General features: G+C 47.2%; 1 long non-coding RNA gene across 1 annotated transcript; it reads right to left on the bottom strand.

The window, feature by feature from the left end:
* Positions 1 to 71394: 71394 nt before the first annotated feature.
* LOC140423785 (uncharacterized) lies at positions 71395 to 135336 on the bottom strand. The gene is made up of 3 exons (XR_011947652.1): positions 135231 to 135336; positions 79273 to 79364; positions 71395 to 73193 (listed from the first exon to the last, which is right to left on the bottom strand). It is a non-coding gene; the product is annotated as an uncharacterized lncRNA (long non-coding RNA).
* Between the last annotated feature and the right edge of the window lie 8843 nt (positions 135337 to 144179).

Below are 144179 nucleotides of genomic sequence, written 5' to 3'. Positions count from 1 at the left end.
TTTGGGATAAGTCCGGAAGACCGGTAGTTGCAGGCACAGTCCGGGGACACCCCGTAGAGTTACTTTGGGACATAGGAGGGTCGCGAACCACGTTAAACTCCTCCACCATGTACCAAAGAGAGATATGACCCACTACGGACACCATTACCCTTAGTGGCTTTACAGGTCACCTCCAGCAGGGACACATCACAGCCCCTGTGGACGTACAGCTTGGTAATATTAAAACAAAACACTTGGTCATTTTAGTAGATTTACCCCAGGCAGCAGAACACATCCTGGGCATAGATTTCATGAGTGCACACAACCTTTCATTCGACCCAGTTAACCGATGCATATGGAAAATGGCTAGAGCAGCACGAGCCCCCACCACGCTCACAGTAGGAGATTCTGCCCACAGAAACAGCTTAGTAGGAGAGTACTGGTTTGATCCACAAACCATTATCACAGACAAAGCGGTAGAGAGATCTTGAAAAGACATACCACTGGACAAAGCATGCCAGTATAAATTTGGGTTAACTTTCCAGGGACAGCAGTACACGTGGATATACCTTCACCAAGGCTGCCACAACTCCCCCTCCATCGATCACAGACAATTGGCAAACGGCTTATCTACATTTTCCCGCCCTGAATGCCTTGTTCAGTATGTGGATGACTTGCTCCTACAGACTGACACCAAGGAAGAGCACATTTCGATTGTTTCAGAATTATTAGAACTGCTCACAACGATTGAATGCAAAATTAACCCCAAGAAAGCCCAAATCCTCCAGGAAAAAGTCACATATTTAGGTACGGTCATCACGCATGGTAAGCGTGAGATAGAACACAAACGCATAGATTCCATTGTCAAATTGCCCTTGCCCCAAAACGTTACAGCACTCCGGTCATTTTTAGGACTGGTCGGTTACTGCAGGAACCACATAGACGGACTCGCCACAAAAGCAGCCCCACTTTCCGAGCTCCTAAAGAAACAGGCTCCATGGAAATGGCTTCCACAGCACACGGATGCCGTGGATGCATTGAATAGTGCCCTGAGCACAGCCCCTGCTTTGCAAGCCCCAGATCCACACTCCCCATACTAGCTAGAGGTAGCGACCACCGACGGAAACCTTTCGGCCATACCCCTGCAAGAAAGGCACGATCGCCTAGGACCCGTAGCCTATGCCTCATGTGTCTTAGATCCGGTGAAACAGGGATTTTCAGTCTGCGAAAGGCACCTGTTAGCACTTTTCTGGGAGGTACAGTACTTCTCGTACATAACCGGACTCAACCCAGTAACCATTTTGACCGAGCACACCCCAACACAGCTTTTATTGGACGGTAGACTAAAAGATGGCACAGTAAGCCAAATCCGAGCAGCGCGATGGACCCTACTCCTACAGGGACGCGACATTCCCGTAAAACGGACAAAAACGCACACATTTCTGTACGATAATTTGCACTATGCAGGAACCCAACATGAGTGCGAGATCATAGCCCCCAAGCACAGCACAGGCCCCTTTGTTCCCAAGTCGGTACCAAAAAGGACAGGCATCCGACCCAGACGACCCAGCCCACAGACAAAGCTTTGAGAATTTATGTAGATGGCTCCTCCATAGTCCTTGATGGAAAAAGGATAACAGGATGTGGTCTTTATGTAGAGGACGCACAGGGACACGCTTTAGAAGAGATAGCTTTAAAGTTGCCTGGACACTGAGGTTCGCAGGCAGCCAAATTAGCAGCCATTGCTTACATTGTCCAGCACCCCGATTTGTTCCCGACCCCAGCAGACATACATTCAGACAGTTTGTACGTCTGCAACAGCCTAACAGAATTCCTACCCCTGTGGGAATCGAGAGGATTTATTTCCACCGACGGAAAACCTCTACCTTCAGCCCCATTGCTCAAACATATCCTTCAGACAGCTAGAGGCAGGAAATATGGCATAGCTAAAGTAAGAAGTCACCACCATTCCTCCCCACCCGGTAACGTGAAAGCTGACGCCCTAGCGAAGGCAGGCTCACAACATGGCCACTTTTGGCAACCCCCCCCGAGAGTGCCCCAGTACACGCAGTTCAGGTCTCACAGACCAACATCCAAGAGTTAGCCCAGGCACAGAAGGAAGACGAGGTATTAACAGAAATTTTAAAAGGAAATTTCCCAGCTCCCTATGAAAAGTATAGGAATTCTTTAACGATCCACGAGGCAATTGTTTAAAAGATGGAGTTTATGTAGTCCCCACCCAGGACAGGAATTAGATCATTTGTAAGTTCCATGACGGACATGGACACCAAGGGATTGAATCCACCCTTGCCCATCTCAGACCCCTCAGCTGGTGGCCTGATTTGAAAACCGACGTATCTCATTACGTCAAAAACTGCTTGATTTGTGCACAAAACAACCCTGATAGACACGCGAAGAAAGCCCAGCTACGACACACCCGCCCTGTAAATGGCCCGTGGGCAAACCTTCAGTTAGATTATATTGGTCCCCCTCCCCCTTGCAGAAATGGATACAAATATGTGTTGGTGGTAATCGACACATTTACGAAATGGGTTGAAGCTTTCCCCTCGAGAACAAATACAGCCAAGGCCACGGCAAAGGTCTTAACAGAGCAAATTTGTACTAGATGGGGACTCCCCCGTAGTATTGAGTCGGACCAAGGTTCCCACTTTACAGGCAAGGTCATGAAAAATGTGATGACGATATTTGGTATTAAGCAAAAGTTCCACATTGCCTATCACCCGTAGTCCAGCGGCATCATAGAACGCATGAATCAGAAACTGAAGGCTTACACTTAGAAAAATGGTACAGCAGCACAACACGACATGGGACACAGTGCTCCCATTCACACTGATGTTTATTAGGAACACAGTGTCGAACTCTACAGGATATACCCCCCATACCCTCATGACCGGATGACCCATGAAGGGTACCGAATACTTATTTGGACTTGATTTGGCCAGCCCGCAGTCACTGCCCTGACCCATGAGAAAGCAGTCCAGCACATGGTAGAAAATATTAAAGCAGCACATCTCGCTGCAGCTGTTCGACTAGGCGCTAAACGAAAGCAGAGTAAGGCCTGCTTTGATAAGACAGTACATCCGACAGAATATACCGTCGGACAGCAAGTGATGATCACCTTATACAACCCCAGCTCATTCCTCTCCCCTAAATTTGCAGAACCCTATTCAATCTCGGGCAAAGTAAGCCCCTCAGTTCATAAAATCACGTATCCAAACGGAAAATCAGGATGGTTCCATGTAAATCAGCTTCAGGTTTATGGAACACAGTGCAGCCACTCGCACCACCTCTCATTGGCGATGGCAGACAATGAGGACCCGCCCACTGACAACCCAATTTCCCCCTCCCCCAGCAGCAGCAGCACGTCCACAGACATGACCTTGACCATGCGCCCAGAATCAAATTTCACGCTGACGCATGATTCGGCTACTAGCGACAGCGACAGCACAACTGAAAAACCCGTGAGAGACCCGAACAAAACTCCCATGACCCAGGCCCCAGTCACTACAGGCCCAGGGACCCCGACCACGATACGCGCAGCTCCTTTGGGTCGATTTATTTGCCCACACCGGAACCTGACCCGCCCCCTTGCGACCTCCCTACGGAACATGAAACACTGGCACCGTGATAATTCCTGTCGTCTGACAAGGAATGATGAAATGGACGCCACATCGTTAGCACGCAACCTCTATGAACGAGTTTGGCACCCGGGAGATGGTGACAACTCCGAGTCTGACTCCCACCATGGTAACCCCTTTGAAACCCTTTTCAGAATGGAACCTTGAGGTGTCCAGATGATGAGAGTCAGGAACCGATTGAGATTTACGGTGTCCTGTACTCAGATGGAACCTGCCCACTTATATGTTTAGTTTGTTATTAAATGTTGTTTGTTCTCTCTTGTACGATTTTGTGTGTCGTCCTCATGGACGCTTTCTTGATACAGTCATAACTACTCTTCTGACACCACATGGCAGTTAAAGAAACAAGTTTGTTGGAGTCCATATATTTACAAATTCTTACCGCTCTTGGAAGGTCACTCAGGCAGTGGAGTAATGGCACTGATCCCCACCCTGCTGCCTGAGTACCCCCTATACATTTGGTTAGCCAAGCGCGGGTAGTGGCGCACCGGCACTGATCACCGCCCTACCCGGGGATTCCACCCATCCTTGCCCTGCCGCGGATCATACACACCACCCCATTCGGATAATTGTTTTCGAAACTCTTTTGCTGTTCTTGTTCAGTCCTGTGGTTTAAAGAATGCATTTTGCCACAACTTCTGCCCTTTCTGACACCCCCACATACTATTTACATGTCAGAATCACTTGGTTGGAAAAACAAGTTTGAAAAGGACGGAGAAATTGTCCGCCCACTCAGCCTGACAGACAAAGGGTGCGAGAGTGCTCGCACTGTAACAATTTATTTTTTTCGGATGTCTTGTCTCCGCAAATGGTTGGTTTAAAAAAAAAAATGAGGGAGTCACATATGGTGACGATTCTAATGAGAAATTGATGGAAAGGAGAAACAGACAGACAAACGAGATGTTAAGCGGCAAGATAATGACAGATATTATGTTTGTTCCCCTAGGAAGATACAAAGACATTCAAAGACGAAGAAAAGCCTGAACAAGTTGAAGACGACCCTGATGATCGGCATCATGATCATCGCTGGAACAGTACAGTTGCTCGCGTTACCTACCTCCACCTCCCTCACCACACAAGCCCCGAACACGACTACCCAACACAACACCCCCAGCCTGGACACTACACCACACATAGACCCAGCCACCGATACCCCCACATGGTGTGAGAATCTCGTTAAATGGTATTCCCTGTCCTACACAGTGGAAGCCTTACTAGTGATAGTTATATTGTGCAGTGTCATCCAGACAATTAGATTGCGGAAATGGAGGAAGAGATCCCCCCGCCCTCCAGTATACACATTTAGAGCCCCTTTCCTCGGACTCCAGCTAACCCCACACTGTTTCTGAACCTTTCTCTTTAATAAATTCGGCGGTTGTTGTTTTTGTTGATAAAGTTATTCCTCTATATGTGAATGTTAGTGATAAGAAGAAATGTGATGCTGCTATCGGATTTTTGTATTGTAAGATAAGTTCTTTGATTGTTAAATAGCAGCATGTGTGTAGTCTAGTTAGAGATAGTTACAGGTTCCCTTTTTATTGAATGTTAAATGGCCCCCGAGGAATTTTTAGATATGTGTTGTGTTAGGGAAATTTTGGTAAATGTTTTTGAGCCATAGGACAGAGTAGGGTAGAATCTGTCCATGGTTGAGGGTACCCGGCATTTCTGAGAACAAAGAAGACCCAGTATTGTGACCCTTCATGCTTTGCATTGAGGATCAAGAGGACGGAGTGTAGCCATCTGGGATGGCCACTTACAACTAGGTACAGAGAAACTCGCAAAGCCTAGCGGGTAAAATGGACAAGCCAAGACTCAGGCAGGCTCAGAGCCTGAAATGCATATTTGCAAACAAGAAGTCCAGACGGTATCGAAACTCCGACCAATTAGCATTTTGATGGGCCGATTAGCATTTCATGGCCCATCTTCACCAAAACAAAGGACTGGTACTCGAGCAACTGGTACAGTCCCAGACATTTTGACGCCACTCCCTGTTCAGGGGAATCGTAAACAAATACCAGGGTCAGTGACCGCTTGGGACATGCCCAGCCACCCAGATCCCCGCCCACTTATTGGTTAGGAATCAAACGGAGTGATCAGGGATCACCCAATTAGTAATGCCCAAATCGAAGGAATGCCCAAAAGAGCGCAAAACCCCCAAGTATAAGAAGATGAGTTCACCACATGTTCATCCTCTCTTGGACCTGGTACCCCGGTCACGGCCATCTCCAATTGCAGCACCACCAGAAGCAAATCCAAGTTCAACGCTCGCTACCAGACGGATGAGCCCAGCTGAGCAGCAGTTACTCTTTCGGACTCAATAGATCCAGAATCGAACAGCGGCCACTGTTTATCTGGCCTAAGCCGGGTGCCCGAAGTTAAGTACAGGTTGTCTTAGTCGATAGGTGTAGTTAACTAGTAGTGTTTATATTGCATGACTAATTGTGTGTAAATAAAGCACCCTTGACCTTGAATTAACTAACTGGTGTTTGGCTCTTTGATCGCTAGCCGGTTGAACCTTGTGGTGGTATCATTTGATACCTGGCGACTCTAAGCATTAGGACATAGATAACCCAGAAAGAAGGGCAAATTCACTGATTGCCATAATTGGAACAGAGCCACAGAAAGGAGAGAGTAAAAGAGTAAAAAGAAAAAAAAGGCAAAACAGTGAATTACCATGATATGGACCACACTGTCTGCAAGGACGGTGGGAGCAGATTCAATAATAACTTTCAAAAGGGAATTGGATATGTACTTGAAGGGATATTTTATGCAGGGAAATGGGAAGAACTGGATAGTACTTTCAAAGAGCTGATGGACCTGATGGTCTCTTACTGAGCTGCAATCCTCTATGATTCTACCTTCTTTCGGGAATGAAACAATAACCTACAATTGGTACCAAGGTTCATAAGTTGCTGGAAGAAAGCAAATCAAAAAACTACTGAAGATGATTAAGAAATAGCTTAAATGTACTTATTTTCAGATTATAATGTCCTTTCCATAACCTTCGTGCTTGCCCTTGAGCTGCTGAAAATGGCCTGTAGACCTGGCATGCCCTCAAATGAATGTTACAATAAAGCTTGTTTAACACTTTTAACTCATGTGTCCACAGATGCCTGTTACGTGTATGTGTCCCTTGTGCCCAGCTCATTGTGCCTCCCTCACAGGATCACCCTGCTGATCGCTTGGGCTGTTGCCAGCCTTTTTGAAGACTGGGTTGAGTGCCGGTCTCTTGCTTCGTATCCTTCTGACACGATGCTTTCTGAAGGCATGTATCCTTGTTGGCCACACCTGCGTCACCAGCTTTTCTTTATACGTGTGTTTATAACAGCTGCTGCTGTTGCGTCATTGCATATTCTCTGTCTCTGGCCTGTTGGCCACAACATCGATATCTTTGCTCCTGGTTTCATCAGTGGGATGCTCTGCCTCTCCCACTCTCCTTCTCGTCCTCTTTTTAACTTTGATCAAAGTTAAAAAAATTTGGGGGGGGTTTTGAGACTTCAGAATTTGCTTTCGTCTTTTAATTTGAAGAAAACCAATATTTCTGTCTACCAAGAAAAAAAGTTTAAATTTCTAAACACCCATACACACACAAATGTTGCACTTTGCTAATTCTTAATGTGGCTGGAGCTCGAGCGGAGTCTGCACGTTCTCCCTGTATCTGCGTGAGTTTCCTCCGGGTGCTTTGGTTTCCTCCCACAAGTCCTGAAAGACGTGCTGTTCAGTGAATTGGACATTCTGAATTCTCCCTCAGTGTAGCTGAACAGGCGCCGGAATGTGGCGACCAGGAGCTTTTCACAGTAACTTCATTGAAGTGTTAATGTAAGCCTACTTGTGACAATAAAGATTATTATTATTATTATTGATGATTCTTTTGTGAGTACTTCTTTGTTTACGTTTGGGCTTGGCAACCCCTGTCCAACTACTGGTCAGCACAATGTGCGCAGAAGTGTGCGGATCTTCAGTTGGGACCTCATGTGCCGTCATGCGTCTGGGGGACTGTGCATTCACGACCAAGTCTGTGCTCCTAACTGGTGGTTGCAGAACCTCATAATCCGGTGCCTGGGTGGAAACCACGGGCGAAATTCACCCCCAACGGCGCGATGTCCGCCGACTGGCGCCAAAAACGGCGCCAATCAGACGGGCATCGCGCCGGCCCAAAGGTGCGGAATGCTCCGCATTTTGGGGGGCCGAGCCCCAACATTGAGGGGCTAGGCCGACGCCGGAGGGATTTCCGCCCCGCCAGCTGGCGGAAACGGCGTTTGTTGTCCCGCCAGCTGGTGCGGAAATGCGGCGCATGCGCGGGAGCGTCAGCGGGCGCCGACAGTTTCCCGTGCATGCGCAGTGTGGAGAGTCTCTTCCGCCTCCGCCATGGTGGAGGCCGTGGCGGAGGCGGAAGGGAAAGAGTGCCCCCACGGCACAGGCCCACCCGCGGATCGGTGGGCCCCGATCGCGGGCCAGACCACCGTGGGGGCACCCCCCGGGGTCAGATCGCCCCCCAGGACCCCGGAGCCCGCCCACGCCGCCTGGTCCCGCCGGTAAATACCAGCTTTGAGTTACGCCGGCGGGACAGGCAATTTCTGGGCGGGACTTCGGCCCATCCAGGCCGGAGAATTGAGCGGGGGGTCCCGCCAACCAGCGCGGCCCGATTCCCGCCCCCGCCCAATCTCCGGTACCGGAGACTTCGGCGGGGGCGGGATTCACAGCGGCCAACGGTCATTCTCCGACCCGGCGGGGGGTCGGAGAATGACGCCCCACATCTATTACATCAAATGCTGTCCCTTCCTGGATTGTTGGAACATCTATTGATGGCTCCTCCTCACTGGAGATTATGATACAAACGTTCTCTTGCCCTGATGATGCGGGGGATGGGTCATCCTGTTATTGCATCAGTATGTACGTGTGATCCGTCAAGCTACATAACTCATCATCTGCTGGAGTAACCTTGAGCAGCAGCGAGTTGATTACCAAAAGCATTTCAGAGGCCTGAGACGGTTCACCATGTGCCTCGGGAGCCAGCTTCTCCAAGATGGGAACAATGTCTTCTGTGAGCAGTTTGTTCGAGTCCTGTTCCTCCGAGGTGTCAGCTACTGCAAACTCACTTGTTATTTCAGAGTGCGCCATTGCATAGCTTTCACACTTCTTGGGCTCCTGCGCTGTCTGGGCGCCCCTTGTGACCACTCGTCATTCCTGCCAAACCACCTGAGTAGCGCTGTTCGAGCTCCTTCATCTAGCTCGCCATTACTCCCGCAAAACAGGTTTGCCCACATTTCATAGTCACCTTCCTCTGGCTCACTTTCCACGTCCTTGCTGTCTGCATCTTTGGATATATTCTTTGCATCTTTGAATAAATTCAAGAGGTGGCTGGAGAGAGCACTTGAGGAGAATGGGACCAAAGGCTGTGCGGAGAAAGCAGGATTAGGCTATTCAGTTGGATGATCAGCCATGATCGTGATGAATGGAGGAGCAGGCTCAAAGGGCCAAATGGCCTCCTCCTGCTCCTATCTTCTATGTATCTATGTATCATCATCGTAGTCTTCATGTATGTCATCATAGTATTCATCATCAGAGTCAGTCTCCTCTCCAAAAACTTCTGTAAAATACAACATTGCACACAGAATTATGTGTTCACTGTGGTAGTCACCATTGGTGTATATATTAGGTGATTTGAGGTAAGGCCCTGTACTATAGGTACGGGGGTAGTTCCCTGCCTGCTGGCTCTGCCCAGAATGGGACGGTCTGGAGGGCCGTTCAGCTGGCCCTATGGTCCAGAAATCTCCCGGCCTCCCGCAGGCAGGAGGTCCTCCCCGACGCACTGCACTCCATTCGGTCGCTCCTATGCACTGCGACTAATGACACACCCCATGAACGTCTCTTTGCCTTCCCCAGGAAGTCCACCTCGGGGTGTTGCTCCCGACGTGGCTCGCAGCTCCAGGACCCGTCCTCCTCCGTAAGCATGTATGACTCCACAAGGCGGATCCATTGGTTGAAAGGGTACAGCTACTCCATGCCAACCCGCAGTACGCCTACGTAGTGTACCCCGATGGCCGCTAAGATACTGTCTCCCTCAGGGACCTGACACCAGCTGGTTCCACACACCACACACACCCCTCCGACACAGCGCCACCCTCCCCTTCCCCGGCGCAGCCCCCGCCCCAGGACAATCCGTCCTCCCCCTGCCCATGCCTGAGGATGACGAGGATTTTGGCATGCTCCCGGAGTCATCGAGGACCAGACCGACACCGGAATCGCCGCCACCACTGCGGCGCTCTCAACGGCAGATCAAGGCTCCGGACCGACTGAACCTGTAACTTTAACTCCATTTTTTCTCTGTAGTTAAAACATGTACTTGTATATAGTCCTCCACCACCCCGCCGGACTCAATTTTAACAGGGCTGAATGTGGTAGTCACCACTGATGGACATATTAGGTGATTTGTGGTAAGGCCCTGTACTACAGGTACAGGGGTAGTTCCCTGCCTGCTGGCTCCACCCAGGAGGCGGAGTATAAATATGTGTTCTCCCCATACAGCAGCCATTTCGCCAGCTGCTGTAGGAGGCCACATATCTTAGTGTAATAAAGCCTCAGTTGTATTCAACTCTCGTCTTTGTGTAATTGATTGTGCCTCATTCACGCAGGAGGTGACCAATTTCAAAGTCAGCATCGGGTTTTGCTGCAGAACTTTTAGTTAACATTCCATGCTGTGGAACTTCAGGAGGACTGAAGAAAATGAAGAATGAGTCATTTGGTACAGTTTTTGTAACTGTTTTCCGACCCTTATGCAGCAGCTTAGTTTCAATGGTTTTCAATGTGACTTTTTCATCTTTCTTCCAGTCGATCTGGCAGCCTGTGCACCCCGTGATTTCTAGTTCATCAGAGAATGAAGAACCAAGCTTGCCCGGCCATGGTTGCAGCTGGTATACTTTTGTAAGAACCTCATTTGTAAAGTACTCATTAGACTCAAACTTAAACTCCAGAGTGAAGCTCCTCGGCTTTCCACGCTCTGAATATTTAAGATTCACATCTTGTGGAAGCTTTAATACGGGCTCATCATGCTCCTGTATCATGTTACTGAGTACATGCACCTTCTTGAAGACTGTTAACCAGAAGCCTGGAATGCTCTTTGGCTCTTCCAACTGTTGGTCTGATTCGTCGTCCTCCGTCCAGACTTCTGCTGAATCCTCATCGAATGTCTGCACTATCATATCTAGTTGGGATTTGTAGAGTTCGGCTGGTCACCTGTCTTCTGGAACATCCAGCCACTCAACTAGGTTCAGAGACTCACATGCATCCACTCCTGTGGTGAATCCGATTTTCATGTACACAATGTAAAAAGGTAGCATGTACGCTGTGTCGTAGACCCCTAACTCAAGCTCACATTCACCCAATGTCTCAATCTTTTTGTTACCGTGGCATATGCGCGGTCCCAGTCGATCAACAATTTTCGGCTGCAAATACAGCCTGTGCGAAGCACACTGACTGAGGAGGTTGGCTCTCATTCAAATGTCAAGGTCGCAGCGTACTAATAAGTCGTTCAAGAACATTAACGTTCTCCATCTGGTTTCGATGCCATCAGGTTTGTTTTCACTAACGTCGTTATTTTTTGAGATTATATCTTCATCTTTCTGGGTCAGACTCTTCTGGTCCTTGGTTGCAATGAGGTTGATGAAGACATGTTCGTCTGGAGACATCTCATCAACCTGGTTGACTGACCTGAATTGGTCCACTGCAGGACACGAAAAATACTGTTTCGCAAAATGGCTGACATGGCCACACCTGGAATGTACTTTACTGACATTGCCATGGGCCGTGTCGGTTGCCATATTTCTGGCACAAGATGGCGGCTCCTGTTGGCCATTTAAAATGGCCACCCACACTGAGACCATATTTCTTATTGACCTGCGTCACGGTGCTAATGGCGCTGGTATCTTTCACCATGTTTGCGCCAAAATGTTTTGAGCTGAGTGTGCTGATTTGCTGTGTAGCTATCTCACTTGCATGGAAAATCTTTATTGTTTGTTCCAATATCAAATCTTCTTCCTGCAGCAATCTCACACAAAGTTTGTCATTTGATATACTAAGTACAATTTGGTCGCGGATCATGGAAGATTTCAAAATACCCCATGGCTTCATTGTATTTCTTGCTCTCCTCTTCACTATCAAAAGCAAAAGTATTATATATTTCAATTGCTTGTGGACCCGCCACCGTGAACAGCAATGCAATTCGCCTTTTGCCAGGCTGTACCTGCAGGGCAAGGGCTGAGACATAGAGTTTACACTGCTGTTTGAAGACACGCCAGTTTTCATCTATGTTACCCGATATTTGAAGCTGGTGATGTGCCTTTGAACCTTCCATCTTGAACTTCAGTGTCTTTTACTGCGTTGAGTCACCAATGGTCGCATTCACAAGGTCGGCAGAAGAACCTTCCCTTCTCTCATTTTTGGGCCGATTTAACTTCGCTTTTTCTGTTGTTACCATAAAATCTTCAACACTTCTAGTACCATGTTGTGTACTGTGATCTTGTCTGTGCAATGAATCTACAGAACTGCTGCCAACGTAACTCGAATGATGTTTATTGATGTACACGTGTAAAGTAACAATCAGAATGCTATACGGATCAAGTTATTGATTGAGTCTCCCAGACTCTCCTGGAATTACCCTTATGTGCGACTGTCCTGGTATACGCCTTACACCTTCTGCCGATAGCCAGATGTCACATGATTGATGTCGAACACCACCTGCTGGTTAGAGGTCGCAATGCTGAGTGCATATAATATTGTTCACAGTCATATCACCACATACATGAGCTGCTGAAAATGGCCTGTAGACCTGGCATACCCCCAAATGAAAGTTACAATAAAGCTTGTTTAAGATGGTGTTTCAACCACTGCTATTCTCAATGTGTCAGACAGTGAGTACTCTTCCTAGAGTTCCAGTTGGCTGAGGAAAGTCCAGACAGAAGTCCTCACACAGGAAATGGGTTCTATTCTGCAGCATTGAGATGGTCGAACAAAGAGACATGACACAAGAATGTCAAGATAAGGGAATTACAACAATTAATATGGTATGAGAAGAAAGTGCTAATTGGTTGGCAAGTAGACTCCGGGGTGGCATAGTGATTAGCACTGCTACCTCACAGCACAAGGGGCCTGGGTTTCAAAAAATGTTGTCCATTCACTGAACCACATTGAATGTTGGGCACTGTGTTTTGAGTTTTGGAAGCATGGGCTGTTTGGGTACAGTCTGTACCTTGCCTGTTATGAACAGTGGAAGAGACATGTTGCTTGATACGACCTGCCAGTCTCTGGGATGTATAACCAACATACCTCGCATCACCCAGGCACTGAAATTGATATACCACATTTCTCCTTTGTGTGATAGGTGGAACGTCTTTTTGGCTTGAAGGCTGCATCCTGTTAGTGGTGAAAATCACTTGTGTTGCTACTGGTGTATTTTCCATGGTAACACCTCGACCAATCAGTGTCCCCTTCTCAACGAATCAGCACTCTCTTCTCAGATGCGATAAATTATTGTTTCCACCTTACAATGCAAAGTGTCCTGATGAGTGCAAGTCAAAAAGCTTTGACAAAAACTTCTATACAACCAAATGACTATTAGCAGTGATATTCTTCACTATGGTCTGCAAAGCATTCCCAAGCGTGATCTGATAACAATAATTAATGAACAATTTTACTCTTATCAGTGATATCACCAGATTGGTATTTGTTTTTCATAACTAAACCATGGTACAAATCATGTGCCTCAGATGTCTTGGAGTGTTGTGGGGCCCAAAGAGATGACAGAAATAGGGAGGGATGGGGCATGGGGACCCAGTGTCGATCAGCAAGCACAGCGGTGATGGATGAATGGCATTTGCGCAAATTAGGATACAGGGAGTAAAGTTTTGGGTGACCTCAAGGTTACAGAGGTTGGAATGTGCAGGCCTGGGCTCAAGTGCTTTGGAATAGTCAAGGCAAGAGGTAACAAAGACATGCACAAGTGTTTCAGCAGCAGAACAGTTGAGATACTAGCAAAGACAAGTGATGGCTTTAATGATGGCACAGACCTGTGGTGGAAAGCTCATCCCAGAGTCAAATATGGCATCAAGGTTGTAACCAATCATGTTCAGCTTCCAACAGTTGCGAGGGAGAGGTATGGAATTGGTGGATAGAGAGCAGAGTTGTGGTGGGCATTGAAGTCAATGGCTTCAGTCTACCAAATACTTAATTAGAAATCTTGGCTTACCCAAAACTGGGTGTCAGATGAACAATCTGACAGCCTGGAGACAGTAGAGGAGGGTAGAAACATAGAAACATAGAAAATAGGTGTAGGAGTGGGCCATTCGGCCCTTCGAGCCTGCACCACCATTCAATATGATCATGGCTGATCATGCAAATTCAGTATCCTCCACCCGCTTTCTCTCCATACCCCTTGATCCGAGGTGGTGGTAAAGTAGACCTTGGTGTTGTCAATGTGTACATGGAAACTGCTATGTTTTTAGATGCTGTCAATGAGACTATAATTGCCTTAAAAATAAGTTGATCTGAAATCACGAACACTCTCACTCTTTCAGTTGTCACCCAATTCTTAAGGAGCACAGTAATCACTTCATACTTTGGAGATGTTCTTAAACTGACTAATTAAATACAATTAACTTAAGCAAAGAATGGGGATCTGCACTTATCCTTACTTTTTATGAGCTGCCTATTAAATTTGCCATGTTTTCTGGCAGTCGTCATTGTCTTTCTAACAGCTCTTGGTTTGCTTAATTGTGATTTAAGTAACCAATTTTGTTGTTTTTCATGAATTATCTATAAAATTCTCTTACGTTTTCTGGTTTCTGTCCTACATTCCCATTCCTTTACATCATCATGTGCCAGCTCAGTCTCAGACTTGCAGTGATCTTCTGAAGGTTTGAACTTCACATCTGCCCTGAGGTGCTCGATATGAGAATCATAATCTCCCACTTTCCCCCGCAATAGTTCGCTTATTCATATTATGATGTGAATTCAGCTCAATGCTCCTCCTCCTGCCACTTGGGAGGGAACAACATGCATTCTAACACATTATGAGGGAAAGGAATAAGACTGGGCAAGATTCTGTGGGAAAATTGATGCTGGGGGGGGGGGGGATTTCTGGCAGCACATAATGGTACAGGCAAAGTCTGGGAATTTTTATAAGGAATAACTTTTTTTATTGGGAAAGAAATAAAAACTCAATCTGTGCTGAAAAGGTATGGAGAAGTCAGATTGCCATTTCGTTATGACACCTGCTTCTTCTAGAACAGGAGGAAGGGAAACGGGAGTAACCCTCAAATCAAGGAATTCAAATGGAAAAAAACATGATGCCCAGGTCACCTCGATCTGGCATCGGAATATCTGAGGTTGGAGTACAGACTGAAAATCACTCTTTGGCAATGCTATATCTGGCCATGCATGGAGAATGTGTAATTAGACTTGCAGTCACACATAAACAAAGCACAGATGTTTATAACCTCACGATAGAAACAAAGTAAAATACATTGTAACCTCCAGTCCCGAATGCTTTGGACCAATCAATTTCTGGATTTTGGATTTTTCTGGAGTATAGAATGACATTAGAATGCTTAACTAAAGTGTGTGAACCGAAATACACCACAGCTATAAATATTTACCTGAAGCATAAAACAGTGGTAAAACATTATAGGGCAGTAATAAAAAAACTTATTTAAAGACTGTACCTTCCATGTTTCTGCTCCCAAAGTGCTGTACTTGTTTTTTTATTCATTCTTTTTACAGGATTTGGTTGTCACCGGCTAGACCAGCATTTATTGGCCAACCCTTATTAACTGCCCTCGAGGAGGTGATGGTGAACTGCTTAAATGATGCAGTGAGTTGTTTGGGTCGGCTCAAAGGTTTTCTGGAGAATTGGTGTTTCCGAACAATAAATTTCTGGGCTGGCGAGGTTACATTCTGTTGTGAGTTGCCGTGGGCTGCCAGCAATTATTCGCCATGGTTCAGTCGGCGTGTTCTCACCTCTGAGTTCAGAAGGTAATCAGTTCAATTTCCACTTCCGTGCAACATGAAGGGTGCGGTGCACTTTTTGAGATGCTGTCTTTCAAATGAGATTTTAACCCAGATCATTGAAGCACCAGCTTCAATGCAATGCACAAGTGCTGGTGTGGAGTTTTGGCATGCTGACTGATGAATCAAAGCTGAACGTGCGGCCGAATGTGCCAAAATAACAATCCAAGATCTTTGCACTGGTGTCATCCATTGCACGAACATACGAACTAGGAGCAGGAGTAGGCCACTCGGCCCCTCGAGCCTGTTCCACCATTCAATAAGATCATGGTTAATCGGATTGTAACCACAACATCACATTCCTGCCAACCCCCAATAACTTTTAACCCCCTTTGCTTATCGAGAATCTATCTCTTTCTGCCAAAAATAGCCAAAGACTCTGCTTACACCTCCCTTTGAGGAAAAAGGTTCCAGAAACTCACGACCCTCTGAGAGAAAGCATTCGCCTCATCTCTGTCTTAAATGGGTGAACCATTATTTTTAAACAGTGACCTCTAGTTCTAGACTCCCCAACAAGAGGAAACATCCTTTCCATGTCCAATTGTGTAATCAGTCACAGTTTCTTTAAAATGACAGATCCTCCACATATATCTGTTTCCTTTCCTCACTTATCATCGCACAATTAATTTGCTAACTTTAGCAGTTCAAGTACTTAACAATAGCTTCTTTCATAACTAGGAAGTCACCAGAAGTGTGATTTTTATCTCCTTATTACTTATAGTTACTCAGAATAAATGTTTCTCTGGCATGGAAAATATAATGAATGAAGGTGGCTGCTATTTCACAGTGACACAGGTACTGATCTACTGGCTGCTTCCATGCCGTGGTTCACCCTGTTTAATCTCATTGCCCTAAGAAAGCGATTTATTTCTTCAGCGTAGCCTCAGTGGCGCATGCAATCAAAAGTCAACATAGTGGGTGGTCTGTTTTTGCAACTGGGCTTCTGTTATTTGGAACCATTTAGATTATATGATCACGATGAGTGTGTAATTTGAGGTAATTAGTTACTTGGATTTAATCTAAATTACAGGCGGTATTTTCAAACCTTACATCGGCAATCTCGAGAGCAAAAAGGTATTTCATACCTTGGTTTATTGGTGACTGTTTTATAGACAATTGCATAACAATAGAAGCTTTATTGTGAAAGGAAGGGCGACAGTAGCAACTGCAGGACATGTGTGTGAGGCGGGGGGTGGGGGTGAGTTTGGGATGAACAGATGTTTCTCTTTACAAAAAAACAATCTCAATAACAGAATGTTTCCTCACAATCGTGTAGTGTGCTACCATTGAAAGACTGTCAGGAACATGGTGGGCAAAAATTGGGTTGGGCAGAACTGTAAAATAAGGAAAAGCAAATTTTCTATCCATTTTGCAATCTGCCTGATTATCTTTTCCATTGATTCCGGAGGTAAAAATTAAATCAGAAGGGATATAAAATAGCTGTCGATTGCACCCCCACTCTTCTTCTACTATTGGGTAAGTGGCCAAGGGATTAGGTAAACACATTGTGGGTTCATTTATTAATACCAGACACATGAAAACATCTATGCAGAGATGTAAAGCTTGAAGGCATCAGAGCTAGAGAGTAGTTTGTGTGTGCTCTGCTTAAAAACAAAAGTGAAACTAAACTAGATTGCGTGACACACTTCCTTCTTAGTGATGTTATGCTGCAATCTCTTAAAGGCATATTACAACAGAGCACATGGCCCATGCTATAGTTAAATATATTCTACCTTGTCAGAGGATCCTCTGGGAGTTTTTGTAAAAATATTTTTGCCAAGTCAATGAATATTAGCACAATTGAATACAGGCAATCAATCCCGTAGAAATCAAATGTAAAATCAGTAAACACTGCAGCAAACAATACCAGATACATTAAGAGTGCAGCTATATAGTCACTTTACACTACTGGGAACCATTTTGACAACAACATAAGAGGGAAAAACAACTTTCGAATAAAAGCAAAATTCTGTATGTGCCTGAAATCTGAAAGAATTAATACATTTAAAGTTGGAATAGACATATTCTTGGTCTCAAAAGAAATCAAGGGGTATGGGGAGCAGGCGGGAAAGTGGAGTTGAGGCAGGATATCAGCCAAGATTGTATTGAATGGCAGGTCAGGTTCGATGGACTATATGGTCTACTTTTTTTAATAATAAAATAATAATCTTTATTGGTGTCACAAGTAAGCTTACATTAACACTGCAATGAAGTTACTGTGAAAAGCCCCTAGTCGCCATACTCTGGCGCCTGTTCGGGTGCACAGAGGGAGAATTCAGAATGTCCAAATTACCTAACAGCACATCTTTCAGGACTTGTGGGAGGAAACCGGAGCACCCGGAGGAAACCCACGCAGACACAGGGAGAACGTGCAGACTCCACACTGAAATTGACCTTAGCCAGGAATCGAACCCGGTTCCCTGGTGCTGTGAAGCAACAGTGCTAACCACTGTGCTACCGTGCCGGCTCCTATCTCTGATATTATTGTATTAATGGTCCAAATATTGATGCCGAGGTATGTTCAGAGAAGGGTGGTGGCAAGTTTCTGCATAAGAAACCCAGAAAAATGGGAAAAACTCTTGACCCACTGATATACGCTTCAAGACATCTTTTACATTGTGCCTGCACATTCCCTGGATCACAGCCAGTCTGATTGATAGGTTGCCAGGGAGGAAAGCCTTTGTTGAGATGGGAACAGTGGTTTGTGGTCCCCTGGTGGTCAGGTGAGATAGATCATGGGCGCCCCCCCCCATTCGTTTGACCTTGAGGAAGCCCCCGGGAATCCCCCCTCACCCCCTCTCCACGTGGCAACATTCCCCTGGGCCTGAATCCTGGCAATGCCAACCTGGCACCTGGGCATCCGGGCACTATGATAGTGCACTTGTACCCTGGCAGTGCATCTAGACATGTTGGCAGTGGCAGTGTCAAGATGCCCTTGTGCCAGGGGAGAGCCATGGTGTCTCCCTGCTCTAATCCTGACCACCTGTGAGTCTCCAATGGCCTGGGAGACCTCCCCAGGTGGCATTATGACTGGTCCACATTTGTCGTAAAAGGTGCCCTGGCGAGGTCTCATAGGCACAGCCGGTGAGTCCTGGGCCATGCCAGGTTCAACGGGATAGCTGAATCGCATCTGGGGAAGAAGTATTAATTCTCTTCATTGCCCACATGCAGTGCTGGAAAGGCATTTATCTTGTGGATCCAATATATCTCACCTCCTTTTATTTGCAGGCTTTCCAGAGGCCTGGAGAATTCAGCAAAATTAAATTATTGCTGAAAAATTAGATATGCTGTTGAAGTTTTTAGTTTTTTACTCATCATGACAGATGCTAGAATACCAAATTTCAAAGAGAGCATCAATTTATACTCAATGAGAAAAGTTGGCAAGTTGACTCTGATTGGTTGAGGTGTTGGCATGGGGAATACACCAAGAAACTATTGTTCCCCACACTTTTTTTCATTCAAATCGCCTCAATCCCTGGATATATTCCGTTTCGCTGGAGAGGACAGATCCCTGCATATGAATATTTGAACAAAAGAATGGATTAGCAATAAAATTCTCATTTAAATGGAGGAAACAGTTACCTAAAAAGCCTTTACTGATCGACCCATGTCCTGAGAAAAGATTAATCAGCAGCAGCCCATCCCATGTCCATTAAACCCAGAACGCGATGGGTTTGAGGCAGAATGAGTTGGGGGTTTTACATAGAACATAGAACAGTACAGCACAGAACAGGCCCTTCGGCCCTCGATGTTGTGCCGAGCATTGTCCGAAACCAAGATCAAGCTATCCCACTCCCTGTCATTCTGGTGTGCTCCATGTGCCTATCCAATAATCGCTTGAAAGTTCCTAAAGTGTCCGACTCCACTATCACAGCAGGCAGTCCATTCCACACCCCAACCACTCTCTGAGTAAAGAACCTACCTCGGACGTCCCTCCTATATCTCCCACCCTGAATCTTATAGTTATGCCCCCTTGTAACAGCTACATCCACCTGAGGAAATAGCCTCTGAACGTCCACTCTATCTATCCCCCTCATTATCTTATAAACCTCTATTAAATCGCCTCTCATCCTCCTCGGCTCCAAAGAGAAAAGCCCTAGCTCCCTCAACCTTTCCTCATAAGACATATCCTGCAAACCAGGCAGCATCCTGGTAAATCTCCTTTGCACCCTTTCCAATGCTTCCACATCCTTCCTATAATGAGGTGACCAGAACTGCACACAATACTCCAAATGTGGTATCACCAGGGTCATGTATAGTTGCAGCATAACCTCGCGGCTCTTAAACTCAAGCCCCCTGTTAATAAACGCTAACACACTATAAGCCTTCTTCACGGCTCTATCCACTTGAGTGGCAACCTTCAGAGATCTGTGGAGATGAACCTCAAGATCTCTCTGTTTCTCCACATTCCTCAGAACCCTGCCGTTGACCCTGTAATCCGCATTCAAATTTTTTCTACCAAAATGAATCACCTCGAACTTATCAGGGTTAAACTCCATCTGCCATTTATTGGCCCAGCTCTGCATCCTATCAATGTCTCTTTGCAGCCGACAACAGCCCTCCACCTCATCCATTACTCGACCAATCTTGGCATCATCAGCAAATTTACTGACCCACCCTTCAGCCTCCTCCTCCAAGTCATTTATAAAAATCACAAATAGCAGAGGACCCAGCACTGATCCCTGTGGTACACCGCTGGTAACTGGTCTCCAGTCTGAAAATTTTCCATCCACCACCACCCTCTCTGTCTTCTATGTGATAGCCAGTTACTTATCCAATTGGCCAAATTTCCCTCTATCACACACCTCCTTACTTTTTTCATGAGCCGACCATGGGGAACCTTATCCAACGCCTTACTAAAATCCATGTATACGACATCAACTGCTCTACCTTCATCTACACACTTAGTTACCTCCTCAAATAATTCAATCAAATTTGTGAGGCAAGACCTACCCTTCACGAATCCGTGTTGACTATCCCGGATTAAGCTGCATCTTTCCAAATGGTCATAAATCCTATCCTTCAGGACCTTTTCCATTATCTTCCTGACCACCGAAGTAAGACTAACTGGCTTATAATTACCAGGGTCATTCCTATTCCCTTTCTTGAACAGAGGAACCACATTCGCCACTCTCCAGTTCTCTGGCACTATCCCCGTGGACAGCGAGGACCCAAAGATCAAAGCCAAAGGCTCTGCAATCTCATCCCTTGCCTCCCAAAGAATCCTTGGGTATATCCCATCTGGCCCAGGGGACTTGTCGACCCACAGGTTTTTCAAAATTGCTAATACATCCTTCCTCAGAACATCTACTTCCTCCAGCCTACCCGCCTGAATCACACTCTCATCCTCAAAAACATGGCCCCTCTCCTTTGTGAACACTGAAGAAAAGTATTCATTCAACGCCTCTCCTATTTCTTCTGACTCCATGCACAAGTTCCCACTACTGTCCTTGACCGGCCCTACCCTCACCCTGGTCATTCTTTTATTTCTCACATAAGAGTAAAAAACCTTGGGGTTTTCCTTGATCCGACCCACCAAGGACTTCTCATGCCCCCTCCTAGCTCTCCTAAGCCCTTTCTTTAGCTCATTCCTTGCTACTTTGTAACCCTCAAGCGACCCAACTGAACCTCGTTTTCTCATCCTTACATATTCTTCCTTTTTCCTCTTGACAAGACATTCAACCTCTTTTGTGAACCATGGTTCCCTCACATGGCTATTTCCTCCCTGCCTGACAGGGACATGCCTATCAAGGGCACGCAGTATTTGTTCCTTGAACAAGCTCCACTTTTCATTTGTGCCTTTCCCTGACAGTTTCTGTTCCCATCTTATGCTCCCTAATTCTTGCCTAATCGCATCATAATTACCCCTCCCCAATTATAAACCTTGCCCTGCCGTATGGCCCTATCCCTCTCCATTGCAATAGTGAAAGACACCGAATTGTGGTCACTATCTCCGAAGTGCTCTCCCACAAACAAATCTAACACTTGTCCCGGTTCATTACCCAGTACCAAATCCAATGTGGCCCCCACCCCCCCCCCCCTCTTGTCACCCTATCCACATACTGTGTCAGGAAACCCTCCTGCACACACTGTATAAAAACTGCCCCATCCGAACTGTTCGACCTATAGAGGTTCCAATCAATATTTGGAAAGTTAAAGTCACCCATGACAACTACCCTGAGACCTCCACACCTATCCATAATCTGTTTTGCAATTTCTTCCTCCACATCTCTATTACTATTTGGGGGCCTATAGAAAACTCCTAACAATGTGACAACTCCTTTCCTATTTCTAACTTCGGCCCATATTACCTCAGTAGGCAGATCCCCTTCAAACTGCCTTTCTGCAGCAGTTAAACTATCCTTGATTAACAATGCTACTCCTCTTTTACCACCTTCTCTACTCTTACTGAAACATTTATACCCCGGAATATCCAACAACGATTCCTGTCCCTGTTCTAACCATGTCTCCGTAATGGCCACAACATCGTAGTCCCAAGTACCAATCCACGCTCCAAGTTCACCTACCTTATTCCGGATGCTCCTTGCTTTGAAGTAGACACACTTCAACCCACCTTTCTGGCTGCCGGTACACTCCTGCGACCTTGATACCCTCCTCAGTACCTCACTACTCTCGACACTGGCTTCTGGAACACAGCTCGTTTTCCCAGCCCCCTGACAAATTAGTTTAAACCCCCCCGAAGAGCCGTAACAAATTTCCCTCCCAGGATATTGGTGCCCCTCTGGTTCAGGTGCAAACCGTCCTGTCTGTACAGGTCCCAACTTCCCCAGAATGTGCTCCAATTATCCATGTACCTGAAACCCTCCCTCCTGCACCATTCCTGTAACCATGTGTTTATCTGCACTCTTTCCCTGTTCTTCACCTCACTAGCCCGTGGCACCGGCAACAAACCAGAGATGACAACATGGTTTGTCCTGGCTCTCAGCTTCCACCCTAGCTCCCTAAATTCCTGTTTTAAATCCCCGTCTCTTCTCTTACCTATGTCGTTGGTACTGATGTGTACCACGATTTGTGACTGCTCCCCCTCCCCTTTAAGGATTCTGAAAGTACGATCCGAGACGTCACGGACCCTGGCACCCAGGAGGCAACATACCATCCGTGAGTCTCTTTCGCTGCCACAGAACCGTCTATCTGTCCCTCTACCTGTCAAGTCCTCAATTCCGATAAAAAAGAAAAATAAAGAAAGAGCTTACCTGTTATTCACTCTACCCCTTAGGTTAAAGGAGGTGGAAGGGTGGGGGACAGTACAAGTGTAGTGTCTATTGTGTAAAAACTGCCCAACTTAAATACAGGTAAAAATAAAACACTTAACCAGCAACCACTGCGCCCCACACGAGAACAACAATCAGCTGTTATGAGCCTGAGCAAACAATTTAAATATTTACTACTTACCCAGAGGTCACTCTGTCCTCACTCCGACCGGATTCAGCTGGAAACTTCCAACAGTAAATTTTTTAAAAATCTACTCCCCTTCTCAGCAAGCACTCACTGACCGCAATGCACTGATGCAAATTTTCCCCGCAACAGCCAATCTGCAGCTCCGCTCTACTGCCCTCTGCCACAGAAATTTTAAAATTTAATATTTAAACTTCTTAGCCGACCCTTAGTCACCCATTCTTAGAGGTTTAAATTATCGCTAATCTTCTGGATTGATGAACTTTTATCGGAATTCTGGGATCGGTTGTTGACCAGATTCCAGTGTATCCCACCAGAGGAAGCAATCATACGTTGTTTTGTGTTTGACACCACATTAAGTAAAAGTCGAAAGATTCACATTTACATGGCACCTTTCATGATCCTCGAATTTCTCAAAACGGTTTACAGCCAATGAAGTACTTCAGGAAATGCCTGCAGTCATCACTGATTTTGTCGCTATTCTTGTTTGCCGATGATTGCTTCAGAACCTGTCACTGGTCTTGGCGGCAGACATGCTTGAGCAGTTTATATTGACGACAAGCCACATGCATGAATTGCCAAAACAAGCGTCGCCTTCGGCAGACTTTTAACATCAGTCTAAGAATCAAGAGGAGGAAGATGGTCGACCAAGCTGAAAGTCTAAAGAGCAATAGCACTCCCTACTCTGTTTCTAAGCATGCTAGATTTGAACTGTGCACCAGTGTCATGACAAGGTTCTCAATCACTTTCACCTTCTGAGGATCAGATGACTGGAGAAAATACTGGGCACTGAGGAGCTCACCCGAGCTGACATCCAAGCGTCCACACCACATTGAGAGAGGCAAAAGTGAGTTGGGCTGGTCATGTAGCCAGAATGCCCGACCCCTACTTACCACAATGAATCTTCTATGGAGTGCATGAGTCTGGGCTGTACTGTCATGGCTATCAAAGGAAACGCCAGAAGGACACTCTGAACGGATCACTCAGGAGTTTCGATGTCGATTTTGATGTTTTGAGAGAAGCTCACCCAGGATCGCGGTACCTGGCGCGACCAAAATAAATGTGTTTGGGCACCTTCAAAAGCAAGCGCATGTCAGAGGCAGAGAGAAAACGCAAAGAGAGGAAATCCCAAACCAGCAACTAATCCAAACCTCAATCGCCTGTGGTATCCTGTCCTATTTATGTAGTAGAATCCTCCAGGTCCAGATCAGCCTTTGCAGTCACCTACGTACCCACCGGAATCTTGCCAAACATCCCATATTATCTTCCACGTGAGTTCACTTCAGCCATTATCACAGCGGTCTACATCCCACCCCAGGCAGTAGTGAGGAAGGCGCTGGACGAACTATACACAGTAATAAACAACTACGAAACAGAACACCCGGAGGCCTTGTTCATCATGGCCGGAGACTTCAACAAGGCCAACCTCAAGAGTGTACTGCCAAAATTCCACCAGCACATCTCCTGTCCCACCAGGGGCGACAACACTCTTGACCACTGATACTCAAAAATCAAGGGCACCTACCGTTCCATCCCCCGACCGCACTTTAGGAAATCAGACCATAAGACGGTGCTCCTTCTCCTGGCATACAAGCAGAAACTCAAGTGGGAGAATCCAGCTAAGAAGGTTGTGCAGTGCTGGTCCGAGGAGACAGAAGAGCTCTTACGTGACTGCTTAGAGACAGTGGACTGGTCCATATTTAAGAACTCAGCGACCAACTTAAATGAGTATGCCACCACCGTCACAGACTTCATCAGCAAATGTGTGGACGACTGCGTGCCAAAGAAAGCAGTACGTGCGTTCCCCAACCGGAAACCATGGCTCAATCGCGAGATTGACTCCCTACTGAAGGACAGATCTGAGGCATTCAAGGCAGACGACCCTGACCTATACAAGAAATCCAGGTACGACCTCTGCAAAGCCATCCGGAATGCCAAGAGAGAATATCAAACCAAGCTAGAGTCACAGACAGACTCTCAGCGGTTTTGGCAAGGACTAAACAACATAACGGGCTACAAAGCGAAGCCGAACAGTATCTCTGGCAGCAGCGGACCCCTCCCCGATGAACATTCTATGCCCGGTTCGAGCAGGTAACCAACAATCCACAGGCGAGTGCCCCAGCAGCCCATAATTCACCCACACCCACCATCACAGCTTCCAAAGTCAGATTGGCCTTCCTGAAAGTGAACCCTCGGAAGGCGACGGGCCCAGACGGGATCCCTGGTCGTGCACTCGGAGCCTGCGCGGACCAGCTGGCAGAGGTATTCGCGGACATCTTTAACCTGTCCCTACTCCACTCAGAGGTCCCCACCTGCTTCAAGAAGACCACCATCATACCGGTACCAAAGAAGAACCAGGCAACGTGCCTCAATGACAACCGTCCGGTGGCCCTGACTTCAGTCGTAATGAAGTGCTTCGAGAGGTTGATCATGAAGCGCATCACCTCCATACTTCCAGAACGCCTTGATCCACTACAATTCGCATACCGCTACAACCGGTCCACATCAGACACCATTTCCCTGGCCCTACGCTCATCCCTAGAGCATCTCGAAAACAAGGACTCCTACATTAGACTCCTATTTATTGACTACAGCTCCGCCTTCAACACCATAATCCCAGCCAAGCTCATATCAAAGCTCCAAAACCTAGGACTTGGCTCCCCACTCTGCAACTGGATCCTCGATTTTCTGACCAACAGACCACAATCAGTAAGAATTAACAACAACACCGCCTCCACAATAGTCCTCAACACCGGGGCCCCGCAAGGCTGCGTACTTAGCCCCCTACTCTACTCCCTGTACACACACGACTGCGTGGCAAAACTTGGTTCAAACTCCATCTACAAGTTTGCTGACGATACGACCATAGTGGGCCGGATCTCGAATAACGATGAGTCCGAATATAGGAGGGCGATAGAGAACCTAGTGGAGTGGTGTAGCGACAACAATCTCTCCCTCAATGCCAGCAAAACTAAAGAGCTGGTAATTGACTTCAGGAAGCAAAGTACTGTACACACCCCTGTCAGCATCAACAGGGCCGAGGTGGAGATGGTTAGCAGTTTCAAATTCCTAGGGGTGCACATCTCCAAAAATCTGTCCTGGTCCACCCACGTCGACGCTACCACCAAGAAAGCACAACAGCGCCTATACTTCCTCAGGAAACTAAGGAAATTCGGCATGTCCACACTGACTCTTACCAACTTTTACAGATGCACCATAGAAAGCATCCGATCAGGCTGCATCACAGCCTGGTATGGCAACTGCTCGGCCCAGGACCGCAAGAAACTTCAGAGAGTCGTGAACACCGCCCAGTCCATCACACGAACCTGCCTCCCATCCATTGACTCCATCTACACCTCCCGCTGCCTGGGGAAAGCGGAATAATGGCCAGGTCACTCGGGATATCTCCCCTGCTCTTCTTCAAAATAACGCCCTGGAATCTGTTCCTTCCTTTTTTAGAAGACAGACGAGGCCTCACTGTCTCATCCAAGAGACGGCATCTCTGGCAGCAGTGCAGCAATCCCTCAGTATAATCAAAGATCCCACCCACCCGGCTTACTCACTCTTCCAACTTCTTCCATCGGGCAGGAGATACAGAAGTCTGAAAACACGCACGAACAGACTCAAAAACAGCTTCTTCCCCACTGTCACCAGACTCCTAAATGACCCTCTTATGGACTGATTTCATCAACACTACACCCTGTATGCTTCATCCGATGCCAGTGCTTATGTAGTTACATTGTATATGTTGTGTTGCCCTATTATGTATTTTCTTTTATTCCCTTTTCTTCTCATGCACTTAATGATCTGTTGAGCTGCTCGCAGAAAAATACTTTTCACTGTACCTCGGTACACGTGCCAATAAACAAATCCAATCCAATCCAATCCAGATGATCAACATGGACTTCCTTAACTCAAAAGACAAACAAGATAAGAAATACAGTAGTTAATTTGCACACAGTAAACTCCCGCAACAGTAATGTGATAATGATTAAATAATCTGTTTTTGTGATGTCGACTGAGAGATAAATAATGGCCAGGTCACTCGGGATATCTCCCCTGCTCTTCTTCAAAATAACGCCCTGGAATCTGTTCCTTCCTTTTTTAGAAGACAGACGAGGCCTCACTGTCTCATCCAAGAGACGGCATCTCTGGCAGCAGTGCAGCAATCCCTCAGTACTAAACTGGCGCTGAACAAGAAACCTGGATTAACAAAAGCACAGGTTCCTTTTAAATGACTGGGAAGGCAGTTGCCCACCCTCTCTCAGAATATTCTGGGGACTGAATCCAAACAGGGTGCACAGTTTCTCCCACTGTCACTTGAACATAAATCCATTTACATGGTACTTACAAAGTTTCCATCTGGCTGGAACTGAGCTCAGTGCATATGTACAGCAGAACAGATGGAGCTCTCTCCCAGCCGTGAGAATTCACCCAGGAGCTGGACAGAACAACAACAACTTAGATTTGCATGTCACCTTTTCGATTGTAAGTGTAGCCCCCAGGCCAAGAATGTTATCAAATAAAATTTGAAAACGAGTCACGTAAAGAAATATTGGGACAAGTAGCCATAAGCTTTGACCAAGAGAAATGTTTTCAGGAGAAGCTTAAAGGAGAGAGAGGTGGCGAGGTTAAAGGACAAAATTCCAGTACTTCGGGTATAAAAGCATGGTCACCTGTGATGGAGCGAAAGAACTTGAGGGTGTGCAAAAGGGAAGAATTAGTGGAAAGCAGTGAGGGCTGAAGCCACTATCCAACTCAGTCAGTGTGTCTCAGACCTATAGCTATGGTGTAAACACAGACTTAGAATACAGCAGAAGAATAAAAGCCTGAGCTCTTTAGCTAAACAGTCATAGAATCATAGAATTTACAGTGCAGAAGGAGGCCATTCGGCCCATCGAGTCTGCACTGGCTCTTGGAAAGAGCACCCTACCCCAGCCCACACCTCCACCCTATCCCCATAACTCAGTAATCCCACCCAACACTAAGGGCAATTTTGGACACTAAGGGCAATTTATCATGGCCAATCCACCTAACTTGCACATCCTTGGACTGTGGGAGGAAACCGGAGCACCCGGAGGAAACCCACGCACACACGGGGAGGATGTGCAGACTCCGCACAGCCAGTGACCCAAGCCGAGAATCAAACCTGGGACCCTTTTTATAAAAGGTAATCATAATTTCTACCTCTGAAGATGTAACTTGATTCTGTTTCATTTCCCCTCAATTATCCCTTCATTTTTCCTCTCTTGTTTTGAGGGCACTGTATGATTCACTCAACACCAGCAGTCCCAGTCGCTCATAGAATCCCTTCAGCGCAGAAGGAGGCCATTTGGTCCATTGAGTCTGCATCGATCCTTTGAATGAGCACTTTACCCATGCCCACTCACCTGTGCACCCCGCCCTATCCCGAAAATCCCATACCCTAACTTGCACAACTCTGGATACTAGGAAGTAATTTATCATGGCCAATCCACCTAACCTGGACACCTTTGGACTGTGGGAGGAAACCGAAGCACCCGGAGGAAACCCACGCAAGGCATGGGGAAAACGTGCAAAGTCCACACAGACAGTGACTCAAGGTCCGAATTGAACTCAGGTCCCTGGCGCTGTGAGGCAGCAGTGCTAACCACTGTGCCACCATGCCGCCCTAAACTCTAGTGGTAGCTGACTTGCCTTCAGCCCTTTGAGAAATAAAAGATAGCGTGATCTCCACCAGAAACAAAAAGATGATGTTGCCTACTTTGTTCCAATTCTTTTCCATTGGGCTCAATTTGTGTTTGAATGAATCTACTGCAACCAAATCTTGGTGCTAACAGCTTGGAACAGAGCCGTCAGCTGTTCCACTGATCGTATTAAGAAAAGATGTCTTCACACAACTGCCTATAATTTCAGTGTGAATCCCTCTATTCTATTTAATCACTTGCCGAACACTATAAAATGCCCGTTTCCAAGATCGTGTTACTTCTCCTGGGGTGTGTGGTCATTACTTGTTCTGCATTTATTTGCTTGTTACCAGCTGGTTATTAAACATTATTGGAAATATCTATAGCCTCGTCCTTTAATGTGGATCAATTTACTCAATAAATATTCTGTTACTCAAAGTCTTGGATGTATCCTGATGATTCCATGGTCTGCTTTTACTAGCTGGTACTTATTAAACTTCCTAGAGTTTTATGAGTTGCACGGCGCCACATCTCTTGAGTAAACTCTCTTAAGTAAGATCTTTTATTTGCGACATACTGTCTGTGTCTTACCAGTTTCTTTTTGCCTAATCTAACAGTGATGTTAACACACATTTCCTGCAGGTCAATACTGTCCTTTAGTGCCACCAGCAGTTGATTAATATTTGGATGTTTAAGTGTTAACTGCTGAACCTCATGGTATCAAAGTTCAGTCATAGGTTATTGTGGCACCATGGTTTTAACGCGTTTACTTGAAACCACTTGTTTCTGCTGCTTGATTAGAAGTACTAATTGGTGTATCTTGAATGGGTTAATGTTTCTGCTAAAATGGAGAGACGTTGATTTCAGAGAAGTGCACTCAATGCCCGGCAGTCTAATTTCACAGTCTTTCCCTTCAACAGAGAATTATGGATAAGCTGTTATTCGTCGCCATTCTGCTATGCGAGGGTTTCTTTAGGCAAAGTGGCAATATTAATATTAGGGAACACTCTTTGGACCAAGACATCTTGTTGCATGCTCCCATTAGTTAAACCTTTTTCTGTGGGCAGTGTAGCCACGTAAAATGGCTGCATTCCGATTAATCTGGCCAAAACCCAGTTTGAAATGGCTAACCCGAAAGACTGCTGGGAAAAGCAGCTAACAAGACACAAGCAAGCAGCTGCAGACAGTATTGCATATTCGGCTCTGGGGAAGTTAGCCCAGATCGATACTCAGGGCTATCAACAGCCCATCAACCCAGGTATTTGCAGTTACATTCAGGACTGTTTGCAGCCCATCTATCCAGACATCTGCAGTTAAATCGGCTATCCCCGGGAACAATTGCAACATATTAGCAATTGAATACCGGGCCAGACCTGTCGGCGCCTGCAGTGGCCGAAACAAAGACAGGTGAACGACCACCCCCCGATCGAGGAATCGCCTCACCATTGGACACATCGACCCCAGGGATTGGGAACAAATCCAATCACTTGGGACTCAGGGTCAAGGGCCGCCCCAGGATGCGGGAAGCCCCTGGGCCCTATAAAAGTGAGGGGCCAAGTTCAGATCTCTCTCTCTCTCCTCTTCGCCTGCTCGAGACCTTCGCAAGAACAGCAACCGGCAACAGTAAGTTTGAATCCAGCGATCGCTAACCGGTAGAGACACCTAGCCACTGACCTGTAGCAGCCTTTTGAATCCCGCGGGCCAGATCTGATTGGACAAGCCATTCGTTTCCCTGACCTGGTGGGCTCTTCCTAAGTTAAGTGTTGGCCAGTAGTGATAGTTTTATTATATAGGAAGTAGTATTGGGTATTAATATTGCTTGTTGTATATAATAAATGACGTTGTTTTAATCCTTACTAAGCGGTGTGCTGTATTATTAATCATAACCTGAACTTGAACCATGTGGCGGTATCATAAAGATACCTGGCGACTCGTGAGCAAAGGTGACGCAATCAGAGCCAATAAGGTTAAAAAGAGCAACAGCAGCATGGCAGCACAGTGGATAGCACTGTTGCTTCACAGCTCCAGGGTCCCAGGTTCGATTCCCGGCTGAGGTCACTGTCTGTGTGGAGTCTGCACGTTCTCCTCGTGTCTACGTGAGTTTCCTCCGGGTGCTCCAGTTTCCTCCCACAAGTCCCGAAAGATGTGCTGTTAGGTAATTTGGACATTCTGACTTCTCCCACTGTGTACCCGAACAGGCGCTGGAATGTGGCGACGAGGGGATTGTCACAGTAACTTAATTACAGTGTTAATGTAAGCCGACTTGTGACAATAAAGATTATCATGGTTCATTTTACCCTGTTATTTTGCTGTAAGTGCAAGCTGATAAAGGAAAGTGAGGGCAAGGTGGTATCCAGAAGCTTCGTGACAGATGAGGATTTAAAATCATAGAGTCCATACTGTGCAGAAAGAGGCCATTCAGCCCACTGAGTCTGCAGCGACCCTCTGAAAGTGCACCATACCCAGGCCCAAATCCCCACCTTATCCCCTAACCCCACCTAACCTTTTGGACACTAAGGAGCAATTTATCATGGCCAATCCACCTAACCTGAACATCTTAGAACTGTGGGAGGAAACTGGAGCACCCGGAGGAAAACCCACACAGACATGGGGAGAATGTGCAAACTCCACACAAAGAGTCAAGGCCGGAATTGAACCCAGGTCCCTAGCACTGTGAGCCGGCATGCTAGCCACTGTGCCACCTTGCCGTCCTAGGATAACAAATAATAGGCTAGTCGGATAACAGCCTATCCCCTTAAACAGGGAAATTGAAGGATTGAAAAGGAAGGATTGAGGCAAATGGTGAATTAGAGTGCATGAACTCAATGTCAAATCCAGTACAGAAAAGTTTATAAAAAGGGGGAAGAAAGATCAGAATAAGATGAATGAAGATGGGAAATGTAGAAAAATAAGTTCAGAAATGTATCATGTTAGATTTTTAAAATCTCCAGCAATTACTACCTAAGGAACAAAGCTCCACATTTGTAATTGTCTACCTTCTGGGCAAGAGAGGTGGACTGGCTGTGATTAACAGTTATCATGCCATTTATTATGTTAATTTCTGGATGAACATTTGTTGATGAGTTTAATGGGCAAATATTCAACTTCACGAAACTCATGGGGATGTCAAGCACCAGGCAACTTCTCTTATGAAGTTGATGATGGAGTAGCGCAAATTGGTGAGAAATTTGCACCAATTTTTAATTCATAGCTGATCTTCACTTATTATTTCACAGATGGTCATCCGCGCAACATTATTTCTCAACAAATACCAGCATATTTTGGATGGAAACCAGTTCAGGAGGATTCTGGATTAATGACCACATTGAAATGAACGGAATTCCCCCACTCATTCATGCTGTCGTTCCAACAACATGATGCCGAAGGAAATGACATTGACCTTTTTGTTGAAAGGGTGTTGGAGACGCCTCTTGCTTCTTAATATAACACGACTTGCTACATTCCAATACAGAAATAAAATGGCAAAATCAAGACAGAAAACATCAGAAGGATGCATTTACTCAAAAACCAAGGGTCGGATTTTCCAGCCCTCGCCGCTTGCTGGGACTTCCGGTCCCACTGAAGCCGATCCCCTGCAGTGGTTCCCCGTCAGTGGGACAGGTGAACCACGCAAGACATCATTCAACATTGGCCAGAGCAGAAGATTCCTCCCCTTGGTGAGCTGCCTCTACTATCAGAAAACATGTTACAGGGTGGCTGGAAAATCCTGCCCCAGGAACCTTATGTAGAATATATTCTACCTTTTCCTCACTTCATTGATTTCATTACATATTTCGTATTTCTTCCTCCACCTACCTTTCACTGTTAATTGGTCTATCGAGTGTCCCGATTAGCAAGGCAAATTGTTAAATGGACCCATGCCAGTTGGTGAGGTGTGAAATTAGACACAGATCTGTTTCTTGACAGTAGATTGATTTATTCACAGTGCGCAGCATTACACATCCCTGCCTCACATCTACCAACACTCCTGTCATAATATGCACCCATGCACATCATGAGGTAAAAGCAGGCAGTGACAGACACCCAGGTGAGCCAATCAAAATACAGAACACGACCAATCACCAGACAGAACACCAGAGGAGGGCTTCCAACTATAAAACACACGAGGCATCAGCACTCTGCCTCTTTCCACTGGTGACAACTGTAGTGACAGTCGGGGTGTACAAACCATTCAACACATTCTACACGTGGATCAGAGCTAGCCTGGTCTAGATAGTTAATGTTAGTTTACTTAGAGTAGTAGAGAGTCAACCCACAGGCAGCTGTGTGCTTCGTTACTGAAGTTCAATAAATCTTATTGAACCAACGCCTACGTTTGGTGTTTGCTCGATCATTTAATTGCATCGTGTTGCAGTCCGTGTTATCACAGGGTGAATAACACGACATGATACCAAAGTAATTTACCTTCGAAGATTCACTGACGACCAGCAACTGACTTCCAGCAGCATGGAAAAGATCCAGGCACCTTCACAGCTCCGGATCTCCGGGAACCTTGGAGCCAACTGGCGGGTCTTCAAGCAGAAATTCAGTCTATACATTGAGGCCTCGGGCCTCGAAAGTGCGTCCGATGCTCGAATAATCGCGCTGCTACTGTCAATTGCGGGAGACCAGGCCATCCAAATCTTCAATTCGTTCACTTTTGCCGACGGTGAGGACAAGACTAAGTTCCAGATCGTCTTAGCCAAATTCGACAGTCACTGTGAGGTCGAGATGAGCGAACGCTTCGAGCGTTATGTCTTCCAGCAGCGCCTTCAGGGTAAGGATGGGCCTTTCCAGTCTTTTCTCACTCATCTTCGCATTCTAGCGCAATCCTGCAATTATGGTGACACCGCTGACTCCCTCATCAGGGATCAGATCGTGTTTGGCGCCCACTCTGACGCCACCGGGAGCAGCTCCTAAAAGTAAAAAATATGACCATGCCAGTGTCCATCGAGACGTGCACAGTCCACGAACAGGTGAAAAGTCGCTATCCCGCCTTAAGTCGGCAGAGCAGGACCAACTTGCCTCCCACGAGGCAGAGAGTGTACAGGCCATTGCCCGAATGCGGCGCCTGAGCATCGATGAAGGTGGCCATTTTGCGTGCTTTTCCAGTGGTCTCACGCATGCGCACCACGGTCGGGAGAACGAAGCGGCCAAAAATGCACTGCGCAGGTGCGAGCGGCGGCTGACCGCACTGCGCATGTGCGACGACGCACCGAGCGTCACAACATCGACTGGATGACGTGCCCCAACTGCGGCACTGCCCATTTAAAGCGGCAATGCCCTGCAAGAGGCAGGCGATGTCTCAACTGCAAGAAGCTTGGCCATTATGCGGCTTTGTGCAGGTCTGCACCTCCGATGGGGGGCCAGCGATCCCAGTTCCAACGCAGACGCGTTCGAAGTGTGCAGCAAGGGCTGCTGGATTTGGAACCTGATCCCATCACGGATCTAGAGGCCGACTGCCCGGAGTCCCCGTATCGAGTGGGCATCATCACCATGCATGACAAGGCCTCGTCGCATTCCGCAACACACACACCCATCCTCAATGTGGATTATGCGGACGAGCGGCGTGCCACAGTATAAGTCAATGATTGTAGCATCCCGTTCAAGCTGGACACCGGTGCTTCGGTCAATCTAATATCCCAAGCAGATCTTGCTCGCATCCAAAGGCAGCCAACAATTCTTCCGCCGGCCTGCCAGTTGCTCGACTACAATGGGAATGCCATCACTGCGTTAGGGTCCTGTCACCTGCATGTATCCAACAGGGCCATCAAGGCCACTTTGCAGTTTGAGATCGTCAAGCCTGGCAAGGCTTCTCTGCTTGGTGCATGCAAGCTACTCCATCTCGTCCAGCGTGTACATGCCATGTCCACTGCCAACAGCACTCTTCAGGCCGACATTTAGGAGCTACTATTGCAATACCCGGCTGTGTTCAGTGGGATGGGTACGCTGCCCTACCGCTGTAAAATCCTGCTCAGGCCGGATGCCACGCTGGTCATCCATGCACCACGCCGGGTGCCGGTGCCCCTAAAAGACCGTCTAAAGGCGCAGCTGCAGGAGCTCCAAGATCAGGGAATAATATCCAAGGTGATGCAACCAACTGACTGGGTCAGCTTGATGGTCTGTGTCAAGAAGCCCTCTGGAGAACTGCGCATTTGTATCGATCCCAAGGATCTGAACCACAACATTATGAGGGAACACTAGCCGATCCCGAAGCGTGAGGAGCTGACGAGTGAAATGGCACACGCCAAATTCTTTACAAAGCTGGATGCATCGCGTGGCTTCTGGCAGATACAACTGGACGAGTCCAGCAGGAAGCTCTGCACGTTTAATACACCCTTCGGATGATATTGCTACAACCGCATGCCGTTTGGTATTGTTTCGGCCTCCGAAGTCTTTCATCGAATAATGGAGCAAATGCTAAAGGGCATTGACGATGTGCGGGTTTATGTTGACGACGTCATCATATGGTCCACGACCCCGGAGGAACATATTTCTCGTCTGCAACAAGTCTTCAGGTGCATACATGCCAATGGCCTGAAATTAAATAAAACCAAATGCTCCTTTGGCATGTCGTCAATTAAGCTTCTGGGTGATCAGATCTCCCAGCAGGGTGTACAACCGGACTCGGACAAAGTCAAGGCCATCAATGCAATGAAGACCCCAGAGGACAAGAAGGCGGTCCTCCGCTTCCTGGGGATGGTAAATTTTTTGGGTAAGTTCATTCCCAACCTCGCGTCACACACCACAGCCCTCAGGCACCTGGTGAAGAGGTCCACCACTTTCCAGTGGTTACCCGCACATCAAGCAGAGTGGCTTGAGTTGAAAGCGAAGCTAACCACCGCCCCTGTTCTAGCTTTTTTTGACCCTGCGAGGGAGACTAAAATCTCCACCAACGCCAGCCAGGACGGCATTGGGGCGGTGCTCCTCCAGAAGGACGACACCTTGTCCTGGGCTCCAGTGGCCTACGCGTCAAGGGCCATGACCCCCACTGAGCAACGATATGCTCAAATAGAGAAAGAATGCCTGGGCCTTCTCACTGGCATCGTGAAATTCCACGATTATGTCTATGGTCTCCCGACCTTTACAGTAGAGATGGATCACAGACCCTAGTGCACATTATACACAAGGACTTAAATGACATGACACCCAGGCTCCAGCGCATTCTCCTTCGACTCCGCAGGTATGATTTTGAACTGGTTTATACACCTGGAAAGGAGCTAATCATCGCGGATGCCCTGTTGTGGCCATCACCTCGCCATGTGAGAAGGTAGACTGCATACACGACATTGAGGCATAGGTGCAACTGTGTGCCAGCATCCTCCCGACATCCGACGAACGACTCGTCATCATTCGAGAAGAGACCAAGGACCCTCTTCTGCAGCGGGTTATACATCACCTCACGAATGGCTGTCAGAAGGGCAATGCCCCTAATACTACAATGTAAAGGATGACCTCACTGTTGTCGAGGGGATCCTCCTGAAATTGGATCGCATCGTCATTCCGTGCAGCCTCCAGAGCTTGGTGCTCACGCAGATAGACGAGGGACACCTCGGTATTGAGAAGTGCAGGCGCAGGGCCCGGCAGGCTGTCTATTGGCCCGGCATCAATGAGGATATATCAAACATGGTCCTCAATTGCGTGGCCTGCCAGCGCTTCCAGCCTGCTCAGCCCAAAGAAACGCTCCAGCAGCACGAGATCGTGACCTCTCCGTGGTCTAAGGTCAGAGTTGACCTTTTTCATGCCAACGGGCATGACTACGTCCTGATAATTGATTACTTCTCCAGTTACCCTGAGGTAGTGAAACTGTCTGACCTAACATTCAGGACTGTCATAAAGGCCTGCCAGGAGGCATTTGCCAGGCATGGAATCCCGCTCATGGTTATGAGCGACAACGGTCCCTGTTTCTACAGTCAAGGATGGTCCAACTTCGCAAAGCAATACCACTTCCAGCACATCACCTCGAGCCTGCATTATCCGCAATCTAGTGGGAAGGTTGAAAAAGGGGTCCATATCGTGAAGCAGATGCTCTGTAAGGCTGCGGACTCAGCTTCGGACTTTAATCTTGATCTTCTGGCGTGCAGGGCAACTCCTCTGTCTAACGGTATGTCTCCGCCACAGCTCCTTATGAATCGTAACCTGCGGACGACTGTTCCGGCTATTCATGTACCTGACCTGGATCACCTTCCAGTGCTGCAAAAGATGCAGCAGGTCAGAACCCGACAAAAGTTGACATTTGATGCTCATGCTACTGATCTGCCCGTGCTCTCTCCGAAGGATGCTGTTCGCATCAAGTTGCCTGGTGGAGGCTGGTCAGCTCCAGCTGTTGTCGTTTGACAGTCTGCTCTCAGGTCGTTTGTGGTTTGCATGGCTGATGGATCTACTGTCCGGTGCAACAGAAGAGCACTACGCAAACTTGCCTGGCCACCACCGGATCTCACGTTCCCAGATGTCGTTCTGCCTTATCCGGACACCTCGTTCCACGAGGCCACCAATCTGGCTGCATGCCAACCTGTCAAGACACCATCATCTCCGCCTCCACCACTCAGGCGGTCCACAAGAATCTGACGACAGCCCCAACGACTGGACTTATAAATAGTTCCTTTGTATATATACTTCCAAGTATATATTTTCAAAGCAGAGCAAAATAGATTCCCCATTACCAAGGGGGTGAAAGATTATCGGGAGGTGGGGGGGAGGTAGGCAGGAATGTGGAGTTAAGGCTACAATCAGATCAGCCATGGAATGGTGGATTACGCTCGAGGGGCCGAGGACCCGTTCCTGCTCCTAATTCGTATGTACTGCTCCCAACTGAGCTGTAGCTGACCCAGCACTTTGAAAGTTTCAGAATAAGATGCATCAGTCAATGAATATTCTAATATTTCAGAAGCTTTTGGATAGGGCTGCATGTATTTTGGATAGGGAGATTCATTTTTTTATCCTCGGTCTGGAGGAGCAACGGAAGTTTTTTGCCACGCGGTCACAAAAAGCAGCAGAAAGGTTTCATGTCAAACACACACCAACCCCCACCCCGCCCTCCCTGCCCCTAAATTATATTCTGCCAGTAAAGTACGTTCCACAAATAGGTCTTGTAGCTCTCTGGAGGACACAAATGGCTCTCCTGCGGGAACAAGAGGAGTTTGCCACTTTGCATGACTCTGCCTGCGCTCTGTCTGTTTGTCAAAGTGCCAACTTCTGCAGCAATGCTGTTGCCAATTTCCCAACCATCATGCGCAGCAACAGTTCTAGTATTCACGACCTCAGAGCATTTACCAAACAGAGAGGTCATGGGGCATCCAAGGTAAATGTTCAGTATTACTTTGGTGGAGTACTTGCCAAAGAAGCATCGTACCTAATCTGAGCTCAGATCCTGCCAAGGCTTAGAAATATACCTTAAGGGTGTTGGAGAGGATATCATTCAAGCAAATGGGTGAATTTGGTTGAATCAAATCAACTGTCATAGCCTTGGGGTATTCTCTGACTCCTCAACAACATTCTGGTGTTTTCATTGCTCTACCAGATTTGTGTAAAGAGAGAATGAATTTGGATTTATACCACTTTCATAACTACAAGACTTCAAAATTTACAGCCAAATATTGAAGTGTAGCCACTGTTGTAATGTGGGCAAATGATTCCAGAAACAGCAATGAGATAAAACCAGATCTCAGGGCCGTTGGTTGAGGGAGAGATATTGTCCAGTTCGGGCATCAATGGGACCTCTGCTCGATTTCATCTTGTGCCACTAGATCTTTTCGTCCCAAGGCCAGGCTGAACCTTGTTGAAGCATCTCACTCCAAAGCCGTTGGTAGTTGCCCCTTGGCTGCGAAGGGTCATCTGGGGCTCAGAGCCTGCAGGTTCCACAGGCCATCCCCTGAATTGTGGATACCCATAAGAGGGGTAAGTACAGCTGCTGCCTGTCTGCCCAACCAAACAGTTTCAGGACAGAGCTGTTCTTGGTTAAATGCTGAAGGTCACTGTAACTCCCTCTGACAGTGAGCAGCCTCTACATTCACAGCTGAAGGCTATAGCTAATAAGGAATTGACATTGTTAGTTATGTGAGAACTGCACAGCTCTCAAATGGCTTCTTGTGGGTACCTGTGCCATGTCTCAGACAATGGTTACTGCATTGCATTCCAATCTATGAGGCCTGGACACTTGGCCTGTACCCTGGAGGCTTCAGCACCAAGAAGCAGCAGTCAACAGTCAAACACTCAAGAGCTGGGCCTCAGTATTGGGGATTAACCTGTAACCATAGGGTGAGTGTGTGGTGAGCTGGAGGGGAGGGGGGGGGGGGGGGGGAGGGGGGCGGGGGGGGGGCAGGAGGGAGTACCTGAGCAAAGTCTCCCTAATGTTCCTGGCAGGGGTCTGGGCTCCGGGTGTCTTCTGCTGTGGCCAGGGTGAATGTGCAGAGCGGGACCCCTCCAGCACACCTGGCTAGGTGGATGGCACTCTGAGACAAGCTGGAAAATGTAAATGTGGGGGAAGCTTAGGGGATTTGAGGGTCCTAGGTTGGAAGTCCTAACTGATTGTTGGTCTCCACCCACTCCAATTCCTGGCTTATATAATAATACGGATCATGTTGTGGACGGCGCAGCAGCCCTCGTGGTTCTGGTGGCAGCCCAGGTGGCTAGACGCACATCGCAGACCTCAAACATCACCCCATGTGCAGGGAGTCGCCGCACACCCAGCAGACAGGTCTGCCCATGAGGCCGGAGACAGACCCAGAAGGGGATGCCAGTGAAGGCCCACGGTGTACATGTGTCGTTGGTCACTCAAGCAGATGCGTTGGGCGGGGGTTCACCAGTGGAACCTGACCAGTCCTGCAGAGGAAGTCAAAAAGGACCTGCAAAGATGGAACACACTCCCACTCTCCCTCGCGGGAAGAGTGCAGACGATCAAAATGAACGTGCTGCCCAGCTACCTCTTGTACTAAGATCCATCCCGATCTATATCCCCAAGGCCTTTTCAACTGACTGGACAAATTAATCATGGCGTTTGTATGGGTGGGGGATGGGGGGTGGGGGAGGGGTGGGGGGGAGGATGCAAGGATCCCAAAGAAGGTCCTACGGAAAACAAAGTCCAGGGGAGGGCTAGCCCTCCCAAACCTACAATACTACCACTGGGCGGCGACAGCAGAAAGCGTAATGGGATGTACTAAGGAGCCAGAAGCTGAGTGTGTGCATGCTGAGGAGGCCTCCTGCAGGAGGACATCACTCCGGGCCCTCGCCATGGTGGCACTCCCATCCCCCCCAATAAAATACTCCAGCAGCCCAGTCGTGGTAGCCACCCTTCAGACTTGGAACCAATTACAGTAGCAATTCGGCCTGAACGATATAACCGACAAAGCCCCCATCTTCAACAACCATAGGTTCATGCCAGCACTCACTGACGCCACCTTTAAAAGGTGGAGACAGGACGGGGGGACACTGACAGTCAGGGACCCATACACCGACGGCAGGGTCACAACACTGGATGAACTGATGGAGAGGTTCCAGCTAGCTAAGGGCAACAAACTCAGGTACCTGCAGCGTAAACATTTCCTACAGGAGACAAGGAGGTACCCACAACCACAGCTATAATACAAGAGGAATTACTGGACGCAAACATTCTAGGTAGAGGAAACTATAGCGACATGTACGAATGACTGGTAGAGAGGGCCGACACTGTACTGGACACGATGAGGAAGAAATGGGAAGAAGACCTGGGGCTCGAAATAGGGTGGGGACTCTGGAGCGAAGCACTACATAGGATCAACTCCACCTCCACGTGCACAAGACTCAACCTAACACAACTAAAGGTGGTACAGAGAGCCCACTTAACAAGAGCCCAAATGAGTAGATTCTTCCCGGAGCAGGAGGACAGATGTAAATGGAGCCAACCACGCCCACTGTTCTGGTCTTCCCCCAGACATTCTGGGTACGGGACAGCCTTCTTCGAGGCAATGTCCAAAGTGGTGGGGATGAGGACGGAGCCGTGGGAGAAAGTGGCGGTCTTCGAGGTATCAGACCAGCCAGATCTCTTCATGGGGAGGAAGGCGGTGCCCTTGCCTTTGCCTCCCTCTTCGGTCACCATAGAATCCTGCTCAGCTGGCGGTCAGCAACACCACCTAAAGCTGCAGACTGACTGTCCGACCTATCGGAATTTCTCCAAATGGAGAAAATCCAATTTGTCATCAGGAGGTCGGAAGATGGCTTCTTCAGAACATGAGAGCCATTTACCCGACTGTTCTGAGACCTGTTTGCGGCCAACGAACAAGCAGATAAATAATGAAGTAGCCAAGAGCCAGAGAAAGTAGCCAAGACTTGCGAAAAGAGAGGGAAGAGAGGGAGCATCTGTTGAGGTGGTGGGGGGGGGGGGGGGGGGGGGGGGGGGGGGGGGGGGTGACACTGCAAGAGAGGGTAGCCAAACACAGCTGAAAGGAAGGGGGAGCTGCAGAGAGGGAGAGTGGGGGGAGGGGTGTAAAGGGGGGACAGGGAAGTGAGGGGGGCAGGGAACAAGGAAGGACAGGGGGCAAAGTATAATAGAGGGGAGGAAAGACGAGGGAACACAATTGGGTTTGTCCAAACACACAACAGTGAAAACCGACACCCACCCAGTTTTGTTTTGTTTGTGCTGTACGTATTTTCTTTCTTTTTCGAAAAAACAGAAAAGAATGGGGTGGGGGGGATAGCACCCCCCCCCGGCCATGACAATGTCATGTATAATGTAATTGTCTCTCCTTTGCTTCGATGTGTATACACTCCCCTAGTTTTTAACTTTCCCACCCCTTGTTTTTTTTACTTATGTGGTGTCTTTGATTTTGTTATCTCTTTTTGGGTTTCTCTTTGTGTACATCTGTAAATGTGCCATGCATAAAAAAACCAATGAAAAGCATTAAAAAAATTCAAGCAGATACGTGTATCACAGGAGGCTCCGTCTCAGCAAGGAGACGGTGCGGAACCTGTTCCATGTCCTAGTGGACTTGGCATCTATGGAGGAGGAGGATACCCACTCCCGGTGGCCATGAAAGTCACCGTGGCCCAGAACATTTATGTCACCGGTTTGTTCCAGGGCACAAACTGCAGCACACAAGTGCATCTGTGAGATCACAGATGCCCTGTTTGCCCGGGCAGCAGACTGTATAAACTTCGAGCTGGACCAAGCCCATCAGGATGCTGGGCAGCAGGATTTCCACTATCGACAGGATGCCCCAGGTCCAGGGGGCAGTAGATGGCATGTATGCCGCCTTGCGTGCAACTGGGCATCAGGGTGCACCCTTCATCAACAAGAAGGGCTTACACTCCCTGAATGTTCAAATTGTGTGTGATCACCACCTGCGGATCATGCACATGTGCTTCCCAGGCAGCGTGCATGGCAGTTACATCCAAGGGCAGCGCGGTGGCTGAGTGGTTAGCACTGCTGTCTCACGGCGCCGAAGTCTCAGGTTCAATCCCGGCTCTGGGTCACTGCCCGTGTGGAGTTTGCACATTCTCCCCGTGTCTGCGTGGGTTCCGCCCCCACAACCCAAAAGATGTGCAGGGTAGGTGGATTGGCTACGCTAAATTGTCCCTTAATTGGAAAAAACGAATTGGGTACTTTAAATTTATTTTTTTCAATGACAGTTGCATCCTAGGACAATTTGAGGACCACCCAGGATGATGGGTTGGCTCATGGGGGATAAGGGGTACCAGCTGAGGCCCTGGCTGATGCCGCTAGTGCGGGGGCCGGAGACCGATGTGGAGACCCAGTATAATGAGCCCATGCTTAGTGGGCAGCACGGTAAGCATTGTGGATAGCACAAATGCTTCACAGCTCCAGGGTCCCAGGTTCGATTCCGGCTTGGGTCACTGTCTGTGCGGAGTCTGCACATCCTCCCCGTGTGTGCGTGGGTTTCCTCCTGGTGCTCCGGTTTCCTCCCACAGTCCAAAGATGTGCGGGTTAGGTGGATTGGCCATGCTAAATTGCCCATAGTGTCCAAAATTGCCCTTAGTGTTGAGTGGGGTTACTGGGTTATGGGGATTGGGTGGAGGTGTGGACCTTGGGTAGGGTGCTCTTTCCAAGAGCCGGTGCAGACTCGATGGGCCTCCTTCTGCACTGTAAATTCTATGATTCTATGCTGCCATTGAACAGTGCATCACACTGCTGAAAATGCAGTTCCGATAAGATTGCGGAGTGCTTGGAAGCGCATGGTAAAATAGAACTGAGTGAGCACGACTTCATTTAGGGGAGGTCATGTCTCACAGATCCGTTGGAATTCTTTGAGGAGGTAACAAGGAAGTTAGACAAAGGAGAACCAGTGGACATGATCTATTTAGATTTCCAGAAGGCCTTGACAAGGTGCCATATAGGAACTGTTAAATAAGTTAAGAGCCCATGGTGTTAAGGGTAAGATATTGGCATAGTTAGAGGATTGGCTGACTGGCAGACAGTGGAGATAAAGGGATCTTTTTCAGGATGGTAGCCAGTGTCCAGTGGTGTGCCTCAGGGGTCATGACTTTTCACAATATGCATTAACGATCTGGGGGAAGGAACTGAGGGCACTGTTGCTAACTTTACAGACAACCACAAAGATATGCAGAGGAACAGGTCGTATTGAGGAAGCAGTGGGCTGCAGAAGGACTTGGACAGGCTAGGAGAGTGGGCAAAGAAGTGGCAGATGCAATACAATGTGGAAAAGTGTGAGGTTATGCATTTTGGTAGGAAGAATGGAGGCATAGACTATTTTCTACATGGGAAAAGGCTTAGGAAATCAGAAGCACAAAGAGACTTAGGGGTCCTGGTTCAAGATTCCCTGAAGATTAAAGTGCAGGTTTAGACGGCAGTTAGGAAGGCAAATGCAATGTTTGCATTCATTTTGAGAGGGCTAGAATACAAGACCAGCGATGTACTTCTGAGGCTGTATAAGGCTCTGGTCACACCCCATTTGGACTATTGCGATCAGTTTTGGACCCCGTACTGGCCTTGGAAAATGTCCAGAGGAGATTCACAAGAATAATTCCTGGAATGAAGAGCTTGTCATATGAGAAACGGTTGAGGATTCTGGGTCTATACTCGTTAGAGTTTGGAAGGATGAAGGGGGGATCTTATTCAAACTTGCAGGATACTAAAAGGCCTCAATAGAGTGGATGTGGTGAAGATGTTTTCACTTATAGGAAAAACTGGAACTGAGGGCACAGCCTCAGACTGAAGGGCAGCACGGTAGCATTGCGGGCAGCACGGTAGCATTGTGGATAGAACAATTGCTTCACAGCTCCAGGATCCCAGGTTCAATTCCGGCTTGGGTCACTGTCTGTGCGGAGTCTGCACATCCTCCCCGTGTGTGCGTGGGTTTCCTCCGGGTGCTCCAGTTTCCTCCCACAGTCCAAAGATGTGCAGGTTAGGTGGATTGGCCATGATAAATTGCCTTTAGTGTCCAAAATTGCCCTTAGTATTGGGTGGGGTTATGGGGATATGGTGGAAACAGAGAGCAATGGAGGCTGGGAGTAAGGGCTGGACTGCTGTAAGGAATGACGTGACAGAGGCTTTGCATGTATCGCGTGTACTGTGCTTTCATTGTGAACATTCACAACCCTCAATGTCTTTAGCCACTGATGGTGCCCCCATCCACCACCCCCCGCTCCATGCCCACTCTGTGCACCACAACGTTTTAAAATTTCCGTGCTCTGCTGCTACACCTAGGTGTGTCCCCAGGATGCACATCAGAGATGGAGGCAGCCTGCTGATTTTCACACCCTGCGGCCTTTGATGCCACTGGCAGCGTCCTCTGGGGGGCCTAGAGCCGGAGGGCAATGGCTGCCTTATCAGTGTAACTGGCACCGCAGTGCCACCCTGATCTGCCGCTGCCCTTGAGACGTGCCACTGACAGGAGGGACAATTTGGGTAAAGTCTTCTTCTTGCAATGGATTGAGTGCCTCCTGGTCAGGTTGCCTGCACTGACGGCCACTGTCACTGTCTCCCAGGCAGCCATGACAGCTCTGTGGCTGGTCCTCCGATCCTCTCAGGGAACAGAGTGTTCCGTCTCGACTGCACAGCGTTCAGCAGATTGGCCAGGTCAGCATCCCCGAAGCATGGAGCAGGTCTATGTGGTGGCATGGCTGTGTGCTGATTGGAGTGTGTTCGGAGGCAGTGTTTACGTACAGCTCCACCTTGTTCTTGGGGAGCTGTCGGATGCGGTCCAAGCGAATCAGCTGATGGAACAGCCAATTCTGCTGTGAAGCTTGTGGGAGCTTATTTCCGGCACTGAGTGTGTTACATACGGTTCGGGGTCTCGCCGAATTGGCCATCGGGGAGCTCCCGGAATTCATGCCTGATAAGACACTTAGAACTTTCCCGTTAAATCGCGCCCCTTATTTCTATTTTTTAAATAAATTTAGAATACCTAATTCATTTTTTCCAATTAAGGAGCAATTTAGTGTGACCAATCCACCTAGCCTGCACATCTTTGGGTTGTGGGGGCGAAACCCACACAAGCACGGGGGGAATGTGCAAACGGATAGTGATCCAGATGCACACGGATAGTGATCCAGAGCCGGGATCGAACCTCGGACCTCGGCGCCAAGAGGCAGCAGTGCTACTTACTGTGCCACCATGCTGCCTGCGCCCCTTTTTTCTAATACCCACAAATACAAATATAGATTACTTAAAATTGCTTTTGTTTCCTGACACATATGAAATGAAAAATCGAATTTCCATTTCAATTCACAGCTGAATGATTTGCTTGTAGTTTATAATGTCCTGGTATTTTTAAGGGTGTTTGGATAGGGAAACGCACATATTGGCAGGTCAATCAGATGCCATTAGGTTTGCACTATTTCTCCCAGATCCCTACCCGCCATTGTATTAGTTCAAAGTTTTCATCACAATCCTGTTTTTCTTTTCCAATGTAACAAAGATAATACAATTTCTGTTGAAGTACTCAAATTTTGGAATGTTTTGATGTCATTGCTCATTTGTTTATTTCTTAGAATAAAAATGGTGGGCTGTTGCAATATTACAACACGTAGAAGTATTTCATGGAGTGTCAAACCACAGAATTATAGAATCAAAGAATCAACAGTGCAGAAGGAGGCCATTCGGCCCATCGAGTCTGCACCGGCCCATTGACCAGCACCCTACCTAAGCCCACGCCTCAACCACATCCCCATAACCCAGTAACCCCACCTAACCTAATGTTCTGGACACTAAGGGGCAATTTAGCATGATCAATCCAGTCTTTTTCTTTCTCATTATTAGCGCTACCTTATATCAGAATATATTTACACATACGTTCTGTCTGTTTCAAACACAGTACAACTGGTGTGCAAGTACCAGTCAAGTTCAATAACTAAAATTCTGCTCCAATTTGATTAGGCAACCTCAATAAATTGTTATCTAATCATGGTGGCCTGAATTGATGGTCGCAATATTTTGCTTCGGGTCTGTAAGATCTGGCTGAAATTAAAAGCAAACATGCAGTCTGCAACAAAAGGGGTAGCAGTTCTACAGAGAATCACAAATTCACTCCATGCTTTTACCCAATACAATATGCATCGCTGGATACTTCATCATTGTTTGTCAAGCTCGGGAAATAGAAGCAATGCATGCAAATGCATTCAGTAGATCTGAAGTTAGCCTACTAAATGGGGAACAGTTCACGTCATGCAACTGTCAAAGTAGAGCTGATAAAATAGATTCAGCTGTTAAGCACGCTGAATACAAACTTAGTAATTATTACCCTAATTACACTGAACATTTAACTGTCATTTCTTGTGGGATAATTTATGTGTGATGCCTGTAGAGATAAGGCACTTTTTTGAAGTTGTATATGTTGTAAATTGCTGCCTTTGAGCGAGGGAAAGGGAAGGGGTCCGGTTTCACCACAGGGATTTGGCTCTTGGCATTCAAAGCCTGTCTCTTTGGCGTAAAACGCTAGATCTTGTTTTGCTAGAACTATTATTAGTGCAGTAGTCAGACAGTATGGTTTAACTTCTTATAGTGACCATACCCAGTTTGTTAACAGCAAGGGCAATATTAAACACCAACATGCGGCTGGAAAACCCAGCAAAAAAAAGCCCTCTTTCGAGAAAAGAAAAGCCCACGTATCATATTTACATTTCAGCGCACAATTTGACAGACCTAATGGGAGGCAGCAGATAAATAGAAAAATAAAAGGCAAGAATCTGAAGTAAAAGCAGACGATTTTAGGAATACAAATTGCAATGTTCTTCATCTGAAAGAGTGGCGAATACTTTATGTGTGACCCAATCATAATGAATTTCTTAGGCATATTATCTATTTGTTGAAGCAAAAAGCTAGTTTGAAGCAGAGAGGTGATTTTACTAATTTGCATTCTATATTTAACATTATATAAAGCAGAAAGTTTGCAATATAATGCATTAGGAACTGATCACATTTAATTGAGGGGGAAAAGGAACAGAGTTCTTCTTTTACTAGTTGACTTAACTCCAGTCATTCTTTATAGTCATGTTTAACTGTTAGGTGAACAAATTTGGCATTGACCTGGGCAGACCCAATAAAGTTCCAATAAAGAAAACGGGTGGAGGGAAGAATAGTCATAGAGGAACGCGGTCTGACATAAATGAACAGAATGTTTGGTTATAAACTTATAGCCAAGAAGAGAAAAGAACTTAGATTAAGAAAATAGTGGATGCGGGTAATAAATGAAGGCAGGTTTCAAGAAAAATACTTGCACTTGCGTGCTAAGTTGTCCCAGTAGAGCTACAATTACAAACAGTTGGTTAAATGACCAATCCAAAGCAAACACCGTACCAGTAAATTATGCCAACAGGTACTGAAGGCCTGCTAATGGGTTTGACAAACTACTTTTCCCTGTCAATTTGGCAAGCGTGCCGGCTGCCCAAGGACATGAAACTATAAGGCTTGAACCCTTGCTCATGGCAGTAACATTGAAGTAATAACTTAGTTAAGAGAATGTTCTGCTCTTGGGTAGCCGACAAAATGGGCCAAATCCTAAAATGTGCTGCACTTAATACTTTCAAGTGAACACCTTCAAATTCAAATCCTATTTGATGTCACTGACAGCTGATGTGTCCTTACAGAACCACAGGAGAACATACAAGGTTTGGTCTGTCAATTCCTGCCGTGGCCAACATTGTAAAATAAATCCAACTTCACCGATGCACTAAGTATCAGCAAGAGTATCAGCAAGAACTAAAGAAGTCCCAGGTTAAAATTTATCTTTGTGGCGAGCTTTGCATTAATCTGGATTCCAAAATTATGGATATCTGCGGAATTTAAACGTTCGAAATAATTCTGAAATGTTTTACAAGAAAGCAATTAATACGTTAAAAAAAAGGGGGACAAATAAATTAATTTGGTGGGTTATCGATTGCATTTTGAGTTCTGGAACCACAATAGTTTTCATTCCTTGCTAATCTGCAATGTCAAACATTATCAAACTGTGGTTTTCAAAACTAAAAAAGACTTAAATCACTTCATAAATAATAATAATTGTTTTATTGCCACAGGTAGACTTACATTAACACTGCAATGAAGTTACTGTGAAAATCCCCTCGTCGCCACTTTCCGGTGCCTGTTCGGGTACACAGAGGGAGAATTCAGAATTCTCAGCTGGGACGGGAATTGAACCCGTGCTGCTGGCTTTGTTCTGCATCACAAACCAGCTGTCTAGTCCGCTGGAAAGACATGGAAAACACTGACAAATTTTCCAGCCCTTCCCTCCAGTGGGATCTTCTTGTCCTGCCGATGGCAAACCCCCCCCTCCCCCCCCCCGCCCCCCCCCCCCGCCCCCCCCCCCCGCCCCCCCCCCCGCCCCTGGTGGCAGAGGGGGAGTGATGCGCAAAAGCCCATAGATATCAGCGGGAGCGGAGAATCCCACTGCTGGCCAACGGGGGGCCACCTCCATCGCCGGGAAACACATCACGAGGGGGGGCCGGATAAACCCACCCAGTATGTGTATTCTTGGAACATAGCAGTGAGCTACAAATTCTGTTAGATTTACTGATCGATATTTTTTAAGGTTTGGACATAGAAATAATATTGTTTGATATTATTTTAAGATTGCTTAATGTAACCCGATGAAAATAGTTGTGGACCAATTTCTAGACTGACATTTTTCAGACTTTTACGTTTCACCTGCAATTCTCTTTTTAAAATTTTTTAAATCTATTCCTTAATTATCTACTTTTCCACTTTCCCATTTATATAGATTGAAAATGAAGGGGCAAGTTGGAAGCCCATTTCATAACTCACCATATTTATTACAACTGAAGCAATAGAAGGTTTTAACTTTTTGTTCTGTGTGATTCTTTTGTGGCTCATTGTGAGAATTGTTGGTCTTGGTGCTTGGTGTGCCTGCAAATTCGGACATCTAAGGAAATGTTTTCCAGGGATCGTCGCGCCCACACATATCAGAAAATAAAGGTGCCCAGACCAGTTTTTGGAACCTGTGCAAGACAAGCTTCCAGACTGGTTTGGACGATGGTCATAGCCATAGAGTCATAGAGATATACGGCACATAAAGAGGCCTTTCGGCCAATCATGTCTGTGCCAGCCAAAGGAGGAAGAAAATAAACTGACTGTGTTCTGTAAAGTATTGAATGGACTGGAGGGAATTGACAGAAATGTGTTCCTGCTCTTGGGCAATGACAAAACATGAGGTCGCCATTCGCACAAACTACAAAGATCATGGGCAGGATTCTCCGGTCGCCAAAAGCGAAATCGCGTTCGCCGGTCTGACGGAGAATACCCATTTCCTAACAAATCGGGGGCGGTGGCGCTTTCGCAATGCTCCGCCCCCTCACAGTGTACGTTGCCTGCGGCCCATCCTCCGATTCTCCACCCCCGACTGGCTGAGTTCCCGACGGCATCGGTCTCGTGTGCTATCATCCGTCGGTAACTCGGCTTGATGGCTGCGGACTCAGTCCAGCGCTGCCACAGTCGGGGGAGGGCCGATCCGCGGGCAGGGGGGACATTGTCAGGGGCTGGGGGCACTGTTGGGGGGTGGTCCTGGGCTCGCGAGCCGGCCAAAGGGGGGGCACTATTTTGCAGGCTGGGTATGCGAGCGGCCGGCACCATGTTGCACAGCGCAGCCGCTGCAGGCCGCCGCCGTGCGAATGCGCAGCCACGGATCCGACAATTCTCCGGGCCGTATCGGCAGCTAGAGCCGGGTGCTCTAAGCTTCTCGGCTGCTAGCCCCCAACCAAATGGAGGATCGGTGGATGTTTTACGCAGGAATTTCCGGTCATAAAATGCCATTATTCCCACACCGGCGTGGGGACATAGCCTCAAAATTGGAGAATCCAGCCCCATTCGTTTCCAAGAGAATGAGTTAAATAGTGGGACTCCTGCCCCTTACTGGGGTGGAAATCGCTCCCTCTGGAGCTGCTAACCAATCCAATTGGCCAGCAGCTCTATTAGTCCTGGTAGCACCAAGTGAGCATTAGCGGCCGCAGCCAGGACTGCAATAAGAGGAATAAGAAGACCCATGGATCCATCAAGCCGGTACATACAGGGTCTTGGGCAGGAAGGGTTTTGGCTTGTCAGGGAAATGGGGTGAATGGGATGTATTGCGTTGAAGGCTGTGAGGGGTTAGGAAAAAGAGAGGGTGGAATTTCAACTTCGGACGGTCGTAGCCCCCCCATTGGCAAAGGGCAGCCTCAGAAAATCAAACCCTCTTTCTTTTGATGAATGTAGTTTTTTTTATAATCGGGGTGCAAATCCCCATCCGAGTACTTGCACCAAATCTTTGATGGCATGGGCAGCGTAATATATTTGTCCATTGGTGTGGTAATATTTTGCCGCCCACACACCTCCTTACATTATGAAGGTGAGGATGGGGGTGGGTGAGAAGTCGGTGGGGTGGGAACTCTCCCTGGTTTATATGCTTATATGCCCCCCCCACCCCCGCCAGAAACATGTCCCTAAGGGCATGTAAAATGTTGTCCAGTGTGCCAGCAATCCTTCCTAGGGACAATCCTACAATGGAATAAGTTGACATAGGGAATAGCCGCAGACCCATCACTGGAAATCTTCAGAATCCATTTATATTCTTTCTTTGATAGGTTTGCATTACCAGGACTACAATCTTAGTAGGCCATGCCTGGTTTAGATTACTCTATCCATATAAATGATGGCAGAATATGGATTTTAGTATTTGGCACAGACACACCAGATACAGAGGCAGCAGGACCTGCAGGCAGGAACTCACCACTAAAGAAATGTGGCCAAATGGGGCAGCACAGTAGCACCGTGGATAGCACAGTTGCTTCACAGCTCCCCAGGGTCCCAGGTTCGATTCCCAGCTTGGGTCACTGTCTGTGTGGGGTCTGCACTTTCTCCCCTTGTCTGTGTGGGTTTCCTCCAGGTGCTCCGGTTTCCTCTCACAGTCCAAAGATGTGCAGGTTGGGTGGATTGGCCAGGCTAAATTGCTCTTAGTGTCCAAAAAGGTTGGGTGGGGTTGCTGGGTTGCGCAGATAGGGTGGAGGTGTGGGGTGCTCTTTCCGAGGGTCGGTGCAGATTCGATGGGCCAAATGGCTTCCTTCTGCACTGTAAATTCTATGTCTACTTATAGTAAGAGGTCACATATGGGAACAAAATATATTTCCTCATATTTATTTTCCATTCTTTCCTGAGGTTGTACGGTGAGGGAAAGAGATAGGCCAAAGCTTCCTAGCCATTTTCTGTCAGTCAATCTCATTTATTTTGCATTCTCACTGTTTGCTTCATTTCTCTAGACTTTCGAGTTCTCTCAACCAAATGGCATTGGCCACTATTTCTCCAATCCCTTATCCCGTCCCGATACTTTGTCAATGATCCACTTGTTCCCTATTGCTAACAGCTGCACCCAATTTCGTATCATCGGAGAACCGGGAAAGAATTTGTTGTCATATCTTCCTTCCAATCATTCACAAATATTGAAAACAGCACTAGCCCAAGTACTTTTTCAAAAAAGGTTCCAACTAAAGGGGCAATTTAGCGAGGCCAATTCACCTACCCGGCACATATTTGGGCTGTGGGGGTGAGACCCACGCAGGCACGGGGAGAATGTGCAAACTCCACACGGACAGTAACCCTGGACCGGGATCGAACCCCAGGTCCTTGGCACCATGAGGTAGCAGTGCTAACCACTGCACCACAGTGCCACCCTTTGCCAGCCCAAGTACTGATCCCTGTGGTACCCTACTAGTCACTATGCACCATGGCTGGGTGAGGGTGATGGCAGGCACCATCCCAACATGATACTTTGATGCCTCACTATTCGCTTTTGTTTGTTTTGTATTTTCACACACACTTATTTCCCTCACTTCCACACAGGCACACACACAAATGGGGCTGGTATTCTCCGGCTGTTGTGATTCACTTTCCCCTCCAGCAATGCACCCCCGCCCATGGATTTCCCTAAACCGTGGGTTGGCTTCAATGGGAAATCCCATTGACAAGCGGCGGGAGGGTGTTGGTATAGAGGGTGCTAGCTATGAAGAAAGGTTGAGTAGATTAGGATTGTTTTCGTTGGAAAGACGGAGGTTGAGGGGGGACCTGATTGAGGTCTCCAAAATTATGAGAGGTATGGACAGGGTGGATAGCAACAAGCTTTTTCCAAGAGTGGCGGTGTCAATTACAAGGGGCCACGATTTCAAGGTGAGAGGGGGAAAGTTTAAGGGAGATGTGCGTGGAAAGTTGTTTACGCAGAGGGTGGTGGGTGCCTGGAACGCTTTGCCAGCGGAGGTGCTAGAGACGGGCACGATAGCATCATTCAAGATGCATCTAGACAGATATATGAACGGGCGGGGAACAGAGGGAAGTAGTTCCTTGGAAAATAGAAGACAGGTTTAGATAAAAACGTGAGGGCAGCACGGTAGCATTGTGGATAGCACAATTGCTTCACAACTCCAGGGTCCCAGGTTCGATTCCGGCTTGGGTCACTGTCTGTGCGGAGTCTGCACATCCTCCCCGTGTGTGTGTGGGTTTCCTCCGAATGCTCCGGTTTCCTCCCACAGTCCAAAGATGTGCAGGTTAGGTGGATTGCCCATGATAAATTGCCCTTAGTGTCCAAATTGCCCTTAGTGTTGGGTGGGGTTACTGGGTTATGGGGATAGGGTGGAGGTGTTGACCTTGGGTGGGGTGCTCTTTCCAAGCCGGTGCAAACTCGATGGGCCGAATGGCCTCCTTCTGCACTGTAAATTCTATGATTCTATGAAAGGATCTGGATCGGCGCTGGCTGGGAGGGCCAAAGGGCCTGTTCCTGTGCTGTAATTTTCTTTGTTCTTTGGTCTTTGAGTATAGAATCCTGCCCCAGCAAACAACATGCGACCAAGAAACACGTAGCTGGGGAACCGGAGAATCCAGCCCCAGTGTCTAGTAACAAAAACTTTCTTTAAAGGTAGTCACGGTTTATGACAGTTGTCTCCTTTCTGTTTTTGTAGTCCAGTAACAAGAAAGGCTGGGGTTAGCTTAGCTGGCTGGTACATGGTTCAGAATAAAACCAACATGATGGGGTTCAGCCCCTATTCTTGCTGAGGTGGACTTGCGGCCTTTTTCCTTGCCCTGTCCGCCGTAAATTCATGGCATAGCCTGTGCTTCGGTAATCCTCAAATAATCGAGGATGTTATTTGAAGAATAAAAATGGCTATTCGCAGCAGCTTGTATTTTTCTCCCCAATGTTCTGCGTTGTTCAGTGTGTCAGAATGATTGAATGGTGGAGCAGGCACAAACGGCACCATCGGGGGCTGGTTTAGCTCAGTTGGCTGGACGGCTGGTTCATGATGCAGAGGGAAGCCAACAGCGTGGGTTCAATTCCTGTACCGGCTGAGGTTATTCATGAAGGCCCGCCTTCTCAACCTTACCCCCCACCTGAGGTGTGGTGCTCCTCAGATTAAGTGACCATCAGTCTGCTCTCCCCCTCAAAGGGAAAAGCAGCCTATGGTCATCTGGGACGATGGTGACTACTTTATTGCTGCACTTAAAATCCTTGTTGGACCCTTCGCTCCATAGAGTTTGTATTGTAAAAGGTTGTTTTCATATGCTCTTTATAAACAAGTTTTCCTGTTCTGCTGAATTCTCGCAAGTGTTTGAAATATAACTGGCTCTCAGGCAATGCTTGGCTACTCCCGATCAGTTCTCAGGCAAAATGAAAATACAAAAAGATGAAAGCCAGGGGAGCAATGCCACATTTGGATGGTAGTGGTGTCTGCTACACCTGTTAATCCCTCGATTAAACATCTCTTGGCCCTCTTTCATCCTTAGTGCAAAGACACAAATACTACATTTGCATCAGTTATGGTCAGTACAGTTATTTATAATGTTTCTCCTCACTTGGTTCGATCCTAAAATGCACAAAACTTACACTATTTATAACTGAAAAAACAATCCACAATTAAATAACATGACAGACGTTGCATAAATACACTCAAACAAATTAAAACAGCCTCTGTGTTTTAAAGTGTTTTTTCAAACTCATCAACCAGATTTAATTAATCTCAAAGAAGCTTTAACAAGTCAGACACATTTGACCGCACTGCAAGATACCCTATCCTATTGTTCAGAAGAGTTTCTGAACATTATTTTATGACCCAAGGTCAACGTTTAGTATCCAGAACATGTAACAGGAGTTGGATTGTAACTGTGTTAATAGTACTCCCGTGGGGACACTAGAACAAGTTGTGAAGGGACTACTGAAGCCATTACTTTTCCCAATTAGAATTTAATTCATCTTCTGCTCCTCGAGGTTCGGGCTATGAAACATACAAAAGACCCATTAAGTTGCAACATTACAGCTCTCAGAGTTATGTCAGGTGTTGACCAGTGGAGCTCATTGTGCAATGGGTCAGACTGCTGCAAGAAAAATGGACTTGGAGAATGTTGAAAGTGTCTCCGAGGGTCAACAGAATTTATGGGGGACATCTGTTGTCAGTCTGCAGGGGCCACAGAGAGTAGGAGTCCAGATGGAAACTTTTTTTCATCTGAACAGTGGAAAGATAGATCGGTGTACAGTGCAGGGCTGGGTCCTACTGGACGGGTTTCGTTACTGCAGATCCTCATTACGGAGGGTGTGTGGGCAACACTGCTGCATCCGGAGAGATTTAGCGGGCTACAATTTATGTTTTTGGCAGTCAGGACTCCTGGGTAGAGGCGTTCACTGCAGGCATTATTTTCTCCCCCCACACTCTTATTGGCCCAGTTTATTACAGGAGCACGTCTGGTGAGATCATTTATTACCAAGCACGGTGGTAGGGCAAGCTCATTTATAAATGAGGTTTTTAGCACACAGAGTGAGATCATGTCTTCCCCTTTCAGATGTCCAACCTGTAGGTGATGAAATCATGTATTTTCTTACATGCTTAACACGATTGGCTGGGGATTTGTGTAGCGAACCAAGTTTATTTGCCAAGGAGGTTTCTTTTTTTTAATAAATTTAGAGGACCCAATTATTTTTTTTCCAATTAAGGGGTAATTTAGCGTGGCAAATCCACCGACCCCGCACATCTTTGGGTTGTGGGGGTGAGGCCCATACAGACACGGAGAGAATGTTCAACCTCCACATGAACAGTGACCCGGGGACAGGATCGAACCCGGATCCTCAGTGCTGCGAGGCAGCAGTGCTAACCACTGTGCCACTGCGCCACGCCGCCTAGAAGTTTCTCGATGCAAGCTCTTGGCCTTGTCCATTTTCCCCACGAACTTCAGATCAATCAGTCTGAAAGCCTTTACTCAGGCAGCCTTGCAAAACCTTTGCGAGACAGTAGCTGGAAGTAGCATCAGGGAGAATAAAAATACAAACACACCAGGGATTGATGTATTGGTTAGAGACACTAGAGGCATTTAACTTAGAACATGTACAGTAAATGTTTTAACTCGCCAAGGCTGCCTTCTGCCGTTGCCTGCCTGCCTGCTGGTGAACTTGTGACCTCATTCCCACAGAGGGCCATTTGGATGAAGACAGCAGACAAGCAGAGTGATTTGCAGGTGAGATGTGTGGTCGTCCCCCACCCCAACCACATTGTCAAAGCTTCTTAAAAAGTTTACAAAAGTATTTGATAGCTATCCCATCCTGTACCAACTTGTGCTGATGATAGTTTGTCTACAGGCTTCTCCACACTTTGAATTTGGGAAATATTTAACTGAGACATCAGATCTAACCGATAGGTTTTTACTTCTTTCCCCCTGACTAATTTTCTCCACTCCCACTGCAGCACCCCCACCCCCCACATCGCCCACCAACTTTACCCCCTGTCCTCAATTGTTCATTAGCACCTGCCAATACTCCAGGAGAGTTACCCCAAGTGTTCATCAGGGCTGCAAGTGTTGGGACATTGAACATAGAGTTTATAGTGTAGAAGGAGGCCATTCGGCCCATCGAGTCTGCAACCTACACTCCAAAAAAGCACCTTGCCGAGGCCCACACCCCTGCCCTATCCCCATAACTCTGTAACCCCAGCTAACCTTTTGGACACTAGGGGCAATTTAACCTGTCCAATCCACCGAACGTGCACATCTTGGACTGTGGGAGGAAACCGGAGCACCCGGAGGACACCCACGCTGACACAGGGAGAACTTGCAAACTCCACACAGACAGTTACCCAAGGTCTGAATCAAACCCGGGTCCCTGGCACTGTATGGCAACACGGCTATCCATTGTGCCACCATGCTGCCCTGAGGGGACATTACAGATGAGACCTCATTCAACATCCATACCCAAAAGCATGACAATGGGTGTGGCCAAATGACAATAGCCCTGGTTGATTTTTTAATTTTTTATTCATTTACCAAACATAGGCCAGCATTTATTGCCCAGCCCTAATTACCCTTGAGAATGAGGTCGTGAGCTGCCTTCTTGAGCCAAGAAGGTGTAGATACACCCAAAGTGCTGTTAGGAAGGGAGTTCCAAGATTTTGACCCCAAAATACTGGCTGTATATAGTAGCACCACGGGCAGGGTTTTCATTCCTGGGTCCTGGTTCTGTCATTGGGATCAAACGCGAGTTGAGAAGCCACAAATGCCAGTGGCAGGGGGGTGATTTTGGAGGGGCCAGCTGATTAAGTGGCTGCCTCTGAGAGCCCTGTTCTGGTGAAGGACACTCCGAAGTCCGGCGGGTCGAAAAAAGGCTGTCCAGTAATCAAAGATGGACAGCTATATCATCAGAGGTGGGTGCTGCTGAAGAATACAGGGATGCACTCGGAGGCCTCTATTCCCAGTTGCTAGCCACAAAAGGGCTAAAGAAGATGACCAGAAAATTTGGAACCATTGGGTCGAAAGTGGAAAGGCCCCATAGTAATGGACGCTCTTGGCGTTTCAGACAATGTTTGGAGCAGCACTACCCAGTTGAAGCCTTTGACTGGAACTGGCTTTAAGAGAATTTGTTGATTACCCATTTCCCTCCTATTCACGCCCCCACCCCCAAAACCAGCTGCTTCTACAGGCCATTGAAAAGTCAGCCCCATTACTCCCATTGGGACAGATTTTCAGGATAATAGGAATTATGTAACGTCCCTCCACCCTTTGCATTTTTCTGGAGAAATTGTCTTGCTTTTATCGGGAGAATTTACTACAGTTTTGGTCGTGAGTTTTGTTTGCTGCAGGTCCTCCCCCCTCGCACATGTTTGCCGGTGTTGGAGGCTGCTCTCCATTCGCTGCCAGTGCGATCTTCCGGTCCCGCTAGCGTCTATGGTATTTTGTGTGGCTCACCCATCCTGCTGCCGGGGAACTTGTCGTGGGTGGGGTGGGGTGGGGGCTCAGCTTCAGCATGACAAGAGAGCAAGGCCTGAAAAATATTGCCCTCTGTGTTGCTAAGGGAGAGCTATATGTCCTGCGTCAAACCTGCCCTCGCCAGCTGGCAGAGTAATGGACACTCTGGACAATGTTTCATCTTGGTAGCATTGGTCCCTGAAACCAACTGCAACAGTCTGCTTGCTGCCCCATGGAAATCAGTTAATTCAGCACCAATCAGTAATCGAACCTGGAGCCTTCCTGGGTTTGTTCGGCTAACTTCAAAACTGGGTAACGCTCGCACCAACTGAGATTTAGGGGGAGGCGGTGGCATTGTGGTACTGCTGCTGGACCAGTAATCCAGAGACCCAGGATAATGATCGGGGGACCTGGGTTCAAATCCCACCACAGCAGATAATGGAATTTTAACTCAATAAAATGTCTGGAATTCAAAATCTAATAATGAAACCATTGTCGATTGTTGTGAAAACCCATCTGGTTCCTTTCGGGAAGGAAATCTGTCATCCTTTCCTAGTCTGGCCTACATGTGACTCTAGATCCACAGCAATGTGTTTGACTTTTAACTGCCCCCTCAAAGGCATTTGGGGATAGGCAATAAATACTGGCACAGCCTGCGACGTCCAAGTCCCATGAACGAATAACAAAAAAGCTTCAACTCACAGATTTCACTTTCATCACTTTGTCATTTGTGGAACTGATCACCGTCACCCAAAACACATAACTAATTCTTGCAAAAGAATTTATTCCATGTTTTGGAAACACTTCATCATGCAAAGGGTGATAAGAGTGCATGGGGGCACTCTCCCTCACAAAGCATTGAACGCTCACACAATTAATTATTTTAAATCATAGTTTGGTAGACCTTGCCCAACCTAATCTATTGAAGGATATGGAGTACAAGGCAGGTGGATGGAGTGCGACTATAGCTCAGTCATGGTTTCATTCAGTGAAGCTGGCTGAAGGGGCTAAATGGCTTACATTTGTCGCTATCTTCCCATGTGGTTATTTGCATGGTGCCATCTTGTGACCTACTTATTGTAAACTAGTTTAACCGCCTTAAAACTGAAGTGCACAAATAGCATTCTAAAATGGAGTTTATCAGTCATTACAATCATAACGTTGTCAATACATTTCATTTGTCACCAGCACTTTTGTAATCCTGTTTACATATATCAGCGACTCTGGGAAAGAGATAACACATCACTTGGGAGTTTGAACAGGTGATGTGTTTTCCTTTCACCTTTCTTAACTTTGCACTCCTTCATTCTTGGAGTTGACTCTTGTTGGTGGTGCATTGCCAACTCAAAGTTGGCATATTCCCAGATGACCATAGGCTGCTTTACTCTTTGAGGGGGGAGAGCTGACTGGTGGTGATTTAACCTGAGGATCACCACACCTCAGGTGAGGGGCAAGGTTGAGAAGGCAGGGCCTTCATGAATAATCTCAGCCAGTATGGGAATTGAACCACGATGTTGGCCTCGCTCTGCATCACAATCAAGCTGTCCAGCCAACTGAGCTATTATGATATTATAATATTATAATAGTCCCAGACAACCATAAGCTGCTGTCCCCTTTGAGGACACAACAAGGGAACTACTGGCACAGTTTAAGAACCATTAAAGAGAAAGCAACACAGGTTAACAAAGCTATCAACAGTGTGAACAAACAAAGCTCCGGGGTTCATTACTAAAGTGGCGGTGGTGCGTTACCGTTCATTTCGGGAGTCCTAGTTGCCGTGACAACACCTACTTCTACACGCATGTTGTTCCTGGAGCTAGGAATAGTGACATTAGAGGCTCCAACTGCCTTTCCATCTCTTGGCTGACCAGAAGGTCCCTCCTATTATTACCGCCGACTGTTCGCATGTGTTGGAAGGATTTGTAGGTTGATGCTCGACATGTTTGCATTACCAGAACCCTAGACTTCAAAGATAAAAGCAAATTACTGCGGATGCTGGAATCTGAAACAAAAACAGAAAATGCTGGACAATCTCAGCAGGTCTGGCAGCTTCCGTGGAGAGAGAAGGGAGCTAACGTTTTGAGTCTGGATGACTCTTTGTCAAAGCTGGAGAGAACTGGAAAAGGGGTCAGATTTATACTATAGTGGGGGGGGGCATGGGGGAGTGGGGCCAGATTGGGGGAAGTGATAGAGCGAGATTGAAATAGATGTCGAGGTCAGAAGACAAGGGAAGGTAAATGGAGGTGATTAAGGCGAAGAAGGGTGGCTGATAGTGGCACATAAAGAGATTAGAATGTGTGAATGGCAGAACAAAGGTCAGCAATGTGTCAAAGGGCAAACTAGGAACAGTTGGTCCAAGTGGAGTGGGGGAGGGGGAACAATGGGAGAAATGAAAATTAATTGCTAGAAATAAAAAGGGGGTGAAGGTGGAGGAGACAGTTCACAGTCTGAAGCTGTTGAACTCAATGTTAAGTCTGCAAGGCTGTAATGTGCCGAATTGGAAGATGAGGTAATGCTCCGCCAGTTTGCGCTGGGCTTCACTGGAACATTGCAGCAGGCCAAGGATAGACATGTAGATGTGAGAGCGGGACGGTGAGTTGAAATGGTAGGCGGCAGGAGGGTTTGGGGCTGGAGGTGTTCTGCAAGGCAGTCACCCGGTCTGGCCTCAGGGGATATCACTTGTGCCCTACAAGCCATCCCTGCAGCCTGGGGTGACCCTCAAAAATGCCTTTGTCTTCTGTCCTTGACATCTTTGCCAATCTCCACCAATCATTGGCACCCGATCCAGCCCCACCGCTCCACGCAACCCCCGCCCCCCCCCCCCCCAACTGCAGTATAAATATGACCCCACTTCCAGTTCTCTCTATTTTGACAAAGAGTCATCCAGACTCGAAACGTTAGCTCCTTTCTCTCTCCACAGATGCTGCCAGACCTGCTGAGATTTTCCAATATTTTCTGTTCTTGTCATAGGCTTCAAGAGCAGTAAAGTTATGTTGAACATGTTGAGAACATTGTGTAGGTTACACATATATTGTGTGCTGTTTCCATCTCCATCATAGAAAAAAGGATATGGAAGCACTTGATAAAATGAAAAAAAGTTATAAACGTGATACAAAAACTGAGAGGTGACAACTACCAGAAAAGACTGAAAAGCATGTCATTTTTTTCTCTTGAGAAGACTGAGAAGTGACCTGTTAGAGACCTTTAAAATGATGAAGGCATTCGGTAAGTTAAATGATCATGGAATCCCTACAGTGCCGAAGGAGGCCATTCGGCCCATCGATTCTGCATTGACCCTTCAAATGAGTACTCTACCCATATCCACTCCCCCCTATCCCTGTAACCCCACAACCTAACCTGCACATCCCTGGGCACTCAGGGACAATTTAACATTTCCAACCCACCTAACATGTACATCTTTGGACTGTGGAAGTAAGCTCGCAGACATGCAAACTCCACACAGTCACCCAAGGCCGGAATCAACCCAGGGTCCCTGGCGCTGTGAGGCAGCAGTGCTAACCAATGCCACCATGCCGCGCCATGATGTTTCCAGTTGTGGGAGAGCCCAAAACTAGGGGTAAAGATAAATTAAATAAACATATGTAAGATAGTTCAGAAGAAATTTCTTAGGCACAAGTGATTCTGCAACTCTTTCAGCCAAATTACAGAGGCAAACATCTGAAAACCACATTATACCAATGGGAAAATGAAAGGACTGAATTAAAACGCAACTTGCTTCAGAGAGTTTCTTTCTGCCAGTATCGTTAAATCAAGGATTGGTTAGCCTTGGTAGTTCAACGGCAAATTCAGTACTGGTGCCGGGGATCAATGCTGTCCAACAAGAAAGCAGGAGAGTCAGTTGTGGCTTCTTCTATTAATAACCTGTTGCGACTGAGAAAAAACAGTTCTAAGGCATAACAATGAATTCTTTAAAAAAAAAATTTAGAGTACCCAATTCATTTTCCCAGTTAAGGGGCAATTTAGTGTGGCCAATCCACCTGGCCTGCACATCTTTGTGTTGTGGGGGCGAAACCCACGCAAACACGGGGAGAATGTGCAAACTTCACACGGACAGTGACCCAGAGCCAGGATCGAACCTGGGACCTCGGCGCCGTGAGGCAGCAGGGCTAACCCACTGCACCCATGTTGCCCTCACAATGAATTCTTAAATAATATATAGTAAAAAGCTTTCAATTAAATTACACAAATGCCTTTTGTTTCAATTAGAAAATGCAATGTGCAGAGTCATTGTATTCCCTGCATACCAGAAAGTGCACCAAATAACCAGATATTTTCAAGGGGGAGGCATAGTCACTGAACCCCATTAGACAACACGCCATGTGCCATCAACACTGATAACACCTCAGGCTTTCATATGCAATTTCCCACTTCCAATCTTAATGAAAGAATTTTGGGAAAACTCCATCCTGATTTACTAGTGATTTGTCCCACTGCACTTTCGGTGTAATATCCTGATTACACACGTCATAGACTTATATTCAAACCCACAGACTCATATTTCTGGCTTGTAAGCTTCTTTAGGATTGCGTCAGTTTGTTTCAAGCAGTTGGACAGCTTTTGTTTGCATTTTGAGATTCAGATGTGTGAAAGCAGAGCATCTAATAATGGCTGCTTCTACATTAGCTCTGGAGGGATGAAGCAACTACATCTCCCTGAGCTCTACAAAACTGTTGCTGCTCGTGTTTGAGCTAACTGCACGTACACCCCGGGGATATTACACCTTCAGGTCTACTCAATTGGAGAAACATTTTGAGGGTCATATTACCAAGTTTAGAATGTGGCCTGGTAGCTCATGCTTTTGAACACATTGCTCGCAGTCCACAGGTTTAAATCTGAACTCTTTCTCTGTCAATCACTCATATTCCCTTGCCTTTGTTGACTAATCTTCTCTTATTTGTTTTAGGCTAAACCACTAGGTGGAGCACTTTGTGGTAACAAAAGGTTTGTCAAGGAGGAGTATAAATCTAGCAGAACCTGAATGCTCCAGTGTCACCCCAAACTTTTCAACACCTGACAAATCCCAGGTGTAAGGTATTCAATCATTGGCTATGTCACTCAGGCATCATCTTGCAAAGAAATCTATAAGCGTGGATAAAAGCTGCAACATGAGTCTGTTGAGAGGGTCGGGGGGGGGGGGTGGCGGGGATGTGGATAACCCAATGGATTTGGGTCCGTCTTGTATTTTCTAGTTCCCTTTCCGGTTTATTTCTCCCCCCACCCCCACCCCCATCTATTCATCTTAATCTTCCCTTTACTCTGTATTTTTACAGTGTTTGGGGGCGGTGGTAGAGGTTGGTTAACAAGTAGTAATTTTCCCTCTCCAGCAACCATGGGGGCAAAATTATCCCAGATAACTACAGACCTCATATTGACCCAAGTCTTGTCACATAGCGTGTAGAGGGGTAGCAGGGGGTGCTCAGGAATGTTGAAAATCTCATGCACCAATCGACTGCAAAGAACTGCAAACATTATCATAGTCTCCCGGCGGAACTAGATGGAAGGCTGAACTATAAAGAGATGTATGATCTCGGACCAGCCAGATTCTCATCTTGCTCTTTCCCTGACAACTACTTCAGAATTTCATGAAGTGTGCAGAATCAAAAATTGTAACTAGTTGTACAATATCTCACATTTATAAACAGCGCTTCCAGTTAACTGGAAAGCAGTGAGGCAAGTGAGACAGAGGGGAAAATAAAAGATGTCATGGCTGTGTTGCAGTCCCAAATATTTGCCTGATTTCTGTCAAATTATCATTTGAAATTGTTCCTTCGCCTCCCTGACTGCAAAAATAGTAAAGTAGTGGAAAACAAATCCCGTGGTACAGGTTGGAAAGAGTTGAAATGCCAATGCTTCACCAGAGAGAGATAGCTTCAGTGTTTACTGAGTCTTAAGCAAACACTGTCATGTAATGCTAATCGATGGTGGGGGAATAACATTGCATCAGGGAAAACAAATGTTTGTGGCTTGAGTATGAAAACTCCCACAGAGTGATCCTTTCCTCTGAGCTATCCTTCAATATGGAACGTTGCCATTTATTTATTTATACGTATATAATATGAAGATTTTGTTTTAAAGATTCAAGCCTATGTAAAATACCTATGTAATCACAAGCTTGGCAAAGACCCCTGGAATGTACGCCAAACTAGTTCTTCGATAGTTTGTCACTGATGAATCTCTTATTTCCAAACTGGTTTCCACCCCAGCAGCTCAGATACACAGCAAGTCAGGACAAAGTTAACTCCAAAGAAACAACTTGCAAGAGAGCTATTATTTTGACAGTTAATGAATTATGGGTTCTCTGATTCCTTAATTTCTCAGTGGATAAAATATCATGGTATGAGATTTAACAATACGAGCTTGATTTGTTTAGGCACAGGGTTATTGCTGAGATGCTGAAGCTTGTTTGAAATTGTCCTTTTCAGCTCCCACTGCCACACAAGAAATATTTGCATCCAGCATTTTTTCACCTTTGATATTTCTTTAATTGCTGGCTGCATGTCCTCCATTTTGGGGAGTGTTGAGGTTGTGCTTGCCAGCAAGGATCACAGCAGGTGGCCCATTTGTGAATAATTTGTGTGTATTTTCTCCTTGTGAAACTAATGAGTTTTACAGAAGTGGCTCTCAGTCTGTGCCATAAAACCTATTTCTGAAAATAACACTGAAAAGGCGAGCATGTATCTGAAGAGCATAGCACAGTTGAAGACCGACAAAAAACGATTTGACCAAACAAAGCCCTACCCTTTCTGTTATTTCTCAATCCGCCTTCTTATCTCGCCATCGCGTCCCTCATCTCTCCCTTCTCCAGAACAAATGAACAAATGTGTGCAGCACTAATAATGAAATAAAGGATTGGTGATGCGAATTGAACTTGAGGAAGTGCTTAGTAAGAGAGGCAATGCCATCTACTTTAATTTATACAGCCGGTTAGCAAGTAGAACACTGTACACTTGGGACATAGCTTGAGAGCACTTTCAATGACCTCTTTTAAGTTTTATTGCAAGTTTTGTGGTGATGCAAATTTGTTTCAAATCCACATTTGGGAGCTTTGCCAAATTCATGTTCCATCTGTTTGGGTACACTGCAGCAAGTGTGAAGCCAATATGCTTTGAAACCATCACCCGAAGATGGTGGTAACACAACTTCCCTTCACCTGATTTCTCTGTGCTTGAAATATGCTGGACTGCATGCAGCCAGTGGCCACTATTTCAGTGAAGCCTGCACAATGAGTCTTGACCTTTCACCTACATCTTGTCCATCGGAGAGAAGAAATTTGTGTGGTTGTAGGTTCAATGGTTCCATGCTATATATTGTTTTTTTTATCTTAACAGCAGCTAAAACCTTAATCATACTGAATGGAAAACAGACATACCCCATCAATAGACCACAAAGTCTACTGCATGAACTACTGCGTGTTCTTGATAAGTATGTACCGGTCAGGCAGGGAGGAAGGCGTCGAGCGAGGGAACCGTGGTTTACCAAGGAAGTGGAATCTCTTGTTAAGAGGAAGAAGGAGGCCTATGTGAAGATGAGGTGTGAAGTTTTGGTTGGGGCGATGGATAGTTACAAGGTAGCGAGGAAGGATCTAAAGAGAGAGCTAAGACGAGCAAGGAGGGGACATGAGAAGTATTTGGCAGGAAGGATCAAGGAAAACCCAAAAGCTTTCTATAGGTATGTCAGGAATAAGCGAATGACTAGGGAAAGAGTAGGACCAGTCAAGGACAGGGATGGGAAATTGTGTGTGGAGTCTGAAGAGATAGGCGAGATACTAAATGAATATTTTTCGTCAGTATTCACTCAGGAAAAAGATAATGTTGTGGAGGAGAATGCTGAGCCCCAGGCTAATAGAATAGATGGCATTGAGGTACGTAGGGAAGAGGTGTTGGCAATTCTGGACAGGCTGAAAATAGATAAGTCCCCGGGACCTGATGGGATTTATCCTAGGATTCTCTGGGAGGCCAGGGAAGAGATTGCTGGACCTTTGGCTTTGATTTTTATGTCATCATTGGCTACAGGAATAGTGCCAGAGGACTGGAGGACAGCAAATGTGGTCCCTTTGTTCAAAAAGGGGAGCAGAGACAACCCCGGCAACTATAGACCGGTGAGCCTCATGTCTGTAGTGGGTAAAGTCTTGGAGGGGATTATAAGAGACAAGATTTATAATCATCTAGATAGGAATAATATGATCAGGGATAGTCAGCATGGCTTTGTGAAGGGTAGGTCATGCCTCACAAACCTTATTGAGTTCTTTGAGAAGGTGACTGAACAGGTAGACGAAGGTAGAGCAGTTGATGTGGTGTATATGGATTTCAGCAAAGCGTTTGATAAGGTTCCCCACGGTAGGCTATTGCAAAAAATACGGAGGCTGGGGATTGAGGGTGATTTAGAGATGTGGATCAGAAATTGGCTAGCTGAAAGAAGACAGAGGGTGGTGGTTGATGGGAAATGTTCAGAATGGAGTACAGTCACAAGTGGAGTACCACAAGGATCTGTTCTGGGGCCGTTGCTGTTTGTCATTTTTATCAATGACCTAGAGGAAGGCGCAGAAGGGTGTGTGAGTAAATTTGCAGACGATACTAAAGTCGGTGGTGTTGTCGATAGTGTGGAAGGATGTAGCAGGTTACAGAGGGATATAGATAAGCTGCAGAGCTGGGCTGAGAGGTGGCAAATGGAGTTTAATGTAGAGAAGTGTGAGGTGATTCACTTTGGAAGGAATAACAGGAATGCGGAATATTTGGCTAATGGTAAAGTTCTTGAAAGTGTGGATGAGCAGAGGGATCTAGGTGTCCATGTACATAGATCCCTGAAAGTTGCCACCCAGGTTGATAGGGTTGTGAAGAAGGCCTATGGAGTGTTGGCCTTTATTGGTAGAGGGATTGAGTTCTGGAGTCGGGAGGTCATGTTGCAGCTGTACAGAACTCTGGTACGGCCGCATTTGGAGTATTGCGTACAGTTCTGGTCACCGCATTATAGGAAGGACGTGGAGGCTTTGGAGCGGGTGCAGAGGAGATTTACCAGGATGTTGCCTGGTATGGAGGGAAAATCTTATGAGGAAAGGCTGATGGACTTGAGGTTGTTTTCGTTGGAGAGAAGAAGGTTAAGAGGAGACTTAATAGAGGCATACAAAATGATCAGGGGGTTGGATAGGGTGGACAGTGAGAGCCTTCTCCCGCGGATGGATATGGCTGGCACGAGGGGACATAACTTTAAACTGAGGGGTAATAGATATAGGACAGAGGTCAGAGGTAGGTTCTTTACGCAAAGAATAGTGAGGCCGTGGAATGCCCTACCTGCTACAGTAGTGAACTCGCCAATATTGAGGGCATTTAAAAGTTTATTGGATAAACATATGGATGATAATGGCATAGTGTAGGTTAGATGGCTTTTGTTTCGGTGCAACATCGTGGGCCGAAGGGCCTGTACTGCGCTGTATTGTTCTATGTTCTATGTTCTAAAGTCGCTTGGGAACCACAAATTCAATGGTTGTTCAAACATTATCAGCCAACAAAGTCAAACAGCCAAGGACATGAAATTTATGAAATAGAATCACAGAATCCCTACAGTGCAGAATGAGGCCATTCAACCCATCAAGTCTGCACTGACCCTTCGGATGAACACTCTACTCATGCCCACTCCCACATCCACCCCGTCCTATCCAAGGAAGCCTGTAACGTAACCTGCACATTCATGGACACGAAGGGGCTATTTAGCATGGCCAATCCACCTAATCCACACATCTTTGGACTGTGGGAGGAAACCGGAGCACCTGGAGGAAACCTACACAGACACGGGGCGAACGTACAAACTCCACACAGACAGTCACCTGAGGTCGGAATCGAACCCAGGTCCCTGGTGGTGTGAGACAGCAGAGCTAACCATTGTGCCACTGTGGGGCTGGTGTTTCTTTGAACTCATCCTGTTACAAGCGAAGGTACGGTAAAAATGCCGATCTAACGTAAATTCATCCTTTCCCCCCCCCTCACACCGCACCACCATCCCTGTCCCCACCTCCTACCAATAAGGTACTTCACAAAGGCAATATGAGGAAAAGCTTTTACACACAGCTTTTTCACACACAGTGAGGTTCTAAAAGCACTGTCTGAGAGTGTGGTGGAGGCCGATTCAATTGAGGCAAAACAGAATTGGATCATTATCTGAAGAGAAAAGAATTCACAGGGCAATTGGTGCTAAGGTGTGGAGTAGGACTGGGCAGAGAGCCAGAAGAGATATAATAGGCTGAATGGCCTCCTTCTGTGCTGTAACCATGCCATGATTTTATAATGTTCATTCCTCTCCTTGTTTTTGTTCTGATTTTCCTTAACTTTACACCAGCTTTTTAGAGTCGTGGAGTCGTAGAGCTTTACAGCACAGAGAGCGGCCATTCAGCCCATCATGTCTGCGCCAGCCATCAACACCTATTTTGAAAAGATATTGAAGGTTTAAATGTTTCATTATACCTCAATCGGCTAAGCATTAAAATGGTTAAAGCATTCAAAGTAGCTGATACTTAAAAGCTAGTGATATAATTTGGACTTAATTTTCCAAAAGTGCAAACATTTAAAAGAACCAACACGTTTCTATATAATTCGCAAGATGACGAGCAGAATTCAGCCAGGCAGTTTTACAGGGTGGTTTAGTTCAGCTGCTATCTACCTGTATTACAGCAATGTTTAAGTAAGTGTTGACAGCTGACATGGTTGGTGGGGCTCCTCTGAGAACCACAAGTACCTGGCCTGACAGTTTTATTGCTGACTAATGCGACATTCACACTACAGCTCACAGCCTCAAACTGCTAACCTCAGTGTTGACTACAGACAGATGTGCACCTTGTGTTAAACTTCCTGATGCAGTGTTTCACTGCCACATAGTTTTCTATGCTTGCACGGTCACAGAACTCTCATCTCAGCCTTAGATTGCGCAGGTAGCAGTGTTCACATACTTGAAACATGCCAGTTATTTAAAGGCAAATTTTATGAGTACACTGCGCAACTTCTAAATCAGGAGGGTGCTGCATAGGCATTATGCTGTAACGAGTCAAACTGCAAGCACGGGAACTTTTGCTCCCGGATCGGGAAAGTAGAGTCGGGACAATTCCCGGCTCTGTTAACCTAACCCGAGAAAAAGTGCCCGGTTTTCGGTCTGTTGGGTTGGGGGATGTGGGGGATGGGTCAAAATGGGAGTTGTGGCAAGCGATCCTGGAATGAGTTTAGGGGCTGCCATGTGTAGAGGCAGGCCGGGTAGAAGGCCTGCCTCGCTGCTTCAGCACTTTTTCAATACCGCCACTGACAGTACCGCCCCCAACAACGAGGAGGTCGGCACTATCAGGAAGGTCAGAAAGAACTCCAGGCGAGCTTTGACCGACTGTCTAGCAGGAACCCAATTGAGGCGAGCAAGGAGGGCAGTTTACGAGCATGAAGAGAAGGCGGGGCAGGGCGTATGTTGGCGGGTCAGCTCTGGAGGAAGGTTGTGGCAAGGGAAATTGTCAAGGTGCGGGACAGGGCAGGGAAATTGGTGGTAGCTCCAGATCAGATTAACAAGGTCTTTAAGGAATTCTATGAGAGGTTGTACAGGTCAGAGCCACCTGGGGGAGGCCGGGACATGCAGGAATTTCTAGATGGGCTGGAGTACCCAAGGTTAGAGGAGGGGGACAGGGCTACAATAGAGGGGGCTCTAGTGGAGCAGGAAATAAACAATGCGATTGGGAGGGTGCAGTCGGGGAAGGTGGTAGGGCCGAATGGGTTTCCAGTGGAATATTATTAAAAATTTAAAAATAAGCTGGTACCGCTGATGGTGGGGATGTTTGAGAAGGCAATAGGGAAGGGGGTGTTACCACAAACTTTGGGGCAGGCATCTATTTCCCTGCTACTTAAGAAAGATAACGGAGAGTGGGTCGTATAGGCCCATATCATTTTTAAACGTGGGCGCAAAGATATTGGCGAAGGTACTGGCAGATAGGCTGGAGAAGTGCCTTCCGAAGGTGATAGGTGAAGATCAGACGGGGTTTGTGAGAGGAAGGCAGCTCTTTTCCAACATTAAGAGGGTATTGAACATGGTTATGGCACTGGCGGAGGAGAAGGAAACAGAGGTGGTTGTGGCATTGGACGCCGAGAAAGCGTTTGACCGGGGAGAATGGGGGAACTTGATGGCAGTTCTGGAGCGGTTTGGGATTGAACCCAGATTTGTGGACTGGGTAAAGCTAATATATAAGGAGCCGAGGGCCAGTGTCCGCACAAATAACATCAGCTCAGAATACTTTCCTCTCCACCGTGGGACTAGGCAGGGATGTCCTATGTCCCCCCTGCTATTTGCACTCGCGATTGAGCCATTGGCCATCGCGTTAAGAAGTTCAGGGGTATGAAAAGGGATAGTGCGGGAGGGGGGGGGGGGAATAGAGCACAGGGTGCCCTTATATGCTGATGACTTGTTATTATACGTGTCGGAACCGAGAGTGTCAATAGGGGGAATACTGGAGCTGCTTCGGGTGTTTGGGTCTTTCTCGGGGTACAAATTAAATCTAGACAAGAGTAAATATTTTGTGGTGTCTTGGCCAGGGGTGGGGGCGGGGTGGGGGGGCTGCCATTCCGTGGGGCAGGGACTCACTTTAGATACCGGGGGGTGCAGGTTGCTCAGAAATGGGGGGGCTCCGTAGGTACATTTCTAGTTTGGTGGGGAGACTGAAAGCTGATCTGGCAAGGTGGAATGGTCTCCCTCTGTCACTGGCAGGTTGGGTACAGGCGGTTGAAATGAATATGCTGCCGTGATTCCTGTTTATTTTTCAATGCCTGCCAATTTTCCTGCCAATGGCATTTTTAGAGAGATTGAAGGGATGATTACCTCGTTCATATGGGATGGGAAGGTGGCCAGAATTTGAAAGGTGCTACTACAGAGAGGAAGGCAGGCAAGGGATTTGGGTCTTCCAAACCTGATGTATTATTACTGGGCGGCGAATGTGGAGAAGGTACGGAGCTGGGTCAGAGGGGTTGACTCCCAATGGGTCAGAATGGAGGAGAGTTTGTGTAGGAGATCGGGATTGAAGGCGCTAGCAACAGCGCCATTCCCGACGGCTCCGGGGAGATACCCAGGGAGTCCGGTAATAATATCTTCGTTGAGAATTTGGAGGCGGTTTCGCCAGCAGTTCGGGTTGGGGGCAGGGTCAAGGGAAATGCTGATTCGGGGGAACCACAGATTTCAGCCAGGGAAGTGGGATGGAAATTTTCGGAGATTGGAGGAGAAAGGAGTTAGGACACTAAAAGATTTGTTTCTTGGGGGTCGGTTTGTGGGATTGAAGGAGCTGGAAGCGAAGTATGGACTGGAGCAGAGGGAACTATTTAGATACACGCAGGTTCGAGACTTTGCCAGAAAGGAGATACAGAGCTTCCCAGTAGAGCCGGCTTTCACATTGCTGGAGGAGGTGCTGATGACAGGGGGACTAGAGAAGGGGGTAGTATCAGTGGTTTACGGGGCTATTTTGGAAGAGGCGAAGGCGCCGATGGAAGGGATCAAGGCAAAGTGGGAGGAAGAGTTGGGAGAGGGTGTGGAAGAGGGGTTCTGGTGTGAGGTGCTCCGGAGAGTGAACACCTCCACCACGTGTGCGAGGTTGGGGCTGATACAGCTGAAGGTGGTGTATAGAGTACACCTTACAAGGACAAGGATGAGCCGGCTCTTTGAGGGGGTAGAAGATGTGTGTGAATTTTAACGGGGGGGGGGGGGGTGCACACCACGTTCATATGTTTTGGTCCTGTCCAAAGCTGGAGGATTACTGGAAGGAGGTTTTTAGTATAATCTCTAAAGTGAAACTGGACCCGAGCCCTCGGGAGGCCATATTCGGGGTGTCAGACCAGCCGGGGTTGAAAATGGGTGTGTCGTGGAAATCATAATAAAGACAAATTCCTCGAGGTTCGATTTAAGGACATTTATTCACACAAATATATTTGTGGAGAGAGAGTGTTCTCGCTGCAAAGCCAGTGCACTGCACTCTGAGATTCGATTGAAGATTGAATATCTTTATAGTCTGAAATATCAGCTTGAAGTAAACAGGCATGTTTATATTAAATAGACCTTGGAAAGTACGTAAGATGAAATACGTAGTACTTATGTTCTTGCCCTTAGCTAAAAACAACTCGAGTACACATAATAAGGCTGAGACCAGAATATTAAGCAATATTTCGTTTATATTACCTGACCTACTTATTTTCGCTAAAAAGCAGTGTTGAACTATAGTGAAGCATTTCCCAGCATGCTTCTATGTTGGCAACTAATTATTTTCCCTTCCACAATTCCTTCCTTGTTGATCTTTTGATCAACACCTTTTAGTAAATTATCGTGTCATCCGTAGAGAAGGGTGGTTTACAATGTAAGGGGAACGGATGTATGACAGTTCCCTGCGTGTTATGGACATGGTAGCAAGCAGGCAAGGCGGCTAGGGCTGTTCCCCCGTGTTAGTACAATAAAAATATCTTGCGCAACATTAAAACAGTAACCATACGACAATCAAGATTACAATGGCGATTATAATCCAGAACACAATCCTCTGTCCTGATGATCCTACCATCCAAAGCCAAAGTCCCATCCCTCATTTTCGTGTAACCTTGTTACCTCTACGAATGTGATCGACCAGGTTATCAATTTGCTTTGAGTTATCAGGGGTGTATGTGCAACAGTCAAGTACCTCCCTTTTCAGCTAACAAGAAATCAAGAGCCATTCTATTCTACAGGGCAACCACACATAGCAACCATCTCAGTTTCTATCTGGTTAACAGCTTCTGCAGTGTCATTAGCTACCTTCTCAAGGATGTCTCGTAGTTCACGTAGTTCGTATGCATTAGTGGCTATTCCTAATGGTGGTATCATTATTCCCAGCATTTGTGCCCATGCCATAATACTTTGTGTCATCCTGTGATGGGGATGGTCCTGCAATTGCTGAATGTGATGCACATAAGGGACTACCTATCCCAAATAGCAGGAGCCTTCCCAATTTTCTGGTATGGCCACAGATAAAATACGTGCCGTTATAAGCAGTCAGGTTTCCTTTACTATCAGTCATCATTAGTCTAATCGATCCCCTTCCCAGGAGCCTCCACTAGTTTGATTTTCAACTCCTGACCAATCAAAGATGAATAGTCCTTTAGCTGTAAGGTGGAACATAGGCTGTTGCCAATTCAAGGTCTGATCACACTGACTCATGCCTACTGAATGGGTCCCATATGTTTTATGATTCTTAAAGCATTTACTTCCTTTTGGGACTCCAGTATAATTGGGAAGGATCAACCAGGGCGGTTGACATGTTACATTAAACCTAGGTCCCCACCATTCCTCAAACCTATTCATATCATATCCAGCTAATCTCCAATCTAACATATTCTGTTTATCTTCACTACGTCCTGTACTATTTTGTTATAGAGCCCATTCTGCTACCTCTTTACTGGTGAATGGGATAGGTCGCACAGGGATGCCCTCCCCCGAGCATCTGGGAATTTGTGTACAAACCCAACAACTGAATTTATTTACCCTCTCTGCGTATGAGTGAGACATGTATATTAAGGTGTTAGTATGCAGTTTACCCTCTACATGATGTTGGATTAATATGATAATATAAAAACATCAACGCCGTCATTCTCGTCAGGTTAGCATTTCGCTAGTACTCTCAAAGTTCCTTATGATGTAGTTTACACGAGTTGCGTGGATCCCATCTGGCTTTTCTTTTACTTTAACGCTGTTCGGGTTGTTAGCAGCACTTGGTAGGGTCCATTCCACCTAGGACAAAAAGAATCTTTGTTTAGTGCTTTCACATATACTTGATCTCCAGGTTTAAAGGGTGTGTATTTCCCTCTTTTGGATGCAACTGAGCCTGTACCACCTTTTCATGGTTTTTTTTTCAGCGGTTTCACACATGTCCTGGGCATATTTTAATGCTGCCTCATCTGCCCATATTAATGCCACTGCCGCTGGAGTCATTGGGGGTTTAGTTCCAGTTGTCATGGGACGTTCCATTAATATCTCATACGGGGTTAAACCCGTATGAAATGAAATGAAATGAAAATGGCTTATTGTCACGAGTAGGCTTCAATGAAGTTACTGTGAAAAGCCCCTAGTCACCACATTCTGGCGCCTGTTCGGGGAGGCTGGTACAGGAATCAAACCGTGCTGCTGGCCTGCCTTGGTCTGCTTTAAAAGCCAGCGATTTAGCCCAGTGAACTAAACCAGAAATTACAATTTCTTTGAATTCTCAGGGCATACATTACTGTGGGTGTGGCATCTGGCCATTGTCATAATATACACACAAGTATATGATGGTGCACAGATAGACAGTGAGTGACACAAAGGATGACCAATGAACATACAGAACACAGCAGCCAATCACCAGACAGGACACGGCCACGATATAACCAGGGGGCACTAGTTTTCCCTCTCTCTGGGGATACAGCCTCTGAGACAGTCAGAGCCTGTGAGCAACAACTAGAACATCCACCATGTGGTAGTAAGATAGTCTGATCAGGTTCGCCTCAGGTCTCCAGTCAACTCAGCATAGTGGCAACCCACAGTTCAAGCATGCTTAATAGTTAAGAGTTTAATAAAATAGAGTCGCATTTCTTCAAGTGTTGGAAGCCTGTCTCTCTCTCTGCTACAGTAAACGCAGTCTTCGCAGACCCAGCTTACCCAACACATCAGCCATAGCAGCCCATTTTGTTGACACACTTTTGTATATGCAGTTTTAATTATTCCATCCGCCCTTTCCACCATTCCTGAGGATTGCGGCTGATATGATATATGCAATTTCCAATCAAATCCCATGGCTTCTGTTCGGGCTTTGGTCAATTTGCTAGTGAAATGAGTTCCCCTGTCACTGTTAATACCCATTGGTATCCCAAACCTAGGTATTATTTCCTTTAACAGAATATTTACCACTGTTCTAGCATCATCTCTTTTGGTTGGAAAAGCCTCCACCCACCATGAAAACATGTCCACTATCACTGATTATTCCTTTGACAAATCATACATGTGCGGGCTACTTTTTCAATTGTTACAATAATACCTCGAGCATACCATTGTTGACAAACGGCATGTGTCATTCCTCCTTTGCCCACATGAGCCTGCCCATGGGCAAGGCGACATAGAACATAGAACATTACAGCGCAGTACAGGCCCTTCAGCCCTCAATGTTGCGCCGACCTGTGGAACCACTCTAAAGCCCATCTACACTATTCCCTTATCGTCCATATGTCTATCCAATGACCATTTCAATGCCCTTAGTGTTGGCGAGTCCACTACTGTTGCAGGCAGGGCATTCCACGCCCTTACTACTCTGAGTAAAGAACCTACCACTGACATCTGTCTTATATCTATCTCCCCTCAATTTAAAGCTATGTCCCCTCATGCTAGACATCACCATCCGAGGAAAAAGGCTCTCACTGTCCACCCTATCCAATCCTCTTACCATCTTGTATGCCTCAATTAAGTCACCTCTTAACCATCTTCTCTCGAACGAAAACAGCCTCAAGTCCCTCAGCCTTTCCTCATAAGATCTTTCCTCCATTACCAGGCAACATTCTGGTAAATCTCCTCTGCACCCTTTCCAATGCTTCCACATCCGTCCTATAATGCGGCGACCAGAATTGCACGCAATACTCCAAATGCGGCCGCACCAGAGTTTTGTACAGCTGCAACATGACCTCATGGCTCCAAAACTCAATCCCTCTACCAATAAAAGCTAACACACCGTATGCCTTCTTAACAACCCTCTCAATCTGGGTGGCAACTTTCAGGGATCTATGCACATGGACACCGAGATCTCTCTGCTCATCCACACTGCCAAGAATCTTACCATTAGCCCAGTACTCTGTCTTCCTGTGCCAAAAACGGACTTCTGGGGCTTACTGCGCAGGTATCTGGGTGGATCCAGATTTGATGATTGTCTTGATAGCAACCTGCTTTTAGCCAATCCTGTAGGGAGGCTTGCTCCTGTGCCTGTTTTAACTTTGGTTCTGTAATGGTGGATGGATGTTCAACTGCAGCCGCTTGCAGTTGTGGCTGCTGTTTGAGAGCCAATTCCTTTGCTATTTATCAGCAATCTATTGCCGCATGAGACTTCATCGTCTGCGATAGTATGCGCTTCACATTTTAAAATGGCTATCTTGCTTGATGTGTTGGGTGTTCTGGATCACAAACAGGTCAGCAACACTGGAAGTGGTGCAACTCTATTTTATTATAAGGTTAACTATATGAACATACTTGAACTGTGGGTAAATGCAATACCAGCTTTAACTGTTGACCCTTGCCTAGTCCTAACCAGGTGATGCACTCAGCACATGGTGAATGTCTGTGTTGCAGGCTGTGAGCTCTTTGCTCCGAGCTGGCTGCTACTAGAATGAGCGAGAACTCTCCTGTCCCCTGTCTTTAGTGCGTGTGCTCTCACTGGTGATTGGCTATGGTGTTGTGTATGCTGATTGGTCCCACTGCATGTCTATCAGTGTGTGTGTGTCTGCACCATAATATACTGGTGTATATTATGGCATTGCTGGGCAGCTGAACAGCATCTAGTAAATTTAAAACCAATTTAGCATGTTTAATAGGTTGGCCGGAGGAAGTTATGAGTCGCCTGTTTTTCCATAATTGGCCAAAATCATGTACTACCCTAAAAGCGGATTGGGAATCAGTATAAATATTGACTGTTATATTTTTAGCTAGAATACATGCTTTAGTAAGGGCAAATTATTCTGCCGCTTGATCAGACGTTCCAGAAGGCAGAGCAAAAGCTTCCACTACCTTGAATGGAGTTACTAGTGCATAGCCGGCCAGGAGGGTCATATCATTTGGTCGGTTTGCTGACCAACTGGTGAAAAAGATGATGTCTGGATTTTCTGGTGGGTCACTTAATAAATCAGGTCAAGGGGTTGTGGTGGCTTCAACCAATTGTAAGCAGTCATGATCATACATATGTTCTGCTTCCGAGGGCGTGGGCAAGAGTGTTGCAGGGTTGACAGCTGGCGCTCGCTTGGAGGTAAAGTTGGTTTTAGAGAGGATTACTTCGTACCCAGTGTGTCGAGCCGCAGTAAAATGCTACGTTGCCGATGAATTAAGCAGCAGCAAAACTGATATTTTCTACTATGGCTGCTGTGGCTGCTACTGCTCTTAAGCAATTTGGCATACCCTTTACCACAGCACATAGGGCCACCGAGTAATAGGCAAGGGGTCTTTTTCCTCCTCAATGCTCTTGCACCTGGACGGACCCCTGTTGTAAATCCTCTTGCTTCATTCAATTAAAGAGTAAAGGGCTTGCTGAAATTAGGAAGTCCCAAGGCAGGGGCAATAATCATGGCTTGTTTCAAATTACGAAATGCTTGCTCCCTCTCTGGGATCCAGGTAACAACTGAAGGGGCATCCTGTAGGGTAGCCTTGTGCAGTACTGCGTCCATCTCTCTATAGTCCGGTATCCACTGCCCACCATTCCGAGGAAGGTAAAGGTTTCCTTTTTCGTGCGTGGAGTTGGAACCTTTGCTGCAGCCTGTACACTTTCAGACCCAAGCCTCCTCTGTCCTTGCTGCAGCTGAAATCCCAAATACTGAACTGCCTCCTGACAGAATTGCAGCTTGTCCATTGAGACCCCATGCTCTCTTTCTGCCAGATGTGATCATAACAGAAGGGTATTCTGTTGACAAACTAGCCCTCCCTCTGAGGCTATCAATAAATCGTCATCAAATTGAGGGAATGTTGAGCCTGCAGACAACTGGCACTCGTCCAAGTCTCTTTTAATACTGTTAATTCCGATATGTAAAGGCAAATAGATATTGACTTTCTGGGTGCAATGGTATGGAGAAAAAAGCTGAGAAAGTATTCGTTGGTGGTGGTATAGAAGACAAAATGACATTTGTGTCCGGCACCAATGGAGCAATAGTGATAACAATTTTATTGATGGCTCTAAAATCTTGCACAAACCACCACTCGTTGGGTCTTCCTACCTTTAGAATGGGGAGTATAGGGGTGTTACAGGGGCTTTGTATTTTCTTCAGCACCCCTTGCTGTAATAGTGCATTGATCACTCCCTCTATCCCTTTTTCTGCTTCCGGTGCCAACCTGTATAGTTTTAAGCAGGGCAGGGCAACGTTCTTCTGTAACTGCACCCTATGCGCTGGGGCAGAATGTACTTTTTCAACATGATTTTTATGTTGGGCCCATAGATGTGCCAGTACCTGGGCCATGATTGAAGGGAGTAAATGATGGCTCTCTTGGGGAAGTTGTCCTTCAAATGTAGCGGGCCATTGCTCCTCTTTCCAGGTCACTTTGCCTTCCAGTTTGCCATGAAATTCTATCAGGCAATTTTGTCCGTCCATTTCAATATAAATCCCATGTATTACTTGTTTCCTTTGGCCTCTTTGATCACTTCTCCTATTTGCTTTGCCTGAGCGGGATGTCTTACGGCCAATGTTAAATGGGGTTCTGAAGTTAAACCCATCCTAAAAAGGTCCCTCTGACTATGGGTCAACTGTACTAACATTCCGAATCCCACAACACCGAAAAATAAAAAGGAGTGACATGCAATGTCTGCTGTCCTAAGTGACTTTGGGTTTGTAAATTGTATGCGTACTCATCCTCACAAGCATACCAAGCCATGCAATGGGTCGCTATATTCTCTCATCTGTACTCTATCAGGTGTTTTAATAGCTGTGCCCAAGGGTCATTAATCTTTTGTAAGACTTCCTGCAGTTTAAAAAAATGTTTTTTTTTAACAGTGGTACTGTAAGGGTTAACGTTCAGCTGCCAGCATACAACACAGACACAGAGCAATCGGGCGCAGGCTCAGAATTTATTAAAATTTGCAGCTGGTGAGCTCGTATTTGAGACAGTTCTATAAACATTCCATTATCAATGCAATGTATTACCACTCCTAATTTGCAGTGTCTGTCTGCCTAATAGGGGAAGGTGTCGCTAGTTGCAGTACATCCTTCCTGGGGGTTAAATGCTTCTTGGCCCCTTGCATGATAGCCTCTTTCCCTCTATTTGCTAACTACTGTTCGAGGGACTCATTTCCTTCATTCAAATGATTATCATTCTTGGGAACCCAGCCCCCATTTATGCCGGGTGGGACTGCAATCCCATCCTTCAAAACTGGCCAAGATGCACCATAAGAGTATTTTAGAAGCAGCAAAACATCCCCTGGGAGGGGGCTATAAATAGCACACATTTAAGTCAATTTCCAATGATTGATTTTATAGGCATTAGCTATTCTTAGAGACGTTTATTTTTCTTTGTCAATTCAGAAAAGGACAACTGTCTGCTGAAATTGTTAATGTTTCCTGCAGAATCTAAGGGGTGGAGAACTTGGAATGATGCCATTTACGTCTTTTCACGTAATCTAAAACTTATTCATATTCAATTACTTTTATTCATATAGGCACTTTCTTTCTTTTAAACTGATTGTAATTTCCAATGTTTCAGTTCATTAGAGAAATCTCAACAAAAATTACTGAATTTATAATCTCTGACTCACAATGACAGATGATAAAAAATACAACCCACCTTAGCACTTCATGCTTTGACTAAAATTAATTGGTTAAACAAAACACACAGATTCTCACAGTTCACAAATATCACAGTTAACCGGTAGCTTTATCTCACGGCTACAGGCAAATCTGAATTCCCTTTTTCTACAGGAACCCATCTGTTACGCTTTTACCTTAATCTTCTATTTACTTTTACTCCACTGTTTTTTTTCCGAGAGGGGTCAGCTTCATTAGATTCCTATGGGGGGCATATAGGTTTTCCTATCTCATTCTGTTGCTTTACGATTGTTTCCTTTCATTTTGACTCCATTATCTGTCCTCTTTAAGGAGTTCACCTTCTTTCTCGCTCTGGATGTCTTTACCGAGGCTTCGGGCCGACCTGTGAGGGGACGTCGAGTTTATTGCTCATCATTCCTTCTGCAAAATACTTTAGAACATATATATAACAATAACAATGATCGCGAAAATCATTTATAAATACTACGGGAGCGCACACTGGTGTTTATCCTTTCACGAACCTCAAAGTCTTTTTTTTTTAATTTTAGTCTCTAAGGCACCTTTTCTCTTTTCATGCAGCTATCATTAATTTATTAATTAAGATAACTCTCCTAGCATGAGTCACTGGCCAGTAATTAAGGCTGCCGAGCGGCAGACCCCCCTTTCAGCTGGGGTTGGGCTATGGCTCTCCCTTTTAGCTGATAGAATCCTGTTTAGAGAATCGTTTCAGGGTTCACGTCCCGTTAAATTAGGGAAACTGCAATGACCATCAATTTGTCGTGGAAATCATAATAAAGATAAATTCCTCGAGGTTCGATTTAAGGAAATATATTTACACAAATATATTTGCGGAGAGAGAGTGTTCTAGCTGCAAAGCCAATGCACTGCACTCTGAGATTCGATTGAAGAATGCATATCTTTGTAGTCTGAAATAACAGCTTGAAGTAAACAGGCATGTTTATATTAAATAGACCTTGGAAAGTACGTAAGATGAAATACGTAGTACGTATGCTCTTGCCCTTGGCTAAAAACAACTCGAGTACACATTTTGTTATCTTTCAGAGGACAATGTGTTATCATAATAAGGCTGAGACCAGAAGATTAAGCAGTATTTTGTTTATGTTACCTGACCTACTTATTTTCGTTAAAAAGCAGTGTTAAACTATAGTCAAGCATTTCCCAGCATGCTTCTCAGTTGGCAACTCATTAATTTCCCTTCCACAAGGGTGCGGAGGCAGATGTTGTAGCCTTCGCCTCGTTGATCACCCGAAGGTGGATCCTGTTAGGGTGAAGATCAACCTCCCCACCCTGTGCCCTGGCGTGGCAGGGGGGCTTGCTGGAATTCCTGATGCTTGAGACAGTCAAATTTGAACTGAGGGGAAGGATGGATGGGTTCTACAATTCATGGGCGTTATTCATTATGCACTTTAGAGATTTGGATTACATTGAACATTGTGGGGGTGGGAGGGGCGGCTGGGAGGGTTGGAGGCAGGGGCTCTGTATGTGTTAATGGTGACTATGGGTGATTCCTGATTCCTTTTTGTCATTTGTTTATGTTAACATGCAGGCTAATGTTTGGGGGTTTGGTGGGAGAATGGGATTGTTGTTATTGATATGGGGATTGACATTACATTCGTTACTGACTATTGTTTATTGTTGGGTGTAAATTTGGGAGAAAATGTGAATAAGGAGGAGAATAAAAATATTTTTTTTAAAAAGGAAGGTGAGGAAGACCTTCCTTGCAAAATCTCGAACCTGCAGGTATCTAAACCCTACTCCCTGCGCCAACTCATACTTCTTTCCCAACTCCTCCAAGATCGTGAATCGTTCCCCAAGAAACAGAACCTTCATTTCCCTAATCCCCCTCTCGACCCATCTCCAAAACCTCGCATCCGTCCTCCCCAGTTCAAACTGATGATTCTCCCTTATCGCCATTCACCCTGACCAGGCCCCCAGCTTAAAATGTTGCCTAAACTGCCTCCAGATATTCAAAGTGGCCACCAACACCGGTGTCACTGAATACTTACCCGGTGCCATCGGGAGCGGTGCCGTTTCCAGCGCCCACAACCCTGACTCCCTACATGGATCTTCCTCCATCCTAACCCATCAGGTCTTAACCTTCTTAACCCAGCCCTGCACCGTCTCCACATTCGCCACCCAGTAATAGGATAGTAAGTTTGAGAGGCCTAGCCCCCCCACCCCCACCCCAACCCGCCTGTTGCCCTCTCTGTAAAATCACCCTCCTAATCCTGGCCACCCCCTCACCCCAACAAATAAACAAGGTGATCAATTTTTCCACCTCCTTAGAGAAGGATTTCGGTAGGAAGACCGGCAGGTACTGAAATAGGAACATGAATCGCGATAGCACATTAATTTTAACTGCCAGTACCTGGCCTACCAACGACGGAGGGCGGTTGTTCCACCTGTCATGTGAGAGTATCTTTAAGAAATGGGTGTTTATAAATGGGTGTGTATATAAATATCTGCAGTGAGAGTACCTTTAAGAAATGGGTGTTTACTACTGCAGTGATGTCAGCGAGTGGGTGGAGCTGGGCTGTCTGTCAGCTTTTTACTTTCGTTTTAGGCTGTTTGCTGCAGGGTGTGTTTGAGTTTCATTTTCAGAGCTGGATAGCTGCAGTCACAGCCAGAAGGTGTATGACTCTCTCTCTGTAATCTAAAGACTGTAAATAGATCCTGGTGATTTAAAACTAATAGCAGTAGTGACTTTAACCTGATGTGCATCTGGTAAAAGGTGTTTTAAGTCGTATGGATGTTAAAAGGAAAGCTTAAAGGATTACTTAGTGTTGTAGTCTTTGGGGGGTTGTATTTGAATTAATGGTTGCTATGATGTTTACTGTTTGTTTTAAAAAGTTAACTTGAGTTCATAGAATAAACACTATTTTGCTTTAAAAAGTACTTTTCCATTTCTGCTGTACCACACCTGTAGACTGGGCCGTGTGCTCCTCATACCACAATCTATTAAAAGTTGTGGGTCAGGTGAACTGCATGATACACTTTGGGGGTCTCTAAATCCTGGCCCATAACGCACCTTGTCAAATCTGCATTCACCCTCCCCACCAAACTAGTAAATTTATACCTTCAGAGCCCCCCCATCCCACACCACTTGCACCCCTAAGTACCCCAAGTACCCGAAGTGGGTTGCCGCCTGACGTAATTGCAGCCCCGCCCCCACTCCCGGCTGGGAAAACATTAAATTCTTGCTCTTGCCTCGGTTCAATTTATAGCCTGAGAATGACCCAAATCTTTGGAGCAGCTCCATTTTGCTCCCCACTGTCGAGCTCTGCTCCGAAATGTACAGTGACAAATCATCAACGTATAAGGATACCATATGCTCCACCCCACAGTTATTAGCCCATTTAGTTCAAATAAGAAATCATCTTTCTACCTGCTAAAGACCCATAGTCTTTGTGAATCATAGAATCCACAGTGCAGAAGGAGGTCATTCGGCCCATCGAGCCTGCATCAGCCGTTAGAAAGAGCACCCCCACTTAAGCCCACACCTCCACCCCATTGCCGTAACCCCACCCAACCTTTTTTGGGACACTAAGGGCAATTTAGCATGGCCAATCCACCTAACCTGCACATCTTTGGACTATGGGAGGAAACCGAAGCACCCAGAAAAAACCCACGCAGACACAGGGAGAATGTGCAGACTCCACACAGACAGTGACCCAAGCCGGAAACAAACCTGGGATCCTGAAGCTGTGAAGCCACAGTGATAACCACTGTGCTTCGTGCCTGCCTTATCCTTGCAGGACAAAAAAAGACACAATGTGCAACACCATGAGTTCAAACTAGTTTATTCCAGTTGGACTATATATATGCATTCATGCACAAATGGCCACAAGAGGGAACTATTACACTTCTCTCTTCTTAATCAAAAGATTGCACGAAAGTTCAAATTCCATACAATTTATGTATTTTTCTTGTTTTCCCATTTGAAGGAGGATTATACGGTATAACTCAAGTGTGTTTTAACCCATTCATTTTTGTTAATTTCACAAACTCTTCTGAACATTACTCGGGTCTGTTATTGGACACAATTTCCGCTGGGAACACATAAGCAGCGAAGCAAAGTGCACAAAATACCTAGGATTTTGCTAGTTGTGCAACTGATCAGAACCCCCTCAATCCACTTTGAGTGGCATTGGACAGCTGTTGCCCTTCAAATTCTGCCAAATCTATGTGCAGCCTCTGCCACACTCTAGTTGGCCATTTCCATGGCTGCACTGTTAGCTCTGTTCGCTCTCCACTGATGCTGTCAGACCTGCTGAAACTTTCCAGAATTTTCTGTTTTTCTGGCTATTTATATGTCCTGGTTCCCTGTTCAGGCTGCCCTTCAATGTCAAAATCATTTTTACATCAAAGATCAACCTGAGGGTTACAATTTACTCGTTCGAAGTGACTACGCCGGTGCTGAGAAATAACCCAGAATTGCCCGGTCGTCGGGAATCTCTTTTCCCCTGGCAGCGCAACCCGCCTGCGGGTTTCCCGGGGGTGTGAGATACAAACAAAAGAACAAAGAAATGTACAGCACAGGAACAGGTCCTTCGGCCCTCCAAGCCCGTGCCGACCATGCTGCCCGACTAAACTACAATCTTCTACACTTCCTGGGTCCGTATCCCTCTATTCCCATCCTATTCATGTATTTGTCAAGATGCCCCTTAAATGTTACTACCGCCCCTGCTTCCACCACCTCCTCCGGTAGCGCGTTCCAGGCACCCGCTACCCTCTGTGTAAAAAACTTGCCTCGTACATCTACTCTAAACCTTGCCCCTCTCACCTTAAACCTATACCCCTAGTAATTGACCCCTCTACCCTGGGGAAAAGCCTCTGACAATCCACTCTGTCTATGCCCCTCATAATTTTGTGTACCTCTATCAGGTCTCCCCTCAACCTCCTTCGTTCGAGTGAGAACAAACCGAGTTTATTCAACCGCTCCTCATAGCTAATGCCCTCCATACCAGGCAACATTCTGGTAAATCTCTTCTGCACCCTCTCTAAAGCCTCCACATCCTTCTGGTAGTGTGGCGACCAGAATTGAACACTATACACCAAATGTGGCCCAACTAAGGTTCTATACAGCTGCAACATGACTTGCCAATTCTTATACTCAATGCCCCGGCCAATGAAGGCAAGCATGCCGTATGCCTTCTTGACTACCTTCTCCACCTGTGTTGCCACTTTCAATGACCTGTGGACCTGTACTCCTAGATCTCTTTGACTTTCAATACTCTTGAGGGTTCTACCATTCACTGTATATTCCCTACCTGCATTAGACCTTCCAAAATGCATTACCTCACATTTTTCCGGATTAAACTCCATCTGCCATCTCTCCGCCCAAGTCTCCAAACAATCTAAATCCTGCTGTATCCTCCGACAGTCCTCATCGCTATCCGCAATTCCACCAACTTTTGTGTCGTCTGCAAACTTACTAATCAGACCAGTTACATTTTCCTCCAAATCATTTATATATACTACAAAGAGCAAAGGTCCCAGCTCTGATCCCTGTGGAACACCACTGGTCACAGCCCTCCAATGAGAAAAGCATCCTTCCATTGCTACTCTCTGCCTTCTATGGCCTAGCCAGTTCTGTATCCACTTTGCCAGCTCACCCCTGATCCCGTGTGACTTCACCTTTTGTACTAGTCTACCATGTGGGACCTGGTCAAAGGCCTTACTGAAGTCCATATAGACAACATCCACTGCCCTACCTGCATCAATCATCTTAGTGAGCTCCTCGAAAAACTCTATCAAGTTAGTGAGACACGACCTCCCCTTCACAAAACCGTGCTGCCTCTCACTAATATGTCCATTTGCTTCCAAATGGGAGTAGATCCTGTCTCGAAGAATTCTCTCCAGTAATTTCCCTACCACTGAAGTAAGGCTCATCGGCCTGTAGTTCCCGGGATTATCCTTGCTACCCCTCTTAAACAGAGGAACAACATTGGCTATTCTCCAGTCCTCCGGGACATCCCCTGAAGACAGCGAGGATCCAAAGATTTCTGTCAAGGCCTCAGCAATTTCCTCTCCAGCCTCCTTCAGTATTCTGGGGTAGATCCCATCAGGCCCTGGGGACTTATCTACCTTAATATTTTTTAAGACACCCAACACCTCGTCTTTTTGGATCTCAATGTGACCCAGGCTATCTACACACCCTTCTCCAGACTCAACATCTACCAATTTCTTCTCTTTGGTGAATACTGATGCAAAGTATTCATTTAGTACCTCGCCCATTTCCTCTGGCTCCACACATAGATTCCCTTGCCTATCCTTCAGTGGGCCAACCCTTTCCCTGGCTACCCTCTTGCTTTTTATGTACGTGTAAAAAGCCTTGGGATTTTCCTTAACCCTATTTGCCAGTGACTTTTCGTGACCCCTTCTAGCCCTCCTGACTCCTTGCTTAAGTTCCTTCCTACTTTCCTTATATTCCACGCAGGCTTCGTCTGTTCCCAGCCTTTTAGCCCTGACAAATGCCTCCTTCTTCTTTTTGACGAGGCCTACAATATCTCTCGTCATCCAAGGTTCCCGAAAATTGCCGTATTTATCCTTCTTCCTCACAGGAACATGCCGGTCCTGAATTCCTTTCAACTGCCACTTGAAAGCCTCCCACATGTCAGATGTTGATTTGCCCTCAAACATCTGCCCCCAATCTATGTTCTTCAGTTCCCGCCTAATATTGTTATAATTAGCCTTCCCCCAATTTAGCACATTCATCCTAGGACCACTCTTATCCTTGTCCACCAGTACTTTAAAACTTACTGAATTGTGGTCACTGTTACCGAAATGCTCCCCTACTGAAACATCTACCACCTGGCCGGGCTCATTCCCCAATACCAGGTCCAGTACCGCCCCTTCCCTAGTTGGACTGTCTACATATTGTTTTAAGAAGCCCTCCTGGATGCTCCTTACAAACTCCGCCCCGTCTAAGCCCCTGGCACTAAGTGAGTCCCAGTCAATATTGGGGAAGTTGAAGTCTCCCATCACCACAACCCTGTTGTTTTTACTCTTTTCCAAAATCTGTCTACCTATCTGCTCCTCTATCTCCCGCTGGCTGTTGGGAGGCCTGTAGTAAACCCCCAACATTGTGACTGCACCCTTCTTATTCCTGATCTCTACCCATATAGCCTCACTGCCCTCTGAGGTGTCCTCTCGCAGTACAGCTGTGATATTCTCCCGAACCAGTAGCGCAACTCCGCCTCCCCTTTTACATCCCCCTCTATCCCGCCTGAAACATCTAAATCCTGGAACGTTTAGCTGCCAATCCTGCCCTTCCCTCAACCAGGTCTCTGTAATGGCAACAACATCATAGTTCCAAGTACTAATCCAAGCTCTAAGTTCATCTGCCTTACCCGTAGTACTTCTTGCATTAAAACATATGCACTTCAGGCCACCAGACCCACTGTGTTCAGCAACATCTCCCTGTCTGCTCTGCCTCAGAGCCACACTGTCCCTATTCCCTAGTTCTCCCTCAATGCTCTCACCTTCTGACCTATTGCTCCCGTGCCCACCCCCCTGCCATACTAGTTTAAACCCTCCCGTGTGACACTAGCAAACCTCGCGGATAGCTTCAATGGGAAATCCCATTGACAAGCGGTGGGAATCCCGCTGACGGCGATCAGTGCGCCATCGAGAAACACACGGCTGGGGGACCAGAGAATCCAGCCCTTAAAGATTTAAGCAACAAGTAAAAGCTAGCGAGTGAACATCCACAGCCAAAACTCAGGATTGGGTGTTATCGGACGATGAAAATCACATTATTAAAACATATTACTTTCCCCCACAACTCCAACTGTGACGGGTACAGGCTTGGAGGGCCGACGGGCCTGTTCCCGTGCTGTATTGTTCTTTGTCCTTTGAAACAGGGAAGGAAGTAAAGTGATTTAAATATTTCATGTAGCAGATTACCACAAACGTTGCAGTGGTGACCTGTCTGTTCATAATGTCAGCATCCCATTTGTACCTGAACTGAGCTTCCAACTCCATTTCCTCTCAGTCCCAAAGGTCACTGATTTTCACCACCTGCCTCCCTCCTATCTTCCTCTGAAACCTTCGACCATTTCCTTTTTTAATTCATACATAGGATTTGGACATTACTGGCTGGGCCAGCGTTCATTGCCCATCCCTAGCTACCCTCCATTTCAGAGGGCATTTAAGAGGCACATGTCGGCCAGACCAGGTGAGGATTTCCTACCCTAAAGGACATCAGTGAACTCGATGGATTTTTAAAACAATCAACAATGGTCATCATTAGACTTTTAATTACAGATTTTTATTGAGTTCAAATTCAAATTTCACCATCCGCCGTAGTGAGATTGCAAACATGTCCCCAGACCTTGTCCTGGGTCACAAGTCCAGTGACAATACCAAGATGTCTCCCCATTTTTACCTCAATATTCGACTGTTCCAAAACTCTTCCAGCCAGCCTCCCAGCCTCCACTTCGGCACATCCAAAATGCTGCTACCGACATCCCACACCAATTTCACTAATATCCTCACTGCATGTGTTTGCTCTTGGTCCCTGAACACCTCAGATTTAAAGTTCTCATCCTCGTGCTTGTGGTATTATCATAACTATCAGAACTGCAAGGGTTAATGAAGTGTCAAGAATAGTCACTAGAGGGAGCTACAGTTAAAACTGTATAAGGCAGTGATGCTAAGCCTTGTGGGAGTGTGTGCGCAGGAGTTAGCTGGAGAGAGTCAGAAGTAGAAATAGTGTAAGTTAGTGCAGATCATAGTTTAAACCAGTAGTGAGATTAGTGTAGATGAGTGCAGTTTAGATATTATTAATCAACTGTGTGTTCTTGAGGAGTATGTGTCTAATCCAAGTTAATAGTGTCAATAAATTTACAGCATTGTTGAAGTTAAAGCTTTTTTGTGGTCTTTGTGAACACTATGCCAACCATCTTGAAATTAGCAACACAAAGAACACCACAATGCTTAGATCCTCTGTGACCACACTCCTCCCTATGCCTGTCCTGGCAAAGTAATTTGAACACCATTCACACAAGCTATCCTGTCACTCATCTCATTGCTGATTGGGGGATCTTGATGTTCACAAATAATATTTAGTCCTCACCTAAAGTTGCAGTTGCTTTCTTGAAAAGACTTTAAGTGAATCAGATTTTCCCATTAAATCTGATGTATACGTTATTGTTAGGTTCCATGGGACTTTTCTCATCAGAAATAAGTATTGAACCATTTTATTGTGTAAGGCGAAATGCTTTTTATTGTTCAATTCCTATACTGGTGAATTCAATAACTTTTAAAATTAAAAAATGGAAGTCACCATAGACTGCTCACCCCTTTTGGTGATTTATCCTGAGAGTCACCACACCTCAGGCAAGGTTGAGAAGGCGAGGCCTCCATGGATAACTCAGTGAGTACAGGAATTGAGCCTGCGCTGTTGGCATCGCTCAGCGTCACAGACCAGCTGAGATAACCAACCCCCAACTTATAAAATAAGGTAAATTTTTGCTCACCACACATCCCATTCCCAACCCTCTCTCTCGGTGCTCCCCAGGCAAGCAGACTCCATGACCCTCCCTCTAACTGCTGATTCCCCAGGCTAACAGCCTCTCCTGCTCTCTGGCCCTCTCTCTCACTGCTGACTGCCCAGGCTAACAGCCTCTCCTGCTCTCTGGCCTTCTCGTTGCTGACTCCTTAGTCTAACAGTCTCTCCTGCTCTCTGGCCCTCTCTCTCGCTGCTGACTCCCCAGGCTACCAGTCTCTCCTGCTCTCTGGCCCTCTCTCTCGCTGCTGACTCCACAGGCTAACAGCCTCTCCTGCTCTCTGGCCCTCTCGTTGCTGACTCCTTAGTCTAACAGCCTCTCCTGCTCTCTGGCCCTCTCACTGCTGACTCCCCAGGCTACCAGCCTCTCCTGCTCTCTGGCCCTCTCTCTCTCGCTGCTGATCCCCCAGGCTACCAGCCTCTCCTGCTCTCTGGCCCTCGCTCGCTGCTGACTGCCCAGGCTACCAGCCTCTCCTGATCTCTGGCACTCTCATTGCTGACTCCTTAGTCTAACAGCCTCTCCTGCTCTCTGGCCCTCTCTCTCGCTGCTGATTCCCCAGGCTAACAGCCTCTCCTGCTCTCTGGCCCTCTCTCTCGCTGCTGGCCCCTTAGTCTACCAGCCTCTCCTGCTCTCTGGCCCTCTCTCTCGCTGCTGGCTCCACAGGCTAACAGCCTCTCCTGCTCTCTGACCCTCTCTCTCACTGCTGACTGCCCAGGCTAGTAGCCTGCCCTGCTCTCTGGTCATCCCTCTCACAGCTGAATCCTCAGGTTAGCAGCCTCTCCCACTCTCTGGCCCTCTCTCTCTCGCTGCTGGCTCTCCACGCTCGCAGCCTCTCCCACTTCCTAACATTCTCTCTTCGGTAATCTTCGGTAATCTTCCCGTACCAGCCTCCCCGAACAGGCGCCGGAATGTGGCAACTAGGAGCTTTTCACAGTAACTTCATTTGAAGCTAACTTGTGACAATAAGCAATTTTTTTTTCTCTCTCTCGTCAAACTTCTTGCTCGCCGCTTTTCTCTTGTGAACACTCACTTTGGGCAGGTGTATGTAAGTAGCAACAACAGGAGGAACAGCCCCCAATTGCTGTGACCAGGATGATTAGGAAGCAGGAGAGGCAGCTCCAAAATGGCGCCGATTGGGTCACACACCCCTACAGAGACCAGCATGAAACGACTTTGAAACAAAACTAGCTACGCAAAGAGAGATTGCACACCCAATTAAATGACCAACACTAAAACTAAACAATATGAACAGGGGCAACATGGAATATACACAAAGGAACGGGCCATAGGGCCCAACTGGTCATTGTTGATGTTTACATTTAGCCTGAGCTTCTTCCCATTCCCTCAAGGTGCCATTTGAAGACCCAAGAGGTTCTTGTAGTTTATTGTGGGCATAGAAACTGGCTGCCACGTCAATAAGTCCCTTCCAGGTTTACCAGAATGCTGGTTCCTGTCCAGGCTTGCTTTTAATAATAATCTTTATCAGTGTCACAAGTAGTCTTACATTAACACTGCAATGAAGTTACTATGAAAATCCCCGAGTCGCCACACACCGGTGCCTGTTCGGGGAAACTAAGGAAGAATTCAGAATGTCCAAATCATCTTTTGGGATTTGTGGGAGGAAACCAGGACACCTGAAGGAAACCCAAACAGACACGGGGAGAACGTGCAGACTCCGCACAGACAGTGACCCAAGTGGGAATCGAACCAGGGTCCTTGGTGCTGTGAAGCAACTGTGTTTACCACCGTGCTACCGTGCCGCCCCAGGCTAGCAGCCTCTCCCATTCCATGGCCCTCCCTCTCACTGCTGACATACCCCAGTTATGAGCCCTAGCTGGGCGGCCCTCCGTCCACTAGCAGGGAGGCTCGTATTCCACAAGACCCACGGGGAGATCGATTATAGTATCCCCGTGAGTCTTGTGAGGTTATTACACGCCACACCACAGTTCATTGTGGAAAATAAAAGCTCATATTCTGGGGGTAACATATTGTCATGCACAGAAGATTGACTAGCTAACAGGAAGCAGATTGTAAGCAGAAATGGGTTTCTTTTCAGGTTGGCACGATGCAATGAGTGGTGTGTCAGCAGGATCAGTACTGACACCTTAACTTTTATATAAATGACATCGATGAAGGGATTGGAGGGTTGATGACACAAAGATAGGTAGGAAAGTAATTTGTGAAGGGGATATGAGGAGGTTACAAAATGTTAGAGATGGATTAGGTAAATGGGCAATGTTCTGTGTGGCAAACACCACTAGTGGTATATTGTATGTATTACGGCACTGCCCATATATTACAGGTACGACGGTAAATCCCTGCCTGCTGGCTCCACCTCCCCCACCTCTGCACTGCCCTGTTGCTCGGCCTGGATTTTCAGTGCCATCTCCAAAGCCTGACTCTGAAATTCGGTGGACCCCTGCTCCCCCTCACCGTCTGTGGCCTCACGACTCTTAAGGTCGATCCACCTTCCCTGTTTGCGAACCTCACCCCGGATTGCAAACCTATCGCCACTAGGAGCAGACGGTACAGTGCCCAGGACAGGACCTTCATCAGGTCGGAGGTCCAACGGGTTCTGCGGGAGGGGATCATCGAGGCCAGCAACAGCCCCTGGAGAGCTCAAGTAGTGGTAGTGAAAACTGGGGAGAAGCACAGGACGGTCATTGACTACAGTCAGACCATCAATCGGTACACGCAGCTCGACACGTACCCCCTCCCACGCATATCTGACATGGTCAATCAGATTGCGCAGTATCGAGTCTTTTCCACAGTAGACTTGAAGTCTGCCTACCACCAGCTCCCCATCCACCCGGAGGACCGGCAATACACTGCGTTCAAAGCAGATGGTTGCCTCTATCACTTCCTTAGGGTTCCCTTCAGCGTCACCAATAGGGTCTCGGTCTTCCAGCGAGAGTTGGACCGAATGGTTGACCAGTATGGGCTGCGGGCCACCTTCCCGTACCTAGATAACATCGCCATCTGGGCCAGAATCAGCAGGACCACGACGCAAACCTCCAAACATTCCTCCATACCGCCAAACTCCTTAACCTCACCTACAATAAGGAGAAATGCGTGTTCCGCACCAACCGCTTAGCCACCCTTGGCTATGTCGTGGAAAATGGAGTCCTAGGGCCCGACCCCGACCGCATGCACCCCCTCCTGGAACTCCCTCTCCCCCACTGCCCCAAGGCCCTGAAACGTTGCCTGGGGATTTTCTCATATTATGCCCAGTTGTGGAAGCTGTGCGGCATTGGAGGCATTACCTGGCCGGCAGGAGATTCACTCTCCTCACTGACCAATGGTCGGTTGCCTTCATGTTTAATAATACACAGCAGGGCAAGATCAAAAATGACAAGATCTTGAGGTGGAGGATCGAGCTCTCCACCTATAACTATGAGATCTTGTATTGCCCGGGGAAACTCAATGAGCCCCCAGATGCCCTCTCCCGCGGTACATGTGCCAGCGCACAGGTAGACCGACTCCGGGCTCTCCACTATGACCTCTGCCACCCGGGGGGTCACCCGTTTCTTCCATTTTGTCAAGGCCCGCAACCTGCCCTACTCCATTGAGGAGGTCAGAACCGTCACCAGAGATTGCCAAGTCTGTGCAGAGTGCAAGCCGCACTTCTACCGGCCAGATAGAGCACACCTGGTGAAGGCCTCCAGCCCCTTTGAACGCCTGAGCATGGACTTCTAAGGTACCCTCCCCTCCACCGACCACAACGTGTACTTCCTCAACGTTATTGATGAGTACTCCCGGTTCCCCTTCGCCATCCCATGCCCCGACATGACTTCTGCCACGGTAATTAAAGCCCTGCACAGCATCTTCACTCTGTTCGGTATCCCCACCTACATCCACAGCGATCGGGGATCCTCTTTCATGAGCTGCGTCAGTTCCTGCTCAGCATGGGCATCGCCTCGAGCAGGACGACCAGCTACAACCCCCGGGGAAACGGGCAGTCTGGAAGGCCGTCCTGCTGGCCCTGCAGTCTAAAAATCTCCCAGTCTCCCGCTGGCAGGAGGTCCTCCCCAAGGTGCTCCACTCCATCCGGTCACTCCTCTGCACCACGACTAAGGAGACCCCTCATGAACGTGTGTTTGCCTTCCCCAGGAAGTCCACCTCCGGGGTCTCGCTCCCAACATGGCTGACAGTTCCTGGATCCATCCTCCTCCGAAAGCATGTGCAGAGCCATAAATCGGACCCCCTGGTCGAGAACGTCCACCTCCTACATGCAAACCCGCAGGACGCCTAAGTGGCACACCCCGACGGGCGCCAAGAAACCGTCTCCCTCCGGGACCTGGCACCTGCTGGGTCCCCACCCACGACCCCCGACCTGACACCGCTCCTTCCCCCCCGGTTGCTTCATTGACCCCTGCGCCACTCACCCTCCCTCCAGCGAACCTCACCTCAGCCCCCACCCCAGCAGGATCGTCCTCCCACTAGATCTACTCAGGTGTGACGAAAACGGAGTCGCAGGCGACCAGGTCACATCACCAACAGGACTGAGGTGATCGCGGCGGAGGGTCAAAGCCCCCGACAGACTTAACTTGTAATGTTTCCGTCACCCCCACCGGACTCTTTCTTTAACAGGGGGTGAATATGGTAAACATCAGTAGTGGTATATTGTATGTATTATGGCACTGCACGTATATTACAGGTACGACGGTAAATCCCTGCCTGCTGGCTCCGCCCAGTAGGCGGCGTATAAATGTGTGTGCTCGCCGGGCTGCAGCCATTCTGGTTCCAGCTACAGGAGGCACAACATCTTGTTCAATAAAGCCTCGATTGTTCCACCATTCTCGTCTCGTGGTAATTGACGGTACATCACTCTGGCAAATGGAGTGTAAAATGGAAAATATTAAATTGTCCAATTTGGCAGGAAGAACAAAAAATAAGTTTATTCCAAATGGTGAGAGCTGGCAGACCTCTGTGATCCAAAGGATTCTGGGTAGCTCTGTGCATGAAGCACAAAACGATAGAGCAGTGTTTTACAAACCTTTTTGCCCGGACCCATTTTTCCCAATCGGCCATCCTTCGGCATCCACGCCAGCCGATCGTTACGATCTACGCCGGCCAACGTTTGTTACCCACTTCGGCCTACCTTCGCGACCCACCATGACAGGTACTGTGACAGGTTAGCCTGCTTGATCCTCACGATCTCACTTGCTTTGTCATTCAATGTTACATTTCTGAAAATGACTTCCGCTGATGATTTAAGATCTCGCCGCATCCATTGAAAAAAATCAAGAGGTTTGTCCTTGGACTCGCCATGTTTAGTCTTCAAGTGTCTTTGAAGCTTGGAGGGTTTTAAACTTCCATTTGCTAGTGCTTCCCTACATGTAACACACATTAACTTTGAATCCTGATTTGCAGTGGCACAACTACTATCCCATATCTTAAGTAATCATCTTTTGCCTGCTTTGTTCCTGTTTTCCGCTTCTTCTTCATGGGTTGTTTACCAGAGGCCCTGGAGTTCACACCAGCGCTGCTGGCAGCCGCAAAATGGAGGAGTTTCCCTCGCACCCAGAACAAGTGAGGTCAGCATACCTGCTCTCTGCCACCGCTTCCGGTGGGAGGACTCCATTGTTTGCTGAAAATACTGGCCCTGGACAGCGCGCTGACATCAGGAGGAGACGGTCCCGCTCGCTGGGCTCTGGGCCTGCGTATTGCTTGATATTGCATGCATGGGATGGCTGGCAATCTCAAATGGCCATCGCTGCCGGCATTTTTAAAAGCCGATCGCAGCCATTTGGTGTTCCTCCCACAATCGGAAACACCACGACCGATCGTGCTGTGACCCTCCCTAAACCTGCCCGCGACCCTGAGTTTGAAAATTCCTGAGCTAGACTGCAGGTATAGCACGTAATTAGGAAAGCAAATCGAACCTTGTGTACCTTGTGTTGCCCTATTATGTATTTCATTTTTATTTTATTTTACTAAATGATCTGTTTGAGCTGCTCGCAGAAAAATACTTTTCACTGTACCTTGGTACACGTGACAATAAACAAATCCAATCCAATTTTTCAGTTATCGTGAGGAGAATCAAATACAAAAGTAGGGAGATTATATTTCAGTTATACAGGGCACCAGTGAGACCACATTTAGAGTGCTGTGTACAATATTGGTCACTTTATTTAAGGAAGAATGTAAATGTATTGAGAGTATTTCAGAGAAGGTTCACTAGACTAATATTAATCAAGGGTCAGGTTTAGCTCACTTGGCTGGACAGCTGTGTAGAGTGAGGTCAACAGTGTGGGTTCAGTTAAAAGCTGAGGTTATTACAGACCCCACCTTCTCAACCTTGCCCCTAACTTGATGTGCAGTGATCCAGGTTAAATCACCACCCCTTCACAAGGGGCAACAGCCTTTTGTCATCTGGAACTTTACTTTACTGACCTGGAATGGGCTTATGAAGGGAGACTTGTCATGATATGCACTCATGCACATAATGAGATACAGACAGGCAGTGACAGACACCCAGTACAGCCAATCAACACACAGGACAGAACACAACCAATCACCAGGCAGAACACTAGAAGGCAGTCTCCCACTATAAAACACACGATGCGTCAACACTCTGCCTCTTTCCACTGATGACAACCAGAGTGACAGTCAGGGTGTATATATCAGTTAGCACCTTCTACACGTGGCTCAGAGCTAGTCTGGTCTAGTTAGTTATAGTAAGCATGCTTGGATTAGTAGAGTGTCAAACCCACAGCGAACTGTGTGCACTCCTTAACAAGTTCAATAAAGCGTATTGAACCAACACTAAAGTTTGGAGTCTACTTTCAAGTACAACTGCATCCAGTTGCAGTTCGTGTTACCCCAGGGTGATTAACACAACATGGTAGCAGTAGTCTACTATCTCTAAGAGATTTACCTCGAGTGATTCCGTGACGACCAGCAAGTGCCTTCCAGTGGCATGGAGAAGATCCACAGCTACGGATCTTCGGCAATCTCGGCGCCAACTGGCGGGTCTTCAAGCAAAGGTTAGGCTTCTCTACATCGAGGCCTCTGACCACGAGGATGCGTCCGATGCCAGAAAAATCACGCTGCTTCTATCAAATGTGGGGGACCAAGCCATCCAGATTTTCAACTTGCTTAATTTTACCGACGGCCAGGACAAGACCAAATTCAAGACCATTTTGGAGAAGTTCGACAGTCACTGTGAAGTCTAAACAAACGAGACCTTTGAGTGCTATATCTTCCAGGGTAAGGATGAACTGTTCCAATCCTTTCTAACTCATCTCCATATCTTAGCACAGTCCTGAAATTATGGTGCAACCGCTGATTCCATGATCAGAGATCAGATCGTGTTTGGGGTCCACTCCGATTCCTTATGGGAGCAAATCCTCAAAATTAAGCACATGACCCTGCCAGTCGCAATCAAGGCGTGTATAGTGCATGAGCATGCGAGAAATCGGTACTCCCGTTTCAAATCGGCAGAATACAAAAAACTTGCCTCCCACGAGGCAGAGAGTGTACAGGCCATCGGCCGGATGCAGCGCCTCAGTATCGATGAAAGTGGCCATTTTGCGCGCTTTTCCCGGGGCCCCACGCATGCGCAACACGAACGGGAGAACGAAGGGCCGAAAACCAAACTGCGCAGGTGCAAACGTCGGCTGACCACACTGTGCATGTGCTACGGCGCACGGAGCGTAACGCCGTCAACGTCATGACATGCTCGAACTGCGGCACCGCCCACTTAAAGCGGCAATGCCCTGCAAAAGGCAGGCGATGTTTAAATTGTGGGAAGCCTGGACATTATGCAACTTTGTGCAGGTCTGCACCACCAGTCAACGGCCAGCGATCCCAATTCCAACACAAGCGCGTTTGATGTGTACAGAAAGGTTTACTGGATTTGGATCCTGGTAGCACTACGGATCCAGAGGACGACTGCCTGGAGTCCGCCTATCGTGTGGGCATCATCACTACATGTGAGTATGCCTCTTCAAATTCAGCAAGACACCTATCTATCCTCAATGTGGATTCCACAGACGAGTGGCGTGCTGTCATACAAGTTAATCAATGCAGCATCCAGTTTAAACTGGACACTGGTGCTTCTGCCAATCTCATCTCTCAAGCTGATTTTGACTGCATTAAAAAGCAACCAAAAATTCTTCCGCCGGCCTGCCAGCTTCTCGATTATAATGGCAATGCCATAATTGCACTAGGATCTTGTCATCTATTCGTCTCCAACAAGACCATCAATGTCACACTGCGATTCGAAATCGTCAAGCCTGATAAGGCATCCCTGCTCAGTGCCCATGCATGCAAGCTACTCAACCTCGTACAGCGAGTCCATGTCATGTCCACTTCCAATGTGGCTCTTCAGGCTGACATTGATGACATTCTTGCTCAATATCCGGATGTGTTTGATGGAATGGGTACTCTGCCATACTGTTACAAGATCCTACTCAGGCCTGATGCCACGCCTGTAATCCATGCACCATGCTGGGTGCCGGCTCCTCTGAAGGAAGGTTTAAAGGCACAGCTACAGGAGCTCCAAGACCAGGGCACCATATCCAAAGTGACAGATCAAGACTGACTGGGTCAGCTCGATGGTATGTGTGAAGAAGCCCTCAGGAGAGTTGCGGATATGCATAGAACCCAAAGATCTTAACCAGAACATAATGCGGGAACACAACCCGACCCCGAAGCGGGAGGAACTGACCAGTGAGATGGCAAACGCCAAATTCTTCACAAAGCTAGATGCATTGCGTGGTTTCTGGCAGATACAACTGGACGAGTCCAGCAGGAATCTCTGCACATTCAACACACCATTTGGCAGGTACTGTTATAACCGTATGCCGTTCAGCATTGTCTCAGCCTTTGAAATCTTCCACAGGATCATGGAGCAGATGATGGAGGGCTTTGAGGATGTGCGTGTCTACGTAGATGATGTAATCATATGGTCCACGACCCCCGAGGAACACATATCTTGTCTCAAACAAGTCTTTCGACGTGTCCATGGAAACGACCTCAAGCTGAACAAGGCCAAGTGCTCCTTTGGCATGTCAACCATCAAGTCCTTGGGCGACCAGATATCCCAGCAAGGTGTGCGACCAGATTCGGACAAGGTCAAGGCCATTAACGCCATTGTTATGGGCAGTGTTTAGAGAATCCCCAAGTGTATCATGGAGTTCACCTGACCCACAACTTTTAATAGATTGTAGTATGGGAAGCACACGGCTTACTCTACAGGCATGGTACAGCAGAAAATGGACCAGCGGTTTTTACAACAAAACAATGTTTATTCTATGAACTCAAGTTAACCTTTCTAAAACAAACAGTGAACACCTTAGCAACCAATAAATCAAATACACCCCCCAAAGAATACAACACTAAGTAATCTGTATGCTGTTCTTTTAACACCAAAAACTTAACAACCCTCTAAACAGGAGCACATTAGGGTTTACATTCAATACTGAAATCATTTATAATTCTGAATTCACCAAATGATTAAGATAGTCTTTGGATGGCAGACTTCAGATGCAGATCTCTGAAAAACACAGGCACACCCAAGCTCTTCTCAAACTGAAACCAAAAAAGCAGAAGTGGAGCTCAGCTCCACCCACACTCTGACATCACTCCAGTAACATGAGCAGCTCCATTTCTTAAAGGTACATTTCTTAAACACCCATTTCTTAAAGGGTACTTTCACATGACACCTCCTCCCGAAGAAAAAAAAACCCATCAAATTCAAGATGGTTTCATTTTTCACGTTTTCACCATCCTTTAAGAAATATACCTTTTGTTTCAAAAAAACAACACACGCAAACAGGTCCATTTTTTTCCTTCTTCCTCCAACTGAAATTTGTCTCGATTGACAGTCGCTTTGAACAAGAAGGTCTCTGCACGATCCATCCATTTCTCTATGCCTTGGCATTTCTCTTTAAAGTCAGATAATTTAGTTCAATCTGATCATAGAGTCCCTTGCAATTCTCCAACACAGGAGCATTGGTTATCACAGTTTTCAGGCAGTCCAATGCCTGTTGAAAGTCCGCTGTCTATTGAACTTTGCGACGGTTCTTCAGCAAGTCCATCAGTGGAGTAATCACGCTACAAAACGTTTGCACAAATGATCGATCAAATCCACTCATGCCAAGAAATCGCATTATTTCCCTTTGTCTCGAGGGTATCGAAAACCCCTCAAGGAAAGTGATTCGGGCTTTTCCAAATTCATTTTTGGCTAGGTTTATCACCAAACCCGCCTCCTGAAGTCGATCGAATAACTCCATCAGATGTTTTAAATGTCCTGTCCATGTCTGGCTGAAAATTATCAGATCGTCGATGTATACCGCACAATTGAGTAATCCTTAAACGACTTTGTTAGTTAACCGTTGAAATGTGGCTGGTGCGTTTTATATGCCAAATGGCATAACTTTGAATTGGTATATGCCATCTGGAGTCACAAAAGCTGAAATCTCCTTCGCCCTTTCGGATAAAGGTATCTGCCAGTAAACTTTAAGTAAATCCAGTTTGGAAATAAAAACTGATTGTCCCACTTTCTCAATGCAATCCTCCAAACATGGGATAGGATAAGAGTCCATTCTTGTAACTGCACTAACCTTTCTATAGTCCACACACAACCATTGGGTACCATCTGGTTGAGGCACCATCACTATGGGTGGACTCCATTGGCTGCAACCCACTTCAATTATGCCATGTTTAAGCATACTCTCAATCTCTTTGTTAACCTGTGCCAATTTTAAAGGGTTAAGTCTATATGGATGTTGTTTGATTGAAACAGCATTTCCCACATCTACATCATGTATAGCCATTTTAGTACTTCCCAATTTATCTCCACAAATTTGCCCATGTGATATCAATAACTCTTTCAGGTCAGTTTGTTGTTCCTCTGGAAGATAACTCAACAATTTATCCCAATTTTTAAGAACATCCTCGTTTTCCAATTTAATTGAAGGTATGTCGAAATCACAGTCATCTGGATTTGGTTTGTCACTTTGAGTTAGAATCATTAAAACCTCCTTTTCCTCTCCTTCCCTTTCAAAGTACCTTTTAAGCATATTCACATGACACACTCGGTGATTCTTCCTTCTATCTGATGTTTTTACCACATAATTCATCTCACTTAATTTCCTTTCAATTTGATAAGGTCCACAAAACCTTGCTTTTAAATGTTCACCTACCACTGGTAACAATACTAAAACTTTATCTCGACTGGCAAAACTACGAACTTTGGATTTCTTGTCCGCTACCCGTTTCATCACATTTTGTGCAACTTTCAAATGTTGTCTAGCCAATTCACCTGCTCTATTTAATCGTTCCCAAAAATTTGACACCTAATCCAATATTGTAATTTCCGATTTCTCACTCACCAATTTTTCCTTAATCAATTTAAGTGGTCCTCTTACCTCATGACCAAAAATTAGTTCAAAATGACTAAATTTGGTTGACTCATTAGGTGCATCCCTAATTGCAAACAGTACGAATGGAATTCCTTTATCCCAATCCTCTGGAAAATCTTGACAATAAGCACTCAACATTGTCTTTAATGTCTGATGACACCTTTCTAATGCTCTCTGCGATTCTGGATGGTAGGCAGTTGATTTAAATTGATTTATTCCTAAACTGTCCATTACTTCTTTGAATAACCTCGAGGTAAAATTTGATCCTTGATGCGGTTATATTTCTGTGGGTAGTCCATATCTAGTAAAGAATTTAAGGAACTCCTCCACAATCTTTTTAGCTGTAATATTACGTACTGGAATGGCCTCTGGAAACTTACTAGACACATCTATTATCATCAAAAGATATTGATTCCCACTTTTTGTTTTAGGAAGCGGTCCTACACAATCAATTAGGACCCTTGTAAAAGGCTCCTCAAATGCTGGAATGGATATTATCACTGGTTTTATCACTGCTTGAGGTTTCCCTATCACTTGACATGTGTGACATGATTGACAAAATTTAATTACATCTTTATGTAGTCCAGGCCAATAAAAATGTTTCTGGATTTTAGCTTGAGTTTTCCTTATCCCCAAATGACCTCCCACTGGTACCTCATGTGCAACTCGCAACACCTCCTTTCTATACCCTACCGGCAATACTACTTGATGAACTTCTGCCCACTTTTCATCCACCTGCATATGTAAAGGTCTTCATTTTCTCATCAAGACTTCACTTTTACGGTAATAACACTCTGGTATACATTCAGATTCCTCTTCCGTGTATGATTTCTGACACATCCGTTTTATTTCTATATCTTTCTGTTGTAACTCCGCCAATTTTCCTGAACTAAAAATATCCACCTAATCCTCCACCTGTTCTTGTTCTTTTTCAACCATCTGATCAAAAATCGTTTCTGATAATCGCACTTCAGCTTCATCTTCACTCTTTGATTTCACCTCTTGTCTTAACCTGTGACTTTGTGACCTTGTTACTACACAATCCAGAAAACTCCCAGGATATTCGTCCTTCAACACTTCAGTTGTCTGATTTTCCATTGGCTTATCAACCACAGTAGGCATTACTCCCACCTGCGATCCAGCTATATCATTACCCAAGATAAACTATATTCCTGGACAAGATAGTTTCGCTATTACTCCTACTACCACTTTACCACTCTTCACTTGACTTTCCAACCTTACCTTGTATAATGGAACGCTACTCCTCTCACCCTGAATTCCACATATTACCACCTTTTCTGGCAACATTCTTCCCAAACTACATAACTCCTCATCTCTTACCATTAAAGATTGACTAGCTCCCGTATCTCTTAAAATTGTGACTTCTTTACCTGCTCCTCCTGATACACATGAGTAAACTTTACCCACACAAGTAAATTCTTTAAATACATCTGTCACCTTCTTATCAATCACCTCTTTGACAGGCTGTACAATCTTTTGCACCGCCTTCGCTTCACTTGGGCTTTCCTTTACCACTCTGACAAACCGCACTGTCTTATCCTGTTTTACCACATCAGCCTTCCCAGTGCTTTTCTTCAACCACCAACACTGTGACTTTACATGGTCGAGTTTATTACAGTGAAAACACTTGAAACTTTTCATTTCTTTTCCACCCTCCTGGATTTCTTTTTTAATCTGAGGTACACTATCCTTATTATCTCCCATCAGATCAACTTTACCACTTGAGTATTTCTCACGTCCCCAGTTTCTATCCCTCACAGGCTGAAACTGATGTTGGAAACCAAGCCTTGATTTATGAACTAATTCAGAATCATCTGCCATTTCAGCTGCTAACCTGGCAGTTTTAGCCCTCTGCTCTTCCACATGAGTTCTCACTACATCAGGAATTGAATTTTTAAACTCCTCCAAAAGTATAATTTCTCTGAGAGCTTCATACGTTTGGTCTATTTTCAAAGCCCTTATCCACCTATCAAAATTACTTTGTTTGATCCTTTCAAACTCCATGTATGTTTGACCAAATTCTTTCCTTAAATTTCTAAACCTTTGTCTGTAGGCTTCAGGCACTAGTTCATATGCACCCAAGATGGATTTTTTCACCTCCTCATACGTCTCACTCCTCCGGTAGTGATGCAAACACTTCACTAGCTCTACCTACCAGCTTTGTTTGAATCAGTAACACCTACATGTCTTGGGACCATTTCATTTGTTTAGCTACCTTCTCAAATGAAATGAAAAAGGCTTCCACTTCCTTCTCGTCAAACCGTGGCAATGCTTGGACATATTTAAATAGATTCCCACCAAGCCTTCAACTTTGACGCTCTTTCTCACTATCCTCATCACTATCATCCAACTGGACATTTCCCTTTATGTCTGCCAATTTTAACTGGCTTTCATGGCCATTTTCTGAAGTTCAAACTCTCTCTCTTTATCTTTTTCCCTGATCTTTATCTCTCTCTCTCTTTCTTTTTGTTCTGCTAGGGCTATTCTTTCTTTTCTCCTTTCTTCTCTCTCCTTTCTTTTTCCTCTCTCTCTCTTTCGTATGCCAGCTGCTTTAATTCTTTCTCATGTTCCATTTGTTTAATTTGCAACTGAATTTTTGCCATTTCCAATGAGTCAAACGGTATCTCAGGCAACTTTAAATGCTTCACCACCGCCATAATTACCTCACCTTTTCGCATTTTGTCAGGTAATGTTAACTGCTATGTTTTTGCCAAATCTAAAAGTCTGCTTTTAGTCTCTGTCTGTAAGGCACTGCGTGTGACCGTCTCCAACCCCAAAAACTTCTGAGCTTCTGAAAGAGCCATTGTCCACAACAGAAACCTCACTTAAACTAAGATACCACACCTGAAAATCAACCACAATATGCTCATCCCTCACTGTCTTTAAGTTCACTAAACCAATCCTATAGGTAGATTTTTATGGCCCTCGAGCCCCCAATTGTTATGGGCCAGTGTTTAGAGAACCCCAAAGTGTATCATGGAGTTCACCTGACCCACAACGTTTAATAGATTGTGGTATGGGGAGCACACGGCTCACTCTACAGATATGGTACAGCAGAAAATGGACCAATGGTTTTTAAAACAAAACAATGTTTATTCTATGAACTCAAGTTCACCTTTCTAAAACAAACAGTGAACATCTTAGCAACCAGTAAATCAAATACACCCCCAAAAGAATACAGCACTAAGTAATCTGTATGCTGTTCTTTTAACATCCAAAAACTTAACAAATCTCTAAACAGGAGCACATTAGGGTTTACATTCAATACTGAAATCATTTATAATTCTGAATTAACCAAATGGTTAAGATAGTCTTTGGATGGCAGACTTCAGATGCAGCTCTCTGAAAAACACAGACACACCCCAAGATCTTCTCAAACTGAAACTAAAGAAGCAGAAGTGGAGCTCAGCTCCACCCACATTCTGACATCACTCCAGTAACATGAGCAGCTCCATTGCTTAAAGGTACATTTCTTAAACACCCATTTCTTAAAGGGTACTCTCACATGACACCATGAAGACCCCAGAAGACAAGAAGGCGGTACTACGCTTCCTTGGAATGGTGAACTTCTTGGGAAAATTCATTCACAACTTGGCCACACACACCACGGCTCTCAGGCATCTGGTGAAGAAGTCCGCTGCATTCCAGTGGCGACCCACACATCAAGCAGAGTGGCTCGAGCTCAAAGCAAAGCTCACCTGCTCCGGTACTAGCGTTGTTTGACCCGGACAGGGAAACAAAAATCTCCACGGACGCAAGCCAGGACAGCATTGGTGCGGTGCTCCTCCAGAGGAATGACTCCTTGTCCTGGGCTCCAGTTGCTTATGCATCAAGGGCCATGACTCCTATTGAACAGAGGTACGCCCAAATAGAAAAAGAGTGCTTCGGCCTCCTAACCAGCATTGTAAAGTTCCATGACTATGATAATCTATGATTCACAGTGGAGACTGACCACAGACCTTTGGTCCATACCATTCATAAGGCCCAGGTTTCAGCGCATTCCCCTTCGACTCCTTCTCATGTTCCAAGGAGACTTCTAGTGTTCCAAGAATGGTCCAATTTCGCCAAGTCGTACCAATTCAACCACATCACCTCAAGCCCACACTACCCGCAGTCCAACTGGAAGGTTGAGAAAGGGGTCCATATAGTGAAGCAACTGCTCTGCAAGGCTGCGGACTCTGCTTCTGACTTCAACCTTGCGCTGTTGGCGTACAGGGCAACCCCTCTGTCAACCGGTATTTCTCCGGCTCAACTCCTCGCGAATAGAGACCTGCGGACGACTGTTCTGGCCATACACTTACCAGACCTGGATCATCTCCCAGTGCTGCAAAGGTTGCAGCAACTCAGGAACCGGCAAAAGCTGACATCCGATGCTCATGCTACCGATTTGCCTGTGCTCTCTCCGGAAGATGCTGTTCAGATTCAGCTACCTGATGGAGGCTGGTCAGCTCCAGCTGTTGTTGTTCGACAGGCTGCTCCCAGATCGTTTGTAGTTCGTATGGCTGATGCCGCCATTGTCAGGCGCAACCGAAGGTCACTGCGCAAAGTTGCCTGCCCACCACCATATGTTGTCGTGCTTCCTCCAGACACCTTGCACCACGAGGCCACCAATCTGGCAGCAATCCCACCTGTCAAGGCGCCGTCATCCCCACCTCCACCTCTCAGGCGGTCGACAAGGATCAGACGCAAGCCCCAAAGATTGGACCTATAGACATTTATCTTGTAAATTTTGTTCTGTATCTGCACGCTAGACACCTCTTATGTATATATATTCATCCACTCGCCATTTAATGTAAATAGTTTTACATGTAAATACAGTCGCATATGCTCCAAGCAACCAACATTTTTTTTTAAAAAGGGAGAGATGTCGTGATATGCACTCATGCACATAATGAGATACTGACAGGCAGTGACAGACACCCAGTACAGCCAATCAACACACAGGACAGAACACAACCAATCACCAGGCAGAATACTAGAGGGGGGTTTCCCACTATAAAACACATGATGCGTCAACACTCTGCCTCTTTCCACTGGTGACAACTGGAGTGACAGTCAGGGTGTATATATCAGTTAGCACCTTCTGCACGTGGCTCAGAGCTCATCTGGTCTCGTTAGTTATAGTAAACATGCTTAGATTAGTAGAGTGTCAAACCCACAGCGAACTGTGTGCACTGCTTAACAAGTTCAATAAAGCGTATTGAACCAACACCAAAGTTTTGAGTCTACTTTGAAGTACAACTGCATCCAGTTGCAGTCCGTGTTACCCCAGGGTGATTAACACGACAAGACTGTCAAGGTAGGTGTGTATCCACTGGAGTTTAGAGAAGACGTGACTTGATTGAAACATTTAAGATCCTGAGGGGTTTTGAGAGGGTGGATGTGGAGAAGACGTTTCCTCTTGTGGGAGAATCGAGAACTCGGGGGGTCACTGTTTAAAAACAAGGAGTCGCCCATTTGAAACAGAAATGAGGCAAAATCGTTTCTCTCAGAGGGTGGTGAGTCTCTTCCTGAAAAGGTGGTGGAAGCAGAGTCTTTGAATATTTTTAAGGCAGAGCTAGATAGATTCATGGTAAACAAGGGGGTGAGAGGTTATCAGGGAGTAGGCAGAATGCAGATTTGAGGGGCGGGATTCTCCGGCCCCCACGCCGGGTCGGAGAATCGCCGGGGGCTGGCGTGAATCCCGCCCCCGCCGGTTATCGAATTCTCCGGCACCGGATATTCGGCGGGGGCGGGAATCGCGCCGCGCCTGTTGGCGGGGCACCCCACCCCCCCGGCGATTCTCCGGCCCGAATGGGCCAAAGTCCCGCTGCTGGAATGCCTGTCCCGCCGACGTGGATTAAACCACCTCTCTTACCAGCGGGACCAGGTGGCGCGGACGGGCTCTGGGGTCCTGGGGGGGGCGCGGGGCAATCTGGCCCCGGGGGGTGCCCCCACGGTGGCCTGGCCCGCGATCGGGGCCCACCTTTCCCTTCCGCCTTCGCCACGACTCCACCATGGCGGAGGCGGAAGAGACCCCCTCCACTGCGCATGCGCGGGGATACCGTGAGCGGCCGCTGACGCTCCCGCACATGCGCCGCCCGGCAAAGTCAGGTTCGCGCCAGCTGGCGGGGCACCAAAGGCCTTTCCCGCCAGCTGGCGGGGCGGAAATCAGTCCGGCGCGGGCCTAGCCCCTCAAGGTTAGGGCTCGGCCGCTCAAGATGCGGAGGATTCCGCACCTTTGGGGCGGCGCGATGCCGGACTGATTCGCGCCGTTTTTGGTGCCGGCAGACATCGCGCCGATTGCGGAGAATTCCGCCCGAGGTTACAATCAGATCAGCCATGACATTATTGAATGGCAGAGCAGTCTCGAGGGGCTGAATGGCCTACTCCTGCTCCATGTTTGTATGTTCATATGCATGTTGGGAATCTTAGCCAGGGCCATGGCAGAAACAACATCCCATCCGCATCCCATACAAGCAATAGTGGAAAATTAGTTTTGAACCTTTATTCCAAAATTGAACTTTAATGAAATTATCACAACTGCTTACACTTCCACATCATTAAAAAATTCTAAAGGGAACATTGTGAAAATGCCACATGCATCATGTGAGGAGAGGGTGATTTTCATTAGTCACAATGTGCTGCAGTTTTTGAAACGGATGCAGGTTATGTTTTCGGCATGGGAATTCAACTCAAAATATCGGCCAACAATATTCTCCCCTCGCTTGTTTAAAGATGTAACCGTATACAGCAACTAAAAGAAACCATCCTTGCATTATTCCCTATTTTATACCTCAGAGTTCTAGCAACCTGATTAATACCAGCAATAACATGAGCACTGCTCTGCAGGGTGTATTTCTGCCTTAGTATAATCTGCTTTTCTTTAGATCACACCAGACACATGAACAAGGGCTTTTTAATAACCAAGTTTTTGAGTTATCATTTCACAAACTTTGAATCCATACTTCAAACTTGCCTTTATGCGTTGAGATTGAAAATGTTCCCTAAAGTACACTATTAACTGTGCATACCAGCAAATCCAGCAGGTTAACACTTTTGCTTTTAAGCACAAGTATCCGAAGGTTACAGTCTGAATGGCATCACTTTGCCGTTAGTTCACATGACCTGCATAAATCATTGAGACACAATGAATCAGAGGCGGATTTGCCATGAAACACGCAACGCTGCAGTGCGGGGCCCTGGCCAATGGGGGGCCCCAATACTGAGAGGTAGCTGTGGTTGAGAGCAGGATCACCAATCAGTGTAAGTCCGCCTCTGTCACAACATTTGGATCATGACAGAGTGACCCTTGAATTAAAAGCAAATTATTGCGAATGCTGGAATCTGAAACAAAAACAGAAAATACTGGACAATCTCAGCAGGTCTGACAGCATCCGTGAAGAGGGAAGAAAACTAACCTTTCGAGTCTGGATGACTCTTTGCCAAAGCTGGAGAGAAATGGAAATAGGATGAGATTTATACTGTTGCGCAGGGGAGGGGAGGGAGGAAACATGGAGTAGTGGAGCTGGATAGAAGACAAGCAATAGGAAGAGATTGACAAAGATGTCGTGGACAGAAAAAAACAAAGGGAATGAGAATGGTTGTGATAGTGACTCAGAACGGTGCTGATTGTGGCACATTAGGAGATTAGAATGTGTTGATGGCAAAACAAAGATAAGCAGTGTGTCAAAGGACAACTTGGAGCAGGGAACAGATCATAGAATCATAGAATTTTTAGTGCAGGAGGCCATTCGGCCCATCAAGTCTGCACCGGCCTTTGGCAAGAGACCCATACTTAAGCCCCAGACCTCCTCCCTATCCCCGTAACCCAGTGACCCCACCTAACCTTTTGGACACTAAGGGGCAATTTAGCATGGCCAATCCACCTAACCTGCACATCTTTGGACTGTGGGAGGAAACCGGAGCACCCGGAGGAAACTCACGCAGACACCTGGAGAAAGTGCACACTCCACACAGACAGTGATCCAAGGCTGGAATTGAACCCGAGTCCTTGGCGCTGTGAGGTAGCAGAGCTAACCACTGTGGCACCATGCCGCCCAAGTGGGGTGGGGGGACAACAATGGTGAGGGAAAAACAGATCAATGGAAGAAATGAAAATAATAAATTGATAGAAATAAAAATGGGGTGAAGGTGAAGGAGAGAGTTCACAGTCTGAAGTTGTTGAACTCAATGTTAAGTCCAGAAAGCTGTAATGTGCTGAATCAATGAAGTGCTGTTCCCTCGGTGTGTGCTGGGCTTCAGGTGAAAATTGCAGAAGGCCGAGGATTGACATGTGGACACGAGTGAAGGACGGTGAGTTGAAATGGCAAGCAACAGGAGAGTCTGGCTTCCTGCTTATGTTTGGACTGAAGGTGCTATGCAACACGGTCATCCAGTATGTGTTTAGTCTCTCCAATGTAGAGTGGACCGCATTGGTCCTCTTGAAGTGATTCTTGAACTAAAACCACAGATCGTAAATGAAGCCCATTCAAAACCAAAGTTATATTGTTATTAAAACATGTCTTAAAAGCCGGCACTTGACCCTTGAAATAAATCATTGCTTTACAGAGTAACCTCACCATGCAATTATAGTCAAAAGTTATAAATTACAGATGCACCTAATAATGATGCTTGGGGATTCAAAACTGTTGTGAGATTGTGGTCAAAGAAAATAATGTGAACAGGCTGGAACAACTCGTTTTTTACACATTGATCCAGAGAGTTAACACAGGGAGGGGACAAGAGCTGCAACCACCGACCGCCGGCCAGAGCAGGAGTTGAGTGCCAAATATATATTTGTTCACATGATATTTATATTTTAAAAAAATAGAACCACAGCAGGTTCAGTTGCAAATAAGGACAAAGTATCTTGCCGAACGGCAGGAGGTTTATATAATGTAGGCACATGATATTTTTTGAAATGGAGAGATGGCAACTGAGACTTTCCTCGGTCACCAGGTGGGTATAGATTCTTAAAATCTTAAATATTATACATGTGAAGAAAAAAAATTTTTTTTTAAACAAAATAAAGAATTTGATTTGGTTTGCAGGCAGTGGTCCTTTTATTTATTTTCTGTTTGTTGCGGCGGCAAGCGCTTAGCCACGAATTTTGTTTTGTATTCTGTGTGTCTGTGTGTATCCTGCTTCTTGGTCCTGATGCCAGATGGCGAGATTAGGGAGTCTTGCATCTTGCAAAGGACAATAAGATAGGAAGGTGTCATCATCCTCAATGCTCATAGCTTGACATTGGATGCTATGTGCCCCATAGCAGGTGGCCCCATGGTGCGGCCAATCATCTCCTCTGTGGGGCTCCGTAATTGCAGCCAATCTTGTCCCCAGCTGGTTCTGCCCCAATGCCTTTCATTGTATGGCACCAGGTCCTGCAAGAGGGATGGCAGAACGTCACTGATTGTGCCCCACCATGTTGGAGTACATGCCTGCCACAGTTGAATAACTGGAGGTAGGTGGAGACTTTGAGAGGTGGGTGTGAGACTGTTAGCATTGGTGGGCGAGCAGTAGCGATGTGGAATATCTGGAAGATAGGCAAGAGTCACGAGTGTTACTGAGTTCAGCTCGGTGTACTGAGCAGTCTGCGAGCATGGTGATGCAGCGGAGAGGAGATGCCATGCGAATTGAGCTGCATACACTGTGTTGAGCCACCATTTGAGGTCATTAGGCATCTTGTGGCACTACTGCCAGCCCCTCGGGTCCAGATCCAGAAGATGGATTTGCTGGCCACCTGACCCACTTGGTGACATCAACTAGCTGGAGGCAAGAATGAGACTGGCATGAACCAGTGGGCAGAGGTGTCTCTCTGCCAACTTGTACTTCTTGGCCTTCCTCTATGCAAAACTGTGGTCCACAAATACCAAAAACTACCAAAGATTGTGGGCTGGATTCTCCCAAATTGGGACTATGACACCTACGCTGGTGTAGAAGTGCTGGGGTTTTACTCCAGAGATTCCTGGAATAAAGTACAGCTAATTCAATGCTCTGCAGGGGGCTAGCAGGGACCCGGAGTAATTCATGCAGCTTTAGCTTCAGATACGAGCCCCCGCACTTCTGGTTTGGAGACCGTGCATGTGCACGGCGGTGGCCTCCAGCGACAGTGCTGAGCTCTATGGCAGACTCGCCCCCGCCCCGATCGACCGTGCACCCGAGCATCTAACCACGCGGATCTAACCCCCGGCCGCCTATAAGGCCCCCCCCCCCCGGTGTCCGATCCCCCCGGCCCCCTCCAGAGCAGCTACGGACTGAGTCCTCAGCTGCCACGCCAGCATCCCGACCAGAAATACCAGGTTAGTTCCACACCTCGGGAACTCGGCAGGTCGGGAGTGGAGGATCACTGGGCTGGCCTCTGTCAATGAGCCCCCAGCCACATGGCGTACTCCGCGATCACGCCGATTCTCGGGTCCCAGAGAATTGGCTGTTGCCATGTCCCAGCTGCTCTAAATTGTCTCATCAGCTCCGGGTACTCCACTTCCAGAGGCTGGGACCCAGCTGGGTTCAGGGATCCAGCAGCCCTCCGACTGCTGTCGTGCCTGGGGGTTCCTGCCTCCACCTGATATACACCAGCAGCAATGTGGTGCTCAGCAGATTGTGCCCCAGGAGCCTGACCACTAACATGTCCCATCGAGGTGTGTGCATCCGTGCTGGTGGAGTGTGGAGATCTCACAGTGGCATCCACGGAGCTCTCCTCCAAGGTGTTCACCTCGAAGACAGGAGAGGGGGCCACCCGGCATGGGCCGGCGCTGTCAGCTGGAGGACCTGTGGGAGAATGGACATGTCGTCAGTGGTAGTGATGGGTAGAGTCAGGAAGGAAATCACTACTCACGTTTGACAGATCGCCCGGGTAACGCCCGGTGGTTCCTCTCCTTTGCGGCGTCTGCCACTCTCTGTGTGGGTGACCGATCTGTCCTGTAGCCACCTAAATTGGCCAGCTCCCGATTTAAAATGGTGAACGGCAAAGGCTGATGGGAAAGTCAGCCAACATAGACAGAAGCCAGCAGCTGCAGGTTTGCTGTGTATTTACCTCTGCAAAGGCCAGACAACATCGATACCAGTGACCATCAGCATAACAATGTAGCAGCCATCTGCATACTGATGAGCAATCCCCGGGAACAATAAGTAACATTTTGGACACACAAAGCAAAGCCAGACTCCTCGGCGTCAGCAGGAGCCAACACAAAGGAGGTGAACGAGCACCTCAAGGCCGCCCATCGATCAGGGAACCGCTCCAGTACTGGAGAAATCAAACCAAGCGATTGGGACCATGTCCAATCACTTGGGACCAGGTACAGGGTCCGCCCCGAAAGGCGGGAAGCCCCTGGGGACTATAAGAGTTAAGCCCCAAGTTCAAATCGCTCTCTTCAGCTCTCTTCAGCTCTCTTCACCTCTGTGTCCTGCCCGGGTCACCCTGCAACACGAACCAACATTGACCGTGACCGGTGCAGTGACCCCCGACAGAAGTAAGTCTTAATTCAACGCTCGCTACGAGGTAGGCGCTTCCAGCTACCAATCCGTACCAACTTCGAATCCCGCAGACTCAGAACCCGAACGAAAGGCCATTTGTTCCCCTGACCTGGTGGGCCAGTCCGAAGTTAAGTATAGGCCTGTTAGTTATAGAAGTAGCTTAGACGTAGAATTTGTGCATGAGTAGTGATTACTGTGTATAATAAATGTGCTTTGATTTGAATCTTACTAATCGGTGTGCTGGGTTATTAATCATTACTCGGACTTGAACCTCGTGGCGGTATCATAAAGATACCTGGCGACTCGAGAGCAAAGGTAAAAAAACAGAGCAATTGAACCAAGGAGAAAATTAACAACCTTATTTGGCGACATCCTGACGGGACCCGATCTAGAAGTGGCATAACCACTCCGGGAGAACCCAAGAATTTGAATTAGAGATCCAATTGGAAACAGAAAACCACAAGCGTTCAAGCAGTTCTGATCAATACTCAGAATTCGGAAGTGTGTGTATGCATGCGTAACTAACAGGGCGTTAAGGTAAAACTGATGGATTTTTTGTTGCGACAAAACTGTCGGGAGTTTGTATATCGGAAAGTAGCGAAAGCCGTACCCGTATTTACAGCACCGCCTTATTACCCCTGTCCCAAATTTGAAGAGCAGCATTCGGATAGGAAAGATGGCAATGCAGGCAATGCAACGCCTCATGAATCCCGAGGAATTTGCGGTCGCAGCGACCAGCAGCAGTAGAGTGGGACAATGTCCCATTTGGGAGGAAGAGATCAGGAAATATCTCAAAGGGAAAGGATGGCCCCTTTGGAATGAACTCTGTGACAACGAGGAATCAGGCCCCGGGAGTATAGGACATGCTTGGTGGGAGAACCTGAGCGAGATCCACAAAAAGAGCTTCGGGAAAGCTCACAAGCCGATTGCAATCGTGTCCTGCTTGGCACAATTGCGAGGCACAGAGGAGGTCGTTAGGACGCTCCGGAAAGAAGAAGAAGAAGGCATACATTGGATGAGTAAGGTCGATGTAAGCGAGGTAGAAAGAGAGAACTTAGAATTGAGAAGGAAATTGGCAGCAAAAGATGGAGAGGTGGAGGATGCCAAAAGGGCACACCAGTCTTGTCTGGCGCACTTAAGCAGCTTCCAGTCTCAATATGAAAAGGCCTATCAGGACACGCAAAATGCAGTCCTGGTACGTGAAGAAACAGAAAAGCAGGTAGAAGCATTGCAGAGACAGTGCAGCGACCTAAAGGCAGTGTTAAGAGCACTCCATGCTGCCACCACAGAGCAAAGACAAAGCACGCTAGACCACGCAAAGTGCCGGACGCAGATTGCAGAGCTGCAATCTCTGCTTTCAGTTCAGAAAGGCTTCCAGGAAACCTTTGGAGCAAAATTAGATCAGGAAGACGGCCCTGATTGGGAAGAATTGAATGAAACAGCGCAGAGATATGTTCAGGGAACATGTGCGCAGGGAAAGCCACAAAAGGGGAAAGCGCCACAACCCCCCACAGAGAAGATAGTTCAGGCTCCAATGAACTCAGTCACCACCCACCACGCAGCCACATTGGACGATGCGGAATTTCTATACTCCACCCCCTTAACAGTGACCCAATTACGGGACGCGTGCGATAAGATCACACCGTTCCTCCCCACCTCAGACCCCCACCATTTCTTTGCCACAGTAAAGCATCAGGCGACCATGTACGGCCTGGATGAGTGAGAGCATGTAATGCTCACAGTTTTAAGTTTAGACCCTTCAGTAGCAGCAGCCCTTCCCGACCCACAGAATGTAGGAGGAGGCACCCTTGCAGAAATGCATACCGCGATCCTGGATGCGATCGGGTATAACCGGGGTGACCCCGTAGATGGCCTCAACAAATGTAGGCAAAAGAAAGCCGAGCACCCCACAGCATTCGCTGGACGCCTGTGGATCCACTTTGCAGCAGTCTTTGGAGACTTAGACCGCGCCCATTTGTCCCCAGACAACATGGCCAAATGGACCCGCACCCTTATCTCCCATGCCACAGAAACAGGTCAGAAAGCTTGCGCGAGTTATGATCCCTACGAGGAGGCCCATAACGAGAAGTGGTTAGTGAAAAGATTGTCCCGCATCTGGGAGCAATCTGTACAAAGCAAACCCGCAGTTAAAATTCCCGAAGAAAAGCAGGCCGACGCAGATATACAGGCAGTAAAAACACACCAGAACCCTGCATGGGTGAATGAAGGAAAGAACAGCCCCTCACCCTAGTCACAGGAGTGTTACAACTGTGGACAGTTGGGACACTGCGCAAGAGAGTGCGATGCCCCTAGAAAGCCACAGAGACCCCAGCAGACGGGCACTCTGAGTAAGAAGAAGTCAGAGCCCATTCACAGCATTAGCGCCCGTTCAGATCAGACGGACCTGACCGGAACGGACTGACGGTGTTCGGGCTCCCCCAGTTGGGTCTGCGACACCCTTTGGGATACGTCCGGACAACCGGTAGTTACAGCGAAGATTCGGGGACAACCCATCGAATTTCTCTGGGGCACAGGAGGGTCCAGCACCACAATAAATTCCTCCACCCTGTTTCAAAAGGACACGTGGCCCACTACAGCCACCATCACCCTCAGCGGCTTTACAGGCCACTCACAGCAGGGACACATCACAGCCCCTGTACCCATTCAAATCGGTACCATCACCACCAAGCACCCCATAGTTTTAGTTGACCTGCCCCACACAGCAGAACACATTCTGGGAATCGATTTCATGAATTCCCACCACCTTTCATTTGATCCAGTCAACCAGTGTGTCTGGAAAATGGCACAAGTCTGCAAGAGCCCCCACAACGCTCAACATAGGAGAATACATGAACAAAATTAGCGCCGTAGGCGAATTTTGGTTCAACCCGACCACGCTTAGCACGGACAAGCAGGTTACGGCAGTTCTGCAAAAGAACAGGGCAGCATTCGCGACCCACAAACACGACTGTGGACGGATGACTGGTTCCGTACAGATCACAGGACCTGACCCTAGACCCCAAAAACAATATGGATTTCCCCAAGAGGCAGAGGGAGAAATCTCAAAGGAATTAGAAAGCTTTTAGAGCAGGGCGTACTTTGATCAGTAGCCTCCACTAATAATGCCCCGATTTGGCCAGTGAGAAAGCCCGATGGATCATGGCGACTGACCATCGATTACCGGGAACTCAACAAAATCACCCCCGCAGCAGCCCCCACAGTAGCAACAAGTCCCGAGACCATGCTCAAGCAAGGACTCAATTCCCGATTCTTTACGGTTTTGGATGTCAGTAATGGATTCTGGTCCATTGGCAAAGGCGTGCCAGTACAAATTTGCCTTCACCTTTAAAAATCAGCAGTACACGTGGACATGCCTGCCACAAGGATTCCACAACTCCCCCTCCATTTTCCACCGACAGCTGGCAAATGGTTCAGACAAATTTTCTCGCCCCGAATATCTGGTCCAGTACGTAGAGCACCTACTACTGCAGACAGAGACCAAGGAAGAGCACATCGAGCTTCTGTCCGAACTCCTGGAACTCTTACACTCAATTGGTTGTAAAGTCAACCCCAAAAAGGCCCAGATTTTGGAAGAAAAGGTGATATATTTGGGAACAATTATCACGCATGGTAAACGCGAGATCGAGCATAAAAGGATTGACTCGATTGCTAAATTGCCCCTTCCCCAGAACGTTTCAGCCCTCCGGTCGTTTTTAGGACTGGTTGGCTACTGCCGAAAGCACATTGACGGTTTCGCCAGCAAGGCAGCGCCCCTCTCAGACCTCCTAAAGAAAGGAGCCCCTTTGGAATGGCTTCTGCAGCATACGGATGCTGTGGAATCATTAAAACAGGCACTCATAGCAGCCCCCGCACTACAAGTTCCAGACCCACTTTCCCCTTACGCTATAGAGGTAGGAACCACAGATCGCACCCTTTCGGCCGTGCTCCTTCAGGAACAGCACGACCAGTTAAGGCTCGTAGCTTACGCCTCCAGAATTTTAGATGCTGTGGAGCCGGGATTTTCAACCTGTGAGAGGCACCTGCTCGCAGTATTCTGGGCAGTGCAGTATTTTTCATATATTACCGGACTGAACCCCATCACAATTCTCACCGAACACACCCCCACCCAACTTTTACTGGACGGATGACTCAAGGACAGTACAGTAAGCCAGATTAGAGCAGCTAGATGGACCCTTCTCTTGCAGGGACGGGACATCACTGTTAAACGGACAAAGACGCACACCTTTTTAGCCGACAACTTACAGTACCCCGGAGCACCCCATGAATGTGAAATTATCTCTCCACACCACAACACAGGCCCCTTTATTGCGAAAACACTTCCCAGAAAGATAGGTAGTTCAACCCAGAGACCCCAGCACACAGAAACGTGCGAGCCCATAAAGATCTATGTGGATGGATCTTCCACAGTATTGGATGGGAAGCGCATAACAGGTTGCGGTAGTTATGTCGAGGACGCGCAGGGACGCGCCCTAGAAGAAATCGCAATAAAACTTCCAGGCCACTTAGGCGCACAGGCAGCAGAGCTTGCAGCCATCGCATATATAGTGGAACACCCAGATTCCTTCCCCAGCCCAGCAGACATATACTCGGACAGCCTCTACGTCTGCAACAGCCTCACGGAATTCCTGCCCCTGTGGAAAGCAATAGGATTTGTTTCCGCAGACGGAAAACCCCTCCCTTCAGCCCCATTGCTCTGTCACATTTTAGAGAGAGCACAGAACAGGACTTTTAGGATAGTCAAAGTTCGTAGTCACCATCGTTCCTCCCCCCCTGGAAATGTGAAAGCCGACGCACTGGCTAAAGCAGGTTCCAGGCACGGATACTTTTGGACACCCCCCGAAAGCGCACCAGTGAGTGCAGTTCAGGTCTCACAGACTAGGATCAAGGATCTAGTGGAGGTCCAGAAGCAGGACAGCAATCTCAGGGAGATTGTAAAAGGAAACTATCCAGCACCCTATGGGAGGTTTAAAAATGCTCTGACCACACATGATGGTGTGGTATTAAAAGACACCCTTTATGTGGTTCCTGAACAGGACAGGAATCAACTGATTTGTTTATTCCATGGCGGTCATGGACATCAGGGAATCGATCCCACTACAGCCCACCTCAAGCAGCTTTGTTGATGGCCGAATTTAAAGGACGATGTAAATCACTACATCGAGAATTGTCTTATCTGCGCCCAGAATAATCCGGACAGATATGCCAAAAAGGCTGAGCTTAGCCACACTCGACCCGTTAATGGCCCCTGGACTAACCTCCAGATTGATTTTATAGGACCATTGCCCCCATGCAGGAATGGTTATAAATATGTACTCGTGGTGATAGACACGTTTACGAAATGGGTGGAAGCATTCCCAGCCCGCACAAACACTGCAAAAACCACAGCCAAGATTTTGACCCACCACATCTTTACGAGATGGGGACTCCCCCGCAGCATTGAATCCAACCAAGGTTCCCATTTTACGGGACGTGTCATGCAGAACGTCCTCACAATATTTGGCATCACCCAAAAATTCCACATAGCATACCACCCACAGTCGAGTGGTAGCGTGGAGCGCATGAATCGGACCCTAAAATCCACCCTCAGAAAAATGGTCCAGCAAAACAACACCACTTGGGACTCAGTCCTCCCTTTTGCGCTGATGTTTTTGCGTAATACAGTTTCCACTTCTACAGGTTACACCCCACACACCCTCATGACCGGACGCCCCATGAAAGGCACAGAATTTTTATTAGGTTTAGACTTGACCAGCCCCGAGGTGACGGCCCTCACACACGAGAAAGCAGTAGAGCAATTAATGAATAATGTTAAAACGGCTCAGCTAGCAGCCGCAGTGAAATTGGGCACAAGGAAGAAACAGGGCAAGGCTTGTTTCGACAAGACAGTGCATGCGACTGAGTACATTGGAGGACAGCAAGTCATGCTCTCCGTATACAACCCCAGCACATTCCTGTCACCAAAGTACTCGGGTCCGTACTCCATTGCGGACAAAGTAAGCCCTTCCGTATACAAGATAAAGTATCCCGACGGAAAGACTGCGTGGTTCCATATCAACCAGCTGAAGGCATATGGAACACAGTCTAACCACTCACACCATGTCATGCTCGACACAGCACATCCCGCCCACAGCCAACGTAACCCTATCATCCCCCAACACGTCCAGCCCAGCCACGGACTCGACCTCGACTCCACCCCCTAAATATCCACTCCGCCCCGGAATGCCCACAGACTGCAGCAGCAGAGACAGCGACTGTGACTTGGACGATAGCCACAGCACGCCTCCCTACTATCCCCATGCAACAGGACCCACACCCAGCGAATCTGACCACGATTCGCGTGATCCCTTCATGATCACTTCCCTGAACAAACCCCACCACCGACCACCGACCTACCATGACGACCCCGATTCCGTCCCCACATAGCTAGACACCACCTATTGGCACAGAGACAACTCATACAGACTCGTCCGAAACAACGAGAGCGACCCCAAATCATACCAAGCAGCCCTTTCAGCCTTGATACACTCAAGAGTTTGGCATCTGGGAGAAGATGACGACCTTGAGTCTGACTCCTAGAACGAGAACCCCTTTGCGACCCTGTTCGCAACCGATAAATGAGGTGTCCAGATGATGTGTTAAAGGAACCGCTTGGGAGAAGTGTTGTCCTTTCTGATGGAACCTGCAGCATGTTTTATGTTGTTTGTAGAGTTTTGTTAAATGTTGTATGTCAGACAGGAAAAAGAAAATTCCACAGCCCCACGCCTTTTCAGCTGAAACCTCTGAGGAGTTGCCCACAGAGACTTGCTACTGTCCCAGACGCCAGTTCAGCGGAACTCGTCTGTCGACAGATACCACACGTCCGTTCAAAACTGCCCTTCTGATTCGAGGGCAGAACCACTACGGCAGCCCCACCACGATGACTACATTTTTTGCCCTTTCTTGTCGGTTGCTCAGGCAGTGGAGAAACGGCTTGGGACCCGCCCTGCCTGGGAACCCCCCTCTGGTCAACTACGCTCGGGTAGGGGAGACACGGCATTGGTAGCCGTCCGACCCGGGGACTCCATCCAACTCTTACCTGCCGCGGCCCATACGAACCTTATTTTGGAAATTTTAGTTCAAACGTTCTGTTTGTTTCAGGTAACCCTTAGGTTGCCAACCACATGCTATTTACATCCTGAAACATTTGGATGGTAAACCGCACAGTCTGCGAGACGGCTCGCACTTGTTCATTATCTGTATGTGTGTCTTGTCCTAAAATTCGTTTTTTGAAGAAAAGAAAATGAGGGAGTCACACATAGTGACCAATTATAAAGGGAGTAATTGGCACTAAAGGACAGACAGACTATCGTACGAGATGTTAAACCAAGATAGTAACAGACACTATGCTTGTTTCCACAGAACTCCAGAAGCTCCAGGACCGGAGACAAGAAGGGAAGAGAAGAGAAGAGACGTGAAAGAAGACGCACCATGAGGACATCCTCCGGATTGGGCATCATGATAATGGACATTTGGTTGTGCGCGAACGCGAACCCCATGACCTCAAGCCCCGCAGCAATTAATGACTCACTTCCCCACAGTACCCAGAGCCCAGTCACAAGCGACACCACATCATCCTGGTGTGACAGGTTTATAACCTGGTATTCCCTGTTCTACGTGATAGAATCCTTGTTGGTATTGGCGATACTCTGCGGCATCGTGCAAACTAGGCGTCTAAGAAAATGGAGAAGGAGAGCCCACCGCGCTCGCACCCCAGTATATAGGATCAGATCCCCTATTTTCGGGTACGACCAGACACCCGACCCCCGCGATCTATAATAAAGAGCATTCATTTGCGGTTTTATTATAAATAAAGAAATGTAAAGAAATGTTCATGAGCAATTGTACGATCCTGAGCTTGACTGCCAAGCCAGGAAAAATGTGCATAGACTGCTATGATTTTGTTTGTATGGCTGAGGAAGTTAGAGTGATGAAATGTTTGAGTGAGAGTAGCATATTAAGGATAGCTAGAGGTTCCCACTTTTTTTATTGTTTTGTAATGCATGTCCCTGTTTGACATAGCGCCCCTTAGAATTGTCAGTTAACATTTTTTTGCATAGTTATGGTCAGTGTAGAGGCCATGAAAGAAGTGCTCCCCAGGTCAGGGAATGGAAAGCAACGTAGTTACGTGATCCTTCACGCTTCGCGTTAGGATCACAAGGAGGGCGTGTAGCCACCTAAATTGGCCAGCACCCGATTTAAAATGGTGAACGGCAAAGGCTGATGGGAAAGTCAGCCAACATAGACAGAAACCAGCAGCTGCAGGTTTGCTGTGTATGTACCTCTGTAAAGGCCAGACAACATCGATACCAGTGACCATCAACATAACAATGTAGCAGCCATCTGCATACTGATGAGCAATCCCCGGGAACAATAAGTAACATTTTGGACACACATAGCAAAGCCAGACTCCTCGGAGCCAGCAGGAGCCAACACAAAAGAGGTGAACGAGCACCTCAAGACCGCCCATCGATCAGGGAACTGCTCCAGTATTGGAGAAATCGAACCACGCGATTGGGACAATCACTTGGGACCAGGTACAGGGTCCGCCCCGAAAGGCAGGAAGCCCCTGGGGACTATAAGAGTTAAGCCCCAAGTTCAAATCGCTCTCTTCAGCTCTCTTCAGCTCTCTTCACCTCTGCGTCCTGCCCGGGTCACCCAGCAACACGAACCAACATTGACCGTGACCGGTGCAGTGACCCCCGACAGAAGTAAGTCTTAATTCAACGCTCACTACGAGATAGGCGCTACTAGCTACCAATCCGTACCCGCAGACTCAGAACCCGAACGAAAGGCCATTTGTTCCTCTTACCTGGTGGGCCAGTCCGAAGTTAAGTATAGGCCTGTTAGTTATGGAAGTAGCTTAGATGTAGAATTTGTGCATGAGTAGCGATTACTGTGTATAATAAATGTGCTTTGATTTGAATCTTACTAATCGGTGTATTGGGTTATTGATCATTACTCGGACTTGAACTTCGTGGCGGTATCAGAAAGATACCTGGCGACTCAAGAGCAAAAGGTAATAAAACAGAGCAATTGAACCAAGGAGAAAGTTAGCAACAGTCCTCAGCCACACCAGTCACCTCCAGAGCCCACTCCTCAAAGGATGTGAGGATTGTGAGTAGTGATTGTGAGATGTGAGTAGTGAGGCCGTGGAATGCCCTACCTGCTACAGTGGTGAACGCGCCAACATTGAGGGCATTTAAAAGTTTATTGGATAAACATATGGATGATAATGGCATAGTGTAGGTTGGATGGCTTTTGTTTCGGTGCAACATCGTGGGCCGAAGGGCCTGTACTGCGCTGTATTGTTCTATGTTCTATGTTCTATGATTCTCAATTCCTGCACCCCAGACCAGTCTGGGCCCTCTCCCGCTGATTATGGGAGAGCTTTTCCTGAGGGGACACAGAGAGGGCATCATTAGCCACACGCATGTTTCAGTGGTGGGAGAGGGAGTGTTAAGGTGGGTTTGGGGCGAAATGGGAGGGAGGGCTTGAGGTCACTTGGAGAGTCGGGGGTGGATGCTCCCTTGGGGGGGGGGGGGGGGGGGGCGTTGGTGCCTACTCAGTCGTGCTGCCCGGTGTCGGCCATTGACCTTCTTCCTGCACTGCTGGCCAGTATTCTTGGTCATACTGCTGGAACTAACGGCTGCCGCCACCTCGTCCCAGGCAGCACTGGCTGCCCTGTGGCTCACCCTCCGGGACCCCCGGAGGAACAGGACATCTCTTCTGGTATCCATTGCGTCCAGGAGCCTCCCCAGGGCAACACCCCTGAATCATGGGGCCGGTCTCCTCAGTGCCATTCTTGTGAGCTGGCTGGGGTTGGCTGAGCACGTGCACTTTAAATGCTGCCCGACCTTGTTAGCGGGGGGGGGGTCGGCGAGTGTGGTCCCGGCGAATCGTCTGGCAAGGCGTTATTTGCAGTGGGAAGCCCTTGAGGCCTCCTTAAGTGGACCAATTAACATCGAATGGCATTGCAAGTTTCGCTGGGCCGGGCTCCAGGAAACTCAGGGCAATCCCCGCTCGCTACAACACTTGGAAATATTTCCGGAGAATCTTGCACAATATTTTTTCACTTTCCAAAGATAACATCTATAAGGGCCCTTTACCCTAAAATTTGCAGCTCGAATTTAATTTTCGATTGAAAGGGCACTGTAAAAAAAATACTTTGAGTTATATCATGTGTATAAAAGATCTATGCCAGGGTTTATGCTCTACACAAATTTTCTCCAATCCCTCGTCAGACCCAGCAACTGTTGATGTCAAATATTAAATTTCAATTTAATCTGCTGGACTCACATATGTGTCATGATATCCAGATCAGCATATCATGGTGCAATCACACACACACTGATGGACAGGCATTTGGACCAACCAGCACACACACAACATCGCAGCCAATCACTAGTAAGAGCACACACACTATAAAAGGGGGAGCACTATAAAAGGGGCTGCCAAAAGTCACCTGACACGTACTGCAAATGCAAATTAGTCACATTTGGACGTTTCCAATGTGGATTACAATTAGGACATGTGCAGGTAACCCATCTGTGGAATTTTGCACCTGCTAATGTCAAGGATTACTTCAAGGGTGGACTGAAACGTAAAATGATTGGCACCATTTGCATCATGGGAAAAGCCACATTCTGTTTCATCGGGCCGGGACATAAAGTCGAGAGACGATGGTTACATTGGTGGTGTCGCTATGTTCTTCCCAGCTAATCATAGGGAGAAATAGGCCATTTAGAAGTGATGGCTTGAACTTTAAAGTTTTAATCACCTAGGCTGGATCACAATAGCCAAGGTCTGTCCCGACATGAACTAATCAATTACCTTCTGTTGAACATTCATATCATGATTGAGAGAAGGGTCAAGTAAGTGAGATCACCATTTTGAAATGTCTTTAATTACAGCACCTGTTGCTTTTGGCACAGTATAGGTAAGAAACATCTGAAGACAGCAACCAAGCCACAACAAATGGCTGTTCAAAAACATTTCTCCTCACACTCTGCCTGCTTATGTGATACTACTGTCGTGTTGGGTGTTCCGATGCACAAATGATCCAACACGGCTGTAGATGGTACAACTCTGTTTTATTGTCTTAAACAACGACAACTACTAACTGCTGGCTTAGGTTCGTGCTTCACCAGCTAACCTGTGGACCCAGCCCTATCACTATCTTAGTGAGGCACTCAGCACATGGTCTATGTCTGAGTGGCGCGCTGTGAGCTCTGTGCTCTGAGCTATCTCCTGGTAGAATGAGTGGGAACTGTGGTGTTCCCTGTTTTATAGTGCGTGTACTCTCACTGGTGATTGGCTGCGATGTTGTGTGTGTGTTGGTTGGTCCAACTACCTGTCCATCAGTGTGTGTGTGGTTGCACCATGATATGCTGATCTGGATATCATGACAACTACAACAGAGAAATTTTGGAGAATATTTTTCAGATAAGACAAAGGACTACCAGGTTTAAAGACAAAAACATCAGTAAAGGACTCATAGTCACTGAATTCTCTATGCATATTCCCTTTATCATTGAATCTTAATTTGGCCAAAGATTAACCTCCTCTACTGTATAACTTATGATTTTACATGCTTGTGTGTGTGTTGTGAGAGTCAGGCCATGTGTTTACTTTTTAAAATATTTTTACCTGGATGGGTCTTTATCACAATGAAAACGAATAGATAGAAGCTTCAGGGATGTAGTTACTCCGAAGAATAAAGATAGATGGGTGACGGTGAGAGGGGCTGGGAGGAAGCAGTCAGTACAGGGACCCCCTGTGGCCGTTCCCCTTAGTAACAAGTATACTGCTTTGGATAATGTTGGGGGGGATGACTTACCAGGGTTAAGCCATGGGGAACAGGTCTCTGGCACAGAGTCTGTCCCTGTTGCTCAGAAGGGAAGGGGGGAGAGGAGTAGAGCATTAGTCATTGGAGACTCCATAGTTAGGGGGATAGATAGGAGATTCTGTGGGAACGAGAGAGACTCACGGTTGGTGTGTTGCCTCCCAGGTGCCAGGGTGCGTGATGTCTCGGATCGTGTTTTCGGGATCCTTAAGGGGGAGGGGGAGCAGCCCCAAGTCGTGGTCCACATAGGTACCAACGACATAGGTAGGAAAAGGGATGGGGATGTAAGGCAGGAATTCAGGGAGCTCGGGTGGAAACTTAGATCTAGGTCAAACAGAGTTATTATTTCTGGATTGTTACCCGTGCCATGTGATAGCGAGACGAGGAATAGGGAGAGAGAGGAGTTGAACACGTGGCTACAGGGATGGTGCAGGAGGGATGGTTTCAGATTTCTGGATAATTGGGACTCATTCTGGGGTCGGTGGGACCTCTACAAACGGGATGGTCTGCACCTGGACCAGAGGGGTACCAATATTCTGGGGGGAAATTTGCTAATGCTCTTCAGGAGGGTTTAAACTAGTTCAGCAGGGGCTTGGGAACCTGAATTGTAGCTCCAGTATACAGGAGGTTGAGAGTAGTGAGGTATTGAATAGGGTTTCAAAGGTGCAGGAGTGTACCGGCAGGCAGGAAGGTGGTTTAAAGTGTGTCTTCTTCAATGCCAGGAGCATCCGGAATAAGGTGGGTGAACTTGCGGCATGGGTTGGTACCTGGGACTTCGATGTTGTGGCCATTTCGGAGACATGGATAGAGCAGGGACAGGAATGGTTGTTGCAGGTGCCGGGATTTAGATATTTCAGTAAGCTCAGGAAAGGTGGTAAAAGAGGAGGAGGGGTGGCATTGTTAGTCAAGGACAGTATTACGGTGGCAGAAAGGACGTTTGATGAGGACTCGTCTACTGAGGTAGTATGGGCTGAGGTTAGAAACAGGAAAGGAGAGGTCACCCTGTTAGGGGTTTTCTATAGGCCTCCGAAAAGTTCCAGAGATGTAGAGGAGAGGATTGCAAAGATGATTCTGGAAAAGAGCAAAAGTAACAGGGTAGTTGTTATGGGGACTTTAACTTTCCAAATTTTGACTGGAAACGCTATAGTTCGAGTACATTAGATGGGTCCGTTTTTGTCCAATGTGTGCAGGAGGGTTTCCTGACACAGTATGTAGATAGGCCAATGAGAGGCAAGGCCATATTGGATTTGGTACTGGGTAATGAACCAGGACAGGTGTTAGATTTGGAGGTAGGTGAGCACTTTGGTGATAGTGACCACAATTCGATTACGTTTACTTTAGTGATGGAAAGGGATAGGTATATTCCGCAGGGCAAGAGTTATTTCTGGGGGAAAGGCAATTATGATGCGATGAGGTAAGAGTTAGGATACATCGGATGGAGAGGAAAACTGCAGGGGATGGGCACAATGGAAATGTGGAGCTTGTTCAAGGAACAGCTACTGCGTGTCCTTGATAAGTATGTACCTGTCAGGCAGGGAGGAAGTGGTCGAGTGAGGGAACCGTGGTTTACTAAAGCAGTCGAAACACTTGTCAAGAGGAAGAAGGAGACTTATGTAAAGATGAGACATGAAGGTTCAGTTAGGGCGCTCGAGAGTTACAAGTTAGCTAGGAAGGACCTAAAGAGAGAGCTAAGAAGAGCCAGGAGGGGACATGAGAAGTCTTTGGCAGGTAGGATCAAGGATAACCCTGAAGCTTTCTATAGATATGTCAGGAATAAAAGAATGACTAGAGTAAGAGTAGGGCCAGTCAAGGACAGTAGTGGGAAGTTGTGCTTGGAGTCCGAGGAGATAGGAGAGGTGCTAAATGAATATTTTTTGTCAGTATTCACACAGGAAAAAGACAATGTTGTCGAGGAGAATACTGAGATTCAGGCTACTAGACTAGAAGGGCTTGAGGTTCATAAGGAGGAGGTGTTAGCAATTCTGGAAAGTGTGAAAATAGATAAGTCACCTGGGCCGGATGGGATTTATCCTAGGATTCTCTGGGAAGCTAGGGAGGAGATTGCTGAGCCTTTGGCCTTGATATTTAAGTCATCTTTGTCTACAGGAATAGTGCCAGAAGACTGGAGGATAGCAAATGTTGTCCACTTGTTCAAGAAGGGGAGTAGAGATAACTCTAGTAACTATAGACCAGTGAGCCTTACTTCTGTTGTGGGATAAATCTTGGAAAGGTTTATAAGAGATAGGATGTTTAATCATCTGGAAAGGAATAATTTGATTAGAGATAGTCAACACGGTTTTGTGAAGGGTAGGTCGTGCCTCACAAACCTTATAGAGTTCTTTGAGAAGGTGACCAAACAGGTGGATAAGGGTAAAGCAGTTGATGTGGTGTATATGGATTTCAGTAAAGCGTTTCATAAGGTTCCCCATGGTAGGCGACTGCAGAAAATACGGAGGCATGGGCTTCAGGGTGATTTAGCAGTTTGGATCAGAAATTGGCTAGCTGGAAGAAGACAAAGGGTGGTGGTTGATGGGAAATGTTCAGACTGGAGTCCAGTTACTAGTGGTGTACCACAAGGATCTGTTTTGGGGCCACTGCTGTTTGTCATTTTTATAAATGACCTGGAGGAGGGCGTAGAAGGATGGGTGAGTAAATTTGCAGATGACACTAAAGACGGTGGAGTTGTGAACAGTGCGGAAGGATGTTACAAGTTACAGAGGGACATAGATAAGCTGCAGCGCTGGGCTGAGAGGTGGCAAATGGAGTTTAATGCAGAAAAGTGTGAGGTGATTCATTTTGGAAGGAATAACAGGAAGACTGAGTACTGGGCTAATGGTAAGATTCTTGGCAGTGTGGATGAGCAGAGAGATCTCGGTGTCCATGTACATAGATCCCTGAAAGTTGCCACCCAGGTTGAGAGGGTTGTTAAGAAGGCGTACGGTGTGTTAGCTTTTATTGGTAGAGGGATTGAGTTTAGGAGCCATGAGGTCATGTTGCAGCTATATAACACTCTGGTGCGGCCGCATTTGGAGTATTGCGTGCAATTCTGGTCGCCGCATTATAGGAAGCATTGGAAAGGGTGCAGAGGAGATTTACCAGAATGTTGCCTGGTATGGAGGGAAGATCTTATGAGGAAAGGCTGAGGGACTTGAGGCTGTTTTTGTTAGAGTGAAGAAGGTTAAGAGGTGACTTAATTGAGGCATACAAGATGATCAGAGGATTGGATAGTGTGGACAGTGAGAGCCTTTTTCCTCGGATGGTGATGTCTAGCACGAGGGGACATAGCTTTAAATTGAGGGGAGATAGATATAAGACAGATGTCAGAGGTAGGTTCTTTACTCAGAGAGTAGTAAGGGCGTGGAATGCCCTGCCTGCAACAGTAGTGGACTCGCCAACACTAAGGACATTCAAATGGTCATTGGATAAACATATGGACGATAAGGGAATAGTGTAGATGGGCTTTAGAGTGGTTTCACAGGTCGGTGCAACATCGAGGGCCGAAGGGCCTGTACTGCGCTGTAATGTTCTATGTTCTATGTTCTATGTTCTATGAATGCATTTGTGTTTAAACTCAACTTGTCGGACTGAGTAATTTGAAATCAGCGGGTAAATAGTTATGTGCACACACAGCACATTTATCCTTCCAGGTTTCAAAATACGCTGGGCAGGATTCTCAGTTTGAGAGACTATGGGCTGGATTCTCCATTTCTGAGTCTAAGTGCTGAAGTCAACGGAGGTTCCATGGAGTTCCACGTCAGAAGAATAGGCCATACCCGCACCGATTCCGCTACCAGCTGGCACCGGCGTCCGGTGGAGCACAAGCAGAGTACACGGGCAGCACGGTAGCACAAGTGGATAGCATTGTGGCTTCACAGCACCAGGGTCCTAGGTTCGATTCCCTGCTGGGTCACTGTCTGTGCGGAGTTTGCACGTTCTCCCCGTGTCTGCGTGGGTTTCCTCCGGGTGCTCCGGTTTCCTCCCACACTCCAAAGACGTGCAGGATAGGTGGATTGGCCATGCTAAATTGCCCTTAGTGACCAAAAAAGGTTAGGATGCGTTATTGGTTTACGGGGATAGGGTGGAAAGTGAGGGCTTAAGTGGGTCGGTGCAGACTCGATGGACCAAATGGCCTCCTTCTGCACTGTGTGTTCTATATACTCTATAATCTATATACACAAAAAACGGTGCCGAGTCCGTGATAGACACTGGCAGGACTGACAAGCTGCAGCTGCAGCTGCACTTAAACTATACACCCCCCACACACACACTGACAGTGACCGAAAAGATGGGACAGGTTGTGCTGTAGCACCCAGCACAATGGGCTGGCTGGGGCCAGCTGGCACCTAGGCAGGTGCCCCGGGGGGTCACCTATCGAACCCAGGGCACCGGGTTGAGAGCTAAATGTCAGCGGCATGCACAGCCGCATGGCTGCCTTGCGGGCTGCGGTAATGGTGTTGCGTACATGCCCACCCCCACCCCCAATCCACCTCCTGGCCACCCCCCACTACTCCCCCCGGCCCAGGCAGAAGCCCCTCACGGCCAGTGGCATGACTGTTGTCGGTGAAGTATGGCGGTGCTGGACACCGTACGCCCTCTCTCTCTCTCAGCAGCCACCACAACAGGTTCCCGATTGTTGAGACCACACGTGGACCGCGGCGTTGGCAACTCGGCCCATCGGAGGCGGAGCATCGTGGGTGGGCCCACTAATGAGATGCAAACGGGGTTTCAACTACGCATGGCGTGTATCGCAATGACACTGTTTTCGAGGAGGTGTAGTATTGCGATTCAGCGTCAAACCAGCGCCTGCCGCGATTTTGGCTATTCTCCACATGATCGCATGCCCCGATTTTGCCGGTGGCCAATGGAGAATCCCACCCTATGTTCTCGCCCCAGCGGAGAATTGCTATTGATTTGTGATCCTGCTGGGTGTGTATACCACAAAGAAATTCACTGCCCCTCGCCATGTAAATTGCCTAATTGAGCATGTCTTCATCAACTTGCACATGCTCCTCGCCTCTGAAGCCCTTTTCCAGTGCATTCCAGGCCATAACAAATGGCTGTTAAAAAACATTTCTCCTCACAATCTTCCTGGCTCTTTGGACAATTGTCTTAAAATTGACCCACCTGCTAACCAAAACCGGCTAGGAATCCTGAGTCCCCAAAGCCTGTCCACCATCTACAAGGGACAAGTTAAGAGTGTAATGGAATACTCTCCATTTGCCTGGATGAGTGCCGCTCCAACAACACTCAAGAAGCTCGACACCATCCAGGACAAAGCAGCCTGCTTGATTGGCACCCTATGTACCAACATTCAATCCCTCCACCACTGAAGCACAGTGGCAGCCATGTGTACCATCTGCAAGATGCACTGCAGCAACTCACCAAGGCCCCTTACCATCACTTGGACTTTCTTCTCCAAGTCACACACCATTCTGACTTGGAAATATACCGCCGTTCCTTCACTGTCGCTGGGTCAAAATTCTGGAACACCCTTCCTAACAGCACAGTGGGTGTACCTACACCACATGGATTGCAGCGTTTCAAGAAGGCAACTCACCACCGCCTTCTGAAGGGCAATTAGGGATGGGCACTAAATGCTGGCCGGCCAGCGATGCCCCCATCCCCAAAATTATTTTTTTTTTAAAATGGATCTCGCAATCTCCTCCATCAAAAGCACTGATAGTTCTGGCCAAAAAAGGAAGGTATCAAGGACAAAAAGGTTAGAACTCGCTTTTTTTTTGCATCTGCAGCAGCAGATGGACCAGCAACTGTAGCCAGCCAAATGCAACCAATATAACCTGATATTGACACAGGACCCTCCCTGACACAGTGCAAACATAACCCTTAAATATTCGCTTTCAGCTTTTACTGTGGGCCTGTGAATTTTTTCATCCAAAACAATGAAGAATGTTTGGGCAGAATACAGGAAACTTCCCACCACACAAAGCACATTTAAAAACAATTAGCTGGAAATGATTGAGTGTGCGTACATACTGGCTGAGTTAAAGAGCAAGAGCATATGACAAATCAAGGAATACATGACTGTGACACAAGCAGAAGTCAGCAACAGTTAACAAATGGTTTGCAAACAACTGATAAAGTGTGTTTGCTGCTGCGCTGCATTTATGCAATTGTCAGGTGCACAGGCATAAAATGAGGCAGCGAATATGGTTAAAAGAGAAATTGGAATTAGTGAGAATGCTGAACCACACAAAATTACCAGTGCATCAGCTCAGAGCTCTGGGCCCAGTCAGCATTCCAATGAGGAAAACTGTCCCCTGTTGAATGAAGCAATTCTGTTCATCCTCAGCCAAGTTTGGAGGAGTTTGATTAAAAATGCAGCGTCAAGGTTGTGAAGGAGTAGGATTGGTGGCGCAATAAATCGGGCAACAATTTCTCTCACCACAAAGTTGAGGGTTCAAAGCAGTCCCGACGGATGTGATGAATTATTCTGCTTCTGTCTGCTGGTGTCCCAACACACTTAGGGTGTGTTAATCCAAATGTTTGACGTGAGACTTCAAACGGAAAAGGTCTATTCCCAGCACTAACATCCCTCACCTTAATTCACACGAAAGGATCATTGAAGGGGAAAGAGTGGGAGAAAAGGAAGAAAATGAAGCTGTTGTCAGCTGATCGGGTTTTGGACGAGCACCAAAAGAGAAACAAAATGTGCAGAGCTATGGTGAGAGGGCATGAAGTGAGAAAAGCATTGTGGCGGCAGTGGCTGGCATGAATATGACAAGCCAAATGGCTTCCTCCTGCGTTGAAACATTCTATGGGCTCCCCCACCATGGCATGATTCGCGTCAGGTGGGCATTTAATCGGGCAGTAAATGGTGATGGGTGGCGACCCTGCCACCTGGCTGCCTCCACCCCTGAGATTAGTCTCAGGAGAATGGGACTGACTGGATTGCTGCACAGAGAGCCGGCATTGACTCGATGCCATGACTCTGAAGGGCATTGGGGTGCCATCTCTAAAGGGCACTCCTATCTCAAAGTTGCATTTAAGGTGCCCCCTCCCCCCATGAAGATCGGACCTCCCCCACGGAGACCAGGCACCCCCACGGAAATTGGGCCCCCCCACAGAGATTGCTGCCCCCCCCCCAAGCATTGGGTACCTCCACAGAGATTGGGGCGCCCACCTCCCCAATGGAGTTCGGGACACCCTGCCCCGACAGAGATCGGTGATCCCATAAGTGTCGGACATCCTCCCACCAACAATCCGAACACCAGGGCACCCCCTCTCACAGGCACCTAAGCACCCCCCTCTCTCCCCTCCCTCACTATCATACATAAGCCCCTGCCAGAGCTCACAGCCAGAGCACTGGCCTCTTTCATGTGCCCCCTTTATGTATCCCTTTCATGTGTCCTTGGAACCGCCCTCTGGCTGAGGAAAATGCCTGAGTGCCAGGGAGCAATGCCCAGCCTTGGCCCTCAGCCCCGGGGACCTACAAGCTCCTTGGTGTCCCCCGGCATTGTCATGGCGACTCGTTTTTGTTTTTGAAAACCAGTACTGATTCACGCCGGCATGACTCCATGCTACCAGGGGTGGTAGGACGTATGGCATCAAGTCGAGTAATCACATATAAATTTATTAAAGTATATGGAAAAACATCACCAACAGGAAGGCGGGTAAGATCTCAAACTGAGATCTCGTCAACACAAATCCGATTCTGGCCACCCGCGAGATTTAACGACCATTAGAGACTTTGCTTCCATGGCTAACTGGGTCGAAGTGTCTATGTTTTATATTGTGAGCTGTCTGAATCTTTAAGATGCTACCGGATCACAGATAGAATAGGATTTGGAATATCAACAGTGGCTTGGGGAGGGGTAGCACTTTCATTTCTCGGTCAGAAGGTTGTTGATTCTAATCCCACGCCAGGCTTAAAACATTCATGGCTGACAGTTCTGAAGGAGTACTGCACTGGCATGAGGAAGTGACTTTCAGAACAGTATTCAACTGAGGTTCTCTCAGGTTAACACAAAAAAACTGATTTTCTGGTCTTCATTACATTACTGTTTTTGGGAGCTTTTTGTACAAAACAGTGAGTAACTAAAATGCTTCATTTTCAAAAAAAAAATTATTTTATTACAAACATGTATCAAAAACACCCACAAACACCCTGGGAAACATACTCCCGAGTAATCAACTACACAGCCTGTACAATTTTTTCCCCCTTTTGCACCCTCCTCCCCGCCCCCCCTGCGACGAACAGCTCCTCAAACACGGTCACAAACATCCCCCATCTTTTCTCAAACCTCTCTGCTGTGCCCCTGAACACATACTGAGAAAAAGCTGCCCGACCCACCCCTTCCTTAACCTTACCTGGTCCTTCACATGGAGGTGCGTCTCCTGCACAAAGACCACCCCAGCTTTCAAGCTCCTGAGGTGCGCGAACCCCAGTGAACTTTTAACGGCCCATTTAGTCCCTGGACATTCCATGTTACAGCCTTACCGGAGGCTTACGCCTCCAACCCCCTCTACCGTCCGTCATCTTCCCCACTTAACTCCCACCCCCTTAATTCCACCTGTACCGAGCCCATCCCAGATGGCCCCTTTCTCCTGACCATGTCATCTCTTACCCTCTGCCATGTGTCAATAACTTCCCCTCCCCTCTTCCTCCCCCCCCCACTCCCCCCCCCCACTCTCCCCCCCCCCCCCCCCCCCCCCCCACCGTCCACCCCTCTCGGCCTTCTCCCCCACCACTTCACTTCCGTTCACCAGCATGACCTGCTAGCATGACAGCTCCTGCCCAAAGGCACCCCCCATGACCACCCCTCCCCCTACTCCTCAGCTCAAGGAAGAAGGCTCCCTGCTGACCTTACCCTCCCCACCCAAACAAAGACTTCTCCAGAATCCCAGGCCGCCTCCCCCAAAAGCAAACAAATAAATGCTGCACACACAGTCCCATAAAACAGTAGAGGGGATGAGACCATTCATCCCAACTTAAACCCTTCACCCGTATCACTCCTTACAATCTCAACAGTTAACAGCAAATCCAAAAAAGAACCCCTCCAAATCTGAGGGGACGAAAATCCCCCAATCCCTACACCCACTTCGAACAGTTCCCAACCATTACAAAGTCCCGGCACCCCGGTTCCCAAGCATTGTCCACTTAGTTCTCCCCCAGTTTATGCTCCTTAATGAAGTCTTCGGCCACTTCTGGGATCTCAAAATAATACTCCCGGCCTCCAAACGTCATCCATAATTTTGCTGGGTAGAGCACACCAAACCTGATCTGCCGCCGGTATAGCATTGCCTTGGCCCTATTGAACCCAGTTTTGCCAACTCGGCTCCGATGTCCTGATAAATTCGGACCTTGTTCCCTTGCCACTCGCAGGTACGCTTCTCCCTGGCCCAACGTAATATCTTCTCTTTCTCCTCAAATTTGTGTAGTCTCATGATCGCTTCTCGCGGCAGCTCTCTGGCTCTAGCCTTCTGCCTCAGGGACCTGTGCGCTTGGTCCACTTCAGGGGCCTTATCTAGAATCTCTTCTACCACCAGCCACGCCAGCATCTTCGAGACGTACCTCGAGGCACTTACACCTTTCACTCCTTCAGGTAGGCCCACTATTCCCACGTTCTGCCTTCTCGAGGTATTCTGCTCCTCCATCTTTACCCTCAACGTTTTACAAAGGTCTCCTAGAAGCCCCACCTCTGCTTCCAGAGCCACTACACGATCGCTGTGGTCCAAGATTAGTCCTTCAATCTCCCGAATATGCGACCCCTGCATCTCAAACACTTCTCCACCCATTCCATCAAACTCTTCAGGAGTGCCACAGCTCCTTCGATGGCCTTCGAGCAATCCTCCTGCTTTTTGTTCCTCTGCTGCCAGAATTCCTCCTTAATAAAAGCCATCAGTAGATCTATCTGGGGCTTTCCACCTTGCATCAGCCCTTCCCCGCAGCCACCCTTGCACTGGCTGCTGCTGCACCAAGGCCTCCTCCAACTCTTTAACTTGGTCTCTCACTGTCTTCTGCCGGGTTTGGTAACCAGCAGACATACCACTTCCCGGGGAAACTACTCCTCCAACGTACACCTGCGCCTTTTCATCAAAATTCCACCTAGTATCGGGTAAAAAAAGCTCTTTTCTACGTCTTCAAGCAGGAGCTGCCCTATGTGCAACCCATCACACCATGGTTGCCATCGGAAGTCAACTAACATGCTTCACTATCTATAATGTGCTCTGTAACGTCCTGAGGTTGTGGAAGGTGCTATATAAATGCAATTTTTTGTTTTCTTTGTGTAACACAAAGCATGTTTTGTGATGAATGACACTTTAAAATGAAATAGAGTTGCCATGGAAATGTCCACAGTGAATATAAGGATCTATTGAACCCTGCTGGCAAATGATCTCACACATTTTTAAATTCTTGAATTTCATAGAATCATAGAATCCCTACAGTGCAGAAGGAGGCCATTCAGCCCATCGAGTCTGCACCAACCCTCCGAAAGAGCACCCTAACTAGGCCCAATCTCCCACCCTATGACACAACACCACATTGGGGAAATTTAGCACGGCCAATCCACCTAACCTGCACATCTTTGGATGTGGGAGGAAACCATCGCACCCGGAGGAAACCTAGGCAGACATGGGGAGAATGTGCAAACTGCACACAGGCAATCACCCGAGGTCGGAATCGAACCTGAGTCTCTGGCACTGTGAGGCAGCAGTGCTAACCACTGTGCTACCCCAAATTTAATCACAATTCTCCCATAACGATTGTTTCTATCAGTGTAACTAGACTATGGGCGGGATTCTCTTCCGGCGGGATTCTCCGTTTTGCCGGCAGCCCCGGGGGTTTCCCAATGGCGTGGGGCTGCCCCACAATGGGAAACCCCATTGACCGGCTGGCGTAACGGAGAATCCCGCCGGCGGATCGGGGTAGAAATGTGGCACGACGGGGAGGAGAATCCATCCCTATATGTATTCCAAACTGAAATATCCACTAAGCAACACACATTGCGCAGGTTGTTATATCTTATCATGAGATGGCTACTGCAGCAACCAAATACAAACTGCCTGTGGTGCCACACAGAGGCTTCAGCGCAGTAAAACTTGCTAAATGTTCTGCTAACGTTTTACTGCTACACTTTGGTCACTGCCTTTGTCTCGTCTATCATGCTGTGCTTGGCCAGCTCCCTGAGGCACCCAAAGGTCGTAATTTTACAGCACTGTCACAGCAGGGAATAGGGTTAGCCGTTCAAAAGTCAATTGACTTGACTTTGGTGAAACTGGAAAATTCCGCCGGTGTTGGGGAGGGACGGCAGAGGCTTGATAGTTACTTTCTTTTATTCGGCCATTTTCAAACTCCATTATGATGTTACTAATAGAGTTGATCCAAATGAGATGAGGGACTCACCAATGATCATAGTGTTTACCAGCAGCGGAACAACCTCCTAATACTTTCCGTGACACTTGATCATATCCCAAATTCCATTTGCTTTTTACAATTGTATCATCTTTCCCTCTTAAGGACAACATGAAGCATCTGATCAGTGTCATTGCAAGCATCAACATTTTAGCTGAAAAGCTTCAGCTTTCGGAATTCCCAAAAAAATAACTGGCAGGAAAGAATGTCGATCAGTGTTTCTGAGTCAGCATTCCAACACATTTCACCAAGAGCACAAGTAACAACTAAAGGTTGCTGAATCTTTCACCAGGTAACCCTAGAAGGTAAAGCAAACACAAGTCTGAGTACACTCTCCTGTTATTGCCTCTGATTTCTCCATTTCCATTGAAGCAAGGGGGAGGGTTTCATCAGTGATTGCTCATTCTTGTCCTTAACTATCAATGCCATTCTCTTCAGTAAAGAGAAGTGTTGTACCAGAGGCAGATTCCTGAGTTTCACAAGAAATCCATGTCAGAATCTTCAGTACCATTTCTAACCTGGTGCAACGCTGTGTTTGCAGGGACTGGACATTTCCTGACTGACGGGTTGCTATTGGAGAGCATGTGCATAATCGCAGTTGCATTTTGACATAAAAGCAGGAAATGCTGGATAAACTCACCAGATCTGGCAGCACCAGCAGAGAGAAACAGGGTTAACATTTCAAGTCTAAATGCTTCTATTTCCATGCCCGACACTTCACTCTCTAGTGTACCAGATACGGAGGGAAGCAGGAAAGTCAGAGAACCCTACTCAAGAGAATCCTGTTAAGCCTGGCTTTCCATCGGATCGGGGGGGTGGGGTGGGGAGGGGGGTGGGGGGGGGGGGCGGGGGTGGGGGGGGAGGGCTATGGTTGGCTGTGGCCAGGGGTTGGTCAGGCTGGCGACTGTGTGGTCCTAGAGAAAAGCGACATGAATCTTTCCCATACACAAAGACAGAAAATACTGCACAATCTCAGCAGGTCTGGCAGCATCTGTGGAGAGTAAAGGGGACCAATGCTTCAAGTCTGGATTTCGCTTTGTCAACGCCTTTTCCTGACAATTGGATTGGATTAGATTGGATTGGATTTGTTTATTGTCATGTGTACTGAGGTACAGTGAAAAGTATTCTTCTGCGTACAGTTCAGACAATTGGGCATACAATGGTTCATGAGCGCTCCAAATATTTTATTGTGGACTTGAAGCATTGCATCTTTATTTGACTGTTACTACAATGCCTTGTTAAAACACAATTCCCAAACCTGTGCACACCCTTGAGATTGCTTTGCTACTGTCCATGACACAATTATTTATCTTCGATGATGTGCACACACCCACCCAGCAGAGTCGCAAAGGCGACACAGGTTCTTAGATGGTTGTTTTTGTTTGTTGATTGTGTTATTTATATTCTCAGCCGCCTTTTTTTTCTTAACGCCTTATCTCCAAAAGAACCTGTTAAGATGGCAAGAAATGGGAAAAAAATGGCTGTTTTTTTTTCTACCCCCAACTTTGATTCACTGTTTCAATAAGATACGCCTATTTTAAGCTACAGATATTTATTCTGCTTACTCTTGTTGCTCTTTTTAGCCTTAGTTTTATTTGCTCTAATTCTGTCACCTTTGCTCACGACTCGCCAGGTATCTTTCTGATACCGCCACGTGGTTCAAGCTCGAGTTATGATTAATAAGTCAGCACACCACTTAGTAAGATTGAAATCAACGGTCATTTATTATATACAACAAGTAATGCTTACACAATAATCCTACTATCTATATAGAAACATACCACTACTGGCCAATACTTAACTTTAGGAAGGGCCCACCAGGTCAGGGAAACGAATGGCTTATCGAATCGGATTTGGCCCGCGGGATTCAAAAAGGCTGATACAGGTCGATGGCTCGGAGTCTTTATCGGGTAGCGATCGCTGGAGTCAAACTTACAGTTTCTGGTTGATGTTCTTGCGAAAGTCTCGAACAGGAGAAGAAGGGAGAGAGAGAGAGATCTGAACTTGGCCCCTCACTTTACAGGGCCCAGGGGCTTCCCGCCTCTCGGGGCGGCCCTTGACCCTGAGTCCCAAGTGATTGGACTTGTTCCCAATCACTGGGTTCGATATGTCCAATAACGGGGCGCTTCCTCGATCGGGGGGTGGTCGTTCACCTGTCTTTGTTTCGGCCACTGCAGGCGCCGACAGGTCTGGCCCGGCTTTCAATTGCTAATATGTTGCAATTGTTCCCGGGGATAGCCGATTAAACTGCAGATGTCTGGGTTGATGTGCTGCTAACGGTCTTGAGTATCGATCTGGGCCGACTTCCCCAGAGCCGAATACGCTATTCTGTCTGCAGCTGTCCGTTTGTGTCCTGTTGGCTGCTTTTCCCATCAGCCTTTTCGGTTAGCCATTTTAAATCGGGTTTTGGCCAAATTAATAGGGAATCAGCCATTTTAGGTGGCTACAGTACCTCCTTGTGATCCTAACGCGAAGCGTGAAGGATCACATAAATGTTGTCCTTTCCGTTCCCTGACTGGGGGGGGGGGGGGGGGGACACCTCCTACATGGCCACTACTCTGACCCTAGCTATGCACAAAAATTTACCTAAACAATTCTTGAGGGCGCTATGTCAGGCAGGGGCATGTATCTAAAAAAATAAAAACTTGGAACCTCTGATTTTACCTAAAACACTCATCAAGCATTGCATAATCCTATCTCTCTAAACATACAACAACAATCAAAATATTCCATATATTCTTTCCTGGCTTGGCAGTCAAACTCAGGATCATACATTTCTTTTTATTGACAGGAAAAATTAAACCCTTATAATTGGTCACTATATGTGACTTCTCCCCCATTTTGTTTTCAAACAAATGTTAGTACACGGCACACTTCCCAATGGTGGACCAGTGCTAAGTTTATCATCCAAATGTTCTAGGATGTAAATAGCATTTGGCGGCAACCTTATGAATAAACCTGTTTTTGAAAGGAAAAGGTCGAATGAGGTGCGTATGGGCCGCGACGGGTAAGATTTGGATGGAGTCCCCGGGTAGGACGGCTACCAATACCGTATGTCCCCTACCCGAGCGTTTCTGACCAACGGGGGGGTCCCCAGGCAGGGCGGGTCTCATGCCGTTTCTCCACTGCCTGAGCAACCGACAAGAACGGGCAAAAATGTAGTCATCATGGTGGGGTTGCTGCTGTGATTCTCCCGTCAAATCAGAAGAGCAGTTACGATCGGGCGTCTGATACCCGAACAAGTATCAGCTGAAAAGCTAGTTCCTCTGAACAAGAGTCTGGTGTCGGTGGGTCTCTGAGGCAAGTCCTCAGAGGTTTCGACAGAATGGGCGTGTGAGAAATTTCTCCTGTCGGACGAACAACATTAAACAAACATACAAACAACGGAAAACATCCTGCAGGTTCCATCAGGAAGGACAACGCTTTTCACCAAGTGTCTCCTTTAAATCATCATGTGGTCACCTCTGTTCTCTGTTGCGGCTTGGGAGTCAGACCCGAGGTCGTCACCTTCTCCCGGGTGCCAAACTCTGGAGTGAATTAGGGCGGAAAGGGCTGCGTGGTGTGAGTTGGGGTCGCTCTCGTCGTTGCGGACGAGGCTGCAGGAGTTGTCGCGGTGCCAATGAGTTGGGTCGAGTTGGGTGGGAACAAAGTCGGGGTCGTCCGTGTGGTTCGGTGGTCGGTGGTGTGGTTTGTTTAAGAAAGTGATGAGGAAGGGGTCACTGGAGTCGAAGTCGGAGTTGCTGGGTGTGGGACCAGGATAGTAGGGAGGCGTGCTGTGGCTGTTGTCAGAGTCACAGTCGCTGTCCCTGCTGCCACAGTCTGTGGGCGTTCCGGGGCGGAGTGTAAAGTTTGTGGGTGGAGTCGGGGGCGAGTCCGTGTCTGGACTGGACGTGGAAGGGGTTGGTGTGGTTACGTTGGCTGTGGGCGGGGATTGGTCTGCTGCGTCAAGCATGATGTGGTGGGCGTGGTTTGACTGTGCTCCATAAACCTTTAGCTGGTTTATGTGAAACCACGCAGTCTTACCATTTTGGTATTTGATTTTGTATACCGATGGGCTTACTTTATCCGTAATGGAGTACGGACCCGAGTATTTCGGAGACAGAAATGTGCTGGGGTTATACACAGACAACATCACTTGTTGTCCTATATTATACTCCGTTGCATGTACTGCCTTATCAAAACAGGCCTTGCTCTGTTTTCGTTTAGTGCCCAGTTTAACAGCGGCTGCTACCTGAGCCGTTTTTATATTTGCGAGTAATTGTTCAACGGCTTTCTCATGGGTGAGGGCTGTAACTTCAGGGCTGGTCAGGTCTAAACCCAACAAGTACTCTGTCCCTTTCATGGGGCGTCCGGTCATGAGGGTGTGTGGGGTGTAACCTGTGGAGGTGGAAATAGTGTTACGTAAAAACATCAGCGCAAAGGGGAGGACCGAATTCCAAGTGGTGTTATTCTGCTGGACCATTTTCCTAAGGGTGGTTTTTAGGGTCCGATTCATGCGCTCCACTATACCACTCGACTGAGGGTGGTACGCAATGTGAAATTTTTGGGTTATGCCAAATACCGTGAGGACGTTCTGCATGATTCGTCCCGTAAAGTGAGAACCTTGGTCTGATTCAATACTGCGGGGGAGTCCCCATCTTGTAAAAATGTGGTGGGTTAGGATTTTGGCTGTGGTTTTCGCGGTGTTGGTGCGGGCTGGAAATGCTTCCACCCACTTTGTAAAAGTGTCTATGACCACCAGAACATATTTATAGCCATTCCTGCAAGGGGGCAATGGACCTATAAAATCGATCTGGAGGTTAGTCCAGGGGCCGTTAACGGGTCGGGTGTGGCTGAGATGTGCCTTTTTGGCATATCTATCTGGGTTGCTCTGAGCGCAGATGAGGCAATTCTCAATGTAATGGGATACATCCTCTTTGAGATTAGGCCACCAACAAAGCTGTTTGAGGTGGGTTGCGGTGGGTTCGATTCCCTGGTGTCCATGGCCATCATGGAATAAACAGATCATTTGGTTCCTATCCTGCTCAGGAACTACATAAAGGGTGTCCTTTAGCACCACACCGTCATGTGTGGTTATTGTATTTCTGTACCTCTCGTGTGAGGCTGGAAACTTCCCTTTCACGATTTCAGTGAGAGCGCTATCCTGCTTCTGGGCCTCTACTAGATCTTCGATCCTAGTCTGCGCGACCTGAACTGCACTCACTGGCGCACTCACTGGGGCGCTCTCGGGGGGCTTCCAAAAATACCCATGCCTGGATCCTGCCTTAGCCAGTGTGTCGGCTTTTACATTTCCAGGGGGGGAGGAACGATGGTGGCTGCGGACTTTTATAATGCCAAAAGTCCTGTTCTTGGCTTTTTTCAGAATATGGCGGAGTAATGGGGCTGAGGGGAGGGGTTTCCCATCCGCGGAAACAAATCCTCTCGTTTCCCAGAGGGGCAGAAATTCAGTGAGGCTGTTGCATACGTATAGATTGTCTGAATATATGTCTGCTGGGCTGGGGAAGGAATCTGGGTGCTCTACAATGTAAGCGATGGCCGCAAGCTTTGCTGCCTGCGCGCCTAAGTGTCCGGGTAATTTTAATGCGATTTCCTCGAGGGCGCGTCCCTGCGCGTCTTCCACATAAATCCCACAACCTGTTATGCGTTGCCCATCCAGGACTGTGGAAGATCCATCCACATCGATCCTAATGGGATCACAAGTGTCCGGGTGAGGGGGGTTCTGAGATGGAGTGGCTAGTTTTCTGGGGGGGTTTTAGCTATAAAGGGGCCTGTATTATGGTGGGGTGAAATGATCTCACACTCATGGGGGGTTCCGGGGTACTGTAGATTGTCCACTAAGTATGTGTGAGTCTTTGTCCGTTTTACTGTGATGTCCCGTCCTCGTAAGAGAAGGGTCCACCTAGCAGCGCGGATTTGGCTGACGGTACCGTCTTTAAGTCATCCGTCTAGTAAAAGTTGGGTGGGGGTGTGCTCAGTCAAAATGGTGATGGGGTTCAGTCTGGTAATGTATGTGAAGTACTGGACTGCCCAGAAAACTGCGAGCAGGTGCCTCTCACAGGCTGAGAATCCCTGCTCCACAGCATCTAAAATCCGGGAGGCATAAGCCACGGGTCTTAGCTAGTCGTGCCGTTCCTGCAGGAGTACGGCTGAAAGGGAGCGGTCTGTGGTCACTACCTCTATGGCGTAAGGGGAAAGCGGGTCGGGAACTTGTAGTGCGGGGGCGGCTATGAGTGCCTGTTTTAATGATTCCACAGCATCCGTATGCTGCGGAAGCCATTCCCAGGGGGTTCCTTTCTTTAGGAGGTCTGAGAGGGGCGCTGCCTTGCTGGCGAAACCGTCAATGTGGTTTCGGCAGTAACCAACCAGTCCTAGAAATGACCGGAGGGCTGAAACATGTTGGGGAAGGAGTAATTTAGCGATCGAGTCAATTCTTTTGTGCTCGATCTCGCGTTTGCCGTGTGTGATAATTGTACCCAAATATACCACTTTTTCTTCCAATATCTGGGCCTTTTTGGGGTTTACTTTACAGCCAATGGAATGTAGTAATTCCAGGAGTTCGGACAGAAGCTCAATGTGCTCTTCCTTCGTGTCTGTCTGCAGTAGTAGATCGTCTACATAATGTACCAGGCATTCGGGGCGAGAAAACTTTGCTAGTCCATTTGCCAGCTGTCGGTGGAAAATGGAGGGGGAGTTGTGGAAGCCTTGTGAAAGTGAAGGCAAATTTATACTGGCACGCCTTGGCCAATGGAATGAACCAGAACCCATTACTGACGTCCAAAACCGTGAAATATCGGGCATGGAGTCCCTGTTTGAGCATGGTCTCGGGACTTGTTGCGACGGTGGGGGCTGCTGCGGGGGTGACTTTATTGAGTTCCCTATAATCAATGGTCAAACGCCATGATCCGTCGGGTTTCCTTACTGGCCAAATCGGGGCATTATTAGTTGAGGCTAGGATCTTAGGACGCCCTGCTCTAATAAGCTTTCTATGACCTTTAGGATTTCTCCCTCTGCTTCTAGGGGAAATCCGTACTGTTTTGGGGGTCTTGGGTCCGGTCCTGTTATTTGTGCGGAACCGGTTATCCGTCCACAGTCGTGTTTGTGGGTTGCGAATGCTGCCCTGTTCTTTTGCAGGACTGCCCTAACCTGTCGGTCCGTACTGAGTGTGGTGGGGTTGAACCAAAGCTCGCCTACTGCGCTAATTTTGTTCATATAATCCCCTATATTGAGTGCTGCGGGGGCTCTAGCGGATTTCGCCATCTTCCAGACACACTGGTTGACTGGATCGAAAGAGAGGTGATGAGAATTCATGAAGTCGATCCCCAAAATGTGCTCTGCTGTTGGGGGCAGGTCGACTAACACTACGATTTGGATGGGTACAGGGGTTATGATATGTCCCTGTTGTGAGTGGCCTGTGAAGCCACTGAGGGTGATAGTGGCTGTGGTGGATCACGTGTTCTTACCAAGGGTGGAGGAATTTAAGGTTGTGCGGGACCCTCCTGTGTCCCAGAGAAGCTCGCTCGGCTGTCCCCTAACCTTTGCTGCGAATACGGGTCATCCTGACCTATCCCAAAGGGTATCGCAGACCCATCTGGGGGAGCCAGTACACCGTCAGTCCGTTCCGGTCAAGTCTGTCGGATCGGACTGGGCACTAACGCTATGTATGGGCTCTGCCTTTTTCTTATTGAGAGTGCCTGTCTGTTGGGCTTTTTTAGGGGCTTTGCATTCTTTGGCAAAATGTCCCAACATTCCGCAATTGTAGCATTCTTGCGGTTTTGCTGGGGGGCTGCTCTTTCCCTCGTTTACCCAGGCAGGGTTGTGGAGAGTGGTTCTTACTGCCTGCACATCTGTGGCGGCTTGGTTTTCCTCAGGGGTTCTAGCTGCGGGTTTACCGTTTACCATGAGCCGCTTGTTCCCAAACGCGGGACAATCTTTTGACCACCCACTTCTCATTATGAGCCTCCTCCGAGGGGTTATAATTACTTCAGGCATTCTGACCTGCTTCCGTGGCATGGGAGATAAGAGTGCGGGTCTATTTGTCCATATTGTCTGCGGACAAATGGGCATGGTCTACATTTCCGAAAACGGCTTCAAAGTGAATCCACAAGCGTCCTGCGAACGCTGTGGGGTGTTCAGACCTTTTCTGTATGCACTTATTTAGAACGTCTACGGGGTTGCCCCAGTTGTACCCGATCGCATCCAGGATCGCGGTATGCATTTCTGCAAGGGTGCCTCCTCCTACATTCTGTGGGTCGGGAAGGGCTGCTGCGACCGATGGGTCTAAGCTGAGGACCGTTAGCTTTACCTGCTCTTTCTCATCCAGGCCGTACATGGTCGCCTGGTGTTTGACGGTGGCAAAGAAATGGTGTGGGTCTGAAGCGGGAAGGAACCGTGCGATTTTAGCACACGCGTCCCGTAATTGGGTCACTGTGAGGGGGGTGGAATATAAGACTTCCGCCTCGTCTGCTGTGGCGGTGCGGTGGGTTGTTACGGGGTTCATGGGAACCTGTATTCCCTGTTGTGTGGGGGGGTGGGGATGCTCTCCTCCTTTGGGGTTTTCCCTTCGCCCATGCTCCCTGAACATATCTCTGCACTGTCTCTTGCAGTTCTTCCCAATCAGGGCCGTCTTCCTGGTCTAAACTTTCACCAAAGGTGTCTTGGAATCCCTTTTGGACAGAAAGCATTGATTGCAGGTCTGCAATTTGCTTTCGGCACTTTGCATGGTCTAAGGTACTCTGCCTTTGTTCCGTGGTTGCAGCGTGGAGCGCTCTCAAGGCTGCCTTGAGATCACTACATTGCTTCTGTAGTGTCTCCACCTGCCTCTCCGTCTCTTTCTTAACCAGGATGGCACGCTGCGTGTCACACGGGCCATCCTTTGCCCTGCAGAAATTTGCGAATTTCCACTTCCCAAATGGGACACTGTCCCACTTTAATGCTGCTGATCGGTGCGACCGCAAATTCTTCGGGGTTCATGAGGCGTTGCATTGCCTGCATGGCCATCTCTCTTATCTGCTCTTACGTTCAAATTTGGAACAGGGGGCTGAGGTGGTGTCGTAGATGCGGGTACGGCTTGCGTTAATTTCCGAAAATACAGACTTCCGACAGTTTTGACGCAAAAAATCTATCAGTTTTACCTTATAACCCTGTTAGTTACGCATGCATACACACACTTCCGAATTGTGAATTATTAACCAGAACCGCTTGAACACTTGTGGGTTTTTTTTGTTTTTGTTTCCGATTGGATTCTATTCAAATTGTTGGGGTTCTCCCGGAGTGGTTTTCCACTTCTATGTCGGGTCCCGGTGGAGTCGCCAATTATGTTGCTCTTTTTAGCCTTAGTTTTATTAGTTCTAATTCTGTCACCTTTGCTCACGAGTCGCCAGGTATCTTTCTGATACCGCCACGTGGTTCAAGCTCGAGTTATGATTAATAAGTCAGCACACCACTTAGTAAGATTGAAATCAACGGTCATTTATTATATACAACAAGTAATGCTTACACAATAATCCTACTATCTATATAGAAACCTACCACTACTGGCCAATACTTAACTTTAGGAAGGGCCCACCAGGTCAGGGCTTATCGAATCAGA

The sequence above is a fragment of the Scyliorhinus torazame genome, chromosome 1 (assembly GCF_047496885.1).
Source record: "Scyliorhinus torazame isolate Kashiwa2021f chromosome 1, sScyTor2.1, whole genome shotgun sequence".
NCBI classification, from domain to species: Eukaryota; Metazoa; Chordata; class Chondrichthyes; order Carcharhiniformes; family Scyliorhinidae; genus Scyliorhinus; species Scyliorhinus torazame.
This window is presented reverse-complemented; position numbering and strand designations above follow the sequence as displayed.